At 41.1% G+C, this 143,345-nt stretch overlaps 6 protein-coding genes across 9 annotated transcripts in view; 1 reads left to right on the top strand and 5 right to left on the bottom strand.

The window, feature by feature from the left end:
- The window catches only part of LOC100708169 (integrin alpha-L), a 48,593-nt gene extending 4,502 nt beyond the window's left edge, over positions 1-44,091 (bottom strand). The window contains exons 1-25 of the mRNA XM_025908062.1: positions 43,998-44,091; positions 33,976-34,050; positions 30,473-30,602; positions 28,830-28,912; positions 28,651-28,736; positions 28,450-28,564; positions 16,715-16,845; positions 16,470-16,612; positions 16,175-16,325; positions 15,827-15,962; positions 15,657-15,730; positions 14,957-15,074; positions 14,629-14,771; positions 13,063-13,209; positions 12,780-12,977; positions 7,054-7,184; positions 6,149-6,303; positions 5,890-6,056; positions 5,467-5,583; positions 4,203-4,273; positions 3,981-4,122; positions 826-924; positions 601-680; positions 438-518; positions 253-328 (exon numbers count right to left, since the gene is read on the bottom strand). Of these exons, the coding sequence (XP_025763847.1) occupies positions 253-328; positions 438-518; positions 601-680; positions 826-924; positions 3,981-4,122; positions 4,203-4,273; positions 5,467-5,583; positions 5,890-6,056; positions 6,149-6,303; positions 7,054-7,184; positions 12,780-12,977; positions 13,063-13,209; positions 14,629-14,771; positions 14,957-15,074; positions 15,657-15,730; positions 15,827-15,962; positions 16,175-16,325; positions 16,470-16,612; positions 16,715-16,845; positions 28,450-28,564; positions 28,651-28,736; positions 28,830-28,912; positions 30,473-30,602; positions 33,976-34,018 (2,817 nt within the window). The 5' untranslated portion in view covers positions 34,019-34,050; positions 43,998-44,091. The remainder of the gene's footprint in view (positions 1-252; positions 329-437; positions 519-600; positions 681-825; positions 925-3,980; positions 4,123-4,202; positions 4,274-5,466; positions 5,584-5,889; positions 6,057-6,148; positions 6,304-7,053; positions 7,185-12,779; positions 12,978-13,062; positions 13,210-14,628; positions 14,772-14,956; positions 15,075-15,656; positions 15,731-15,826; positions 15,963-16,174; positions 16,326-16,469; positions 16,613-16,714; positions 16,846-28,449; positions 28,565-28,650; positions 28,737-28,829; positions 28,913-30,472; positions 30,603-33,975; positions 34,051-43,997) is intronic.
- A 15,679-nt stretch (positions 44,092-59,770) lies between these two features.
- On the bottom strand, positions 59,771-81,892 carry LOC100708437 (integrin alpha-L). Of its 3 annotated transcripts, XM_005470114.4 has the most exons (32): positions 81,737-81,892; positions 77,426-77,552; positions 76,337-76,419; positions 76,158-76,243; positions 75,960-76,074; positions 75,713-75,843; positions 75,462-75,604; positions 75,168-75,318; positions 74,841-74,976; positions 74,676-74,749; positions 74,271-74,388; positions 73,936-74,078; positions 71,055-71,201; positions 70,772-70,969; positions 69,738-69,868; positions 68,939-69,093; positions 68,685-68,851; positions 68,406-68,522; positions 68,187-68,257; positions 67,963-68,104; positions 65,233-65,328; positions 65,000-65,079; positions 64,840-64,920; positions 64,658-64,733; positions 63,559-63,666; positions 63,440-63,481; positions 62,770-62,895; positions 62,571-62,678; positions 62,450-62,491; positions 62,239-62,349; positions 62,035-62,115; positions 59,771-61,941 (listed from the first exon to the last, which is right to left on the bottom strand). In XM_005470114.4, exons 1-32 carry the CDS (start codon positions 81,783-81,785, stop codon positions 61,819-61,821), a joined length of 3,558 nt encoding a protein of 1,185 aa, XP_005470171.1. In that variant the 5' UTR covers positions 81,786-81,892; the 3' UTR covers positions 59,771-61,818. The 3 variants fall into 3 exon arrangements, with proteins under 3 accessions (XP_005470171.1, XP_013128513.1, XP_019215082.1); XM_013273059.3 differs by having other exon boundaries at positions 59,771-62,115; XM_019359537.2 differs by having other exon boundaries at positions 59,771-62,115; positions 76,158-76,237.
- Positions 81,893-84,046: 2,154 nt separating this feature from the next.
- Positions 84,047-90,799, bottom strand: LOC100708711 (nicotinate-nucleotide pyrophosphorylase [carboxylating]). Its single transcript, XM_005470112.4, has 5 exons — positions 90,703-90,799; positions 88,243-88,499; positions 85,908-86,218; positions 84,396-84,527; positions 84,047-84,314 (listed from the first exon to the last, which is right to left on the bottom strand). Exons 2-5 carry the CDS (start codon positions 88,496-88,498, stop codon positions 84,087-84,089), a joined length of 927 nt encoding a protein of 308 aa, XP_005470169.1. The 5' UTR covers position 88,499; positions 90,703-90,799; the 3' UTR covers positions 84,047-84,086.
- A 5,369-nt stretch (positions 90,800-96,168) lies between these two features.
- ppp1r12c (protein phosphatase 1, regulatory subunit 12C) lies at positions 96,169-114,463 on the top strand. 2 transcript variants are annotated; one of them, XM_013273058.3, is made up of 20 exons: positions 96,169-96,554; positions 98,328-98,502; positions 98,594-98,724; positions 99,062-99,180; positions 101,574-101,733; positions 101,852-101,996; positions 102,081-102,155; positions 102,241-102,314; positions 102,422-102,534; positions 102,628-102,692; positions 103,086-103,216; positions 103,297-103,384; positions 103,625-103,742; positions 106,072-106,190; positions 106,857-106,912; positions 108,574-108,613; positions 108,915-109,028; positions 109,381-109,431; positions 110,318-110,368; positions 113,182-114,463. In XM_013273058.3, the coding sequence occupies exons 1-20, from the start codon at positions 96,364-96,366 to the stop codon at positions 113,266-113,268; spliced, it is 2,103 nt and encodes a 700-aa protein (XP_013128512.1). In that variant the 5' UTR covers positions 96,169-96,363; the 3' UTR covers positions 113,269-114,463. The 2 variants fall into 2 exon arrangements, with proteins under 2 accessions (XP_013128512.1, XP_005470166.1); XM_005470109.4 differs by having other exon boundaries at positions 96,173-96,554; positions 108,915-109,019.
- A 3,894-nt stretch (positions 114,464-118,357) lies between these two features.
- LOC100702903 (rho GDP-dissociation inhibitor 1) lies at positions 118,358-137,769 on the bottom strand. Its single transcript, XM_003447978.5, has 6 exons — positions 137,615-137,769; positions 128,160-128,348; positions 127,327-127,410; positions 122,864-122,940; positions 121,817-121,880; positions 118,358-120,193 (listed from the first exon to the last, which is right to left on the bottom strand). The coding sequence occupies exons 2-6, from the start codon at positions 128,344-128,346 to the stop codon at positions 119,994-119,996; spliced, it is 612 nt and encodes a 203-aa protein (XP_003448026.1). The 5' UTR covers positions 128,347-128,348; positions 137,615-137,769; the 3' UTR covers positions 118,358-119,993.
- Positions 137,770-139,642: 1,873 nt separating this feature from the next.
- Positions 139,643-142,252, bottom strand: LOC100709252 (THO complex subunit 4). The gene is made up of 6 exons (XM_013273066.3): positions 141,940-142,252; positions 141,085-141,246; positions 140,857-141,004; positions 140,675-140,741; positions 140,205-140,385; positions 139,643-140,073 (listed from the first exon to the last, which is right to left on the bottom strand). The coding sequence occupies exons 1-6, from the start codon at positions 142,135-142,137 to the stop codon at positions 140,053-140,055; spliced, it is 777 nt and encodes a 258-aa protein (XP_013128520.2). The 5' UTR covers positions 142,138-142,252; the 3' UTR covers positions 139,643-140,052.
- Between the last annotated feature and the right edge of the window lie 1,093 nt (positions 142,253-143,345).

The raw sequence follows: 143,345 nt of genomic DNA, 5'->3' as shown, positions 1-143,345 counted from the left end.
CAGTAATAATTTCTATTTCTTTATAAACTGCTACTGTCAAAAGAACAGATGACAATTCAACAATGAAAATGTGAAATTCAGTTCAGTTGGATTTTTATCAAACTGAACATGCTCCTTTTATAAATAAAATATTTTTATTTTAAAATAGTGAATGCCCTTTTCAAACTGCAAATGAAAGAAAAAGTATTCATTTCGATCACTGATCGTCAGTTCTGTTGAATGGTTTCTTGACAGTGTAATTATGTGTCTTACCCTGTATGTAATACCCATTTCTTTAGGTGCAGTGTCCTCTGTTGTGAAGTTCAGATAGGTAGTGCTGTCTTGCTTCCTGAAAATATGTTTGCAGCATGCAGCTGAACAATTATACAACTACAGACTTGCAGAAATAAATAACATAGAAGCATTGCATAATATTTTGTGTGAATAGTGATACTTACACTGTTAATATCATTTTAATTTCAAATTGTACTGGGATATTTTTGGTCAGTACACTGGTCCTATTAGAGTCTTGATTATCACTGTAGACGAAAAAGGAATGTCTTTTAAATATCAGAAGCAAATACTTTAAAGATATGGTTTGTATGTTAAGTATTTCTGTACCTATTTGCATCAATTGTCATGGAGATTGAATCATCCCACTCAAAGTCATGCATGACATAGAAAGAAGATTCAAACGTTGCCTTTTTGTAGGAAGAAATTAAAAAGAGGTTAGGCTTGATTCATAGATGAAGAGAAAAATATTTCTCAGAAAGCTTGTGACAGTTCCCCATTTGTGAAACTTGAGTTCTGTGTGCTGGGAGGATATCTGGGTGTTTTGTGACTCACAGAGGATCTGCTGCGAAACAGAGGAAGACTCACACCACATACAGTTTTGTCAAGTACTCCTTCTAGATCTAAGCATTTGTGGGGTGTTGATCTTGATGACTGTTTTAAGAAAAGAAAAAAAAGACTTTTAGAATAGTCTCTGCTGAGAATCTTTAGAATAACAACTTTGTCAGCTACTGTGACAGTTTTTTTGATATTCTGTAAGATTGAGTTTAAAATTTTAGGATTGTAGACTGTAAAAAAGAGCTTGTTGCACCTACAAACAACCCCAAGTCTCACTAAACAGTTCCTTAAGTCTTCTGTTTCATACAAATGTCTCCCTTAAACATAAATTAGAGGTTTTTCTGTTTTCTTATTTGCTATACACCAGCCCCCCCGCCAAACACCAGACAGCCAAAATAAGCCACAAACCCGTTGGTTTGTACAAAGTGTTGTTGAGGTACAAAGTGCCCTTACCAAGTTAAGACACATGTAAATTCAACATGTAAATTAATCAGAACGGTAGCTATATTGAAATGTATTGATTTGTTTGTATAGTATTTTTTCTCTCTCTTATTTTCTTTTCTAAATGTACCTGTATATTGTTTACATGTTTGAAATAAAATTACCAAATAAGTGAGTCCCCCGAGCTGTCTGAATTCTAAAATCATCTGAAATGTGTGAATAGTGGGGACAACAATGAGCGAAGTGTTTGCAAAACTCTACCAGATTGTTAATGGAAATTTGATTAATGTACAAAATAATTCACTTTAAGGTCATTTAGTTCTAGTCTAATTTTCTTTGTTCAAATTTTCTTGTTGGGTGATGTAGCCAACTACTGCCAAGACCAAAGTCAGCCATATTGCTTTAAAGTTACTGCTGTTTGCCGAATCCTAATATTGACTTAAGCGTTTCACATATCCAGTAATCAGTACTGGTGGATTTAAACTGGTTGTCGATTAAATTTAGTACCGACTTTCCATTCATTAGCATTAGAAAGCATTAAATGGCCTTGCTCTGAAGTACATTAAGGTGGTGGGGAAGGAGCCTGAGTTAGTGCATGAGGTTAAGAGTTACCATGGCTTGGGCTCTGGAACCACTCTCCTGGTGAGGGGCTGAACTCTGCCTAAGACTGGAGCTGTCCTTGGTGAGAGGTGGCAGGTTGTGGTGGATATCTTAGTATTCCCTTGGCTTGTTGCCTGTACATTGTGGTTTTTCCCAGTGGACGAGGGGGTTTGTTCTCTGAGCCTTCGGGTAAGGGAACATGTCCTAACTGTTGTCTAACGCAGATACTGAAGGACCCGTCCCATCCTGGCAACAAACTGTTCCAACTTCTACAATCTGGTAGAAGGTTCCGCATCATCCGGGCAAGGACAGAGAGACTCAAGAAAAGCTTCTATCCTCAAGCCATCCGGACCCAGTGCTACACTGAGGTACGGCTGGAAGGTGGTTGGTCCCTGTCGTGGTGGTAACCACCTCTACCCCTGAACAAGATGGTGGACACCAGAGGTAAAGGGAACCATCAAGATGAAGGAGTCCTATTGGGATTAGTTAGCCTATGGGACTTTGGAGGCAGTTGATAGGTATTGATAGGCCAAGCGGAACGTGGCTCAGGTAGTGGCTGAAGCAAAACCTCAGGAGGAGTTTGGAGATGCCACGGAAAAAATACTTTTGGACTGCCTCTAAGAGATTTTGGCAAACCTATAGGCATATCAGGAGGGGAAAGTGGTACTCTACCTGCACTATGTATAGTGTGGGTGGAGCGCTGCTGATTTCGACTGAGGACACTGTCAGGCGGTGGAAGGAATACTTCGAAGGCCTCCTAAATTCCACTCGCACATCTTCTTGTCTATCTCTGGGGGTGAGGCCACTAGTTCCTGAAGGCTATGGATGTTGTAGGGCTGGACTGACACACTTCTACAATGTTGCATGGATATTTTGGCGGTACCTCTTGATTGGCAGACTTAGGTGGGGTTTCTCATCCTCAAGAAGAGGGTGTGCTCCAATGCAGAGAGATCACACTCCTCAGCCTCCCTGGGAACGTCTATGCCACTTCACCATATTAATATATAGGACCGGACAAATTCAGTTACTCGTAAATAAGGTTAGAGTTATTTGCATGGAAACAGAAGGGTTATGATGCTATTCCACCATTGCAGCCCTCAGGGAGCATGTAAAACGTACTGCCTGCTAGGCAGGAAAAATCTGGGAACAAGCAATCAATTGGGATCCAGACAATGGGAACCCAGATGACTGGCGCTGGGCAGACAGGAAAAAAGGCCTTGGCAGTTTCATGGACCACACTCCCTACAATTAACTGCACGCTTCCAGGAACTGACATATTAAGTATGCATACAAACATCAGTGCAGGGGCAGATGTCATCGACACTGTGCCACTGCACTTAAAATGTGCAGTGAACACTGACTTGCTTTGGCAGGTGCATTTCCACCATTGTGCTTTATATCAAAATGTGTTTGTTTCTTGCAGCAATCTGTTGATCTGCTAAATAGCAAACATCTACATGGCATAACTAACTGCATATTGTTTTCAAAATAATATTATAAATCTGGTTATACGTCTTGCTGTTAGGCTCTTGATAAAGGGAAAATGAACTTGGGAGGTTTGAAAATGTCTGTTTAGACACCAAGATTACTAAAAACTAAACAATTGATAATTTTTATGAAGCACTTTGTAACTTTTTAACAAAATTTGCTATTATTATTATTACCATCATTATTATTATTATTATAATTATTAATAATAATAATAATAATTGAGGGAACAACTAATACTCTTCAAAGGTTTGTATACTTTTGACCATTAAGTTGTTCCAAAATCGTAGTAACCTGGAAACCATGAAAAGAATTGTTCACTGAAATATTATGTGACAATATTATTTTTCAACTTGTAGTATTTACACCAAATAGATTTAGATGCTTTTCTTAATCCCAGCAGAAACATGGAAGAAGTTAAGAGAGCTCAGTTTGTGAACACACTTTTACATATGCATATAGCACACCCCTCATGCACATACAGCAGTGCTCCCCACAACCTGTAAATTTAGTGATGTGTAAAACCATGGCTTGACTCTTTAAATAGCAGTTGTTATTTAAATCTATTTTGGGATTAAATTAGATCATTTAATCAGATTAGATGAGTTTAAAGTCTGAGTTACCTCTATAACTGTCATTCTACGGAAGGAGAGGCCTGGAGGATAGTGCATCGTTAGCATGGTGTTGTACGAGTCATCACCGTGATTGGCCAGTTTTATAGACACGGTGAAGTACGCATCTTCTGCCACTAATAATTGTGTAGTCCTGAGAGAAAAAAAACCCTTTTACATTAAACATGTGACTTCAGTCTTATAGTTTCTGTGCTGTTTGTCAGATATACGTACATGAAACTGAAATCCACATCCAGTTCAGCGATACAAGTGTCATTTTTTCTACACGCTTTTTTAAAGGGAACCTGTAAAAAAATAATACATCTGTTTATCTGATGTCAGAGAATCGGTTTGTATTAAAATATAAAGTTCTAAAAAGTTGGAGTAGAACAATTTCGATGTCTTATTGGATCCAAATGATGTTGATGTGACAAACTGAGATAACTTTTGTTGGTAAGTATGTTAAAGTCCCGTCAAATGTAAAGAAGTTAATATGCTGCCAAAAGCTTTGTAGCTTACAGGCTCTGTTGCCTGTTATCCTCTTATAAGTTTGCATATGCTTATTATGGGCATGAATGTACTGGTAATTTGGGGCTTTTAAGAATTTATTTTCTTTGTTGGTATGTATTATTGTGGAATTAGCCACAGTTCGCTGAAAAAAATACAAATTGAGTGTACAAGTTTTAATTTATTTTGGATTTTCGCTAATCCAAACAGGGTAAAAACTATACATACCGACCCAAATACATATGTATACCCCACTAATATTTAGTTAGCAAGCTGCAACACAGCCAGATGCTTTTGGCAGCCATCAAGAAACTTAGGGCTGAATATTGGATCACTTTTCTTAGCAGAACTTTTAGAGTTCATTTGGTTGCTTTCCTGGCACGCACCTGGCTCCTAAGCTTAGTCCACAAGGTTTCAATAGAGCTGAGGTTTGGGGTACGGGAAGGCCATTCCAAAAGCTTTATCCATCCCATAAGTTTATTATTTAAGACCTTGTATGTGAGGAGCAGGATTTTAAATTCATTTTTATATCATTTTAGATCAACTGAAAGTGATTCAGGATGTTTTCAGGACATCCTGATAATAACAAATTACAGTAGTCCAGCCTAGAAGTAATAAATGTATGAAACTAGTTTTTTTAGCATCACTCTGGCGGAGTCTACAGCCTGGATATGGACATGATCTTTACAAAAGTGAAGGACAAAGGACAAGAATGGGATGGTAAAGTGGAAACTGCATCGAGAACAGAAACAAATGCATGATGTTGCTAACAGAACTTTGAGCCTTTGCAAACACCTGAACAAACCACATGCTAACCCTAAGCAACCCAAGACCCCAGAGTACCGTTAGCCCAGGTAATGCCGCCCCCAGCCCAGTACCCTGACCCTGAAGTGCAACTGTCAGTGTTCAGGGTAGAGTAGAAAAGCACTATATAAGTACCGATCCATTTAACATTTAATTTCATTGTGTAGTGTTTTGCCACCGTACGTACCTCAACAACGGACTGCCGTTTGCTGTCCACATTCAGGGTGGTGGCTGCAGTCTCATTGTCAGCTTGAGAAAAGTTAAATTTGATGCTGATAGGTGACAATAAATTACTCACACATTCCTGTAAAGCAAAAACAACAACAGAAGGTTTATCTGTTATATAGAGTTAGAAATTATTTGTTCATCTCTGTAAGTTTGAGTTCAACAAAAAGCCAAAGGACAGGATAACAAAGGATTAGGATCATGGTTAACTTTACTGTTATTCTTTTATCTCTTTACCCCTTTGAAAGCCTACTAGGAGTAACTCTTGAAGTAATCAAATGTCATCTTTATGGGGAAAAGTAAAGAAAAGCTAAGTCAAAGGTCAGAATGGGAAAGTTTATTATAAACAGATTAAGTATATTTGCAAATATTATTAGCTTCATACATGCATGTAGATGGAGAAGTTAAAACAAGCTGTTTCATCAAGCATCTCATAGGTGGAGGTAAGACTTCGGGCTGTCTTATCAGTTTGACTGAAGACACCTCGATGTTTTTGTCTCATCGGATCCACAGCGAGTGTGAATGTGATGTTCAGTCCAGACCTCACAGCCTCTGTAAACCCGAAAAGCAAAATTGAAATAATGCATTCACAGGATGCAATCAGCAGCTATTAATTGTTTATCTTTACTAGATGTGGTACCTACCTTGTTTGCTCTTTGTTACTTTTACCATTTCAAAACAGGCTGTTAAGGTAACCATAGGTAAATTTTCATCGGTACCCAGACAATCAAATATCTCAGTGTTTATCTCCTTAGGTTGGAAAGTTAGATGAGCCATCACGTCAAAGATGGGCTTGGCCCTGAAAGACATTTATGAACAGGCGTGTCAAAATAGAACATACATCCTCTTTCACTAGTAAGGTTTTATGTGCCAGGACATAATTTTATGGCACAAAATCACAACAACAGTCACCTCATTGTATTGTAAGGTAAAGACTGTCCAAAATCCACAGCACGCTGGGTCTAGTTCTAACTTATCTAAGGGAAGATTCAGGGTCACCAGATCCAGCCTCAACGTTATAATTTATCAAAATGAAACGTTTTAAGCCTAATCTTAAAAGTAGAGATGGTAGCTATCTCCATCTAATCTAATGTGGGAGCTGGTTACAAAAAAAGACCGGCCTGCAAGCTGAAGGCCATCCAGGTCTTTGTCTTTAAGACATTCCTGCAGTTTAACTAATTGGTGAGTGTTATGTGGCTATCCATCTGAGGTTGTATTTAAATAACTCCAACTTTATTTTAATTTTGGAAAAAAACACAAAGTATGAGGGTTGCTATTTTGACATAGTAGAGCAGAAGCAGAGCGCTTTGCAAAGGTGCAGACAGCTTTTCAGAACGGGGCTTCCAAGGAGCAAACAACATGTAGCAGAAGCACAGGAAGTGATCCAAAGGGCAAAATGAGTTAAACTGAGCGGTGGAGGGTAAATTTAAATCAGGAAAGATTTTTTGTTTTTTTATAATTGCATCTTGTATGTAGTTTGGCATCGAGCCTTTGTAAGGTAGATATGTACAATACTTAGCAACATAAATTGTGGACAGAGTTCTGATACCTAAAGACAACAGCAGCGCCCTGTGATCCAATCACAATATCTGGGAGTCCGTTCCCTCCAAGGTCAATGGCTCCATTGATGGCCTGTCCAAAGAATTTTATCCCAGGTGTGACTTCTTTTCCTGTGATTCTCTGGAACAAGAGATTTGACAGCTAAAACAATGCTCATCTTGCATGGTGGAGACAAAAGTTTATACATTTTCCTCTTCACTCTCTCATCGAAGCCTTTTCTGTTTACAGACAGATGACTGTTTTGTTTGGACAACTGTGCTCCTAGCTGTCTGCAAGGTTTTACCTCAGCTAACTAGTCACTGACCTGGACCTGGACAAATAATTTTGCTTGCTGTGAGGAGGGAAATACGATGCTGTGGCAAAGTGTAAATAGAAAATATTGTTATGTGGACAATAGCTAAGGCTAAGTGGACAAATGGATAATGAGAAACGAAAATCAAGTCAATGAGATAGAAGGATGGAAATAAACTAAACACAAGGCAAAGGAAACAAATAATTCCAGGTCAGTGCAAAGGAGAGAAAAGGTCAGACATCTTGGTTTGCTCACTTCACCTTAAGCCTGGACACTCACCTAGTTCACTCCCCCTCAGAGCGCACTACTCCCCACTAGGGATGGGTACCGGTATCCGGTGCCATTATGACACCGGTTCTGACATAAATGGTAGTAACCAGACCGAAAAGCAGCGCACATTTCGGTGCTTTATTTCGGTGCCATTTTTCCTGAGATGTAATACACTTTGGATTCTAGCCAATCATTTTACCTTTCCAAAGATAGTAGGCGGGCCCAGGTACGTACGTTCTTTTAGAGCAGAGCTACAGATTAAAAATGCCCAAGGCGAAGAGATCAAAAGTCTGGCTGTACTTCACAGCAAAAGATGCAAACTCAGCAGCCTGCAACAAGTGCTTTAAGGTGATACTGTGCAAAGGAGGTAACACCTCGAATCTGATGAAACACCTGGCGACGCATAGCGTTTTTTTAAAAGCCGAGAAATGCACCGTATTTGATAGCTTGCTGCAAGACCTTACACCGAGCACATCTACTGCGGGTGTGGTGCCTGTTATCGGACCCGGAGTTAGCAACATCCCCCAAAAACCCGAAGAGGAGAGTCCTGGCCCCTAGCCCTGTCAGCGTAGCAGAAATGATGACAGATGATGATGGCAGCAGCAGCCGTTCTTCTCTGCGTGAGTAGCTTAATGTTGTTCGTGTGTAATTAACGTTGAGTAGGCTAACCACATTATTACATTAATGCATGTAAAGTGAACTAGCAACACCGTCGTAGTTACATGCGGCTGTCTTCTTGTTTGATGGCAGATACTCCCTTCACCCTGGCCAAAAAGGCTAAAATGACCAAAGAAAAAGTGGAAAACAGCTAAACATGAGAGGTTTTTGGACAAAGTTTGTGTTTTTTCCATTGTTTAAGCACTGCTTCCAGCCAAGAGTGAGACCATATATGCCCTATAGCTACAGAAAAGGCTAACATTGTTATCTTTTTACAAAAAAACAGCTGAACATGAGAGGTTTTTGGACAAAGTTTGTGTTTTCCATTCTTTAAGCACCGGTTCGAGCACCGTTTAAGCACCGGCACTGTTTCAAAAGTACCGTTTGGCACCGGTATCGGATAAAACCTAAACGATACCCATCCATACTCCCCACTTTCCAAGTAAGCAGACTCTGAGTCTGTTTTTGGGTCCACTAAAAATAGTAGCCTTTCAGCCTTCTGACATGAATAAAGACAGCTGAGAATGAGGGAGGAAATACTAAGGGAACAAATATAATATGTTCTATGCAGAATTGTAGATAACAGTAGTATATAACTGACTTCTTTGCTCGCTGACGTAAACCCTGCAACTGTCTCCTCCTAGTGGGTGTGTTTTAATTAGATTTTAATGTTTTATCTGTTTGATAAAGAGTGTATTTCAGTTTTCAGTGTGAATTTATACAAACAGGAATTGCTTTTTTATAGATTGAGGATCCAATTTTTTTTGCGGCTCCAATGCACGTCTAGGCATCAACTGGTCTTTCCGCCGACTGGCTGGACCCTCATCATCCACACTGGCATTTGCCGCACAACCTCGCACAGACCAGGGGGCAGGGCAAAACTTGAAAGCCCTAATTTGGGTCTTCAGGGCTCCCAGAAAATTAACAATTGAAAAAAGTGATCCAGCACGAAACTCACATCACTCAGTATAGTTTGAAGTGTCCACATCCATGCTCAGTTTCACAAATAGACAAAAAACTAGCCACACTCTTCGTAGTCACAGGAGTGAAAATTGAAAACGTCCCAGAAATTGACATTGTGGTAAATTAATCACACTAAAGCCGGGTCTACGCCATTTTGGAAAGGTCCAGAGCCTTTATACATAGCATATGACAAACAGACTCAGTGGGAGATAAATAACATGTAGCCTAAAATTCAACATCTACGATTTTAAAGAGACACACAGGCCTTCCCTCCCCATCTCCAGCTGCCTCCCGCTCCACCACAATCACCCACACATGCAGGGCCTTGGGGTAAAGGTGTGTCACCAGGGTGCAGGGGAGGCATCCCCCCCTTCTGTCCCCTTCTGGGCGCTTACCTGCTGTTCTCTGGCAGGTAGCTCCATGCCCTCCTGGGTTTTAAATGCACCTTAGAACACACATACACCAACACTACATATGAGCGGGTGGAGGGAAGTTTGGAGTCCTCACACCCCCCCGTTCTCTGCTGCCTGTTGGAGCGGGGGGCTGGGAGGAGGAGTTGGCCGTCCGATTGGGGTCTGGAATGTGGGGCCTCCCTGCTGCTGCCAAGCCGGAGCAGTCTGCGTCTCTCCACCCCAGGGAAAATGGGCGTCCAGGTACACACCGGCTCACTCCTGGTGGCTGCTTGTCGGAGCCTGGGGCTCGCTCGGGCCACTTCGGGGGTGGGGTGCCCTCGGCCTGGGGCTTGGTCACTCTGGCACAGCTGGCTGGGCACGTCACTGCAACCTCCCCTGGCTTCTGCTCCGCGGCTGCTGAGTGACCCCTCATCTGGGACTCTCCTCAGCTCTTTCTGGGATGGTGGCGTGGCTGCCCCTCCGTTGGTCTCCCTTGGTCTCCTTTGCTCTTGGGGCCTCTGGATGTCTGGAGTCTTGATCTCCTCCATACCTGCTTCATGCCCTGGAGGACGGGGCTGTGGCCCCCCACACCCTCTAGCAGATCATTACATGAAGGAACCTTTTAAAAACAAGCGCACTCATGCTCACAGGTGTACACACGGGTGCTCACACACACACACACAAACTACACCCTTTTTGGCTCCTACCTCGAAGCACACTGTGCGCTGTCGATCTTACGTGCTGCACAATAATGTTTAATATTTAGTATTTACTGTTATATTCACATAGATTATCGCGATGATGTTTATTATGTTGCTCTTTTTTTTCTGCTTGTTTTCTCTTTCTCAACAGGTGATTGATATATGTATTTTTTGTCTCCTTATTCTGTTGGTTTTTGTTTTTTGCCCCTTTTTCCCCCGTCCCTTTTCCCCGCTGTTTTTCCTTTCCCCTCTTTCTCCCCTTTTTCCCCAGTCAAGTCTGTCCCATATTTAGCAAGTGAAAATAAAAATAAACAATAAAAGCAAAGGTGAATCAAATAGGCGATTACGGCAAGGCTGGGATGGTCCATTTGGTAAAGTAAATCCGTTGGGCATCTTTCTTTGCTTTTAGACAATAATTCTGATGGCAAAAAAAAAAAAAAAAAAAGCAACACACAGGCCAGTACCTCACTATAGTCTTTGAACTCTAGACAGTTCTGGAGGGTAGTTCACGCAAGTTGTCCTGCGTTTTCCCAGATACCTGTGAAAAAGCTGATGTAAGAAAAAAAAAAAAAGAGAGATTGTTTTATCAAGTTAAAAACAAATCTAATACGCAAACGCAAGGAAGGCCTTTCTGTAAGGCTTCTCCACAGTTATGATTACATTGAATTAAATAATCTATGGCCTGTAAACAACACGTCTACGCTTGAAGATGGCAACGAACTCAATACATGGTATTTGTCTTACATTTAGAAATGTAGATCCCTAAAATACTTCATTTACATGGATGAGCAAACGTGTCAGCTGGGTGGGGGTAACTGAGGATACACACCAGCACGGCCTCACATGTCCGTAGGTGTTCAACTTCTCAGGAAACAAATGCTGGCCATCAGACATCAAATATTTTTGATGAAAGGACATTCCAAAGGTTTGGACTGCGTTTTCTCAGACAGAAAGACTACACATGATTTAAACAATACATCCTCCGACAGGAAAGAGCTATAACAGGAAAGCAAAACAGGAGGTTGTGTTAAGGTTGGCTGTGTGGCAGGCAGGCAAGGAGGAGGGGTGGACCCAAAATGCAGGACTCAGACTCAAGGGATGAACTCAAAATACTCAGCTTTATTTGCTGGCACGGGAAAACGAGCATACAAAGCAAAGCAAACTAAACTAAACTAAACTGGGAAACAACATAAACTCACGGGAAACACAGGGAGATCCACACAGCATGAGGGACGACACGACACTGACTCAAAGAAACACAGGGTTTAAGTACACTGGGAAATAACGAGTGGAATGACACACAGAAGGAGGGCACACCTGGGAGAAATCAGAACTAACGAGACAAGGAAGCAAAGCAGGACACATTCACATAAGACCCGGACCTTCAAAGTAAAACAGGAAACATAACACAGAGACGCGAACTAAACAAGGGGATACAGCCGACAGGGGAGACAGAGCAACTATAGAACACAGACATAAACCATAAGACGGAACTCTAAGAAAGAAACCAAAGACTAGAAAAGATAAATAATATAATAAACTCAAAAGCCCTGGGTCAACGACCCAGGCATCCTAACAGGTTGAGCAGGATCATGTGTTGGTCTAACTGACAATTCGACTTGCAGAGGGTAATATAACGGGGGTCAAACAAATCCAATAAGTTTGCTTCTAACATCCAAAAAACCAAATAGGTCTTCCACTCCACAATTAGAAATAGTGAAACTCTTATAAGGCTTTATTTTCCAAGTTAAAAAACAAATCCAAAAAATGTAGCTTTGAGATTGCTGATTAAAAACAAACAAGTCTTGCTGTAGGGCTTCTCCGTAGTGTTAGGATAAAACAACATTAAAAAAAGTAATTCCTGTTTGTATAAATTTACACTGAAAACCAAAATACATCATCAACAGTTAAAACATTAAAACCTAATTAAAACACACCCACTAGGAGGAAACAGGTGCGGGGTTTACGTCGATGAGCAAAGCTGTCAGTTCTGAATAGAGTAGTGCACGCACATGTTCACATGCATGAACGTGAATGTGCACGTGCACGTACCTGAACGAGCAAACCTATCAGTTATATACTACTGATAAGCAACTGAGAAACCAATATAGAACAATAACATCCAATGTTTAAACCCCAGGTACGACACCAAGAATTTTTATAAATATAAGGTGTTTTCATATCTGAAGTCATTGGAATTCTTGGCCCGGTGTCCTGTGGAATGAAGTTTTTAACTTCAAGAGGCTCTGTGATTCCAAAAGATCAAGATAGTAATGTTCATAAAGCTAAACCTGAGGAATGTAGTAACCAGATGAAGATGACACAGTAGCTTTAAATATCTTTTATGTATATATAGTTTGATAAGCAGAGATTCATAAGAAGGGAAACTGAAAATTACTGATAATTTATGGTCACCTTTGTGTCCATGTCCGTCTCTCACCTGGCTGAAAGCGCTGCGTATCCCTCTATGTCTGTCTCCAAGGTAGATATACACGGCACCTCTGTTATCATCCTCAAGCGGAGCTCCGACAGCAACGTCTCGGAGTCCATCTCCATTCAGGTCTGCAAGGCTGGATATGGTGGTGCCAAATCTACCCATGGATGGTCCCGTCACATTCAGTTCACTTTTCAGTTGCAGCTGTGAGAAAAGTGGACATTAGTTCATTGATCTTGATCATAAAACATTGAGTGTCACGCTGTAATCTCACAAAGTGGCGGCTCACCTCATCAGTCAGACTGTAGATGTAGATCTGACCTTCTTTCTTCTCCTGAGGCTGGTAAAACGTTGGCGCTCCCACCAGCAGGAAATCAGTGTCACCGTCTGAGTTAATATCCACCGAACACAGCTCGGCGCCGAAGTAGGAACCGATCTGACAAGTTAGTTATATCATTAGTTCAGTTTTAATTTAGTTATAAATTTATATCATTTAATGATATCAAAAAACTCGACTCAAAAATGATCAATGCAGGGAAAATGCTTCATGTACAGAAAACACAATATTACTGCCAGAAAATATGATTTCACAAAATAAAATAATCATGCTGACAAAAACAACATTTCCAGAAACTGACATGTACGCCTGCAAAGTTAGTGTAATCCTTTATGGTGGTTTGAACAAGTTTTCTTTTCCAACCGTTTTTATTAGATCAAACAAGTTCTTTGGTTTGCTCTGTGTAGCCACAGTTTATTTGCCTTTGCACAAGTCTGGAAAGTTGCAAAAACATTGAACACTATCATCATTTTAGACTCAGACTATTGGTGCAGCTGATGATGCACTTCATATTTCTTCCACTCCCATCTTTTCAATCCCTGTACGACATCATCACTGCAACTTGGTGACTTCCGTCTTCTCTCTCCTTTAGCTTGTGTTTTGTAATCCATCCATCTTCTTCCGCTTTATCCGGGGCCGGGTCGTGGGGGCAGCAGCCTAAGCAGAGAAGCCCAGACCTCCCTCTCCCTCTGGGCCCCTCCCGGATGGCTGAACTTCTCACCCTATCTCTAAGGAGAGGCCAGCCACCCTTCGGAGGAAGCTCATTTCCGCCGCTTGTATCCGCGATCTCGTTCTTTCGGTTATTACCCACAGCTCGTGGCCATAGGTGAGGGTAGGGACGTAGATCGACCTGTAAATTGAGAGCTTCGCTTTTACACTCAGCTCCCTCTTCACCACGACGGACCGGTGCAGCGTCCGCATCACTGCAGCCGCAGCACCAATCCGTCTGTTGATCTCCGGCTCCCTTCTCCCATCACTCGCGAACAAGACCCCGAGATACTTGAACTCTTCCACTTGGGGCAGGAACTCATCCCCGATCCGGAGTGGGCACGCCACCCTTTGTGTTTTGTAATGTTTGACATTTGTGGTTTATCTCCATGCTCTTATGTTCTGTCTTTTTTTTTTTTTTCAACCAGTCTGCTACAGATTTGTTCCTGTTATTAGAGTTCAATCAAGTGTTTAATCATGCTGATCGTCTGATTGTTGTGGTTCTCTAATATTTCACTGTCTTTACTTTATAATAGAATAGAATAGAATAGAATAGAATAGAATTCAACTTTATTGTCATTGCACATGTCACAGGTACAGGGCAACGAAATGCAGTATAGAGCATATAGAGCATCTTTCTATAATTGTTAATGTGAATCACTGATCTACACTTAGAAGTGATTTAAAATAGAAATAACAGTGGATTTGATCAAGAAAATTAGCATTTGTTTCAAGGCAAAACTGCATTCAGGTATCATCAATGACAAACTGAGCCATATGAAGAATAAAATTACCATATAAGCTACCGACCTGGTCTCCAGTTATTCTTTGTGCTGTGGTCCAGTTGTTGCTGTTTTGTTTGAAAAGTACGACCTGTCCTGTGTGCTGAAACCGGGGTGCACCCGTGAAATACAAAGAAACACCACCCCTCTCTCCAACAGAGACAGAATATCCTGCAAGAGCCAAATATAACATGCAACATGTAAGAAAACCTAATGTGTTTATATGTTGTACTTGGAAGACATTAAAAATAATTTAGACTGGAAGCTTCCAGAGTTCATTTGTTCAAGTGTTGAGCGAAATAACAAAATCTTATTTTCAAGAAAGAAACATCAGATAATGTGTAAAGAAAGTTTACCCATGTAGGAGTCCATCTCCATTTCTTGATCCTCAATTTGTGTTTCCATTTTATCTCGACGTTCTTGGAGAGAACCACGCCAGCTGTTTGTTCCCACTGAACCCAGAATCAGTGTATCCTATAAACAGGAATGTGCAGGTGTAAGGAGTACAGACATCACAGGTATGGTTACAAAAGGAAGCGGAAGATCAACTGTGTCATTTGACCTGCTGCAGCTGGACTCATTTTCCTGTTATTCAGCAGCAGAAAAGTTGTAAGGATGCTGAAGTGCTAAATTTAGCATGGATAAAGCCCTTCACTCAAACTCCGTATACTGATATGAAGAAATATAATGCAATTTGGCCCTTCACTGTATATTTATGTCTGGCCAGAAAGAGAATACCAATTCGCTTATTTGGTAGGTCAATGAAAGGCTAAGTTAGTTAAGTGTGAGGAAAAATGTGCATTCATGTTTGCAGTTTTGTCTTGTTATAAAATATTTGAAATTTAAAAAACAAACAAACAAAACACTACATTTTCGGAAATATTTGTGGGTGTTTTCTTGTTTGTACTACTTGAACACTAAAGGTGGCCCTCACGTGAGATGACAGCGCCAGCAGTGACTCACAGCTCATTTAAGTTTGAGACCCCTGCTTTAGTCTGATTTCCAGATGATTCTTTAGGGTGCTCAGATAGATTTTGCTATTTTGATTTTGCTCACCTTGTTGAAAACAGCGCTGAATCCACTCTGAGACATTTCATCAGTCAGGTTTCCTGCTTGAGCCACTTTGGAACCTAAATATGGATCATCAGGGAGTACATGTTACAGCAGCACATGTGGAAGGTGAGATGACATGAATTCTTGATTTGAGGAAAGAAATTAGACGCCACCTTCCATAACAAAGATATCTTTCTGAAAATTCTCCAGTACTCCTGTGAGTCCATCATAATTCTCAATTTTGAAGGCATTTTTGTTTTTTGGTTCTGAAGCGATGGCCCTAAATTTATCCAGCTTTGCATCCTTGATCTGAAACCAGAACACAGCTTTAAAACATGAAAGTCTGACATCAGCATAAGAAAAAAACACAACATTAGAATAAAAATTGGAATTTACTTGTTCTGACCCACAACAATAAACTCATATTCATCACATATATTAAAAGGAGCCATGATTGTTATACAGAAGTGAACAGATGAAACCACATGTGACAAAAAAGGAGACATGATATATGACATTACCCCAATAACAAGACGAATTATATTTTTCTCATCATATTTTTTAATTATCTTGTTTTTGTCTGTGTCAGAGGGATCTCCGTCTGTGATTAGAATCAGAACTTTAGTTGCATCAGGAGAGGCGCCTGCAGCTTTGTTGTCAAAGATTTCATCACTGAAACAAAAGTAAAAACAGCTTTTGTAACACAATAAACCAAGCTGTGAACATGAACACATTAACACTAAATCAACAAACTTAAGATGCTCATAATGTCACAGTTGTGTTGAGCCTTTCCTCTTTTAGTATAACTGAACTTACAGAACAAATTCGATGGCTCTGTGTGTGTTGGTGAGACTTTTTAAATGATTTTCTTTCTTAAGTTTATCAAGAGCACGTCCGGCTTCATAGTCGTTGAAGTCAAAGACTTTTTGGACTGTTCTGGAGAACTGAACTGCTGCAAACTGAAAAACAAAACATAAATTATTTAGATATGACACTAAACAGTAAATATATCTTAGCAAATAAAAGCTGTGAATGCTTAAATGTTGCAGTAGTGAACTGACCTTGATCGACATGTTCTTCAGGCTGTTCATTATCTCCACAATAAAATCTTTATTTCTGTTGAATTCGTTTTGAGTCAAACTCGCTGATCCATCAAACAGAAAAACGAGGTCCACTGTCTTTTTGGTGCATTCTGGAAAAATAAAACATATTTAATCATAACTCTTCCAGACAGTTACAGGTCAAAATGACCATTTGTATTACAGATTGTTGAAAAAACAGTAGCAGAATAACTTAACTACTTTTTGAAGAAAACAACGTAATGGACATTTTCCAGTCTGGTTTGAGCAAATTGCACACCACTGAAACCACTTTACTTAAAATGACTAGTGACATTTTGATCACAGCAGACTTTGGAAAGTAAACAATTCTGGTTATACTGGATCTCACCTCTGCTTTGATACTATTGATCACGGATCATGATAAATAGGCTTAAGGGCTTGTTTGGGATTACTGGTGTTGTTTTGAAATGGTTCATGTTGCATCTATGTGAAAGATCTTTTACTGTCTGTATGTATCAAGTGAATTGCTACCTTATCGTGGTGGAGGGGTTTGTGTGTCCCAGGGATCCCAGGGGCTATGTTGTCTGGGGGCTTTTGCCCCCTGGTAGGGTCTCCCATGGCAAATTGGTCCTGGGTGAGGGACCAGACAAAGAGCGATTCAGAAGACCCTTATGAAGAAAACATCGAGGGAACAGTTTACCCTGCCCGGGATAGGGTTACCGGGGCCCCGTCCTGGAGCCAGGCCCGGGGAGGGTGCCCGAGGGCGAGCGTCTGGTGGCCGGGCCTTAGTCCATGGGGCCCGGCCGGGCACAGCCTGAAGAGGAGACATGGGCCCATCCTCCCGCAGGAGGCGCCATAGGGGTCGGGTGCATTGTGTGCTGGGCGGCGGCCAGGAGCAGAGGCCCTGGTGGACTGATCCCCGGCTGCCAAGACTGGCAATAGGGACATGGAATGTCACCTCTCTGGTGGGGAAGGAGCCTGAGTTAGTGCGTGAGGTTGAGAGGTACCGGCTAGATATAGTCGGGCTCACCTCTACGCATGGCTTGGGCTCTGGAACCAGTCTCCTAGAGAGGGGCTGGACTCTGTCTCAGTCTGGAGTTGCCCCTGGTGAGAGGCGGCAGGCTGGGGTGGGTATTCTAATATTCCCTCGGCTTGCTGCCGGTACGTTGGGGTTTTTCCCGGTGGATGAGAGGGTTTGTTCCCTGCGCCTTAGGGTCGGGGAAAGGGTCCTGACTGTCATCTGCGCTTATGCGCCGAGTGGCAGTTCAGAGTACCCAGCCTTCTTAGAGTCCCTCGGGGGGGGTGCTGGAAGGTGCCCCACCGGGAGACTCTGTTGTCCTGCTGGGAGACTTCAATGCTCACGTGGGTAACAACAGCGAGACCTGGAGGGGCGTGATTGGGAGGAACGGCCTCCCTGATCTGAATCCGAGCGGTGTTTTGTTATTGGACTTCTGTGCAAATCACAGTTTGGCCATAACGAACACCTTGTTCGAACATAAGAGTGTCCATAAGTGCACGTGGCACCAGGACGCTCTAGGCCGCAGGTCGATGATCGATTTTGTAATCGTATCACCAGACCTACGACCATATGTTCTGGACACTCGGGTAAAGAGAGGGGCTGAGCTGTAAACTGATCACCACCTGGTGGTGAGTTGGATCAGGTGGCGGGGGAGGACGCTGGACAGACCCGGTGCACCTAAACACGTAGTGAGGGTGTGCTGGGAACGTCTAGCAGAGGCCCCAGTCTGCGAGATCTTCAACTCACACCTCCGGCAGAGCTTCAACAGCATTCCGAGGGAGACTGGGGACATTGAGTCCGAATGGACCATGTTCAGCGTCTCCATCGCCGAAGCTGCTGCATTGAGCTGCGGCCGCAAGGTGGTTGGTGCCTGCCGTGGTGGTAATCCACGAACCAAATGGTGGACACCAGAGGTGAAGGGAGCCACCAAGCTGAAGAAGGAGTCCTATCGGGCTTGGTTAGCCTGTGGGACTCCGGAGGCAGCCGACAGGTATCGACAGGCCAAGCGGAATGCGGCTCGGGCAGTGGCTGAAGCAAAAACTCGGGTGTGGGAGGAGTTCGGAGAGGCCATGGAAAAAGACTTTCGGACTGCCTCGAAGAGATTCTGGCAAACCGTCAGGCGTCTCAGAAGGGGAAAGCGGTGCTCTACCTGCACTGTGTATAGTGCTGGCGGAGTGCTACTGACGTCGACTGAGAAAATTGTCAGGCGGTGGAAGGAATACTTCGAGGACCTCCTTAATCCCACTGACACGTCTTCCGAGGAGGAAGCAGAGTCTGGGGATGAGGGGAATGACCCGCCAATTTCCGGGGGCGAGGTCACTGAGGCAGTTAAACAACTCCTTGGTGGCAGAGCCCCTGGTGTTGATGAGGTCCGCCTCGAGTTCCTGAAGGCTCTGGATGTTGTAGGGCTGTCCTGGTTAACATGCCTCTACAATGTTGCGTGGAGATCAGGGGCAGTACCCCTGGACTGGCAGACCGGGGTGGTGGTCCCCATCTTTAAGAAGGGAGACCGGAGGGTGTGTTCCAACTACAGGGGGATCACACTCCTCAGCCTCCCTGGGAAAGTCTATGCCAGGGTGCTGGAAAGGAGAGTTCATCCGTTAGTCGAACCTCAGATACAGGAGGAACAATGCAGTTTTCGTCCTGGTCGCGGAACACTGGACCAGCTCTTTATCCTCTCAAGGATACTTGAGGGTGCATGGGAGTTTGCCCAACCAGTCTACATGTGTTTTGTGGACTTGGAGAAGGCATTCGACCGTGTCCCTCGGGGTGTCCTGTGGGAGGTGTTGCGGGAGTATGGGGTGTCTGGCCCATTGCTACGGGCCATTCGATCCCTATACAACCGTTGCAAGAGTTTGGTTCGCATTGCCGGCAATAAGTCGGACTCGTTCCCGGTGGGTGATGGGCTCCGCCAGGGCTGCCCTTTGTCATCGGTTCTGTTCATAATTTTTATGGACAGGATTTCTAGGCGCAGCCAAGTGGCGGAGGACTTTCACTTCGGTGGCCTCAGAATCTCATCTCTGCTTTTTGCGGATGATGTGGTTCTGTTGGCTTCATCAGGTGAAGGCCTCCAGCTCGCACTGGAGCGGTTCGCAGCCGAGTGTGAAGCAGCGAGAATGAGGATCAGCACCTCCAAATCTGAGGCCATGGTTCTCAGCCGGAAAAGGGTGGAGTGCCCACTCCGGGTCGGGGATGAGTTCCTGCCCCAAGTGGAGGAGTTCAAGTATCTCGGGGTCTTGTTCGCGAGTGATGGGAGAAGGGAGCCGGAGATTGACAGACGGATTGGTGCTGCGGCCGCAGTGATGCGGATGCTGCACCGGTCCGTCGTGGTGAAGAGGGAGCTGAGTGTAAAAGCGAAGCTCTCAATTTACCGGTCGATCTACGTCCCTACCCTCACCTATGGCCACGAGCTGTGGGTAGTGACCGAAAGAACGAGATCGCGGATACAAGCGGCAGAAATGAGCTTCCTCCGAAGGGTGGCTGGCCTCTCCCTTAGAGATAGGGTGAGAAGTTCGGCCATCCGGGAGGGGCTCAGAGTAGAGCCGCTGCTTCTCCACATTGAAAGGAGCCAGTTGAGGTGGTTCGGGCATCTGACAAGGATGCCTCCTGGGCGCCTCCTGGGTGAGGTGTTCCGGGCATGTCCACCGGGAGGAGGCCCCGGGGCAGACCCAGGACACGCTGGAGAGATTATATCTCTCGGCTGGCCTGGGAACGCCTTGGTATTCCCCCGGATAAGCTGGAGGAGGTGGCTGGAGAGAGGGAGGTCTGGGCTTCTCTGCTTAGGCTGCTGCCCCCGCGACCCGGCCTCGGATAGAGCAGATGAAGATGGATGGATGGATGTATCAAGTTTTGTCTGAAACATCAGTTCTGCCCTGTGGGGTCCCTCAATGATTTGTTTCGGGTTCGATTCTCTTTTTGCTTTATGTAATCCCTCTAGGCCAAATTATCAGACATTGCAGTAATAGTTCTTATCACCTCTGTGCGGATGACATTCAGTTATATTGTTCTTTCAAAGCTTCTAAGTTTTATAAATGGTCTTGTTTAAATAATTGTCTGTCAGAAATCAAACAATGGTTAATGGCAACTTCCTCCATTTAAATACAGACAAAATTGAAATAATAATAATATTAATACATTTTATTTAAGAAAGCGCCTTTAAAAAACACTCGAGGACACTGTACACAAGCTATAACAACAACAAATGTAACAGTTTACAAAATAATAAGGATAAAACGTTGAGCAAATAGATAAAATAAATTAAAGTAGCAGGATGGAAAGATTTATGTGGAATAGGCTAATGTGAATAGGTGAGTTTTGCATCTGAACTTAAAAAGAGGGAGGAAAGTGATGTTTCTTATCTCAGGAGGAAGGAGTTCCAAAGACGGGGGGCAGAGCAACAGAAAGCCCTGCGCCCCACAGTGGCTAGCCGTAGGGGAAGGGATGGAAAGAGAAAGAGGAGGATCTGAGACACCGAGAAGGGATGGTAAATGGTAAATGGCCTGTATTTGTATAGCGCTTTACTAGTCCCTAAGGACCCCAAAGCGCTTTACACATCCAGTCATCCAGCCATTCACACACACATTCACACACTGGTGATGGCAAGCTACGTTGTAGCCACAGCCATCCTGGGGCGCACTGACAGAGGCTAGGCTGCCGGACACTGGCGCCACCGGGCCCTCTGACCACCACCAGTAGGCAACGGGTGAAGTGTCTTGCCCAAGGACACAACGACCGAGACTGTCCAAGCCGGGGCTCGAACCGGCAATCTTCCGATTGCAAGGCGAGCTCCCAACTCTTGAGCCACGATCGCGGTGATTTGAACCAGGTCAGAGAGGTATGAAGGCCAGAGATGATGGACAGCCTTGAATGTGTACAAAAGTATATTGAAATTGATGCGGTATTTAACCAGAAGCCAGTGAAGCTACTGCAAAGCAGGGGTGATGTGGTGCATAGAAGGGGTCCTGGTGATAATACGAGCAGCAGAGTTCTGGACACGTTGAAGCTGATGGATAGATTTGTGACTAAGACCGAAAAGAAGAGAGTTGCAGTAATCGATCCGGGAAGTGACATTTGGGGAGAGAAAAGGACGGAGACGATTAATGTTACGGAGTTGGAAATATGTGACGTTATTGATGTGTGAGTTAAAAGATTGAGTACTATCAAGGATGACACCCAGACTTTTCACACATGGGGAAACGGAGACCGGCGAGTTATTGATTGTAATAGAAAAGCTATTAGTTCTGGATAGTGTTTGTTTAGTGCCTACCAGGAGACGCTCAGATTTGTTACTATTGAGTTTGAGAAAATTGGAAGAAAACCATGAATCTGACAGGATCAGATGGCGCCGAGTATGGCAGCCTCGTCGCGAGCTCCCCCAAGCTGCTGTGGAGAGAGTGAGCAGCTTCCGGTTCCTTGGTGTACATCTGGCTGAGGATCTTACGTGGTCAGGACACAAACAAAACAGTGAAGAATGCGCAACAGCGCCTCTTCTTTCTCTCTTCCTCACCTTCACTTACCAGAACTTCAACATTATGCACGCCATACTGTATATAAATGCCACATCTTTTGCACATGTCCAACTACCAACCTCTGTATATTTTATATATTTTATTTTATTGTTTACTCTATTTTATTTTTAAAATATGTATATATATATTCACACACACACACACACACACACACACACGTAGATATACATATTTAGTATACACATTCATCCATCCATCCATTCGCTTCCGCTTATCCTTTTCAGGGTCGCGGGGGGCGCTGGAGCCTATCCCAGCTGTCACAGGGCGAGAGGCGGGGTACACCCTGGACAGGTCGCCAGTCTGTCGCAGGGCCAACACACAGGGACAGACAACCATTCACACTCACATTCACTCGCACATTCACACCTAGTGTAATGTGCATATACAGGGTGGGCCATTTATATGGATAATCCCGTACTAACATGGGAATGGTTGGTGATATTAAAGTCCTGTTTGTGGCACATTAGTATATGTGAGGGGGAAAACTCCTCAAGATGGGTGGTGACCATGGTGGCCATTTAGAAGTCGGCCATCTTGGATACAACTTTTGTTTTTTTCCAATAGGAAGAGGGCCATGTGACACATCAAACTTATTGGTAATGTCACAAGAAAAACAATGGTGTGCTTGGTTTCAACGTAACTTTATTCTTTCATGAGTTATTTACAAGTTTCTGACCACTTATAAAATGTGTTCAATGTGGCTGAAGGCGAAGACACAGAGGCTGGATCAGGCGAGGCGGCTGAGGCTGAAGCAGAGGCTGCTGCAGGCGAGGCGGCTGAGGCTGAAGCAGAGGAGGCTGCTGCAGGCGAGGCAGAGGAGGCGGCTGCAGGCGAGGCAGAGGAGGCGGCTGCAGGCGAGGCAGAGGAGGCGGCTGCAGGCGAGGATGATGAGGCGGCTGCAGGCGAGGATGATGAGGTGGCTGCAGGTGACGGCGTGGAAGCCAGAGACGGTGGCGCTGCAGGCGCTGCAGGCTGGACGGATCCCTCAGACCCTCCAGCGAAGACAGGAGACGAAAGCCGGAGTGGTCCCTCGGACCCTCCAGTGGAGACACGAGACGAGGGCCGGAGCGGTCCCTCGGACCCTCCAGCGGAGACAGGTCGCCGAACGGGCCCCTTGGACCCTCCAGCGGAGGCAGGTTGCCAAACGGGCCCCTCGGACCCTCCAGCGGAGGCAGGTTGCCAAACGGGCCCCTCGGACCCTCCAGCAGAGGCCAACACAAAGCCAACAGGCATGGAGTCCTTTGGCTGACATAAAGGCAACTGGCGCTGCACTGAGCACTGGCTCTGCCCAGGCAACGCTGACATGGTGCAGTTCTCAGGGGGCTGCTTAAACTTCAGGGGTCCAGAATCAGCTGCTGACTGAGACCTAGCCTCTGGGGAAGCCTTGGAGTGGATAACTGTGCCAAAAGCAGCTAAACCATGAGAAACACCCTGTGTAGAAATTAGATTGTCTCCCTGCATAGAGGTTACTGACGGCAAAGTGGCCGACAGAAATGAAGACTGAATAGCAGACCCAGCTAGTGGGAACATCGGAGACAGCGCTAGGGGCTGTTGAACAGGTGACCGCACTGCTGGAGACTGCACTACAGGGGGCACCGGAGGCACAGGAGACTGCACTACAGGGGGCACCGGAGGCACAGGAGACTGCACTACAGGGGGCACCGGAGGCACAGGAGACTGCACTACAGGGGGCACCGGAGGCACAGGAGACTGCACTACAGGGGACACCGGAGGCACAGGAGACTGCACTACAGGAGGCACCGGAGGCACAGGAGATTGAACTACAGGAGACACTGGAGACACCGGAAGCTGAACTACAGGAGACACCGGAGACCGTGCTAGTGGAGGTGTAGTGGGGTGAAGATAGCGAGGATGCAGTCTCTTTCTTAAGGGGGGGTCGAACAATTTGGTTATAAACACTGACGGGAACAGATACTGACACTGAGAATACCAGGCGGCGAGGGCTTCCAGGAGGGCAGCTGAATCTTCCTTGCCTGGACCGCCCATGCCAAACAGTTCAAAGCAAATCTTGGCTCTCAGAGCTGTTATTATTTGTTTTAATCTTTTAATGTCCAAAAAACCAACTGTGCAAAGGGTGGAAGACAAAAAGTTGTCGAAAAAGACTACCTGGATGAGTCTCTTGGGAGTGTCCTCAGCGTGGATTACGCCCCAGCAGTAATCCCACAGCTGCACGAGATACTGAAAACGTGAGTCCGCTGGATCCATTTGATGGTCGCGTCGTTCTGTCAGGGTTGGCTGTGTGGCAGACAGGCAGGCAGGAGTGGGGGACCCAAAATGCAGGACTCAACATGGAAGTCAAACTTAAAGCACAGCTTTATTGCTGGGAAAAACCTCTTACTTAACTAAACTCACCAAAAGACAAACAAAAACCCTGGAGGACTAAAACACTGGAACAGAAATACTAAACACTGGAAACACGGAGACAAAACAGACAGCTTGTTGAGGGTACGACACGACAGAGAGCACAGGAAAACACAGGGCTTATATACAAAGGGAAGTAATCAGGGAATGAGAAACAGGAGGGAGACACAGCTGGGAGGGTTTGGGCTAACGAGACACGGGGAGCAAAGCTAGACACACTGACATGAGGCACAACGTTTCACAATTAAACAGGAAACAATTCACAAAGACGTAGACAAAGAAACACAGACTTTATGCAGGTAGAACTAAACCAGAATGAGCTAAAACCTGCTAAATCATCATCATCACCATCATCATCATCATCATACAATAGATCAAGAAAATACACAAAAATACAAAATCAAACCAAAACGTGAGAACTGAAAATACTGGGTCAAACTGAGCCAGAACCGTGACAATTACGGTGTATCCATATATACAGGGAGTGCAGAATTATTAGGCAAATGAGTATTTTGTCCACATCATCCTCTTCATGCATGTTGTCTTACTCCAAGCTGTATAGGCTCGAAAGCCTACTACCAATTAAGCATATTAGGTGATGTGCATCTCTGTAATGAGAAGGGGTGTGGTCTAATGACATCAACACCCTATATCAGGTGTGCATAATTATTAGGCAACTTCCTTTCCTTTGGCAAAATGGGTCAAAAGAAGGACTTGACAGGCTCAGAAAAGTCAAAAATAGTGAGATATCTTGCAGAGGGATGCAGCAGTCTTAAAATTGCAAAGCTTCTGAAGCGTGATCATCGAACAATCAAGCGTTTCATTCAAAATAGTCAACAGGGTCGCAAGAAGCGTGTGGAAAAACCAAGGCGCAAAATAACTGCCCATGAACTGAGAAAAGTCAAGCGTGCAGCTGCCAAGATGCCACTTGCCACCAGTTTGGCCATATTTCAGAGCTGCAACATCACTGGAGTGCCCAAAAGCACAAGGTGTGCAATACTCAGAGACATGGCCAAGGTAAGAAAGGCTGAAAGTCGACCACCACTGAACAAGACACACAAGCTGAAACGTCAAGACTGGGCCAAGAAATATCTCAAGACTGATTTTTCTAAGGTTTTATGGACTGATGAAATGAGAGTGAGTCTTGATGGGCCAGATGGATGGGCCCGTGGCTGGATTGGTAAAGGGCAGAGAGCTCCAGTCCGACTCAGACGCCAGCAAGGTGGAGGTGGAGTACTGGTTTGGGCTGGTATCATCAAAGATGAGCTTGTGGGGCCTTTTCGGGTTGAGGATGGAGTCAAGCTCAACTCCCAGTCCTACTGCCAGTTTCTGGAAGACACCTTCTTCAAGCAGTGGTACAGGAAGAAGTCTGCATCCTTCAAGAAAAACATGATTTTCATGCAGGACAATGCTCCATCACACGCGTCCAAGTACTCCACAGCGTGGCTGGCAAGAAAGGGTATAAAAGAAGAAAAACTAATGACATGGCCTCCTTGTTCACCTGATCTGAACCCCATTGAGAACCTGTGGTCCATCATCAAATGTGAGATTTACAAGGAGGGAAAACAGTACACCTCTCTGAACAGTGTCTGGGAGGCTGTGGTTGCTGCTGCACGCAATGTTGATGGTGAACAGATCAAAACACTGACAGGATCCATGGATGGCAGGCTTTTGAGTGTCCTTGCAAAGAAAGGTGGCTGTATTGGTCGCTGATTTGTTTTTGTTTTGTTTTTGAATGTCAGAAATGTATATTTGTGAATGTGGAGATGTTATATTGGTTTCACTGGTAAAAATAAATAATTGAAATGGGTATATATTTGTTTTTTGTTAAGTTGCCTAATAATTATGCACAGTAATAGTCACCTGCACACACAGATATCCCCCTAAAATAGCTAAAACTAAAAACTACTTCCAAAAACATTCAGCTTTGATATTAATGAGTTTTTTGGGTTCATTGAGAACATGGTTGTTGTTCAATAATAAAATTATTCCTCAAAAATACAACTTGCCTAATAATTCTGCACTCCCTGTATGGCCCACCCTGTACTATTATATTGTACATATATTTATTCATATAACTCTCAGATTCCCATTCTTATATTTTGCTTGTTCTTATGTTATTGTATTTTTGCACACCTCTGTTGCTTGTGAAGCTCGCACACAAGAATTTCACTCGCATGTACTGTACCAGTGTACCTGCACATGTGATGTGACAATAAAAGTGATTTGATTTGATTTTATTTGAATTTAGTTCGGCTAAACAGAGGGTGAGGGAGGTCGGGGGAGAGCAGGATCAGGTTTAGTGGACAAATCATCATAACAATGAAACTGAATATTGTATTAACGAAAAATGTGTCCAAGCGGAAGAAGGTAGATAATGAAAAGAAGGGGCCCCAGGAGAGATCCCTGGGGCACGCCAGTGACCAGAGGAAAGGACTGAGAAGTAAAGGATTTAAGTCGAATAAACAGAGTGCGATCAGACAAGTATGATTTACACCAGACTAGTGGGATATGGGAGAGACTGATGGAGGCTAGCCTACTGAGGAGAAGTGAGTGAGAAATAGTATCAAAAGCGGCAGTCAGATCGAGAAGAATAAGAATGGAGAGTAAACCAGAGTCAGCAGCCATCAGAAGATCATTGGTTATTTTTATTAGCACAGTTTCAGTGTTATGGGAGGGGCGAAAACCAGACCGGAACTGTTCATACAGATTATTATTAGTTAAGTATGAGTGGAGTTGTGTGGCGACTATCTTTTCAAGAATTTTGGATAGAAATGGTAAATTGGAGACGGAAATTATCAAAATTATTGGGATCTAAGCCTGTTTTTTTTTCAGTATTGGGGTGATTACCGCAACTTTGAAGGGAACAGGAACAGTTCCAGTAGTAAGTGAGGAGTAGATGATAGCAGATATGAGGGGAAGCAGAGAGGGTAGATAGGCTTTGACCAAAACTGTAGGAATGGGGTCTAGCTGACAGGTAGAAGATTTTAACTTACAGATGAGATCTGAAATATCAGTGACAGAAGGAAGTTGGAAAGCAGAAAAACAGTGTAATGGGAGAGGAATTACAGAGGGAAGCCTACAGGCAACTTCAGAGGCCAGGACTTGATGTATTTTGTGGATTTTCTCAGAGAAAAATAACATTAGAGAGTCGAAAAAGGAAGATGAGTAAAGGTGAGCAGGGGGAGGATCTGGTGCTCTAAAAGAAGAGTTAAAAAGTGAAAACAGTATCAGAAACTCTGATTATTGCTTGGAACTGTTTTTATAATCTAAGAAACATCTCTAATCTCAGACTACTGGTTTCAAAGGCAGAACTTTAGATGATTATTTTACTTTCATCTCTCTTCAGATTAATGTAATGCTCTGATTACTTGTTTCAGCTAATCATCTTTGGATCGTCTTCAGACTGCACAGAATGTTGCAGCAAGGTTTAACTGGCACTAACAAGAGATCACAGATTACTCCAGTTATGGCTTCTCTTCATTGGTTGCCGATAAATTTTAGGTCTAATTTTAAAATTTTGGTTTTAACTTTTACAGGACTACATGATGAAACTCCCCAGTATATCTCTGAGCTGTGAGCACCTCTTCCTTCTTCCCGAGCTCTTAAGTCTTCAGGTCAGAGGTTACTGTTGGTCCCACATACTAGGTTCAAAGCATGTGGGCTTTTCAGGCAGCGGCACGAAGGTTATATTTATATTTCTGGTTTTATTGTGAAGCACTTTGTCATTTTATCTGTAAAAAGTGCTATATAAATACATTTTACTTACTTACTTTTACTAAAATAAACATGGAGGAACACTTTACCTTGATATGCGGGTCTGAAAGAGGAGATTTCCCGGAATTGATCAGAGAGCTCATAACAAATACTGTTCAGATAGGAGTTCTCATTGCATTCATGCACCAAACTTGGACTGCAAACCTAAATCAGAGCATAAAAGTTAAATAAAGCTCTGCATATTAATTTGTTTTTCTCATAGTGAGGAGGACAGAGAGTGATTTACTCACAGTGAATCTGGAGCCGGAGGAGTCAGCAGCGATCGACAAGCCCAGATGTTTGACTACTGTTTTGTTTGACTGCAGGTCCTCTGCAACTGAAACATTTTATTATAAAACACACAAACTTTTACAGTAATCTATTTCTATATTTTAATGGAGTTGTAAATTGTGTAATATTCTGTTGATACCAGAAGGGTTGAACCACTTGTTTTGGTCAGGTTGGTAAATTCCTCCAGATCCATTTAGCCTGAGAGGTGCAGTGACGACTATCCTGTGGAAAATTATGACACTAATTAGTTAATGAAGTTTATGCATAAGTTCTATAGGGACAGTTTGTAATCATCTGCCTGCTTTCCCTGATGTTCAGCTCCTATCCTATTCTTTACATCGTTTACATTTTCCCACACAGTCAAATTCATACCGACCTCATTATTCTAGTCCAGTCATTTTCTTGCCTGCCTTCTGTGAGCCAATCACTCTCCACTCTGTGTGCTTTAAATTTTAGTACTCATTCACTCATTTGTAAAACCTGTCTCACCCCCCAAGTTTATATTATTTAATTTAATATGAAGATTTTTTTTCAAAGAGAATACACAGGTTTTCTGCAAAGGAGTTACCACACAAGAGTTAAAACAGAAAAAGTTAAAAGTCTTTAAAGATCTCAACTAGTTGTTTGAATCAGAGTAAAATGTTTCAAAAATACACAAAAAAGTAAAAAAAGTAAAGTCTCACTTTTTTAGTTTTCCAGCTCTGCTTTGATCTGTTATGCACAGATAATAAGACTTTTTTTGAAGAATAGATGGTTCATTAAATATGAAAGTTTTTAGGATATATTTGTCCTCCTTTATATTAATATCCAAACTTACAACAGGAAGACAACTGAAAAAGGAGACGAGATTAACTTGACATAAACTAAGCGGGGGAACAAAAAGACAGAGAGAAGATTAGAGGAACAGAGTCAGAACACCAAAGGTGATTACACACTTTGTAAAAGGATCAGAATGGTTTAAATTCATCAGAAATATATTTTTTCTTTAATAAGGAAAGCATCACACTACACACTCCAACATGTGATACCAGTATCAGTAAATAACCAGCTACTCACTCACTGCGTCTCGTGCCTGCTTATGCCTGCTCATTACAGTATTAAAGGACATTTGACTTTCATTTACTTGAAATTACTGTCAAATGTGGTTCCCTTCATCTGCGCAGTATTTCAAATTAGTCAAAAACAATCAGTTTCATGCACTTAAAAAGGAAGAAATGTTACAGAAACTTAAATATTTATTTTAAAAAATGGATTTTTACTAAATTATTACTAAATTTTCTACTAAATCTATGTAATTACATTGAGCATTGGGTTTGAAGTGCAGCAGAAGAGTTTTAATTAGTGCCTTCAACAGTGTTAGATCACTCACAGGATACAGTATTATGAGATGTCTTGAGTCAAAAGTACAATCCATCACAGGAGTGTGTGAAGAAGTCTGGCTTGAGTGTCATGGAAGGTGGTAGGTAAGCAGACATTTCAGGTTCCCATTTATTTACAGTAACCTTCAATATATGTGAAACTTTATTTGACTTGATTTTGACTGCAATGCAATGCTTACACAAACAAACCCTGGACAGTAAGTGAAGCGATGTTACGTTGGCAAACACAGCAAATAAAGATATGTAGAGAATAATGTGCTTAATGTGTAAAAAGTAAATACTTCTGAGACAAGTGGAAAGTATTCCAGCTGTTCATTCACTTTGTCACAGTATCTTATATATGATAGAAAAAGAGAAATATATGGATATGTATTTGAAGTGACAAACCGAGCAGCAAACTTACCCTTTGTTATTACTAGACTTGTTCAAGTACTGTAGAACTCTGTATCCAAAGAAATCACCTGGTTCACCCAGAAAGACTTCAGGATTCCTTGTGTCGATATTAAAAGCCAAACAGGCAGGGATGGTTGAAGCTGAGAAAGTGAAAAGCATGAAATTGATACTAACTAAGATCTGATCTAAGATACCCTAAATGAAACCTGCATCACCAATAAACAAAAAGCACAGCTTATACGGGATGCGGTTTTTGCACTGCTGCAGATGGGAGAGGTGTGCCTGAATTATATGGGGGCATCGAGTTGGGTAACACTGATCACTTTGCATCTGTCACTCTCTTCCTATCTCAGTATCATGCTGGGGCCTGAAGAAGAGGCAGTACAAAGAGCACATGGTGGAACGGGGTGAGAAGCTAGTGTGAAAAAAGGAATATGAAAAGAGCACGCCCAGAGCTGGACTAGATAACAGGGCAGGTCCACTGAATATGATGTACAAAGGTGTAAAAAAATGTTAGCTCCCTCCCTGATTTCGTCTTTTTTGCATGTTTGTCACACTTAAATGTTTCAGATCATCAAACAAATTGAAATATTAGACAAAGATAACACAGGTAAAAACAAAATGCATATTCTAAATGATGGTATTTATTGAGGGGGAAAAAAATCTAAACCTATATGGCCATGTGCGAAATATACATTTTTACCAGAAAACGTCTTTTTGATCCCCAAGACTTTTGGGAAAATACTCTGTGGACTGGAGAGACAAAAGTTGAACTTTTTGGAAGCTGTGTGTCCCATTACATCTGGCATGAAACTAACTCAGCAACCCTCTGATATGACTGAATTACAATACTGCAAAGATGAGTGGGCCAAAATTCTTCCACAGAGCTGTAAAGGACTCAATGTCAAACATACAAAACTAGGAGATCAGGAAGGGGGCAAACTCTTTTCCACAACACTGTATATGTGTGCTGAGATAACATGTTTGTGAGAGCTGAATGAACTGTTGGCATTCTGTGCTTAGAGTGAGCCTTGTCACACTCCACTCTTATCTATGAACACGTTTTTCTATATATGGTGTTTCTAGCACACACCGTTTACTTGGGTGGGCTTCCCTGATACATTTCCAGTGACATATATTTTGCTGTTCATCAGAGACGACAACATGGTCAATAAACTACTGGGAAAACCCTGCGCTCTGACTGGGTAACTGACAACAACTACAGGACCAGGCAGAGCGCCAGACCCAGGTCCTGGAAAATCTGTTTGCTGGGTCTGGCTTCTCTCGAGCAGTGCTGCCACTCCCCCGGCAGCTCATTGTTTTCTGAGTGATCAAATAAATATTTCCTCCACTGTATGCGAGCTCTGTGTACTTCATCAGTTGAAAAACCCTCCATAGTAAAACAATTCCCTCTGTGGTTAGGAGGAGGCCACTTTTTATTAAATATAATAACACATGTGCAGGAACAACACATTCAGGAATTCCAGCTCCTGAATGTGATTACATATAGTGAGGTAGCTTATCCTAGAGCCTCAGAGGAACATTGGATATACAGGGAGTGCAGAATTATTAGGCAAATGAGTATTTTGTCCACATCATCCTCTTCATGCATGTTGTCTTACTCCAAGCTGTATAGGCTCGAAAGCCTACTACCAATTAAGCATATTAGGTGATGTGCATCTCTGTAATGAGAAGGGGTGTGGTCTAATGACATCAACACCCTATATCAGGTGTGCATAATTATTAGGCAACTTCCTTTCCTTTGGCAAAATGGGTCAAAAGAAGGACTTGACAGGCTCAGAAAAGTCAAAAATAGTGAGATATCTTGCAGAGGGATGCAGCAGTCTTAAAATTGCAAAGCTTCTGAAGCGTGATCATCGAACAATCAAGCGTTTCATTCAAAATAGTCAACAGGGTCGCAAGAAGCGTGTGGAAAAACCAAGGCGCAAAATAACTGCCCATGAACTGAGAAAAGTCAAGCGTGCAGCTGCCAAGATGCCACTTGCCACCAGTTTGGCCATATTTCAGAGCTGCAACATCACTGTAGTGCCCAAAAGCACAAGGTGTGCAATACTCAGAGACATGGCCAAGGTAAGAAAGGCTAAAGTCGACCACCACTGAACAAGACACACAAGCTGAAACGTCAAGACTGGGCCAAGAAATATCTCAAGACTGATTTTTCTAAGGTTTTATGGACTGATGAAATGAGAGTGAGTCTTGATGGGCCAGATGGATGGGCCCGTGGCTGGATTGGTAAAGGGCAGAGAGCTCCAGTCCGACTCAGACGCCAGCAAGGTGGAGGTGGAGTACTGGTTTGGGCTGGTATCATCAAAGATGAGCTTGTGGGGCCTTTTCGGGTTGAGGATGGAGTCAAGCTCAACTCCCAGTCCTACTGCCAGTTTCTGGAAGACACCTTCTTCAAGCAGTGGTACAGGAAGAAGTCTGCATCCTTCAAGAAAAACATGATTTTCATGCAGGACAATGCTCCATCACACGCGTCCAAGTACTCCACAGCATGGCTGGCAAGAAAGGGTATAAAAGAAGAAAAACTAATGACATGGCCTCCTTGTTCACCTGATCTGAACCCCATTGAGAACCTGTGGTCCATCATCAAATGTGAGATTTACAAGGAGGGAAAACAGTACACCTCTCTGAACAGTGTCTGGGAGGCTGTGGTTGCTGCTGCACGCAATGTTGATGGTGAACAGATCAAAACACTGACAGGATCCATGGATGGCAGGCTTTTGAGTGTCCTTGCAAAGAAAGGTGGCTATATTGGTCGCTGATTTGTTTTTGTTTTGTTTTTGAATGTCAGAAATGTATATTTGTGAATGTGGAGATGTTATATTGGTTTCACTGGTAAAAATAAATAATTGAAATGGGTCTATATTTGTTTTTTGTTAAGTTGCCTAATAATTATGCACAGTAATAGTCACCTGCACACACAGATATCCCCCTAAAATAGCTAAAACTAAAAACAAACTAAAAACTACTTCCAAAAACATTCAGCTTTGATATTAATGAGTTTTTTGGGTTCATTGAGAACATGGTTGTTGTTCAATAATAAAATTATTCCTCAAAAATACAATTTGCCTAATAATTCTGCACTCCCTGTATTTATTACTCTTTACACATTTGAAATGAGAGTGTCTAAAAAATACAATAAATTAGATCTATAACACAGATACTCATACAATCTGCTCTTTTAACGTAAAACAAACAACCCCACAAAGGTTTAAGGGAAGATTTCATCAGTTTCAGAGGCGTCCTTTTTGCCACATTACTGTATGGTCTTTACCTTATAACATAATGATTGTTGTTGTAATTTAGTACTATGTAAATAGAACTGAATTGGCTTTGTTTCTAAAAGTGGGAGCATGTGGAAGAAATCACTTGCCTGTTTTTGAAGTGAATACACAAAGTTCATATTCAGAAAACTTCCCACAACTCTTCCCCAGACAAACAAAGGATCTCTGTCTATTTCAAAAAGAGGAAATCTGTTTCAAATCTTACCAACAGCCGCTGTACAAATGAGCCAGACTATGTGGTTCTTCATCGTCTTGTGTTGCTCTATTCCGATCTCGTAGTCTGAAATAGGATAAAGACACAAGCCAGCATTTTAGTGAGCACATAACAGGAACTTGGAGGAAACACCTGCCCAAACAGACTCTCACAGGCTAGGATACTCCTTAGGTTCCAGCACAGAGATGTTGAAGGGGCGAGTTCCCAAAGTTAAAAAGGGGCACATAGAACCAGGCCGAATAACAAAAACCAAAATTCATCAATAATCTAATATGGAATCTCATCATATTATATCATTGTCATCAGGTGGGGACAATGCAAAGCAAAAGTAGCATATGTTTAACCTGATGGGGTACAATGTTGCTGTTGAGGGGTTGCTGCTGATTGTGTTGATGGACAGGGCTGTGTTGATCTGAGAAACTAAATATGTTCCCATTAAAAAGTCCATAGGAGAGGTGTTAGCTGATTAAACAAGTGTTAGTCCAGTGGTTCCCAAAGTGTGGGGCCCGCCCCCTAGGGGGGGATTAGTGCGCATGCGCCAACCAGCGTGCAGCCTGTTGCAGTCGCTCCTGCTTTTTCTCTTAGTTTAGCTTTGTTTTCTTTTTTTTTTCTGACTTGTATTTTCATCCGTTTATTATCTTTCACCCAATCATGTGGATTGAGAGAGTTTTTCTTCTTCTGGTGGCCGTGGAACTATTACTTTTATCAAGGAACGGGACCGCGGCACATCTCCTACACTCACGGACTGTTTACTCCAGAGATCAGCTGATCGCCCTGATGCCGGCTGGCTCGCTGGCCAGACCCGTGGAAGTACCAGCTGAAATTTGGAGAAAAACACATCGGGGATGCAGAGGTCAAGGACAGAAGAGAAAAAAGAAGGAGACGGTGAGACAGCGGAGACTCGAAGTGAGGAGGAGGTATAAACCGTGTCTGCCGTCTATCGTGATGGGAAACGTGAGGTCCTTAGCGAATAAAATCGACGAGCTCTCAGCACTGGTACGGAGTCAGAGGGAATACCGAGAGTGTAGCCTGATGTGTTTCACCGAATCATGGATGCACCAGGACATTCCCGACGAGAATGCCTCCGTGGAAGGCTTCCACACTGTTCGGGCGGACAGGGACAGCATCGCTAGCGGTAAGCGGAAAGGAGGTGGGCTTGCTGTTTTAGTTAACAACCGGTGGTGTAACCCTGCCAACATAACAATCAAAGAAAGGATTTGTTACCCGGACATTGAACTGTGTGCTGTTGGACTCAGGCCGTATTATTTACTCAGGGAATTCTCTCACGTCATCTTGGTGGCTGTTTATGTTCCTCCCTCTGCTAACCCCACAGCTGCATGTGACACTATCCACTCTGCCATAGCCCGGTTACAGACTCAGCACCCGAGTGCCTTTATTGTGGTCTCGGGTGACTTCAACCATGTATCACTGGACAATACACTTCCAACATTCAGACAATATGTGGACTGTCCGACCAGGGGAGAGAAAATTCTAGACCTACTGTATGCTAATGTAAAGGATGCATACAGCTCCTCCTCCCTCCCCCCACTTGGTAGGTCAGATCACAACCTGATTCACCTCACCCCCCGCTATGTGCCAATTGTGAGGAGGGAACCTGTGACCACGAGGAGCATTAGGAGGTGGTCAGAGGAGGCCTTAGCGGAACTACAGGACTGTTTCGAGGTGACCAATTGGGAGACACTCTGTGAGCCTCACGCTGAGGACATCAATGGGCTAACTGAGTGTATCACAGACTACATAACTTTCTGCACCGACTCCATTGTTCCAACTCAGACTGTTCATTGTTACCCAAATAACAAGCCGTGGGTGACTAAGGACATCAAAGCCCTCCTCAACGACAAGAAGAGGGCTTTCAGAGGGGGCAATAAAGAGGAGGTGAGAAGGGTCCAGGTGTTACTAAAGGACAAGATCAGAGAGGCTAAGGACAATTACAGGAGGAAGCTGGAGTGGAAACTCCAGCAGAACAGCATAAGAGAGGTGTGGAGGGGCATGAAGACCATCACTGGATTCAGGCCAACCAACAGCAGGGGAGCTGAGGGAGGTGAGGATAGAGCTAACGAGTTGAATCTGTTTTTCAATAGATTCGACACCACAGTGTCTGCTCACACCCCCTCAACCTCACCTGTAGTCAGACTGGAACCCAGAGCCACACCACTGTGCCAGCCTCTCTCTTCCCATAGCACTGTTGCCTCCTGTGGGATTCCTGACACCCCTCCCCCACCCATCACCTTCACTCAATACCAGGTTGAGAGGCAAATGAGGAGACTTCACTCAGGCAAGTCTGCTGGACCAGACGGAGTGAGTCCCCGCGTCCTCAAGGCTTGTGCCCCCCAGTTGTGTGGAATCTTTCATAAACTGTTTATGCTGAGTTTGAGCCTGCAAAGGGTCCCAGTGATGTGGAAAACATCATGCCTCGTCCCTATTCCAAAGACGCCACGCCCCAGTGGCCCCCAGGATTACAGGCCCGTGGCACTGACCTCCCACATCATGAAGACTTTGGAAAGGCTCATCCTGGACCAGCTGCGACCCATTGTAAGACCACATCTGGATCCCCTGCAATTTGCCTATCAGCCTCGTCTCGGAACAGAGGACGCCATCATCTACCTGCTCAACCGTGTCTACACCCATCTGGACCAGCCAGCGAGCACTGTGAGGGTCATGTTTTTTGACTTTTCCAGTGCTTTCAATACCATCAGGCCGACCCTCCTGGGTGATAAGTTAACAGCAATGCAGGTGGATGCTTCTCTGTTGTCCTGGATTGTTGATTACCTGACAGGAAGACCACAATATGTACGTCTTCCACAGTGTGTGTCTGACAAGGTGATCAGCAACACAGGGGCACCACAGGGGACTGTCCTCTCCCCCTTCCTCTTCACCCTCTACACCACAGACTTCAGCCACTGCACAGAGACCTGCCATCTTCAGAAGTTTTCTGATGACTCAGCGGTGGTTGGATGCATCAGCAGGGATGATGAGACAGAGTACCGGGCTGTGGTCGACTCCTTTGTCACGTGGTGTGAGCAGAATCATCTGGAGCTCAACGTGGCAAAGACCAAGGAATTAATAGTGGACTTCAGGAAGACCAGGAAACACTTGACCCCTGTTTCAATCCAGGGGGTCAGTGTTGACATTGTGGAGGACTATAAATACCTTGGAGTACACATTGACAATAAACTGAACTGGACAAAAAACACCACAGCACTTTACAGAAAGGGCCAGAGTCGTCTCTATTTTTTGAGGCGACTGAGGTCCTTCAACATCTGCCAGAAAATGCTCAGGATTTTCTATGAGTCTGTTGTGGCCAGTGCGATCCTCTATGCTGTTGCATGCTGGGGGAGCAGGCTGAGGGTCGCTGATGCCAACAGACTCGATAAACTGATCCGTAAGGCCAGTAATGTTGTGGGGATGGAGCTGGACTCCCTCAAGGTGGTGTCGGAGAGGCGGATGTTGTCCAAAATAAAGACAATGTTGGATAACACCTCCCACCCACTCCATGACATGCTGGTCAGTCACAGGAGCATGTTCAGTGAGAGACTGAGAGTACCAAAAAGCACCACTGAACGACACAGGAAATCATTCCTGCCTGTGGCCATCTCCCTCTATAACTTATCCACTTAACACACACATGTTTCTTTTTCTTTCTTTTTCTTTTTTAGCTATTTATTAATAAACGACTTATGTATATATATGCTTGTATATATTGTACTATTCTTAGTTAGTGTATTGTCTGTCTTGTTAATGTCTGTTTATTATGGAGCACTGTAACAAAAAAAAAAAAAATTTCCCCTAGGGATAAATAAAGTATTCTGATTCTGATTCTGATTAGAACGTCCCTGGGATACAATACAAACAAAGACAAGAGGAAGTAAAAATATATTTTTATCAATGGCCACTTCTAACCAGGTGGCAAGTGAATATATTGTGTAAAGAGTCTTTTTTCTCAGTCCTGGGGTTGTAACACCACAACCTCCTCAGTCTGTAATCAGAGAGTGTCTATTTGACAATAACCAAAATGTCTTTGGATAGTCTTTGCGAATGCAACAAGAAAATAAAACAATGGTGTTAGCTGGCCAGCAAAATAAAGAGAGTGTATGGCACTGAGTGCGGGCGTGTGTGTGAGTACTTCGGTCCAAATAATCGAGGTCCGGATGGATGAATGAATGGCAGCCGCCGATCCTTAATGGCACCCGCGAGACAGCCCGACAACGAGGCAGCACAACAGTAAGGCAGTACAGCAGCGAGGCAGCGCAGCAGCAAGGCAGCACAGCAGCGAGGCGTCTGGCAGGAGAACGAACAATAGTCTTTTTTTAAGGCTACTGCAGAAGGAGATATTCCCCGCTAGCTCACCCAAGCTTGCTCTCTGGCACAGCTACAAGCCATGTGAGCTCATAGCCCCACAGTGACATACGAACTTGGCTACCAAAGTCCGCTTAGCATGGCGGCTAATTGTCGAGCTTGCTAGCTTATCCCCGATTAGCGATTAGTACCTTAATAACCATTACTACACATCACATCATAGCAAACACATGATAACACATGGAATAGTACAATATACATATGAAACAGATTTTTACCTGGCAGGAGAACGAACAATAGTCTTTTTTTAAGGCTACTGCAGAAGGAGATATTCCCCGCTAGCTCACCCAAGCTTGCTCTCTGGCACAGCTACAAGCCATGTGAGCTCATAGCCCCTCCCGCTAGGATGTACTATCACAGTCGACTGTCGTAAAGCAGCCGCAAACCAATAGCAATAAAAAACCTCAAAATCATTAAAGAACATTTTATAACTGAACACCCAATATAGATATATACATATATACTGAATATCAGATAACCAAAGTAACACTGGGTTACATCCACCCCTGCTTAAAGTGTGACGTCCCCGTCACTATCACCTGACAGAGATTGCACTAACCCAGCAATCTGTTGCTGTAATGACAGGAAAAAGTTATTGAGCAATGCAAGTGTCATCGGCGCATTGAAACTGTGATGCTTACAATCGACTTTGTAGCCGACCTGATAGTCACTGAGGTAAGCCGGTGGCACTCTCCTCCTTTGTGGCCTACCACATGTCAGTGCTGGGCTGAGCACCTCCTCAGCGTTTGCTATCTCCGATCCTGTCAGATCTAGAATGAATTCAGGTGCCCCAGGATTCAGAGGATACTGTGGCTGGGACGCCTCCTGTTCTCCCAGAACATCCCTTTGATCCGCCATCAAGTCATTGTCAGGAAATTGGCTGGATGTTAAGGTTATTTCCTCGTCTTGCTCAAACTCCTCCTCCAGCTGAGTTTCTTCTGTGTTGCTCCCTGCATCCGCTCTCATGAGAGGTTGAACCGAACTGATTAGCACATCCTGACTGTCACATTGCAGGTTAACTGGTAGGAACCCACAGGGAAGAAGCATGTCACGATGCAGAACTCGCTCTCTGCCCTCTGCATCCTCTGGCCTAATCACATAAACTGGGATAGACTCATCCGGCTGCTTAACAACGATGTGCACAATAGGCTCCCACTTATCAGAGATTTTGTGTTTCTTTCTGAGGCTCAGATTCCTTACCAGGACTCTGTCACCCACTTCCAATGGAAGGGCAGTAACCTTAGCATCCCAGCGTCTTTTGTTCAACAATTGTCTCTTCTCAGCATTTCTTGAGGCTAGGTCGTATGCATACTTCAGCCTACTCTTTAGTTCTCGTACATACTGAATATGTGTTCTGGTGCTGTGGCCACGTGGACTAAGTCCAAAACAGAGGTCAATCGGAAGGCGTGGCTCTCTACCAAACATCAGAAGGAAGGGCGCTTCTCCAGTTGCGTCATGTTTTGTACAGTTATAAGCATGTACAAGGGGGCGAACATACTTCCTCCACTCCTCTTTTTTCTTATCCTCCAGAGTCCCGAGGAGGTCCAACAGAGTCCTGTTGAATCTTTCCACCGGATTTCCACGTGGATGGTAGGGTGTCGTACGGGACTTCGTAATCTCTGCTAGTTTACAAAGCTCTGCCACTATTTCCGATTCGAAACAAGCACCTTGATCACTATGGATTCTGCGAGGAAACCCGTAGTGACTGATGAAATTCTCCCACAAAACTGTGGACACCGTTTTCGCTGTCTGATCTCTCGTGGGATATGCCTGTGCATATTTTGTAAAATGATCAGTCAGTACTAGGATGTTCCTGGTGTCTCTCGAATCGGGTTCTATTGTCAGAAAGTCTATGCAAACTAATTCAAGGGGACCAGTGACTTTGATGTTGACAAGTTTGGAAGCTTTCTGCACTCGTGCCTTTCGCCTTACACACCTCTCACATGTTTTACATTTGTTCTCAATGTAGCTAGCCATTTTTGGCCAGTAGAACCTCGCCCTGGCCAGTTCTAAGGTTCTCTCAATACCCATATGACCTGTCTCGTCATGAACTCCTTGGAAGGCTCTCTCTCTGTGGCTATCAGGAATGACAAGTTGATTAAAGGCCTCCCCCTTTTGATCGAAAACTTTGCGGTATAGTACTCCCTCAACTAGACATAACTTGGATTTCTCCCGTAAAAACAGAGCCACCTCAGGTTCCTCAGACCTTCTGTCAAAAGTCTCATCCCCAGTCTCTAGAATGCCTATGACGCGGGCTAAAGAGCTATCATTTCTCTGTAACTGATACCAGTCCGCCATAGACATTCCTGGTAGAGCTGATTGGCCAGGTATGGGGACCGGATCCTCAAGGTCATCAGGAACCGCACTGTCATTGCACAAGAGTGTTTCCACGGCAGGGATTACAGTGTCGACTGTCTGTGTGCCTTCACCTAAGATCGTGTTGACATTGACACTATGACGCTTACACACAGTACTCATTGCCTCCCCATCGAGAACTTTAAACTCCTCAGGGGACAAGCTAGCGCATTCCAGCATGCTGGAGATTTTTCTGTCTGTCTCCAGGGACTCCTCGTCCTCCTCTGAGGGTCCATGAGGCCTCCTAGAGAGCCCGTCAGCGTCAGTGTTATGTTGGCCAGATTTGTAGTGTATGTCAAAGTTGTAAAGCGACAGAGCAGCAAGCCATCTGTGACTTGTAGCATCAAGCTTCGCACTGGTCAACACATATGTCAAAGGGTTGTTATCAGTCAGCACCTTGAAATTAGCCCCATACAAATAATCATGGAACTTCTCACTTACTGCCCACTTGAGGGCGAGAAATTCTAATTTATGTACCGGGTAATTCTTTTCGCTTTTGGAGAGGCCACGACTAGCATAAGCTACCACTCGAGTCTGGCCATCTTGAACCTGATAAAGTGCTGCCCCCAGGCCTGACATACTGGCATCTGTGTGTAGTACGTATGGGAGCTGCCAGTTGGCGAAAGCCAGAACAGGTGCTGAAATCAGTTTTTCAACAATAAGGTCAAAAGCAGTCTGGCAGGCAGGGGTCCATTTTCCCCCAAGTGAGGGTGACTTTGTTCGTGGCCAATGTTTTTGGCCTTTATGCCTGGGGGCTAATTCTCCCTTTAACAAGTCATTGAGCGGCCTGACAATGCAAGAATAATCCCTCACAAACCGCCTGTAATACCCCGTGAAACCTAGAAATGACCGAAGCTCTTTGGCAGTTTGTGGGCATGGCCAGTCTTTCACAGCAGCAACTTTGTCTGGGTCAGGCTGGATCCCCTGGGCAGATATTACATGCCCCAGATATTTCACGGAGGTTTGGAAGAACTTGCATTTAGAAGGGGATAACTTCAGACCAAACTCAGCAATGCACTTAAGGACCTTCATCACCCGCTCTTCATGCTCTTCCAGGGAGTTCGAGAAGATTATGAGGTCATCTAGAAATGCAACAACCTCCTGGAGGTTAATTCCCTCCATCACTTTCTCCATGGTCCGTTGAAATGTGGCAGGGGAGTTAGTCAAGCCCTGAGGCATCCTCCGAAATTGCCATGTTCCAAACGGCGTTGTGAATGCTGTCTTGGGTCGATCACATGGCTCAACTTCAAGCTGATAGTACCCGCTCTTGAGATCTAAAACTGTGAACCATTTTAGCGTCCTTTTTGGTGAGGTTGTTTAGTCTCCGATAATCTACAACCATTCGCAGTTCCCCATTCTTTTTCCTAACAAGCACTACTGGAGAGGCATAGGGGCTATGCGACTCCTCTATAATGCCTGCTGCCAAAAGGTCTTGGAGGTGTCTTTTCAAGTCATTGAAATCAGCGGGTGAAACGCGTCTTGTCCGCTCTTTGAATGGGACATGAGGTTCCAGCTCGATGCGATGAGTGACCCCAGTCACAATACCAACGTCAAGATCATGTTTTGAAAAAGCGTTTGATGCTTCTTTGGCAATTCTAGCCATTAAAGAACATTTTATAACTGAACACCCAATATAGATATATACATATATACTGAATATCAGATAACCAAAGTAACACTGGGTTACAATAGCAATGTTGAACATTATTACACAGGAAAAAAAACAACTACATGTAAAATAATTACACCGTGATGCCTCTGCCTTTCTAAATGCAGGGACAGTAATGGCCTGTATATGTAAGCCTGTAAAACCTGCAGATAGTCAGATTAACAGTAACAGTATTTTGTCTCTATCTGCCATTCTGCAATTCATCTCATGTAAACAATAACGTGGCGCACAGTGTGACGTGAAAAAGGCACATACCTTTGACATTGCGTGACAAACTCTGTATTCCTTGTCCACACGTAAACGCAAAAAAAAAGGAGTTTTAAAAACTCTCCGTTCTCGGTGATTCGATACGCCGTTTACATGTGCCCGAAACAGCTGCGCGTTCAAAAATACCCGTGTAGGTGCGGACTGAGCGTAAAAGAGTTGGTAGTTTATTTTCTTACTACCTGTAATTTATTGCAGATTATTTGTATTTGCTTAATTGTTTAATAAATGTTTGAGGTGTGAAATAAACCGCAATGGAGCAAAATATGGGTGGTGTGGTTGAAGGATGTGTTTGTGCGTGCGCGTGTGCGTGTGCGTGCGCGCGTGTACGCGCGGGGGTGGGGGGGCGCGAACATTTTTCTTGTTAAACAAGGGGGGCCCAGCAAAAAAAGTTTGGGAACCACTGCATTAGTCTATTATTTAATTATCCAAATTTAACAACTCTTGTGCCTAATCCATAATAAAATAATGATAGAAAAATGTTATAGAACCAAACTATTGTAGTTGTGTTTATTATTGTTTTTATTTATAAGTTTTAATTTAAATAAAGTATATTACATAAAGCATGCACACACACACACAAACACACACACACACACACATACAGGGATATTTTATACTTTCTCCAGAATACTGTATATACTATGGCCACAAGTTTGCAATATGGTGCTGATCCAGAATCCTTCCCTTAATATTTATTCCTAGTTATACAATAATAAAGTAATACGAATACAAAAATAAGGTATTAAATATAAAACAATGTCTTTTTGATTATTCAGTTTGTTTGACTATCCACTCTGCGCAAGGCAGAGAGCTTGTTATTTTATCTGTATCGATACAATAATTCTTCTCCTGTAAAATCAGCATGTTGTTATATTTGAAATTTAAATCTAATATAATCTGTTTTTTTAATGTATTTTCTTTAAACTACAGTGTTTTTACTACAGTGTAATTACAATATTCCATAATTACGTGGCTATGCATATTAGATAGTTTTCAGTAAAAAATAAGCACTCCAGAAAGGCAGGGGAAAGCCCTGTACCTTACTTTAAAACTAAATATATCCCTAAAACGGTGGACAGAACTACAGACCCATGGCAGCCTTGCTCAGTTAGCTAGCGGCTAATAATGACCAGCACTACTTGTGGAGTTATAAAACCGCGACTCACAAATGACGGCTCACTTGACCGCGGTGTTATAAAAGGACAGTTAATGTGTGTCGCTCATGTGTTTCAATTCGTTTCGTTTCAATTCGTCAGGTGCCACAAAACAACTTGCCAACGTGTACATAATAAGCTAATACTCCCGTGTGCTACAGACTGAAGTATACGTTGTACACCCTGCTTACTGTTTTTTGCTGCATCACTCTGGTTTCCCAGTTAATTTGTGTTTCTCCTACAGCTCCGCACAGCCCAGGAGGAAAACAATGCGCGTGCTCTTTGCGAGCTCGTAACAGTGCGCTCTGCCGTCAATGGCGAGGATTGGTTAATGGTCATCATGTGACTGATGCACGCCAGATCCTTTTATTTACCAAAATTGTGATTAATAGTTAAATTTTATTGTTGAGGGGCACAGGCAGTACTCCACACGCACACACACATTAGAAAAAAGGCTGCACTTGAGTCCAGTAGGATAAGTGGCTCTCGACTGTTGATTCACTGGTTTCGAAAATCTACAAAAATGCTTAAACAAATATCATAATTCAATATTGGGAAGCTATATAGTGGACAAAATTTAACACTTGTGGAAAGAGAGGTTTACAGATTTATACTGTCAGTCCGTTTCAGAGGTGTTGTTTTGACTAAAGGCTTTACTTTAAAACATGAGCAGTTCAAAAGCTGAACCTGTACTTGTTGGAGTTCATCCTCACTGGTTACTGCTTCTGACAAACATGACGTTTGTACACAGAAAACGACTTCATGTGATTTTGTGTCTCTCTGCATATACACAGATCTGCCAGGAGGGAGCACTAAAAGATCTTTTTACACTGCACATGACTTCAGCCTACACAAATATTTCAACTGGGAGTCAGAACCAGTTAAAGTTGCCCCTTTTGTGCATTTAAGTCCAAAATAATATTGTTAAAGTTGCTTTTACAAGTTTGTTTATTCAAAGTGAATAAAGCACAGTCTATGTGGTCAGTTTTGTTTTTCTCAGCATTAAGATCTCTCTCTCTCTCTCTCTCTCTCTCTCTCTCTCTCTATATATATATATATATATATATATATATACATATTCACTCCTGTCAAATAAGCTGTAAAAGCCAGTAGTACAAATATTTTATTATATTTGTTCATCCAGTTGAAAATGTCACTGAGATCTAAAATTTCCTTTTAAAGACTGATGTAAACAAGAAGGCAGCCGACTTTGTAGCTGTTAAACTCACAGACTCAGATGGGGCTAATTTACATCAGAGTGAACACAACATCAAGATTATATGTGAACTTACATGTAAGCTTTACATTTCCAGTTTATCAAATCCCACTGAGCAGTCCTCACCTTTAAATCTAACCTCTCTTCTTCCTCTCATCTTCTGTCTTTCATATTTTAGCAGAACAATGAAAAATCCCATGATGCATCTATTAGACCAGTGTGGCTTCAATCCACACCATTCATCAACTGGGGGCGAACCTGACCCAGCTACCATAATGTGGGAGTTGGGGTACAGATCGCCAGTCTGTCGCAGGGGTAACACAGACAAACAACCATTTGTACTCACGTTCACAACTATGGGCATATTAGAATCACCAGTTAACCTAACCCTCCTAACTAGCTAGGTGGTACCTCAGGTGGTAGTAGCTAGTAGATAGAGCAGGTCACCTACTAACCGGAAGGTTGGTGGTTCAATCCTAGTCTGCATGCCAAATATACTTTGGCAAGATACTAACCCCATCGGAGTATGAATGTTAGGTAGTTAGATAGCACTACAAACTTAGAAGAGTGCTTGTGTGATTGGGTGAATAAACGAGTTATGTAAAGCGCTTTGAGTGCTCAGATAGAGTAGAAAAGTGCTATATAAGAACCAGTCCATTTACCATTTCCTTGTCTTTGGACTGTGAGAAGAAGCCAGACTACCTGGACAGAACCCATGCAGACACAGGGAGAACATGCAAACTGCGCATAGACAGGCCTCGGCCAGATTGTGTCAGCCCCTTTGAAGCATCATAAGACAGAAAATAGGACAAAGAAGATTCAGGACTGTAGCTGGAATACAATATATGATTCTAGGGATGACATCATCTCCTGACAGTCCAGTAATATTTAGACTGTTGTTAAAAAAACAGAATCCTTAGACTCATAACTTCACATACAATGGCTTGCAAAAGTGAACTTTTCCACATTTTGTCACATTACAGCCACAAACATGAATCAATTTTATTGGAATTCCAGGTGAAAGACCAATACAAAGTGGTGTACACGTGAGAAGTGGAACGAAAATCATACATGATTCCAAACATTTTTTACAAATAAATAACTGAAAAGTGGGGTGTGCGTAATTATTCAGCCCCCTGAGTCAATACTTTGTAGAACCACCTTTTGCTGCAATTACAGCTGCCAGTCTTTTAGGGTATGTCTCTACCAGCTTTGCACATCTACAGACTGAAATCCTTTCCCATTCTTCTTTGCAAAACAGCTCCAGCTCAGTCAGATTAGATGGACAGCGTTTGTGAACAGCAGTTTTCAGATCTTGCCACAGATTCTCGATTGGATTTAGACACCAGACAGGTCAGGGATAAAGTTATTGAGAAATTTAAAGCAGGCTTAGGCTACAAAAAGATTTCCCAAGCCTTGAACATCCCACGGAGCACTGTTCAAGCCATCATTCAGAAATGGAAGGAGTATGGCACAACTGTAAACCTACCAAGACAAGGCCGTCCACCTAAACTCACAGGCCGAACAAGGAGAGCGCTGATCAGAAATGCAGCCAAGAGGCCCATGGTGACTCTGGACGAGCTGCAGAGATCTACAGCTCAGGTGGGGGAATCTGTCCATAGGACAACTATTAGTCGTGCACTGCACAAAGTTGGCCTTTATGGAAGAGTGGCAAGAAGAAAGCCATTGTTAACAGAAAACCATAAGAAGTCCCGTTTGCAGTTTGCCACAAGCCATGTGGGAGACACAGCAAACATGTGGAAGAAGGTGCTCTGGTCAGATGAGACCAAAATGGAACTTTTTGGCCTAAATGCAAAACGCTATGTGTGGTGGAAAACTAACACTGCACATCACTCTGAACACACCATCCCCACTGTCAAATATGGTGGTGGCAGCATCATGCTCTGGGGGTGCTTCTCTTCAGCAGGGACAGGGAAGCTGGTCAGAGTTGATGGGAAGATGGATGGAGCCAAATACAGGGCAATCTTGGAAGAAAACCTCTTGGAGTCTGCTAAAGACTTGAGACTGGGGCGGAGGTTCACCTTCCAGCAGGACAACGACCCTAAACATAAAGCCAGGGCAACAATGGAATGGTTTAAAACAAAACATATCCATGTGTTAGAATGGCCCAGTCAAAGTCCAGATCTAAATCCAATCGAAAATCTGTGGCAAGATCTGAAAACTGCTGTTCACAAATGCTGTCCATCTAATCTGACTGAGCTGGAGCTGTTTTGCAAAGAAGAATGTATCTAAATGACTATAGACCAGTTGCACTTACTCCAATCATTACAAAGTGCTTTGAGAGAGTGGTGCTGGCCTACATCCAGAGCAACATCCCAGACACTCTGGATCCCCTGCAGTATAGAATAGAATAATAGAATAGAATAATCCTTTAATTGTCCCACAAGGGGAAATTTGGGTGTAACAGCAGCCAGAAAGACACATATACAAACAAACAGTACAGAAACATACACAATTTTTTTCTTACATATTTACATCAAGGACAATGGTTACTATAAACAGAGTACTGTACAGTTCCATCCATCCATCCATTCGCTTCTGCTCCCTGTACTCCAAATGACCTCAGCCGCCTCAGCAGGTAGAGTCTGCTCTGACCCTTGCTGTAAAAAGCATCAGTGTTGTGGCTCCAGTCCAGTTTATTATTCAGGTGAACACCCAGGTACCTATAAGAGTCCACTATCTCAATGTCCACTCCCTGGATGTTCACAGGTGGTTCTGCTGACACCAGTCTACAAAGTCCAGAGTCCACTGTCTGTACTCTGAGTCGTCCTCACCTGTGATGAGACCGACTATGGCAGAATCGTCAGAGAACTTCTGTAGGTGGCAGCGTGGGGAGTTGATGGAGAAGTCTGCAATGTAGAGGGTGAAGAGGAACGGTGCCAGCACAGTTCCCTGTGGGGCCCCCGTACTGCAGACCACCGTGTGAGAGACACAGCCCTGTGACCTCACATACTGTGGGCGTTCTGTGAGGTAGTCCAGTATCGACTGGGACATGTGGTGGTCCACTCCCGATAGCTCCAGCTTGTCCCTCAGAAGTCGTGGCTGGATGGTGTTGAAAGCACTGGAGAAATCAAAGAACATGATCCTCACTGTGCTTCCAGGCTTCTCCAGGTGAGTCAGAGCTCGGTGCAGGAGGTAGATGATGGCGTCCTCCACCCCAATGCCAGGCTGGTAAGCAAACTGCAGCGGATCCAATGAAGACCTCACCAGGGAGCGCAGAGGGTTTAGAACCAACCTCACGAGGGTCTTCATCAGATGGGATGTCAGGGCTACCGGCCTGTAGCTGCTGAGGTCCTTGGGATGGGAGGTCTTTGGTACCGGTACCACACAGGAGGTCTTCCACAGCTGTGGTACTTTACCCAGTGACAGGCTCAGGTTGAACAGATATCCTAGGATGCCACACAGTTCATCTGCGCAGCATCTCAGGAGCCTGGAGCTGATGCCATCTGGACCTGCAGCCTTCTGCACCTTGATCTTGCGAAGCTCGTTCCTCACTTGAAGTGCTGAGATAGAAAGACTGGATTTTGGGGGAGGGGTGTGTATGTTGGAGTCCACAGAAGCCGGGGGTGGGTGTAATGACTGGGAGCTGGGAGGTGTGAAGCTGAGAGGTGTGAAGTCCTGAGATGAAGGACAGGCAGTCCCTGAAGATGAAGGAGATTGCAGCAGGGGGGACGATGCTGGGGGAGGGGTGTGTGGTTGATCAAACCTATTAAAATATTTATTTAGGTCATTCGCCCACCCCAAGTCTCCTGCAGCCTGAGGGGTTGTTTTTTGTCCTGAGATTGTCTTCAGGCTGTTCCAAACCCCTCTGATGTTGTCCTGTTGCAGCTACTCTTCCATCTTCCTGCTGTAGTTTTCCTTTCCCCTGCCTTATCTTCCATTTCAGCTTCTTCTGGACAACTCTCAGCTCCTGTTTGTCTCCAGATCTAAAGACTCTCTTCTTCTCCTTGAGGAGAGCCTTAATTTCAGGATTTATCCATGGCTTGTTGTTAGAAAAACACCGTACCTTTTTGATGGGTACGGTGTTGTCCACACAGAAGTTCATGTAATCCGTAATGCAGTCTGTGATGCTGTTGAGGTCATCCTCCAGGGGGCTGCAGAGGTTGTCCCACACAGTAGAACGGAAACAGTTCCTCAGGGCCTCTTCAGTCTCTGCCGACCATTTCCTTACTGTGCTTTTCACAACTGGTTCTCTGTGTACCAGAGGTTTATACACAGGCTGGAGATGAACCAGGTTGTGATCTGAGCCCCCCAGGGGAGGGAGAGGTGACGAGCTGTATGCCTCCTTGGTGTTGGCATACAATAAGTCCAATGTTTTATTGTCTCTGGTGTGGCAGGTGACATACTGGGTGAAGGTGGGGAGAGTGGAGGACAGGGAGATGTGATTAAAGTCCCCAGAGATCAGGAAAAGGGCCTGAGGGTGCTGTGTTTGGAGTATGCTGGTTACAGTGTGCAGGACCTCACAGGCTGCTGCAGCGTTAGCAGAGGGCGGGACATACACAGCTATCATAATCACGTGTGTAAACTCTCGCGGTAGATAGTACGGTCTCATGCTAACCGCTAGCAGCTCAATGTCCTTACAGCATAGCGTCTCTTTGATAGATAAATGCCCAGAGTTACACCATCTATCGTTCACAAACACAGCCGACCCCCTCCTCTCTTCTTACCACTCTCCGTTGTTCTGTCGGCCCGGATCAGATGAAAACCATCCATGTTTACGTGAGTCTGGAGTTAGCGCAGTTAGCCACGACTCTGAGAAGCACATCAGGCTGCACTCCCTGTAGCTCCTCTGATGTCGGGTAAGAGCCGCCAGCTCGTCTACGTTATTGGGGAGAGATCTCACATTCCCCATAATAATAGATGGAATCGCTGGCCGGTACCTCCTAACTTTACTGCGACGATGAAGCTTAGGGTGACCATATTTTGATTTCCAAAAAAGAGGACACTTAACTCAGTCATGAAGAACTTGCTTAAAGAAACATATTTAACAAATTTAAACGATGCCTTCTCTGTGCAGTTAATGAGTTGTGAAATAACATATGTCATATAGGCTTTTACAAGTCAAGAAGTGCAAAAAAAATAAATAACTTTAAAACATCTGGAATTAAATCATGGTACAGAAATAATGCCTCATCTGCATAAGAAAAATTACCAGTACTGGGTCGGTATGAGGGCTGGACTGGGACAAAAAACTGACCAGGGCATTTTGACTAAAGACACCAGGTATTAAAGGAAAAGCCATAAAGCCTTTGAATGAAAACAAACACTGTTGTGACAGTGATGCACACTGTCTTGTTGGTATATGTATGATTTCTATACATTTTACATCAGATGAAAACTTTGGTTGTAAGTTTCAGGAAATTATTTTTTAAAAGTGAGACATTTTAAATGAGAATAAGAAAGAAAAGTATTTCTTTGTGCCCCCCTTTCCCTGTTAATGCCCTACCTGGCCCCCTGGCAAAACTTTGCTAGACCCGCCCCTGCACAGTTACCAGCTGTCAGCTACGTAAAAAAAAGGATCCTGGTGTTATTTGTCTCTCAGAAACTGTTCATAACTTCCCTTCAACTCATTCATGTCACCTAAAAGGTAAACCTGTTTCTCCATCACCTGTTCAGCTCTGATGATTCAGTAAGGACATCTCCTGGTTTCATCTTCATGTTTCCATCTCACCACATATCCAAACCGATATAATATCACTATCAGTAACATCATAGCCCCCACCCAGCTGTATAGAAACTCCGTCATGCTAGCTACGCAGTACGAGTTATCGTAACTGACTGTAAAAAGTCAGCACAATGAAAATAAACTCCACCTAAACTTGGTTTATATCTGACCCAGATAGACTGCAGGTCATAACTTCTTACCTGAAGTTCATTTCACCTGACACTCGGACCAGCGGCCGCCTCGGATCTCTCCTCCTGCCTCCCCTTCCCCTCATCCACCCGCTGGCCTCTGTGGAAGCTCCGCCATAGACACCACCAAATAACTGAGTTATTTTTACACATCGGCCAGCATCTGGCCAATCCACCACCTTTCATTGTTTATACCGTTACAAAAACAACAACAACAACAACAAAACCATCGGCCCGTAAAAACGAAAAATCACCATTGAGCCACCGGGCAAATGCCCGGTATGCCCGATGGCCAGTCCAGCTATGGTCGGTACGAGGGAAATTTCTTTCAGTTCGTCTGAAATATGCACTCACGCTTTGGGATCTTTTAAACATCATTAGGCGCGTTGCTGCGCGCTGTCAGTCCCATCTGTGAGCGCAGAACAAGCGTCTGTATTTCCTGAGGAGGCTGAGGAAATTCCGGATGTCAACCAAGATCCTCAGTAGGTTCTACAGCTGGATTGTGGAGAGCACCCTGACCAGCTGAATCAATGCATGGTACGGCAGCACTACTGCTATGGACCACAAACGCCTGCAGAGAGTGAAAACAACTGTGGAGAAGATCACTGAGACCCCACTGCCCTCTCTACCAGAGTCTAGAGGAGAGCTGCCTCCATCCTCAAAGACCCCACACACCCAACACGGACTGTTCACACTTCTGCCCTCGGGACGAAGGTTTAGAAGTGTGAAATCCAGACTCAGCAACTCCTTCTTCCCCACTGCTATCAGACTCTTGAACAGCTGACCTATTTTAACAGTAACAATAATTTTTGCACTTCAGGTCATCTCACATATCAACTAGCATATTAAGCTCATAGCTCTTTTACACATAAATCTATTTAATACTTCAATTTTTCTTTTTTGTCTCCATTTATTTATTCATACTATTTGTATTCTATCTATTGTACATATTAACCGGCATCTGTGCGTGGACAGCAGAGAAAGAATTTCTTTGTGCAGAGAAATGCTTTTTATTGGTACACATGACAATAAACGCTTTGAATCTTTGAATATCTTGAAGCGTTATTATTCTTCCTCGTTTCATTAAGAGCATGAAAAAACAATCAAATCTTCAACCCCTTCTCTTCCCAAATGGTTTTCGGGTCAACACTCTGAACTGCATAGAAAATTCAGCTGCCGACCTGTTAACTTGTTGGAGACTAAATAAGCATCAAGTCGTCTCTTCTTCCCAGAGGGGATGATACATGAGGTTATAAAGACTTCCGATATTGTAGAAGTCTATGGGAGAACACATCTGATCAGGATCAACCTCTGGTTGTGATTGTACATGTGATTCAGGAATATCAAAGTGTTGCAGGGCCAAGGTTTCCTTTTAAATAGTGGAATAGTTAAACTGATGGCACTTAAACTTATATCAGAAGTAAGACAGAGTGGCTGATGCCATTCACTCACACAATACATCTCCTGGCGTCCACCTCTAACTTGAAGAGCTTGGTGAAGTCAGGGGCTGCTAGCAGAAGCGTTGCAAAAAAGAGACTTGGCACTGTCAAAGGCATGTTGACTGTCAATAGTCGCTACAAAAGGCCCAGCTGGAATACACAAATAGGTGAGTGGCGCTACTACCACAGAGAAGTTGTGGCAAAAACACCTGTAATAGTCAGCTAGACCTAGAAACCGCCCAAAACAAGAGAGTTCGTCTCTTGTCTTGGGTGTAGGGTGGGACAGAATTGCATCCATTTATGTAGTTATGGGACGTATTTGCCCCTGTCCAACCTGCTTACCTTGATATGTCGACAGCTTTCCCAAACTCACACTTTGCCAGGTTCAGGGTTAAAGAGGCTTGAGCTAAACAAGTAAACACATATCACACTTCACTGTTAACAGCATGATTTTTCAACTACAGTCTCTTCAAAGAGCCATTATAAAAGCTATAGCTGGAACCAACTGATGAATAAATAGCACTAAATCTGACATTCACACACTTTGGTGATGAGTTTATGGGCTCTGTCACTCATTTCATATCACAATGAATAAAACATTGAAAGAAGGATTATCCAGAGTATACACACTGGCTAACAACTTGTGATTAAAAAAAAAAAAGATTTCTTCATCTTCTTGTTATTTAGAGCTAAGTAGCAGAAAGACATAAAGGCAGTCATCTCTAATCTGGCATCTTTTTCCTGGAGCTGTAGAGCTAAAAATGTGACTGGTCTGTTCCAGTTTCTGTTACCTGTCCAAAGGTAATAAAAGTCACCTCCAGACCCCTCTCACAAAATATAGTGTTAAGTTTCACTTTAGTGGATCACATAAACATCATATTAAAACCCTTCTGTCACAGTCCTGGGTCGGTGACCCAGTGTTTTGATTTTGTATTATCATTAAGTCCCCGTCTCTGTGTTATACTTCCTGTTTTACTTTGACGGTCCCTTGTCTTATGTCAGTGTTTCTACTTTTGCTTCACCCTGGTCTCGTCATGTTTGATTACTCCCAGCTCTGCTCTTCTCCTGTGTCTCATTCACTCGGTGTCCCTCACTGTATTTAAGACCTGTGTTTTCCTTGCTGTGTCACGTCGTACCCTCGTCGTGCTGTGTGTGGTTCCCTCCGTGATCCCTGTGATCCCTAGTCTCTCGTTCCAGGTTTCCTAGTGTTTAGTATCAGTTTCCATTTTGTAGTTTAGGTTAGTTTTTTGTCTGTTTGTTTTTATGGAGTTTTTTGCACTGCAATAAAGCAGCCTCTTTGAGTTTATTTCCTATGTCTGAGTGTCTTGCGTTTGGGTCCTACATCCTGCCTGCCACACAGCCGTACCATGACACCTTCCATGTGTTGTAGGATTTTTTTTCTGCTTTTTTTGCTTTATAGTACCTGCCCACCACATAATAGCAGAATGGCAAAGGTAATGACAAGTTCAATGGCTGCTCGAACATGCTTCTGAAAAGTCTTCAAACATTAATTACTAAATAATAATCAGTGAAGACCATTTTAAAAACGCAGCTTTACATAAAAAGTATTCTGATAAGTTTGCTCATCAGGTCTGGTGGACGGTCTCTTGCTGTAGAGTAATTAAGTGCTTTACCCTATATGTAAAGCTAAAACAGATGCAGTGGGTGAATACTGATACTTATAATGTTTATTTTACTTTAATTTCATATTTTTCCAGGATATTTTTGGTCAGGATGCTGGTCCTGTGGGAGTCTTGATTATCACTGAGGATGAAAAAGGTATTGCTTTAAAAATCAAAGTAAATATTTTAGAGAAAATGTTTGCCTTTGTATTATGTTGGACAGTAGTACCTGTTTGCAGCAATTGTTACAGAGACGTGGAAAGAACATTCAATCGTTGTGTTTTTGTGGGAAGAAATGACAAAGACGTTGTATCTGATTCATAGATGAGAATTTCTACACAGGAGACGCTGGTTGCTAAGACTAAAATTTCAGTTTTGTGTTTGTGAAACTTGATTTTGTCTGTTAGGAGGGCATCCGCTTGCAGTATGACTCACAGAGGATCTGCTGCCATAAACAGGAAGGCTCAAACCACATATGGTTGTGTTGAATACTCCTTCCAGATCATTGCAGATGCGAGGTGTCGCTCTCAAAGACTGTTTTAAGAAAAAAGAAAAAGCTGGTATGAACTGAGACTCTAGAATAAAGGTTTTTTCAGTCATTGTGACAGTTACTACTTTGAGACACAGAAAGTGCGGTACACATATCAGAGTTACGTAGTAGTTATGAACATCAGTGCAGGTTCATCTGTGGAGGTTTTGGCCAGTAATTTTAAAAAATCCAGACTTTGAATCAGTTTTATAAATGTTCAGCACATTTTAGTGGCTTGAAATAATAGTGGCCTTGAATTCAGTGAAACATGCAGAACTGTGAGTTTATAGGATTTAGGAATTTCTATGTATGTAATTTTTTTCTGTTATTTTCTCTAGTGGAAAGATTTTGAATGTAAAAAAGTGGACAAAAAAAGATCTACCGGTAAGTTTCTCCTGTTGTTGCAGGACAACTTGCTCAAAAGGGAAATTGCATCTGCAAGGTTTTGCTCTTTCTGTTTAAAGGCCTTTAAGGTGACAGATGTTTATTCAGATTATTAGAGTCACTCTTCAGCTCCATACACTCACATTTTGAGTTGAATTAGTTTGCCCAAAGAAAAAAGTAACAAAGCTATAGATGAGATTTACTCACAATAAATAAATCTTCTTCAAGACCTTATACTTTTTCATTAAATAATCTGATTTAGGACAAGTGTAACATCACTTAATCAGGTCAACAGCTATCCAGGCTAAAATATCTTGCTCTGCCTCGTGTAAGAATTCAGGCACATTAGAAAAAGCCAATAAAAGGCTCAGTCATCATTTTACAGTTTCAATACTACATTCTGATGAATGCAGTTCTTCTTTTTCTCTCCACACAGACTGTATGTCTGTGTGAACCTATGAATGGTTACTAAAACTCTAACAACAAGCAGACTACAAACGAAAGCCTGAAAAAATTCAGTACTGAAAACCATTTCCCTTGTCTATGAATTCTGCTTATTCGCATTAAAATGTATGTTTATTTAAAAAAATGACTTAGCTTGGATGTCATTACGCCACATTAGTGGAAAATTAAACACACAAAAGTGATCAAATTAATGACTGCACTAATATATTCTGTTTTCTATCCTCAGATCGATGCAGAATAAACAGTCAGTAGCCCGATTTGTCAGCTTCATATGTCTCATCCTCGAGTTTCCTGTTTGATGGAGATCTGACAGCAGTGCATGAAACTCCCATTTCTTGACCTTCACATAGATATGGACAGATGACATTCTCATTTTTGTTCCAAAGACCTTGCTGTGTCCATATATTTAAGGTGACAAATACAAAGATGTTAAAAAAGACATCATTAACTAATGCCTGGAAAACAGCAAGTTCATTGTGAATCCAAAAGGCAAATAAAAAACAAGTATTACAAGTAAGCAACCCACATAGCAGACAGGTCTGGCCCAGATCTGTAAAATGTAATATTGTGTTTAATTAAAAATATTAAATAGGCTGAACTCAATTTTTATCAATTTGTTATTAGAACTCAATTTAAATAAGTTACCAGTACTTTTTATGCAAAAACGCTGATAAACTCCATTTATTTGAGTTGTCTTAACATAGAAAAACTAAGTAAGCTGGAAGTTTTGCTTCTCTGTGCGGAAGGATGAAAATGCCACGTGACTACCGTCCTCCTCCCTCCCGGATCAGTCCGCATGTTCACGGTGCATTTTTTATGGAATATGTTGAGCAAACCTGGAGAAGCGTCAGCTCAAGATATTATTGTTGTCATTGCTGTGGATCGTTACCTGATACACTGACTTGGTGAGTAAATGTTTACTCTTATTCAAACTGATTTTGTGGCTTCTCTTAGTTTAGCACCAGGTTTAAAATCTTGCTAGCTAGTTAGTGTTAGCCTAGCGTTGCTGCTGCCGCTGGGCTCATGTTACTTAAAAATTAACACCACAGCCTTAAAAACCTTACATAAAACTATGTGGTGAAATTTTCTGTTGATTGTTTGAAATAAATAAGTGAGATAAGAGCCCAGACAAAATTCTTAGGGATGGGGTAGGGTGTGGGATGTGGGGGGTGGATAACAGAGCTCTCCGAAAACGTGGAAGCACTTTTGCAAATATGTGATATTTTGATAAATTAAGTAGATATTTGAGCATTACACAGCTACATTGTCGCCTGAAAATATCTTAAAAGGTTATTTTGTGACCCAGAAAGGGTAGTCTGGGGAAAAGGAGGATCGCATTTGTCGGCCGCGGTTGTCGGAGCCTGTGCGTACTTGTAAGCGCGGCAATGGCGGAGGAGCGCCGCTGAAAAACTTATTACTTTTTCTGGGTCACAAAATGAACTTTTAAGATATTTTCAGGCGACAATGTAGCTGTGTAAATTTCAAATATCTGCTCGATTTATCAAGACATCACATATTTGCAAAAATGCTCTGACCTTTTCGGAGACGTCTATTTTTTTTTTTTTTTTTTTTCATGCTTTGTGGCAGCTTTAGAACATCTGTGGCATCTATTAATGTCAAATCTAGCCTTTATTTAACAACATAAGCAAACTCTATGTTACAATGATTGCACAGCCATTAAGGATCAAATCAGTTTCTGAAAAATGTTGTTTTTTCTCCCTCTGCTTGCTTCTTACTGTCTTTGAGGCTCGGGACCAGCACTCCTGTTGTTGGACAGAAAGACATCAGTAAGTATTTTGGTTTTCCAATATATTAGCAACTGTCAGTGACATTTATATTAATCAGGCTGAACTTTAATCATACTTTAGATCAGCCTGTTTTACTTATTGTTTTGTTTGTGCTTTGGTTTGGGGAAGTTGTTTCTTTACTGATCTTTTCCTGTCTTCTGTTATTAGACTTGAGATATGACTGCACTGTGCTGTTGCTGGTGACCACAGTTAATTCTAGACATGCTGTGTAAGTAAACAAACAACAACAGTTTGGTCTGCATTTCTTGAAAGATCACATCCCCCAAACTTAGTTTAGAGGGTCGACACTGTATATAGTGAAGTCTGCAAGTTTTCTAACAGCAAAATCTGTTTTGTGCCCAAAATCATTTTGCACATCATTAAAATGAAAGTTATTGGCCATGTTTGCATAGCCCTTTTTTAAAATGATGCTTTCATGACATTATTGTGTGTTGGGTGGTGGTCAGGGCTATGCAGACTGACAATTTGGGACATTGAATGTCACCTCTCCGGTGGGGAGGGAGCCTGAGATTGTCTAAATTGGAGTCTGTTCTATACCAAATGCAGAAAAAAATGTTTTAAAAAAGCAATTAAGTTCATGTTCCAAAAAATATGATTGTTTGCTTGCAGGACAACAGGAGAGACGAGTCCTCCGTCACAGATGGTGTGGTCAGTGAAGATGGTCGCCCGCAGGTTCAAGCTCATTGCATCGCCAACCCACATCCACTGCCACTGTACTTAAGGGAAGTTAAAGACTTTCTTCTGCACCTACATTTGGATCACCTCGATCCATGATAGTCATTCAGGCAGTAATGCCTGGACTGGAAACAAGCATCCTTAAAACATTACAACATTCCAGCTCATGTGTTGGAATGGAAAACAAATGTGTTGTTTAAATCAGAGACTGCACTTGTGACAGAACAATAAATATTTTATTTTGATTATATAAGTAATGTAAGTACAAAACAAACTTGTGGTAGGCCTAAACTTATTTTCAGAATAATTACATCTGAGACTTTGTTTCATTGTAAGATTATAACAGTGATGGCAATATAATTGTTTGTTGTTCAGCAGAACATGGCCAGTATGTTGGCTGTTATACTTTGTTGTGTTTGAAAATAAAAGTTGGGCTCATTTTAACATCATTACAAAAATTGTTGTTAATTATTTTTAATCATATTCATGGTACCACAAATTGTTTTTTCATTTAGTTGAACTTAACATGTTTGTCAGTAGGTAAACAATTAGTATTGTACAGTCAGAAATATCAAGTTATTCTTAATACTGCAGACTTGCAATGTATAAGTTGTCCTAACAGTCATCTTAAGTAAGCTTTACTTAGTTTTTTTGAGGCAACGAGTTTCCATAATTTTTTTGAGTTCTGGGAACTAACAAGGCTGTACAGTGTACTCAAAATGAGTAAGTTGCCCTAACTTGGTCATCTTACGTAAACTTGATCCAATTTTTTTGAGTTCTGGGAACAAATGAGCTTGTGCAGAGTACTCAAAGTAAATAAGTTGTCCTAACTTAGTCATTTTTAGCTAAGCTTTACTTAATTTTTTTGAGGCAACGAGTTTCCATAATTTTTTTGAGTTCTGGGAACTAATTAGATTTTACAGTGTGGTGTCATGCCGGCAGTCCATTCACTGTTACTTTTTCACTATTATGTTCTGGCACATGTTGTTATTACATGGCTTGATTAAGGTACACATTAGGCTGACATCTGGGGCCAAAGCTGAAACTGTTCTGGGCCAGCACAGGGCCACCAGTATGTCTGCAACTGGCCCTGTGCTGGCCCATGTGTGGGCCACCTCTGGCCACCAACCTGATCTGGGCCACCAAAGGGCCGTCATTCTTTGCGGTATGTGGGCACATTGTGTGGGCCAGATCTGGGCCATACCAATTTTGCTATGTGGAAAGTATAAAAAACAAGAAACTGTTCATATAAGTTATTTCCAGTGAGGTGTCTTTGAACCTGCACAGGAACTATTTTTTCGACAGTTTTGGCTCGGAATGGCAAATTTGAAATTAGCCTGAAATTATTTAAATCGGTACTGTCTGAACCATTCTTTTTCAAAACTGGAGTTATTATTGCAGTTTGAAGAGAGGATAGAACAGAACCAGAGATAAGAGAGGAGTGTACGATATCAGCGATCAACAAGCCAAGAGAGGGGAATGAAACTTTAACAAGATTAGTGGGTCAAGTTTACACGATGATGACTTTAATTACTAATAATAGAAGACAGCTGAATTATTGTAGGAAGTTCAAAACTGGTAGAGAGGAAGACAGCTGAGTAGGAGAAAAAACTGCAGGTAGAACAATTGACCATATCGTGAGTTGGCCAAGTTTAGAAGAATACCAGGGGACAGAGCGAGAGAAGGAAACAGTTCGAGTTTTCTATATCTGTATCCAAAATATCCAGATATTTTAAATGGTAAATGGTAAATGGCCTGCATTTGTATAGCGCTTTTCTAGTCCATAGGACCCCAAAGCGCTTTACACTACATTCAGTCATTCACCCAGTCACACACACATTCACACACTGGCGATAGCAAGCTACATAGTAGCCACAGCTGCCCTGGGGCGCACTGACAGAGGCGAGGCTGCCGGACACAGGCGCCACCGGGCCCTCTGACCACCACCAAAATTATGTGGTTTAAGGATTTAATCAGTCTTACACCCGAGATAATACATCTAGTTCACATGTCAGTGCATATAAGACATGGAAAATTGTCTTTATTCATTTGCAGATACAAAGGTGGTTTGTGCATCTGTTTATCTTACAAACATTATTTCACTTTTACTGAGATACAGAATTTTTTTTTAAAAAAAAGAAAAAAATAGTCATAATTCATGTTCACTTGGATACAGATCTTAGGATATATTCCAGTGGAAATTAACAGTGTACAAAAAGTAAGACATTTAAAACACAGAAAAGCAAACTAAAAGTATAAATATGCAAACAACAGAAGACTAAAAATATTAGGGAAATTAAAAGTACATGTTGTTTTCCACCCTTTAATATCTACATTTCATTTACATTTTCTACATTTAAAATTGGTTTCTTACTTTGCCAACATCATTCACAATTTCTAAATATCTGATGTAATCTCAGATTTAAACTCCCAAATTTATGAAGTTTATTGTCAATCCAGCCTCCACACTTTTTATTATCAACACTTTTGTCTACCTAAACTTATGTTTCATGTCTGTAACGAACTAAAGATCTTCTCACTCACATTAACTCATTTAGTGAGATCAGAATCAATTATTCAAAATTTACAAACAGCATTTTTTTAATTACTCTACAAAAATCAACATATTAAACACACAGTCAGATATAATACAAGTTGAAGTGCTTTTTGAATAAATACCTGTGCAGAAGGCAGCAAAGCCTTTTCATATAGTCGGTATCTATTAAAAATATTACAGTGTATCAAAATGTAAATAATGTGCATTAATGGGGAATACATGGTAGGCTATTGACATTAGCAGAGAGGGGAAATTATTAAGCGTGTTAAATAAGTTGTGTTAAACAGTCACATGAACAAGAAGTATTAAACCTTGGGTTTCTGCATGAACTATGGATTGCTACAGGTATGAATCTTTAGTCACATCTCAACAGAATGTTAAACAGAAGCGCTTGCCTCTTGTGTCTGGCATGAACAGCTCCTTCATGGAGGTGTCTATAAACTCGCTGATGTTTTCCTGTGCTGTGACCATTGAACATTTGTAGAAAGCCAATCCATTTGATGCTTATTCAGCTTCATGTCCGGTGTCATTGATTTTTCACTGATGTAGCTGAACCCACAATTATTGCATGAGATGTAAAAACCTAATTCAGAAAAAGTAAGAGTACTGTGCAAAATAGAAATAGAAATAGAATGCACTGATTTGTAAATCTCATAAATCTATATGCTGCATGGCATGATTCTGGCATGGAAATCAGTGTATGAGCTCGGGAACCCTAACAGAAATCATTGTGAAATGCAGGTTAAAGCTCTCTCATCCAAAGAATAAACCACATGTGAACATAATCCAGAAATGCCACTGAGCCAAGGCAATGCACTGAGGCAAAGTGGGAAATACTTCTGTAGTCAGGCAAATCAAAATGTGAACTTTTTTTTTTTTGGAAAACATGGATGCGGCTTCCTCTGGGTTAAAGTGCAACTGGGTCGTTATCACCACTCAGTTAAAAATCCATCTCTGCATCAGGGCCTGTGGACCTGACAGCTTGCACATCTGAAACCAATGCTGAAAAGCCAATCATCCAGATTTAGATTTTCTTTGTGTCAAATTCCTGTTTCCTACTCTTTAAATGGTATACAGTTGTGGTTCTCTGTGTAAGCGGGAGCACCTAAAATATGGGGGCTCATCTGGGATACAGAGATATCATACCCCTAAATCAAGTTTGTCATGGTCCAACTCATAAGCAAAAACAAATCATGGCAAGAACCACTGTTTTTTTGTTTGTTTGTTTGTTTGTTTTTTTAAAAAGACACCAAAAAGGAGAAATTGCTTACTAATTATATTGTTCATCATATGGGCTTCTAGATATATTTTACTAGCTTTGGACAGAGACTGATTGAAAATTGTTGCAATTTTCTACTTGTGTCCAGTCTGTGAACTATGCTAAACTGTCACTAAGTGGATTAGAACAGACTAACAAATGTATATTCCAAATCCTCCTTGACTTTATGCGTTAATGGTAACAGTAGCTTCATCCTTTTTCTCCTCTGTTTCAGCAGCACCGTCATCATGAACCTTATTTTCCTCAGAAGGTTGATCAGATTTGTTATCAGTGCCTGACTGCTTGATCTGCTCATTAGTGGGGGCAGAGGAGAGGAGAGGTGATTTTTCCTGCGTTTGATTATCATTGGAAGATTTATCAGATTTATTATCAGTCCCTACAGTTGAAGCGGGGAACGGTATTACAGTGCTGTCATCCTCAAGATCATCTTCTCCAAACTTTTTCCTCTTGAAGCAACCGAGCTTGTGACAGACACAAAGAGAATCATTAGACCAAACAGCAATTTGGTGATCTCAATGCAGTTATGGAGATTCAGACAACTTGATATAAAGATAACAGTCTTCAGGCTGAGTATAAACTCTCACCTTAAACAGGATGATTGTGATTATGATCAGAAGGAAGAGTCCCAAACCGGCTCCAGTTAAAATGATCAGCATTTTATTCGGGAGGATAAAGAAGTCAACTCGAACTTCAGTCTGTTGGCAGAGAAAACACAAGATTTCATAGTAGTGCCTTACCATTTTTAACATTAATCTAGCAAATAGTTTGAATTATTCATGTGAAGACCGAAGGTACCTTTCTTGTTGGAAATTGGAATTGTGGCAAATTGTCTTTATTCTGTGGGTAATAAATATAATAAATTAGGTTTACTGAAAAAGCAATGACAGAAATATGCTGTGGTCAAAATCAAACATACCTCTTGGTCTTTCAGCACATACCGAGCCTTGTCATAGCCAACATGTACAGAACTTACAAAGTTAATCTTTCTGCTGTCTCCAGTGTATTTTTTCAGAAAAGCAACATTCTGTAAAGTAAGGACAGATTAATTAGTATCAAGTAATTTTTTTTTTTTTTATATATGTGTAACGTGTATTCTGTGTGTATTTAGTACATACGGCTGCCTGTTGTGCGGCGTCTTTAAAGTGGACTTTTCCCGACAGTGTAAACTCAGCAGATGCATAGTTCTTCAAATTGAAAGTGTTGCAGACGATGGCCACACACTTATTTCTTGGTAAGCAGTTCTGTAAAACAACCAATATTTTTTTCTTTTTTAATTGAGACATATTATACAGTATCTTTATATCTTTTCATTACTTCTTAATCTGTCATAAATATACTGCAGTAACTGTGGATACTGATATGATGATTCAAATGACATCACTACAGTTGGAAGTATACATGAGTTCAAACTTCTCTAAACACTCAGTTTGCTGTCCCTGATAGTTGGTTTAGCGAATATTGTCAATACAGAAGAACCATCCACCAGCTGTTCAAACCTTCTGTTTGTGAGGGGCAGCCAATCAGAAGAAAGCTTTATCTAATTTTCTTTCCCTTGGCTTAAGGGAAAGAAAATTAGATAAAGCTTCTTGTTTTAGATGGAGGATGAATTGAGAGGTTGTTCCAAAGTCACTTATAAGATAAGGATTACTTTGAACTGTGCATCATGTAAAGTTAGTCTAATAGAGTCCAAGCACGAATAAATAAAAACAGTAGCACAACAGTTTCTTTTTAAGGTATTAATAATTTTACAAGACTTCAATATTTTATTAAATCTCTTGTACTTACCTTAAATTTGTGGTTAGTAGTGGCTGTGCACTGTGTTTTGTTCTTAAAGAGAAAAGGTATGGTAAGCTTTAAGGTTTGATATTTTCATATGGAGCAGCAGTGTTCAGACACAAAATTACCTCCTTGACAAAGACTTGATAGCTTTTCATTTCAAAGCTATGCTCCAGTACAGTTGGGAATTCCAGGGTGATGTTTGCAGGAAACTCCTTAAAGCCAGTGTTATCTATCTGTAAATGGTCATAGACAAAATGGTCATTTTAAATAAATACATCTGGAAATATTCAGTTTTCTGATGAGAATCAGATGAAAATACTGATACCAGCCTCGTATCCGTCAGTTAGAACCAGATAGTTTAGTTTAGCAAGAACATGATCAATAATTTTGATTGATCAGCTGAAAAATGAAATCAATACGGGAAAGCCATCAACTCCTCTAATGGCCCCTTGAGGCTTGGTCTAAACCACAGACAGTATAAAAGGTGGATGTAGGTTCTGGGTCTGAAAAGTGAAGCCAACAAAGTTCCTTAAACCTGCATTATTTTTGAATGGCCTCCAGGGGGCGATACACAGGGTTATAAAAATACTTCAGGCTCTGTAAAACCAGTCTATGGAAGAACGGGCCTGAACTGTGGAAACACCTCATTGATAGGCTAATATCTGATTTTGTGTCGCACTGAATAAAACATGAAGTCCATTTTGGAAGTTTTGTTCATTCTAAGGGTCAGAAATAAGGATTATCCAGAATATTCTTATTGGCTAAGGAAATGTGATGTGAACAGGTGTGGAAGACAGTTGCTAAAAGTTTCCAAAGCACATCCCAAAGCTGTAAGCAAAGCTGCAAAGTACGCCACAAAGAGGCTTTGGATTAAGAAGGCTGATCTGTGGATTGCTGTTGATACATGAGTCTGGGCCCGATGAACCACAGGTGGGTCACCTGGGTGAGGGTAATTCATCAGATGCGAGACCCAAAACAGCAAGTGACCCCATGAAAAGTTACTCATGATTGTTAGTTGATATTTCTTGCATACCCCCACCACATAAAAGCAGGATGACAAAGTTAGTCACTACCTCACTGGTTAGTGGATAAAAACACATTAATAAATAATTATCAGTGAATATCATTTTAAAACTCTATCTTGACAGGAAAAGTATTCAATGAGATCATTGATCACCAGTTGTGTTGGATGGTTTCTTGTTACAGAGTCATTAGGTGTCTTACCCTGTATGTAATAGTCATTTCTTTAGTTTCAGTCTCATCTGAGGTGAAGTTCAGATAGGTAGTGCTGTCTTTATTCCTGAAAACATGATCGCAGCATTTATACAATTATGCAACTACTGACTTGTAGAAATAGATTAAACATAAGGATACAGTTAATATTTTATGTGAATAGTGATACTTACACTGTTAATATCATTTTAATTTCAAATTGCACCGGGATGCTTTTGGTGAGGCTGCTGGTCCTGTTTCTGTCTTGATTATCACTGAGCGTGAAAAAGACATTTCTTGTAAATATCAAAGTAAATATTTTAGAGAAAATGTTTATGCAGTAGATTGTTGTACCTTTTTGCTTCAAGTATCATGGACATCCTGTCATTCCACTCATAATTATGCATGACATGGAAGGAAGATTGAAACGTTGCCTTTTTGTGGGAAGAAATGAAAAAGATGTTAGATGAAGAGAAAACGTGTAAGGAGGAGAAGCTGGTAGCTAAGACTGAAGTTTCAGAGACTTGGTCATTTGTGAAACTTCACTTCTGTCTGTTAGGATGGTATCTGGATGTTTTATGACTCACAGAGGATCTGCTGCGATACACAGGCTGGCTCACACTACATACGGTTTTGTTGTGTTCTTCTTGATCCCGGCAGTCGTGCGTTGTTGATCTTGATGACTGTTTTAAGAAAAGAAACGGTTGGTATGAGCAGAGACTCTAAAATAAACGTTTTTACACCTACTGTGACATTTCCTTTGTTACACTGCAGGTAACACTAAGTTTAAACTTTTGAAGGTTAAGTTATACTGCATAGTGGTTAGGGTTAGGGGGTTAGGGTTTGTATAGATTTATGCATTAAGTGGCTCCAGCAAGATTATCTGCTTTTTTCATGATAAAAAAAGCAGTTTTCCACCAAAGTATCATTTTATTCTTATGGTTTTCACTCATTTGTAATTAGACCCAACAGATATGAGTAACCTTTCATTTAATTTCCCTTTTCCCAGCAAAAACATTGGTTAAGATTGTGAGTTTTAGGATTTTAAGACATAAGCAGAAAGAAGAGGAAATGCATTACTGGACGACCACAGGAAGGAAGTTAAGGCAACCTTTAAGATTTTGTGCAACACACCACAGAAATGCACATAAAGTAGTGTTCCCCGCAACCTGTAAATTTTGTTGTGTATAACCAGGTTGTCCTATAAACTTTGTGAAAAGCCTTCAGTTAATCCAAAATACTGCAGTGAGAGTACTGAAAGGACTAGAAAGACCGAGCATATTTCTCTCATACAGCTCTCTGTTAAATCTAGAATTTAAACTCCTTCTCATCACATGCAAGGTCTTTTGATGAGTGTTAATCCATTTTGAGACATAATTTTACAGTTTAATATTCATTTCCGCCGCTTGTATCCACAATCTTGTTCTTTCGGTCACTACCCACAGCTCATGACCATACATTTTTCTGAAAAAAAAAATTTCAGAAATACTGTGTTTCTGAAAAATACAGTATTTCTTATCATTGTTACGCTGACGACATTCAAATTTATTGTCAACTGACTGATGATCTGTTGTCGTCACTGCACTCCCTGTTGGATTGCCTGAGAGAGGTCAAAGATTGGCTGTCAGATAATTCCCTCATTTTAAATTAGAAGAAAACTGAAATTATGGTGCTCGATAGCCATATTCCTTGAGACCAGCTTGTTGCCCTACTGGCGGCCTTATTAACTCTCTCTCTGATTCTATAAATAACCTGGGTGCCTATTTGGATATCTCCTTTAAGCTTGAAAGTGTCATCTGTAGTTAAATCTGGCTTCTTTCAATTGCACCAGATTTCTATAGCTAAGCGTTATACACCACTCAGGGACCTCGAAAAACTTATCCACGCTTTTGTGACCTCCAGGTCAGACTTTTCCATTTCTCTTTACTGTGGTCTCCAATCCGTCTCTCTTCAAAGGCTACAGCTTGTTCAGAACGCATACACTGTGCGATTCAGCTTTTGCTCAAACTGCACGATTGACTCGCAGGGGTTAGAAGTTCGTAGGTCACGATGCAGGGTCTCACACTATACAGCCCGATGCTCTGATGCGACCTGAGTGCTCACACTGTGCGTTCATAAAATGAAGGTTATAACAGAAAATCTGTCGCTCGCTCTCCCTCTCTGTCTCTCACTCACACAGACACGCACACCACCACCATCAACTTTGCTAAATCGCTAATGAAAAACATTGATCAGGCAGCTGTGACTGAGCAGCAGTGTCCATCCAACTATTTTCACGGTTGTTGTGGTCGTGATAATTTTGTGAGGCCACATCGAGAAGGCTCCGATGAGTTTGACAAAGTTCTACAAGTTGTGCCTCCATCGCTTGTGTCCAGATCACACGCTGCACTGCCGTGCTACTCCGTCTTTTCACTTACATTTCTGTGTTTGTGCGTGCGCAGTGTGACAGGCTGCAGCGACACCCTCACGACGACCGACGGGTTTGATTTTTTTACGACCAAGCGATTGATGATCGGGAGATGGTCGTGAGGTGTTAATCGCTTCTCGTTACCCCACGTATACTACACGATGCACGACGCACGATGAAGGCGAAACTCGGGCCAATCACCAAAACGGTCGCACGACTGAAACGTCAGCTCAAATGAGCCAAAAATCGCACAGTGTAAGCCCACTGGAGCTAGAAAATTTGATTCTATCACTCCAGCTCTTGTTGATTTACATTGGTTACCTATCAAATGTCAGTTAAAAATTTTGCTACTCACTTTTAAAACTCTGAATAATATTGGACCCAGTTACCTCACTGATCTTCTCAATCTGTACACTCCTTGCCGAGTGTTAAGATCATCAGGTCAGTTACTCCTGGCCCAAACTAAGTTTAGGCTGAAGACCAGAGGCGATCGTGCCTTTGCTTCAGCTGCACCCGACCTTTGGAATAGCCTCCCCGCTTCTATTCGTGCCCCAGACTCTATCCAATCCTTCAAATCAAGATTGAAAGCTTACTTATTTAACCAGGCTTTCCTGACCAGTTAATGCCTTTTATTAAACTAATAATTAATTTCACTGCTGTTTTTTTAACTTCTTAGTTGATATTTTGTATCCATGAACTGACCTTCCATCTGAATTGTGGTTCTATACTTATTTTACTTAACTCTTCTGGTCTATTAGTGCCCCTTCTGTCTGTGCTAGTGCTAGTGCCCGATCTGTACTTTGTTAATTGATTTATGATGATTCTTTGTATTATTGTGAAGCTCTTTGGTGTGCCTTTGGGTTTTTAAATGTGCTATATAAATAAAACTGTATTGTATCTTTATAGTTACCTTTATAAGAGTCATCCTAGAGAAGGAGAGGCCTGAAGGATAGAACATTATAAGGCTGGTGTTGTATGAGTCATCACCATCATTTTTCAAATGTATAGTCACATTGAAGTAGTTATTTTCTGTCACCAATAATATCGGAGTCCTGAAAGAGACAAACAACACCTAATATTAAACATATGACATTAATCGTATCATATCTGAGGCGTGTTTGTAGATATACATACTTGAATTCGAAATTGACATCCAGTTCAGCGATACAAGTGTCATTTTTTCTACATTGTTTCTCAAAAGGAACCTGTGAAAAAGTAAAACTTGTGTTTATTTGATGCCAAAAAAAGGTTTCCTTCCTAACAAACATGCTAAAAAATGGTGGTGAATGTGGTAAACATTGTAAATGCTGCTTTGTCAATATTGTGAATATTGATGTTGTATGTAGAACGTACCTCAACAGCAGACTGCTTTTTGCTGTCCATGTTCAGGGTGATGTTAGCAGTCTCACTGTCAGCCTGAGAAAAGTTTAATTTGATGCTGATGGGTGACAATGTGTCTATCACACATTTCTGTAAAGCAAAAGCAACAAGAGGAGCAATAAACACGAGGATTAGGATCAAGGTTAGCATTACTCTTGTTTCTTTAAGAGAGAATGTCAAATGTCAGCACAGGCAACAGGTGGCTTGATCAGATTAAGAATATGTGCAAATATTATGAATTCAGCTTCATACGGGCATGTAGATGGAGAAGTTTAAGCAAGTCATTTTATCTTTCAGCTCATAGGTAGAGGTAAGACTCCTGGTTTTCGTATCAGTTTGACTGAAGAAACCTCGATGTTTTTGTCTCATTGGGTCCACGGCGAGCATGTATGTGATGTTCAGTCCAGAGCTCACACTCCCTGTAAACCCACAGAGCAGGATTACAATAATGCATTCACAGGGTGCAGTCAGCAGCTGTTAAGTGGTTTACTGGATGAGGCTCCTACCTTGTTTGCTCTTTGTTGCTTCTACCATTTCAAAACAGGCTGTTAAGGTAACCATAAGTAAATTTTCATCTGCACCCAGACAGTCAAGTTTCTCTGTGCTTATCTCCTTAGGGTGGAAAGATAAGTGAGCCATCACATTAAAGACGGGCTTGGAGCTGAAAGACATTTATGAACAGTAATAAGAAAGTGGAAATGATGCCCTCTTTCAAAACTAAGGTTTTATATATCAGGACATAGTACAGTATAGCTACATTAGTTCTTTATTTTATATACAAAACCAAATCTGAAAAATTTGTGACACTTTATAAAATGTAACAACAGAATGCATCAATTTGTAAATCCATATTTTATTCACAATAGAACATAAAAAAAAATATATCAAATGTTTAAAATGAGAAAGTTTACCATATTAGAAAAAAAATATTAGCTCTTTTTAATTTCACTGGCAGCAACACATCTAAAAAATTGGTGTGGGAGAAACAGCAGGCTGGAAAAGTAAGTGGCACTAAAGGAAACAGGTGGAGGAATATTTTGCAACTCATTAGGTTAATTTGGAACCAGTCAGTAAAAGAGAAGCATCTCAGAATGGCCGAGTTTCTCACAAGTAATGACGGGCAGAAGTTCACCAATCTGCAAAAAACTGCATCCACAAATTATGGAGCAATTTGCAACAACAACAACTTTAACTTAGTGCTTTTCCCCCAAAATTAAAACTCAAAGCACAAGAGTTGTGCAAAGGGAGCTGACTTTGAAGGCTAACAGTCAAATTTAACCCTAACACTGAGCACACTAACCCTACCTTAAGACAACAGCAGCGCCCTGCGATCCGATCACAATATCTGGGAGGCCGTCCTCTTTGATGCCGACGCCCCCATCGATGGCCTGTCCAAAGAATCTTATCCCAGGTGTTATTTTGTCTCCTGTGATTCTCTGAAATAAGAGATTTCAATACTGAAAAAGTGTTTTCACATATATTTGTATGGTAGAGAAAAACGCTGTATTTACATTAAAATTTAACAAAGGTCTTATAAGAAATGCTATTCTTCGTGATGCAGATTTCACATGACGTTTTGTCCAGTCGCCTCCATCCTCTCTCATCTAATTTAATTGTATTTATACAGTACCAAATCACAACAACAGTCGCCTCGATGCCCTTTATCTAAGCCTTTTCCATTCACAGACAGTTGGCTGTTTTTGTGTTTTGCTTTGGTTTGTTTTTAAATTCTGGAGATCAGCAGTTTCACAAATATCAGCAATCATTTCAAAGTCAAAATCTATGAGCTCAAGATTTTTGTTTCCTATTCTGATGTTTTATGTGAAGGTTAATTGAAGCCCCTGGCCTGTATTTTCAGGACTTTATCCGCTGGAATATGTTCACATGATTAGTTAGTATCATTAGTGTTAGGATTGGTCTTTAAGAAACGTCTTGTCAAAAGAAAGAGAATGAGCTGCCTAGTTAGTTAGTTAGTAAACAATGAAATGAATGCTACACATGTACTATATTCAAATAAAACACTATTCCATTAAAAGTAAACGCTGCTCAGAGATCGAGCTGACTTGCTGGAGATTTGTGCTGTTAAAGTGCTTCTTCTTACCTGAAATAATACCTAAAATCATGGGATTTCATGGCCAGCTGTACCTTAAAAGATTTTAATCTCGGTTGACTCAGATTCCTAAGTTCCTACGATGCTGTTGCTGAATGTAACTTATGTAGGTGTTAAGACAGACAGAAAAATGTTTTCAAAAGTAAATTCAAAATTACTGAAAATTATTTCACTTGTTCCAAACCCATTGCTGTTCATGGTTACCGTGGTTTCCATGTTCGTCTCTCACCTGGCTGAAAGTGCTGCGTATCCCTCTATGTCTGTCTCCAAGGTAGATATACACAGCACCTCTGTTGTCATCCTCAAGCGGAGCTCCGACAGCAACGTCTCGGAGTCCATCTCCATTCAGGTCTGCAAGGCTGGATATGGTGGTGCCAAATCTACCCATGGATGGTCCCGTCACAATCAGTTCACTTTTCAGTTGCAGCTGTAAGAAAAGAGGAGATTAGTTCATTGATCTTGATCATAAAGCATTGAGCGTCACGCTGTAATCTCACAAAGTGGCGGCTCACCTCATCAGTCAGACTGTAGATGTAGATCTGACCTTCTTTCTTCTCCTGAGGCTGGTAAAACGTTGGCGCTCCCACCAGCAGGAAATCAGTGTCACCGTCTGAGTCAATATCCACCGAACACAGCTCGGCGCCGAAGTAGGAACCGATCTGACAAGTTAGTTATATCATTAGTTCAGTTTTAATTTAGTTATAGGTTTATATCATTTAAGGATATCAAAAAAATGTGACTCAAAAATGATCAATGCAGGGAAAATGCTTCATGTACACAGAACACAACATTACTGCACAGAAAATATGATTTCACAAAATAAAATAATCATGCTGACAAAAACAAGAATCCCTAAAAACATTTCCAGAAACTGACATGTACGCCTGCAAAGTAAGTTTAATCCTTTACAGTGCTTTGAACAAGTTTTCTTTTCAAACCGTTTTTATTAGATCAAACAAGGTGCCAGTGTAAGGAAGTTCTTTGGTTTGCTCTGTGTAGCCACAGACTTTATTTGCATTTGCACAAGTCTGGAAAGTTGTAAACATTGAACGCTATCATCATTTTTAGACTCAGACTACTGGTGCAGCTGATGATGCACTTCATACTTCTTCCACTCCCATCTTTTCAATCCCTGTACGACATCACTACTGCAACTTGGTGACTTCTGACTTCTCTCTCACTGTTCCAAAAAATAGTAATGTCAAAGTATATTACTGTAATTTTTTAGTTTTGTACTGTCTTCCTAGGATATCATTCAATTTACATAAGCAGACTGTGATCTTACATGTCAAAGGTAAAACAACATAACATCACTGTAAATATAGTAAAACACAATTTACTTGTTTTTTAAATATATTTTTTTGTACATATGCATATTTAGATCGTAAAAATACATCCAGAAACAGCTAGTTCTCTCCCATCATGCCTTGGGACATGTGCTGCTATTTAGATGTTCTTGTTTTATTGTTTATGGTTAGTTACTTTTAACTGTTATCTTGAATGTTGTGTTTGCGCCGTGGTGCAGAGTCACTGACAGTTGTTGTTTTGTAGCGGGAGTGACTTCTGTTCTGCTGTTGTTGAACCTTGAGGCACAAAGAGCTCCCCCTAACGGCTTGGGGTTGAATAACAAGCTCAATCTCTCTCTTTGAGCCTCTTAGTTAAGATTTCTTTGCATGCCACAATGTAAATAACTTCACGGCCATGCTGTGCTAATTATATATTTTTTGAAATAAATATAGAGGTAGGAATTGCAATTAATATAAATCTCAAAGTATTCACAACATTCCTGAACAGAAATAGGCCTCTGCACCTGGGATGAGGGTGTGGCCATGAAAACAATGTGATATGCCATTGGATGTTGGGACACATAATAACATGACGCTAAGCATCGGCCAATGAATGTGAACTAGCAACAACAAGGTCGCGGGTATGGCTGCGACCGTAGGAAAGAATCGTGCATTTTACAGTTTTGTTCTGTTCTTCTAGAATATCATTAAAGTTACGTAAATAGACTTTGACTTCACATTTCAAATGTAAATTAACGTCAAATCACTGTAATGTAATGAAACATAATTGTCATGATCATTAAATGTATCTGTCTGTACATATGCATATTTAGATTGTTAAAATACATTCACAAATGTATCATGATTCCACAAATATCTGTCCGCTATTTGAAAGATTGAACTGTTGAATTCAAATGTAAAGCTATGGTAAAGTATATAACATGATCCCTATAAGATTCTGTTACATCACATAAGTATTATTATCATTGCTAGTTAGGGCGATCGTGGCTCAAGAGTTGGCCGTTCGCCTTGTATTCAGAAGGTTGCCGGTTTGAGCCGTGGCTCAAACACTCTCGGTCGTTGTGTCCGTGGTCAAGACACTTCACCTACCGCCTACTGGCGATGGCCAGAGGGGCCGATGGTGCGATATGGCAGCCTCGCCTCTGTCAGTCTGTCCCAGAGCATGCAATCCATTATTAGTTAAACCAACTGTTAACTGTATATTTCTGGACATTTACGTATTATGATTCATATTGCCACATTCATTGACCTTGTTTATCGGTAATTTCATTGTTTGATCACGTTACAATGTTCCTAATTTGATGTCTAAAAGCACTTGGAAAAGGCAGAATCCCATGTAACATTAGCGCAACAAACTCTATTTTCACTACTGAAAATTACCGTATTTTTATGGGACAGTTATTTTCTGTTATTTTACGGTCGTATTTTGGCGCCCCAGCCGCCGGAATATTACTGTTTTTTGGGGATGTTTTCTTTTTCTATTTATAGATGATTTCACTGTTTAATGACATTAACATGTTCCTAATTTAATGTTTAGCGGCACTTGAAAGAGGCGAGATCCCATGTCAAATTAGCGCAACTACTTGTATTTTCATTACTGGAAATAACCGTATTTTTATGCGGGAGTTATTTTCTGTAATTATACGGTCGTATTTTGGCGCCCCAGCTGCCGGAATATCACCGTTTTTTCAAGACGCTTTTTCTAACAGTGTTCCTTTAGCTTGTGTTTTGTCATGTTTGACATTTGTGGTTTATCTCTATGCTCTTATTTTCTGTCTTATTTTATCTCAACCAGTCTGCTACAGATTTGTTCCTGTTATTAGAGTTCAATCAAGTGTTTGATCATGCTGATCGTCTGATTGTTGTGGTTCTCCAATATTTCACTGTTTTTACTTTATAATATAGAGCATCTTTCTATAATTGTTAATGTGAATCACTGATCTACACTTAGAAGTGATTTAAAATAGAAATAACAGTGGATTTGATCAAGAATATTAGCATTTGTTTCAAGGCAAAACTACATTCAGGTATCAACAATGACAAACTGAGCCATATGAAGAATAAAATTACCATATAAGCTACCGACCTGGTCTCCAGTTATTCTTTGTTCTGTGGTCCAGTTGTTGCTGTTTTGTTTGAAAAGTACGACCTGTCCTGTGTGCTGAAACCGGGGTGCACCCGTGAAATACAAAGAAACACCAGCCCTCTGTCCAACAGAGACAGAATATCCTGCAAGAGCCAAATATAACATGCAACATGTTTTTATTTGAAAACCAAATGTGTTTATTTGTTGGACTTGGAAGACATAAAAAAATAATTTAGACTGGAACCTTCCAAAGTTCATTTGTTCAAGTGTTGAGCTAAATAACAAAATCTTATTTTAAAGAAAGAAACATCAGATAATGTGTAAATAAAGTTTACCCATGTAGGAGTCCATCTCCATTTCTTGATCCTGAATTTGTTTTTCCTTTTCATCTCGACGTTCTTGGAGAGAACCACGCCAGCTGTTTGTTCCCACTGAACCCAGAATCAGTGTATCCTATAAACAGGAATGTGCAGGTGTAAGGAGTACAGACATCACAGGTATGGTTAGAAAAGGAAGCGGAAGATCAACTGTGTCATCTGACCTGCTGCAGCTGGACTCATTTTTCCAGTTTTTCAGCAGCAGAAATTAAGTTGTAAGAATGAATGTGAAGCTGAAGTTAGCATGTTGATAATCAGTGACTAAGCCTTTCAACAATTCAGCTTCAGTTCATGTTGTGTGGTTTCTAAACCTTTACTCTGATCTTCAGATGAGTTTAAGGTGCTCAGATAAATTTTGCTCACCTTGTTGAAAACAGCGCTGAATCCACTCTGAGACATTTCATCAGTCAGGTTTCCTGCTCGAGCCACTTTGGAACCTAAATATGGATCATCAGGGAGTACATGTTACAGCAGCACATGTGGAAGATGACATAAACTTTTGATTTGGGGAATGAAATTAGACGCCACCTTCCACAACAAAGATCCTTTTCTGAAAATTCTCCAGTACTCCTGTGAGTCCATCATAATTCTCTATTTTGAAGGCATTTTTGTCTTTTGGTTCTGAAGCGATGGCCCTGAATTTATCCAGCTTTGCATCCTTGATCTGAAACCAGAACACAGCTTTAAAACATGAAAGTCTGACATCAGCATAAGAAAAAGATCAGTTCTACACAAAATTAGACACAAATTACTTGTTCTGACCCACAACAGGAAAAACTAAATATATTAAAAGGAGCCATTAAACAAAAGAAACCACATGTGACAAAAAAAAGGAGACATGATATATGACATTACCCCAATAACAAGACGAATTATATTTTTCTCATCATATTTTTTAATTATCCCTTTTTTGTCTGTGTCAGAGGGATCTCCGTCTGTGATTAGAATCAGAACTTTAGTTGCATCAGGAGAGGCGCCTGTAGCATTGTTGTCAAAGATTTGATCACTGAAACAAAAGTAAAAACAGCTTTTGTTACACTCAGAATAAACCAAGCTGTGAACATGAACGCATTAACACTAAATCAACAAACTTAAGATGCAAATAATGTCACAGTTGAGCTTTTTTTCTTTTATTGTAACTGAACTTACAAAATAAATTCGAGGGCTCTGTGTGTGTTGGTGAGACTTTTTAAATGCTTTTCTCTCATAAGTATATCGATAGCACGTTTGGCTTCATAGTCGTTGAAGTCAAACACTTTGTGGACTGTTGAAGAGAACTGAACTGCTGCGAACTGAAAAACCAACATAAAGTATTTAGATATGACACTAAACAGTATATCTTATATATATCTTAACTAATAAAAGCTGAGAATGCTTAAATGTTGCAGTAGTTCAGTGACCTTGATCGATGTGTTCTTCAGGCTGTTCATTATCTCCACAATAAAATCTTTATTCTTGTTGAATTCTGCTTCAGTCATACTTGCTGATCCATCGAACAGAAAGACGAGGTCCACTGTCTTTTTGGTGCATTCTGGGGAAATATTAAAATAAAAATATGTCTGTATCTCAGTAACATAAAATTAAAAAAAAAAACCAATTCAGTCATGACATGAACATGGAGGACCGCTTTTTCAAATCATACTTTACTTTGATATGCGGGTTTGAAAGAGGAGATTTTCTGGAGATGATCAGAGAGCTCATAACAAATACTGTTCAGATAGGAGTTCTCATTGCATTCATGCACCAAACCTGGACTGCAAACCTAAATCAGAGCATAAAAGTTAAACAAAGCTCTGCATATTAATTTGTTTTGCTCACAGTGAGGAGAGAGAGTGATTTACTCACAGTGAATCTGGAGCCGGAGGAATCAGCAGCGATCGACAAGCCAAGATGTTTGACTGCTGTTGTGTTTGACTGCAGGTCCTCTGCAACTGAAGCATTTAATTATAAAACTCACAAACTTTTACAGTAATCTATTTCTATATTTTAATGGAGTTATAAATTATGTAATATTCAGTTGATACCAGTAGGGTTGAACCACTTGTTTTGGTCAGGTTGGTAAATTCCTCCAGATCCATTTAGCCTGAGAGGTGCAGTGACGACTATCCTGTGGAAAATGATAACACTAATTAATTAATATATTCAGACACTCAAGCTAAGACAAGGTCACTGTAAGATCCCCCAACAGCTGCTAAAAAGCAACCAACTGAAACACAGGGGTGTGAAACATGGAGCCCAAGGGTCACAACGGCCCTCTGGATGACTTCACGAAGCATAAAATTTCAACTTTTTAAAAGAAAAAATCATTACAGGAAACGTTCAAAGTCCTGGCAGATCTATACAAATTGTTTGAATAATAGAAAAGAAATTTTGTAGTTTTGTTGTGCATTTACTTTTCCAGATCACTTGGATCAAACTGGGTTCTATGTGTCCCATGAATTAAATGAGTGTGACACCATAGCTTTGATTTTCAGTTAACGCCGTAAACTTTAATATTTTGATGGCATGCTATTGTATTATTGTGCTCCTTAAGCCAACTTAAACATTTTCAGTTAATATGACTGTTTTCAGTAAAATGAAAGCAGCTACAAGTGTTCCTTTTTTTTTTTTTAAATTTAACCCTCCAGCTGCTGATTTTTAAATGCAATAATTAGTCAATAATCTTGTCTTGAATGAAGCTGCTGGTGAGTGAACACACACTTTGAAAGAGCATCAGCATGACTGAAATTCACCTGAAAGACTTTTGTTAACAAGTAGAGCATCACTCTGAGCACTTCTAGCAGTGATACCACAGCCATGGTAAATAACCAGCTGCTCTTTGTGTCACGGCTCTGCTTTTCTAAAATGACGGTAAATAAAACACAGAAATGTCCCAGAAACTGAAGTATTTATAAGAAACTTTTCATTTCTCTAATTACTCTGAACATTTGGGTTTGAAATGCAGCAACAGAGTTTTAAATAAAAAAAGATGCATTTTCTGTTTTAGGCAGCGTGTTAGATTAGTCACAGCAGTATTCAAAGCTCGAGTTGAAACCACAACCCATCACAGGAGCGGCTTACGAATGCTAAACTGGAATCATCTCACATATTCATTTTAATTTCAGCAAACGTACCTTTTGTTACCATCACCAGACTTGTACTGTAGCACCTTGTATCCATAGAAATCACCTGGTTCGCCCTCGTGTTTCTTAGGCTCTGTCATTTTGATGTTAAAAGCCAAACAGGCTGGGATGGTTGAAGCTGAGAAAAGGAGAAAAATATGATCATAAGTTCTACCAACTTTAATTACATCTGGAAACAGGTCACTGGTACTACCAAAATATCTGAATTTAAGAGAAATACAAATAACTGAAGCTTTAATATTATATATTAAACATCAGAGACAAATCCTGAAGTTGCACTAAGTTTGGGTGAAGTATAGTTCGTCCCAAAAAAACTACCCAACAGCATGTGCTCGTTTGTAGGTTAGAGATCAGAGAGTCAGCTTTATGTCCTTTTTATCCATTTAAGTTTTTTTCACTTTAGTGACAATTGAGGGAGAGAGAGCAGGATATAATCATGTAGTATGAATCTAGCTGGAAAAGAAGTGAATGCATGGGTATTATTGCGTACTTCACTATCTGAATGTGTTTCTGGGCCCTAATTGGGAACATAAGTTTCACAAAATGATTGAAGAATAACGACTCATCAGGAAAGTATTAAGGCTGGGATCAAGGAAGATGAGGGAGGTTAGAAGCAGACTCATGTGTGCAGTTTAGAGGAGTCACTTCCTGCTGGCCATTTAAACAGTTTCTGTCAGAGGGAGAAGTATAAAAATATAAAAGGACAGAAATTCTAGGTCGGAAAAATGAAGCCAAGGTGACACTTTTTAATAATGGCCACTGGTGAGAAGACAGTAAACACTATCTTAATAGGTTTACAAGCTCATTAGTTCCTTTTGGGTTATATAGAATAAAATATGTGGTCAATTCCAAAAGTCCAAAAGAAGAAGAACAAGGGTGAGTTCACTGCTGCACTTTCACAGTCACACCCACCCGGTCTCTCCCTTTCTGGTAACATCCAGTTTTAAAACACGAACAATTTGAAAAACGCCCTGCTGGAGGCTTCATCATCAACATCACAGCTGACACGCAGAGAAAATGTCTGCCAAGCACTGGTGAATTAAGTGCAGTCGCCCTTCTTATCCTGCTTCTTATCTTATCCACAAAATAGTCACTTCTATTTTTGGCACTGGTACCAGGGTTGTTTTTTTTTTTTTAATTAAAAATGTTGGGAACCAGTTTCAAAATGAGCACAGGCACTGCATGGAGAAGAGTTAGTACTTATAAGACAGTTCAGAAGGAGGATGAGAGATACCATCTTTGTCATTTCACACAAGCTCCTCCCTTGTCAAAACCTGGCATTTACCCACAATGCAACTCAAACCACAAGAACTTTGACAGGAAACTGATGTGAAACAGGTGAAATTAAGATGTTTGATGAGCTCACTTCTTTTAAACTCCACTTAATTACATTAGAAGTCTGCAGACGTAAGAGATGATAGTGACACACTTCAGGCAATTTATATTTTGCACAGCTCACCATGGCAACATTAAAGACTTTATACACTTCATGGGCTTCCCCGTTTGAGATCACAGCAGAAAAAAACCTCATTCAGCTTTCTGCCACCGTTGTTAACCTTATTTCAAATCTTGGAGTGAAACCGTCATTCAGGTGCTCGACTGTGCAGATGTGTGTCAGTGCAAGAGGAGACAGGATGTGCTGCTTAGCAAATACAGGCAGAGGCAAATGTAAAAGAAATAATAAGAACTTTGACAAGCTGCAAAAATACGCCCAGTCAACTGGGAAACCCATTCACAACTTTGACCACATTCAGCAACACAAGATAAAAATAGTTGTATAACTGAGGCAAAATTAGAAGCGTAGCACATCAGTGTCACGAGTAGGGGTAGGCTTTTGCAGAAAACTGGTTCCCAGTAGTCCCATTCCTTGGACTTGTTAGTCTGCCTGCCTGTGGTCCCGCTTATCGGCAGCTGATTTCACTTCAACTGTCAGAGGAAAAAAATAGTGATGCTGTCTAGAATGTGGATATGAGCATCTATATTATTTTTATTGCACAATTGGATGAGATAAATGGTAATGTGGAAAACTGTGTCCAGGACAGATCCAACCGCATTATGCTGCTAACACAAGAAAAGACAGCATGCTAATGCTGAGCTAGCCAAGACCCCAGAGTGACAGCTGGGGTCTTTCACTCTGGGGTCAGACAGCCAGACCCTGAACTTCAACAGGTAACAAGCAGCTGAGCAGTCAGGCTGCAGCCTCCTCCCTTTCTACCTGTTCATGTTTCTAATGCAGAATCACCATGGTGATTCTTTTGTGCTAGTTTTCATGTTTTCTTTCTGTGGTTAGCTTTGTTCTACTAACAGAAAGATATTAGAAATGTGTGTCGTCATTAGCGATTTGTGTTGGTGTGTGTGGCTGTAGCTTCAAGTTTATATTGTTAAATAGTGATAATGAGACAGTGTTTCAGATATTTTACAGAGTAACATGAAAGTAAAGTAACGAGTAGCACAGCGAATTACTTTTTCCTGGGAGTAATCAAGTAATATGTTGCATTACTTTGATAAAAAGTATTCTGTGTAATAATTCATTTTATGAGTAATGACTCCAACACTGATCACAACAAAGATGGGAACTACCTCAACAAACATGCACGAACATTTGAACCACAGCATGAATGCATGACAGTAACTTCTTTATTGCTGCTTAGCAACTCTCAAAACTGAGCCAATGAGAACCCAGGGACAATCAATGAGTCATATTGATAATGGAATCCAGATCACTAATTTCTTATCAATTTCCTTCCCTAGTCACAAGTTTTATTTTCTTGTCTATTTGTTCATTTCTGTAGATGAGTAGCAAATTAATTAACCATGAAACATGAAAATTATTTACATGAACTCAAAGATGCAGAAAGTAAGGTTAGTGTAGTAAATAAAACCAAATGTTGAGCTGAAATAGATATTACAAGTATAGAAAGTAGAAAAACAAGCTAACTGAAGCAACATTGTGTAACTACTTAAAATAAGATTAAAAAAAGTGCACAGGAAATGTGTCTAGTTTTGTTTTCGTCAGTTTTCAAATGTGTCAAAAGACGAGATAATAGTGTCAGAAAACTGATGGGGGGTTAAACTGAGTGTGAATCTTCACAACGTGCTCTTTGCAAGGTAGGGCCTACCCAGAGCTGCATTTTTTTTTCTTTTTGCTCCACCGCTTTAATTTTGTGATTTCATGTCACTGTATTATTACGGGACTGAGTCGTAGTCGTCTATAAAGAAAAGCATAATAATTCACTAAATTTCTGGCTAATTTTCACTTGGTTTTCTTTCATATTTATGTCCTATTGGCAGCTCTCCTTGCCACAATTCTTATGACACTTCCACAATGGTTTCACTTGAACTGAAAGTTTCATTTATAGTCTAAAGTTTTCAGTTGCAGCTTAACTTAACTGCACCCAAGTGTTCTGAAAATCAATTAAGTCGGATGAAAAACAGGAAATATTACAGGAAATACTTGTTTCTTTATTAGTGCGCCCAAACATGTCAAAACAAAAAGCATGAGAAAGAATTTCAGGTTTACAGGGTGCCGTGCTGAAGTCTGTCTCAGCTGCGGGATACACCCAGATCTGTCGCAGGGCTCAAACTAAACATTTTTAAACCACACTAACTAGAATGAAATGAGGAAACACATCTGGAAACTAACAAAACTGAAGTGAAATTAATAATAATATAAAAAATGAAAGAGGAATTAAATAAAGTCCCAAACTGTGAGGACTCATTTAAAAAATATATATTTTTGCACCTTTCAGCTCCTTGTTTTGGCTTTGAAGACACAGAACCTTGAACAGCTGTACACAGCTGGATCTGCTCAGCACCAAGCAGCAGTAAAACGGTGAACATAATGTAGCATATGCAGCTGAAGGGTCTTTGAACAGTTCGTCAATGTAACATTAAAACACGTGCAGCCCCTCAGCGCTCATGCACTGAATCTGCTGTATTCAGCCCTCTGGCTGGGCGGATGGTTTGGATGAGCTTTTCAACAGCTCACCACAACTGAAGCAAACATAACTCAACCAATGAAACCGGAAACTCAATTAAAGCTTTATTGTTAAGTTGTAAATCCACATGAAGCTGCATAAAGAATTCAAAGTGTGTCTAGCATGCTCCTGTTCTAAACACTCTTCCTGTGAGGATTTCCTGATTTTTTTTCAGTTTTTTCAACACCAGAACATTTTTCTTTCATCAAAATGAAAATTTAGACTTCTAAAAATACTTTAATAAAAATATACAAAGTAGCCATGCCTGTCCGCAGATGAACTCTATTGCAGAAATGACAATAAATTCAATCATTTTGAAACTTACCAACAATCACCACGAAGGTGAGGAAATAGACGTGCTGTCGCCAGTGCATCTTTCAAGTCTAACACTGCTGCTAAAGTTTCTTGAAGCATGTGCCTGTGCAATACTTCCTGTGAAGGGCGTTTCCGTAACAGGTGGTAGAGACAAATTTCTCACGACAGTGCGCTCAACAAAATGTTTATCTTCGCTTCTTGCTTCCTCTTTTTCCTTAAATCCTTCACTTTTCACTTCTTTAAAAAGAAATGTGAGAATTTTATTGAAGGGAAAAAAGATGGAAAAAAGTAGAAATAGCTCTTGATTGATGAGCCAGGACCCCAGACCCCTCATAAATTAGATTTAAATGTTTTCACAAGAGCTCCAGCCGAGTCTTTTGAACAGAACAGCTACATACGGTTTGCGGTTATTCAGTCTACTGAGTCAACAAAAGAAACTAAACAGAATAGGAGTCAGCACAGTGATTTCCTTCAAGGACTTCTTAACATTTTTATTTTATTGGATTTCTGCTTTTTGTTTTTCAGGTTTAATTTTGTTTTTGTTTTTTTTAAATATAGTAAATGAAGTGTGTGAAAGCTTTCCACGTCCACACAGTCATTGTTGTTTGCAGCTAAAGCACCATAAATGCATAAGAAGAAGGTTTTAAAATCGTGGTGGGTGGTGTTTAGATAAAAATGAGGAACTTGTGAAAAACTTGTAAGAACAGCCTGCTGTTCTCTTTGAAACTTGAAAGTAAAAGCTGCATAAACTGCTCCATAGTATAAAATATTCGTTTACAAGTAAGCTTTCAGGTTGTTTTTAATATATATAAAAGTACTAGCAGGGAAACATAAATTGTTCTCATCATATGGAGTTTGAGTCATGAGGGGCGATCTGGCTGAGAAACAGGGACACGCTCGTGTGGTGCAGGCTTGTCAGTCACAAAGCTGACCCGCCCTTAGAGCTTACTTTGAATTACCGCTGTTCTGACACAGCAGAGACTTTGAATAAAAAAATTAACTCCATCCTGTATAGAATAAAATTTTAAACACTTTAAACTGATGACTTTACAGGGGTCACAGATTATAAATAAAGAGGGTTTATTTTCCAACATGCATCTCTAATAATAAAGATTCTTTTTTTTAAAATAGAGGAGTGGCCGCCAGCTACAAGCTTGAAATTTAACTGGTCCTTCTGAGCGCATCTTTGTAAATATAATCATATGATATTAAGTATTATAATAACATCCAAACGCTCTTGTGCTAATGAGATGCAAAACAAACTTGTCTCTCGGTGGTCTGGTCTACTGCCTGGCATTTAGGAGACTTTTGTCTTTACTTCTACCACTCAGCACTATTAAGCAAGGAGATGCCATCTTGCTGCTTCTTTACTTCAGATTCATGTGTTTTGCAGCAGTCGCTGTGTCGGCGTTGCCAAATCTTCTGTCTGTCCACAAATAAAATCACTAAAACTATAAAGAGAATCGAACCGATAAGTGATTTCATTCATGGAACCTGAATCGCTAAATTCTTATCAACTCCCATCCCTTTTTTTTTTTTTTTTTTTTTTTTTTTTAAATTTTCCACCATTCTCAAACCGTTTCATCCATCTTTATCCTGCAGTCACGACGCAGTTTCTTCTGTTTCTACTGTTAGGGATATAATATTCTGGACTTTAACAAAGTTCTGTTGCTCTTTGGTTCTCTGAGAAATTTGGGGTAATGAATATTACCTCCCTACCCAACGCCACCTCCAACGCTTACCTCCCCTCTGATGTGGACATCGGGTCAGTTGGAGGCGCAGTCGAAGATTGCAGCGGTCACAGATCAGATGTACACACTGGAACACTTTCCCATGTTGCTTGTCTGTGTTTATTGTGTTATGGTGTGTTGACATCTGTGCATTCCTGTATTATCCTTTTGTGTTACATATTTCGATGTTTTTTTCCTCGCTACCTGGCCTGACCTGTCTCCCCAATGTGATGTTTGTATTGTATGTACGGTCGGCAAGGTCTGTCATCTCGGTTGTGGGCTAAAGACTTGCAACTGACAAATAAAGGCCATCTCATCTCATCATCTCTCATCATAACAGTTAGGCTGTAATGTTTCCTGTATTGCATTAGCATTAAAAAAAAATCAGACGTATCGTATTTGAGATCTGAAAGACTTTTCCTTTGACCTACAACTCTGTGCAGAGTGCAACATTATTTTTTACTCATCGCTGATCCTTATCACAGAGAAATAAAGAGTAAGCAAACATGCCTCAGCAGCCGACGACTTTAAATGCAGTCTTTCTTGGAAAGTATTAATGTGTTAACACAATAATCACATTTGCCACAGTCTGGCATTTTATTAGAAATCTTTTATTGGTGATTTTTTTAATCAATCAATTTGCGGTTGATTAAACATCCTGTTTAATCGACCATCAGGCTTTTGAACCTTGAGTGAAAAGTCCACCACTGGGCAGCCCTGCGTTATGCAGCCCAGAGAAACGACGTCCACATGTGAGGAGAGATACAGAGCTACGTTTTCTGGGGTGACTCCTCCACTGGCTTCTATCAGAAGAGCAGGGAACTCCTCCTTCAGTGCCTGAGCTGTGACTCGGAGCTCCTGCAGGTGAAAGAGGAGAGGTGTAACCATGGAACAAAAACAACAATCAGCCTGGGTTCGTGTTTCTATAATATTCGCCACCTGAGGTTGAAAGTTGTCCAGCATGACGACGTCTGCTCCCGCTCTGGCTGCCTCCCTGCCCTCCTCTGCTGAACGACACTCCACCTCAATCTTACTGCTGAAGCCGCACACCGAGCGGGCAGCTTTCACCGCCTGGGGAGCAAACACGGTTGTGCGTTTGTGTTTGTCTGCTTTTTAGTGAGCACAGCTGACCTGATGACAGCTGTGAGGCCTGAGCTACAGAATCTAGATACAGGAAAGTAAAACAGACAATCTTCCTCTTTGCTTTCCTGTGCAAACAGGATGACTGCTTTCGGTAATCTCATGACCTCTTATCAATCCCAGTGTTTTAAAATAAAATAATTTCAGAACTTTTGTTAAACTATGTTAAAAAATTATGTTAAATCCCATAAAAAGTACACAGAATTTTACATAGATTAATCTAAAAATTCCGTTCAGTAATATTTTTCTGCCTGGACGTAGCATCCTCTCAGATATAACCTTAGAAACAAAATGCAAACACAGGTATACAGACTGATACTAGTCGCTGCTTCCGTCATCTTTCCTCAGTCTTGTGTTCCTGTTATTACTCACACTTCTTGTGATGGATTCTTGTTTTGCTTCCTCTTTCAGGGTTTATTTATTGTTGAATTTCGGTAACAGCAAAAAAATAAATAAAAAAAATCAAACCTTCCTTTTCACGTATTTTTTGCCTGCTTCAGTCCCCTCTCTGCCAACACATGACAGACGTCATCAAAAACAAAGGAAAACATATCTACATGTAATCCTGTTTCTGTTTGCATGTTGCACTGAGTTTTTATGGCCCCTTGACTGTCAAAACCGTTACCTCAAGCTTTTGGTTTTGAATGTCTGAGGTTTGTTGTTGATATAAGGTTCCCTGAGGTGACTGTAAATTTACAAAACAAATCGATGGGGTGTTTTTGCCTTTACTGTATACTTACAGTGAATCCAAATATTTCATTTGAAACAGTGCAGTAGTACTGAAAATGGCATTGGAAGTAGTATTGAAAATATTGATTTTCAAAACCTTTTTAAAAACACAGGAGTAGGTTTTGGATGGATCCATTCTTTCTAAAGCTGGCAGGAGCAGGAACTCTGGTCGCAAAAATAAATCAGACTGTATAGAAGTCTATTAAGAAATAATCATTTTATCACCTCAGTTAATACTTTCCTGGTTTTATGGTCTGAAACTGAAAACATGATTTTTTTATTTTCTTATTTTTGTCAATTTTATAAGTAAATAGAGTAAAATAAAGATAATCCCTAACAAACTCGAATCTTTAGGTCCCACAAACCACTGGGTGATATCATGGTGGCTCCATCTATCTTTTATATACAGTCTATAGACATTTCATGAAGCCCTGCTGTCTCTTGTTGAAGGTTTTTCAGGCTTTAGAATCAGGTCTTAAAAATTCAGGATCCAACATTATCAAAGACATTACTTTCAGTTTGCTGAACTTTATGCTGGAGTTTAGATTACTTAACTTTTATGTACTGATCTTTGGTGCCCACCTCTGAGATACTTCCTGATGCCCACACATGATTGTCCTTTAACATCACCATCCCACTCAAATCCTGTCTGTGCATGGACACGCCGCCAACCAACATGGCATACTTCTCCACCAGACGAAAGCCCGGAGTAGTCTTGCGCGTGCCAGCCACCTCCCCGTGCCAGCCGTGTGCCTTTGCAATAGCCTGGAGCTGAGAGCAGCGGGTGGCAATGCCCGATGCCCGAGCCAGGCAGTTAAGTGCCGGTCGTTCCCCGAGGAGGAGGGAGTTTGCCGGGCCCCTCACCACAGCCGTCAGGGTGACAGCATCTTCACCTGTGGATAAAAGCAGGTAATATAAAAACGGATCTGAATAAAAGTCTATAATTTACTTTGAGAGTAATTTACAAGAAGAAAACTGAATTTTCATTTTATGGAAAAAAACTTTTTTTTTATCCGTTCCCTGTTGAGTGGTTGATGTCATTTCCTGTTTTTATACTTTCAGCAGATATGTTGTTATGCTCTTAACCTTCTTTTACTGTTGTGTTTTGCCTTTTGGCTCCATTGTTGTTTTCCTACCAAAGATAGTTCTATAGTTACAGAAATATTTTGGAATTTTGCTTCCTGAAAAACAAAAAAAGAAGTAAATCTCTTCAGGTATACTGTATGCCCACTTTTTAGTGTGTCTGTGATACAGCTCTACTCCGACATTTTTTACAGTGTTGTATGTTGGAGTAGCAGTTTATCGGCAGCTGAGAGGAAGAGGATGGGTAAACTCATCAGGAAGGCCAGCTCTGTTCTGGGATGCACCCTGGATCCAGTGCAGGTGGTGGGAGACAGAAGGACTCTGGCCAAAATAACATCTCTGATGGACAGAGTCTCCCACCCCATGGATCTAAATGTTGCTGAACTGCAGAGCTCCTTCAGTGACAAACTGCTGCATCCTCGATGCATGAAGGAGCGCTTCCGCAGGTCCTTCCTCCCTGCAGCTGTCAGACTGTACAATCAAAACTGCTCCCAACAAACATAGATGTTTACATCAGTGCTGTAACTTGCACTATTTTATCAACCGAACAACTAGTACTGTTATAACTTGCACATTACTTTTCTCAGTTTATATATACACTAACTTACTGGAAGTTACATGTCTACTTTTCAATGCACAGCTACAATACACAATCTGTACTTTTCTAATTATTCTAAATATTCTTAACTATTTAAACATCTTTCAGTATCCTGCTCTGAACTCTACAACCTGGGTTTGCCACTTATCTGTACTTTAATTTTAATAACTGTACAGTACTCTGCTTTGGTAACTATTTTCCATGATGGAAATATGTAAAAAATGTGTGTGTTTCTGTTCTGTGTCCTGTTCTGTGTGTATGTATGGTTTTTTTGCTGCTGTTACAACCAAATTTCCTCTTGTGAGACAATTAAAGTTCTATTCTATTCTATTCTATTCTATTAGGTTAAATTATTTTCTGTTATATATTTACTGTTGTTGTTCATATTAAACATGGCCAAACTTTCAGATGATGAGTATGTCAGAGTATGCACAATTAATCTCTGTGAGCTGAAGGCTGGTGACTGTTCACTCAGCCTTAGTTATCTTTTTTAACTCTTGGTTCTTTTTGATGTCAAAGAGAGTAATGATCTAATATCACTGTTTCAATCAAACGGCTGGAGATGAGCACAGAAACATTACCCGCCTGCTGTTCAAACTTTCTGTTTAAACATCAGCCAATCAGAGGAAACTTGTCTATGGGTTAAATAGCTTGTTTCAGACAGAGGATCAGCTGAGAGGTCACACCAAGACCCAGTGTAAGATAAATAAGGATTATTTTGAACTGTGAATCATGCAAACATATTCTGGTGTCCAGTAAAAAAAATTATATGGAGATATATGGAGCTGGGAATGAGCAGAAAAAGAACCCTCCAAAAAACTCAAACATGCTCGATAGTGCTGAATTTTTCACACCCACCCATGGCGGTAAATATTCATGTCTTCCACACCTACGTCAACTTTAAGTTTCCTGGGACTTTCTCATTATCAGGGTTTGGGGTTTTTTCTCCCTCAGATCTTTAGCCATTGAATCATCAGAGCTTCAGGGGCCAGAAAGTCTCTAAAAGTAACAAGTGGGGCAATAGAGACGGCAGCAAGTTAGCTTTATGTGGTTTCACACCTTTTCTGTTAGATGTTAAACTGGCTTCTGAAGGCCCATAGAATACATGATAGATTTCCATTTATTATCTGCTATGTGACTCATGCGTTGTTCTTTGCTACTGCAAAGGTCACAAACACAAATTCACAGAAGTTTTCTAGTATTTTACTGCTATGGAAGGAACTATGCAATGCCTACCGATCTCAGCTCCTTCCTGGTAAATCCAGTCCACTGTGCAGCCCACTTCAGTGAACACTGCTGTGAAGAAGGGACACCCAGCTAGGATGCTGTGTGGAGTTTTACACAGCAACCTTGCTTCCACTTCCCGTGAGCCCACACACACTCCTGCAGGATCAAAGTTTGGTGTGTCCTCTGCCAGCCATGCCCGTGCCAGCCGGGTCAGGGTGTGGTGTGGGACCGAGCGCACAGCCAGGTGTTCGCATGGTGGAGACATACTATAAATGAGGAAAAAAGAAAGTGATGAGAAACTTTAGTTACTGGGAATGTTGACATGAAAATGAGAAATGAAAGCTGATCATAAGTCAAAAAGTCAAATATGCTTTATTGTCCTTTAACGACAATATAAATTAATGATATGAGTCAATTCTGAGCATGTAGACAATCTAAATCTTGTTCATTTTTCTTTCTAGTAAAGAATGGTAGTGAAGGAATTATAGAAAATCACAAATAGTGGATATTAAGCTTTATATTGCCATCAAAAACACTCAGAAAGAGAATAGTGCCTGAGAAAACCTTAAGGAACAAAGAAATCTAGTGGCACATATTTTCATCCACATGCAAAACTGAAGATTAATGACTGACACTGTGTGTATGTACACAGGGATACATTTTCATAAACGTCATTTCCATCTTATTTGTAAAGCTGTGTGAACAGCTTTACAAATAAGACAAACTCAGCCACAATGGCTGAGTTTTTATCTCAGCCATTGTGGACTTCTGCCTTCTTTCATTTGCACAGAAAAAAATCAGGAATCAGGTGATGCTTAAACAAACAAGCAAATATTATTTGTTATTTCTGCCCTGAAACTCCAAAGTGAGAGTTTCACTGTGGAGAGATTGTATTTGTCTTATATTAGCTTAGCTTATTATTAGCTTATTATTGTGCAAGATTATTTTAGCTTATTATTAAATGTCTATTAAATTCAGAACTTAATTAAAATGCTTCATCTTTCACACAAAGTTCTACAATCAGGCCTCATCATAGCTTAAATACTTCATATTATATGACAGTAGAGCGCTTCACTCTCACACTGTGGTTCTTCCTCAGGCCCCTCTCCTGTGGAACCAGCTCTCACTTTGCATTCAGGACACAGACGCTCTCTATGATTCAAATCGATATAGGCTCAGACTACTGTAGGACTTCCCATGGTGCAGTGCACATTTTTCCTCTATTCCCCTCTTTATACTCCTCATGGATTTTTACACTTTTACTAAATTTCATTAACGTTTGCTTTCACTCTCCTGAAGTTTGTGTCCTTCTCTCTTTGTATGCTGTCGCTCACCTGTAACTGGGCCCAGCAGATGGCTGCCCCTTCCTGGTGTTGGCCTCTTCCTGTTATATGGGAGTTCTTTCTCTCAACCATTGTCACATTTTTGCTTTCATCGGTATATAATTAAAGTAAGAACTTCATTTAAATGCTATTCATGATGTGAAATTGAGACACTAATTCTAGAAGTGGAGAAGAGGAAATGTGTTTTTCTCGGGGAGGCGGGACAATTTCAGTCTTCAGCTCAGTGAGGTCATTTGTTCTGAAAAAGTTCCGAACAAAGGGTATGGGAGGGGGAAGAGAGATATGGTGAAATCTACAGCTAAAGATCCCGTGTTCACAGCCTTTCAACATAAAGCATCTGGAATCTGGAGATTGGCACTATATAAAAACAAGTAAATTGATTCTAGACATGCGCACTTGCCTGATTCCTGTGCACGTGAATAATTTAGTCATTCAAAAGACACTCATACACTTATACATGATTTTAACGTAAAACTAACGTAAAACACTGCAGGCATGGCAGTGAAAAACAAGAAGTGCTGTTTCATCACTGAAAGGAAATGTGTTGTGTTTTGTAATCTTGTAATCTTTTGTAATCTTGGTTCAGAATTCAGAACTAAAACTAAAAGAAAGACAAAGAAAAAGTCAGGTCAAAGTTCAAAACCAATGAGTCTCTCAGACGTTTGAAACAAGATGAAAGCTGCACCCACGATTACAAGAAATTTTTTATCAAGTTGATTTTAAGTCAGCAGACACATTAATCAAACAAATATTAGTTTAAGGAAGGTATGAATTCAAGTTTAGACAGAATTCTGGCAGATCAGATGATCCTAATGCCACCTCATAAACTTACATCAGATGATAGCATAAAAGATTTAACCTCTGGATGAGGTCCCTGAACAGAGCTGAACTGCTAAATATGAATTACTGCAGGCGAAAATATCCTCTTATTGTGACTGTAGTGGCTCTCACTAACAGATGGGTTTACAAGTAAACAGAAAATATATATGGAACATGTTTTTGTTAATTTTGTCATGGTCCTGCATTTTGAGTTTATTGTTATTATTTTCTAGTTTCTTCTGATTTTGTATTAGTTGTATTAGTTCTTAGGGTTTGGTTCTTGTGTTTAGTGTTTTATTATTCCTACCTGTGTTCTTCTCCCTGTGCTCTGTTCGTGTCCCTGAGTTTGTGTTGTAGAACAGTTTGTGAATTTCCTGTTTTACTTTGAAGGTCTGTGTCTCGTCGTGTCTAATTAGGTTCAGTTGTGTTCCCCTCTGGTGTCTCATTCCCTCGTTACCTGTGTGTATTTATAGTGTGTCCCTGTCTGTGTTCGTTGTCAGCTCGTCAGTGTCATTTGGTAAACCTCCGCGTCTCTCTGCTCCCTATTCTCCGTGTCATCTCGCGTATCATAACGTGTCCGTATGTTTTCATGGTTTGTTCATTAGTTTTTATCCCACTCTGGGTTTTACTTGCTCCCTGTTCCTTATTTCCTGTTTTTGTACTTTGCCATCACTATAAATAAACGCTCACTTGCACCTGAGCCAGTACCTGCATTTTTAGGTCCTTTTCTTACAACACCACATGACTGCTGCCCCAGCCGTGAGAAATTTTGTCATATAAAGAATGATATAAAGAGTTTTTGATGTAAAACAAATTTAAATAGGAACATCTTCAGAAGTAACCAAAACAGGGATACAATAAGACAACATTAAAATAAGAAATGATAAATAATAAAACATAGTACAAGTACTAAAAGGAATTTTAAAGTGTAACTCAATGTAATAAAACACTAAAATGTTAATTTAAAATATTAATTAAAATAGTAATGATCAAAAGTAAAAACTCCTTATTAACCATATTGTTATTAAAACACTAAATATACAGTTGTAATTCACTGTTAAATGCTTCAAAACATGTATGTTTTTTAACATTATCATTCCTTCAATCAAACCTTCACAAAAACATGTTGAGCAGAAAGATGATTACAATCACTGCGTATTCAAAATCTGTTTTATGATTGGAGCAGTGCGATGAAAGTAAATAAAATATAATATATACTTACGTCTTCTTCTCTGTTAGTCACAAAGTAGAAGTGCTGAGCACAGAGAGCCACTGGAAAAATGTTAACGTGGAATTTGACCCCAAGTCCATGTTGGAATGTTTACAAGAGTTAACATCGCAGGCTTTCACAATGATCCTTTTGACCACTGCTGATTTAAAGGTCGCTGAGGTCAGGCTGCATATTTGTAGAAATGACCTGTGATAAATTCAAAGTTTTCAGCCAATACATCCAAAAAACACGCCGAGACTTTTTAGTGTGTTAATAAAATATTACAGGTTAAAGATTCAGTGAATAAGCCACCTGGTCCTATTGTGATTAAAATAGATTAAGCATTGTTCAACTTCTAGTTCTAGTAATTCTAGCATTTCAATAACATTGAACAGAACATGTTTTTTGTTTGTTTGTTTGTTTGTTTTAAGAGCCAAAGAGAAGTGAGTCTGAGCCCCTTTCCTGTGATACGGTTCAACAGTTTCTTTAACTCAAGGAAAACTAGCACAGGAGGGGATGTCAGCGAGTACAGCTGGGAGATTGGACAGGATGGAGGGAGATCTCACCGGGAGAGAGGAGAGTTTCGTTAGACCAGGTGAGACTATTAAAGAGTCCACAAGGCGAGTCATGCAAGGTGAGTGAGGTTCCTCACCTGGATATGTGTGGGAAGGATGATTATAGAGAGCCACTGGTTTGCTTTGGGGTGGTAGATGAGGTCATAGGAGGATGGGCAGGCACACGAGTAGTCACCCACTGGAGGGTTCAACAGGAAATGACTAGCTCAACAGGGACAGATAAAAGATTCTGAGGCCTGAACTGCTTTTCAGAAACTCGTGAAACACCAGAAACCAGAGAGACGAGAACACTGAACTAGAGCGCTTAGAACAGCACAGGAAACCCATTAGGGACTGATTACCACTCTGAAGAGGCAGACACTGGGCCAAGGAGTGGGAACCCTGGGGCTCCTACCTAGACTCAGAGACCGTAAGAAAATGAGGCCAACCAGTGCGGGAACATGGCACACGCTGTATTAATCAGAATTTGTCATTCACACATTAAAAAACTGGTTTCCAAGGTAAAACTTGGAATATGTTTTATATATATCTCTGTGTGGACTGGTTCCTTCTAATCTGCATGCTTCAATTTCTAAAAAACAAAATAATCAAAGAGCTCTTGACTCTCATAGCATTTTACAAATGCTTCCCCCCAAAATTGGCTAAAAAAAAAAAGAAAAAAGTTGAACTATACCACACCTTGTTTTCCTGGAAAAAGAAGGAACTGAAATTGTCAGAGCTGGATACTAATGCAGAGTTTCAACAGAATTAACATTTTTAAAATGCTGTGAGAGCAAAAACATGATGCTCTTTGGACATGCAGGTGTGCAGACTAGAAGGAACCGGCCCAAACAGAGATATATAAAAATAAAAGCAATCGGTGGAAAGAGCCACTTAGCAACTTATAAAGGGTAAAGTTTTATTCATGGCGTCATTACTAGTTAAGGTTAATTGAGTGCTTGCCTCAACAAGGCTCTGACTCTATGCCAGCCTGGCTAAACCATTGCATTTTTTTCTGTTTAGATTTATTGCATCCACATTATACAACTTTTTTGGAATTGGGTTTGTTGTCCTCTTGGTCTTGTGACTGCTCTTAAAGTTGTGTTCACATGTTTGTTGTCTATGAAGCTACAATTGTGATGGTTTATGATTAGAATTGGTCTGTTTTAAAAAGACATTTTAAATATCAAGAAGACTTTAACAAGATGAAGAATTTATATAATAATTAAAAACAAATCAGATATAATTTGACCCCTTAGGTGCATATGAGCCTCCTAAAAGCTTGATGACCTTGGCCAGAGATGTTTTATGTATTTCTGAGAGAGCTGTAAACTAAAAGGGAAAGGTTTAGGTTTTTTTTACTAATCTGCTTCATTTTTTTTTTTACGCAAATGTAAAAAGATTGTTTCCAAGCCTGCATGTTAAACTGTGTTGTTTGTTCTTATTCCTAATTTTGTGATCTTTCTATTCTGTGCCTTGGAAAGATCACTTTGTAAATTAACAGATTTTTATTATTATCAACACCAGAGAGTGGTACAAGGCTGTTGTTCACTCTTTCATTTGCAGTTTTGATTAGATGGAGGTAAAAATACAATTTTCTGCTGAAGTGTTTGTAAAGACAGGGACAAGGAGACCTGCTGTTTTCCCAGAAATCTCCCAAGTGTCTTCTAATCATAGAGCCATTTTTAACCTCACAATTGTGTAGCTGTTACTCCCTAGAAGTGCAGTTGTGAGACAAAGCATTGAACTATTTCTGAATTTCCTCTTACAGGGTTTGCACAATTCTGTGGTCCCTGACTGGATTGAGAATCTACAACGTCTTTTATTATTGTAAAGACTCGTGTATGTTATTTACAAAAAAAAAGAAGAAGAAAGAAAATTTGACCCCACATCTTTGACTTTTGTCATTTTTACACCATAGCTGTGAACTTTTGACATAAACTCATGAATAGTGGTTAACAGCACTGGTGTGTGTATATGTGACCATGGTACATACATTCAGTTTAAATGTCTTTTCTGACTCTTAGAGTGACCACGATTTACAAAATGGACTTTATCTTTATTCAATATGGCCTAAAAATAGTGACTGAGTCCATGAAAGGCTCTTAGAAACACTTAGAAATGTGTTTATTGAAGCCACAGATCAAAGGAGCTGAGGGTTGTTCTCTCATAGGCTTCAATGCACTAAAGAGGCTGATCTGTAATTGGAAACAGGTATGAAGGACAACAGGTGGGATTAATCAGTGTAAGTGATTAATCCGAAAGGAGGTAAACCGAAACCGTGAAGGTTACCACAGTCTAATTTCACAAAGAATTACAACAATAAAACAGGAAGTTGCAAAAATGAAACCCAGCATCATGTGTTTTCTTGTTAAAGACTATTACTCACATTGTTACTCATGAAAATACATTGTATGTATCTTTCGGATTGAACAAACCTAATCTTTCATAAACCTTAGTGTTTACTAGGTTACAGCGTCTTCTTCACATAAAGGCTCTTCATACATAAATGCGGATAGAGAAATATATATTTTTTAAAAAGAAATGACGGGGGGTGAATACGGCTAATCTCCTGTAACCAGATATTGTAACTACTATGTTTAAATGTAACAGAAACTGAGCATTTTTAGAAGTATAATTTGAAAATAAACCTCATACAGTGATGTTTTCATTGCTTATTTGCCAGGTAGGGTCATCCCATTTTTTATTTTTTCTTATTACATAAGATAATGTGATGAGTTAGGAAAGAATCCGCTGTGGTGAAACGCAGCGCTCTGTGACACACAGACAATGAAACAATAGACAACAGATATTTAGAACAAACTTATGTCTGATGAAACATGTCAAAAGCAGATTGTAGATTAAAAATGGCCAGATCGTCCGACTTCCATTTTGGTAGGGATGTGACAGGAGATGGAGACAGTTGCTCCCCTCGACTTTTCCAACTTTTCCATTCCTGTCTCTTTTTTTCAATACATTAGTGTCACACTTCTATACTTTTTGTTCAGTGGAAGTTTTGAGTATTTGCTCAAGTCAACGTGCTGCATTTCTGTAACCCGTACTGTTAGGACACCTGGGTCGTCGACCCAGAGATTCGGGTTTTCATTATTATTGAACTTTGATTTTGATATTATTTATAATTTGTAGTCTTTTGGTTTCTTTGTTAGAGTTCTCTGTCTTATGTTTTATGTCTCTGTGTTCTATAGTTGCTCTGTCTCCCCTGTCTGCTTAGAACCTAAGACTATGTTGTAATATGCTTATTCTATTCCTTTTGGATTTTTTTCATCTTTTTCCTTTCACAACCGTTGCACTGCTGTCTCTTTTATTGTGCTTGTTATAAATGTGTGTATGATCTATTTGGTTAAAAAAAGGCCAGATCAAGGGAAGAGCTAGTGATATATGAAACAGTATCATCAGAGTTAGCAGTGATAATATTGTTTATATGGTAAATAAAAGTGAGAAGGAATCCTTGTGGAACACCTGTACTGACAGCAAATGATGCCTTGCTTGAACACTTTGGACTCTACTGCCTGATGCATTGACTATTTCTTCTCTACTCACCTCTTTTTACTTGCTGTGTGTTTGTATGTAATTTCTGTCTTTTGTTCTTGTGTTTTTGTTTCTATTAATTTCTTTTTGAGCCTGGTTATACAAAAGGTCTCTTCCTGTTAAAAGAGACTTTTTTCTTCCGATCATCACAGAGTGCTTGCTCATAGGGGATGGCCTGATTGGGTCCTATTTTGAGGTGACTTTTTACAAACTGTTGCTTTTTAAATAGAGCTGAGATGGTGTGAATTGTGATCTGATGCGGCTGGTATAAATGTGCATGGTGTTTCTAGCGCTTCTAGTATTTGTCCTGTCACTGGTAAGTAAGCATTAGGTTAAAACGGACTGTGAGAAAGCACAATGACAGGAAGTGCAGCAGCAGCTATGCACAGTACCCAAGCATTGAACTATTTCTGTATTTCCTTTTCAGGGCCTGCTACAAACGACACCAGCGGTGCTGACGTCACGCGGGCAGGCCTGCACAGCTCTGCGCGTTCTTTGTGCCCGCGGGCACGAGCCGAGGCTCACTCTACTACACAGAACGGAGCCCGGAGCTAGAGAACCAGGAAGTGAAAGCATACACATGGAGGGAGTGTCCGCCGCTGCTGTTTCTGTGTATGTTTTATTTTTAAAAACACGGTCCTCCGCGGACGCATAAATGGGAGACGCGAGGACCAAGCGGCGGGAGCAGCTGAAGCGGTGGGCCGGCTCCTCCACCGACAGAGCCTCGGATGTGCCCAGGCTGAGGCGGCGGGGCGATGCCGGGAACGGAGGAGGGGAGCCCGAGGCCGAGCTCGACGACCCGCCGAAGGACCAGCCGCTACCCGGGGGAGGAGACGAGAGACGACGGTCAGGAAACATCTCCTGTCAAACCGGCTAACAGCCTGCTAGCTTAGCACCAACATCTGACGATAGGCTGAGGGAGGAATGCTGTGCGGGGGTTTGGGCTGTGGATGGGCTAAATAATAGAATCACATCACAGCAGAAAACACGCCCGCTCTACAATCCTTTATTTAATATTTTAATGTTTATTTGTTGCCATGCATACTTTCAGAGGCCGGAATTTGCTGTGAGCGGTAGCTAGCTAGCCAAGTGTCTTAGGTGAAGGTTTTTATTTCCATCAGTCCCACCACTGCTGGTCTTAGATGGTCTAAAATCTCCTATTTTAAAGCGTATATATCATAATTCCTTTCGTTGTTGTCCAGCCTGCTATAACTTATACGATTTGCAGTAGCTGTTTTTATCCAGACGACCTTTAACGAGCCAGTTTCAAGTTAAAGAGCCTAATGCTAATCATAGTATTTGAGTAGTTACTGCCTAGTTGTCTGTCTGAGATGATGCAACATTATGAATATTGACGATGGAAACAAAGGTCAATATTTATGATGACAGACACAAAAAGGCCTTTTGCAGTTTATTGAAGGCAGATTTGTTTAACAAATCGAGGCTGATATAATACAAATGTGTTGCCATTGTCAAAAGGTCCTGGAGAAAAAGGATAAAAAATTTGACGCAAAAATTTGGGGAGGATGTTTAGTTACAATGTTTCTGATAAAACTTTATTAGGTCTGTGATATACCGCAATACATACCAGAGACCGTAGATGACATAAAGTAGTAAGACAAAACACATCCCAAGTTGCAGCTTTTCCCATCAGTTAATGATTTAGTGGTGATGCAAGATCAGAAAGGATTATTTCTCTCCATCAGGTGTCACAGTTTTGACCTACAGCTGTGTGTTGTAGAACTGAAGACGCTCGTCAGATGAGAGATGAAATGTTCTCAAGAAACTTTAAGAAGACCAGTCGCTTTTCTTTCCAAGCTCCTTAGATTACCCTGAGCTGGATGACTAAAAGCCTACACAGACAATAACTTTATTCATCCGCACCTGAAAATAGTCCCCAAGAAATCTTGTGGAAGTGTTTCAGTGGGTGTTTCTCTGTTAGTCTTACAAGGATGTGAGGGATAAGTTGTAGGGTCTGTCAGGGTTTGGGCAGGTCCTGAAAGTATAAAACTGACTTGTATTCAGTTGGGTTTGGCCGTAAAGTTTTATAGATGCGTCACTGTGAGAATTTCACTATATTCACCCCTTCCGCACATTTATTATGGCATGCTTTGTCATTCAACCAACTCTTTTAGTTCTTGTAGATATTTAAATCTTAAAAATCAAAAAATCCTGGCTGCATCGGCCCAACAGGCTGTCAGTTTTAAGTTGCTGCGTATGGCTTGTATAGCCAGTCACAAATCCATAACAGTAGCGGCACAGTTTATTTTTTCCACACAAGCAGAATACTGGCTCTTGAATTGGCCTGATGAGAAAGCGTGGTACAATCAACACCCACTACATTTTGTTTCACAGAGGTGTTGTCCTTCTGTTGATCAGTCCACTGTGTTTACACCACCTAGCTCAGTCGTCGAGGTCTCTTTTGTTGCAGTGTTCAGTTACATTCATGCAGTTCTACATTAAAACTTTCATTTTTCAGTTTGCACTTACACGTTTCGGTTTACTTGAAACGATCATAGTTTCCCTTACAGCGTGTATTTCATTGCGAGTTTGGTCTGTATGGTGTGTATAAGAGCTGAACAGTGAATTCATGCAGCTGCCTGTGTCCTCTGTTTTCAGGAAAAAGGTGAAATTTGACATTGCTGCTGAGTTTCTCGCAGCCTGTGCCAGCGGAGACACAGAGGAGGCCAAGGTGATTCTGGAGGAGGCCAAACAGACTAAAAGAAGGAATGGCGAGGGTACAGCAGAAATTATTAACTGCTCCAATGCAGACGGGATCACTGCTCTACACCAGGTGAGGCAGTTTCTCCCCCTGAGGTTTTATTGGCTCGTGAATAAAAAATTTGTGCAGTTTTGTAATTTTTTTTTTTTCTCCTTTGACACAGGCCTGCATAGACGGCAGCATAGAAATGGTGACCTTCCTTTTGGAGCAGGGTGCCAGTGTGAACCAGGTTGACAATGAGGGATGGACGGCGCTACATGTTGCTGCCTCCTGCGGCCACGCTGACATCACAGAGTGTGTACAATAGCAGAACACAGCAGCTTTGCTTCTGTGTGTGTGTAGCTTCAGTGCCAGTTTTTCTGCAGTCAACAATACAAACATTGTTATCATGTTTGGCAGCTGAAGCATGAGTGGGCTGTGCCAGCACACACGCACACATGCACACAGCTCACAGCTCACATTTAGAGAATGAAAACTTTTTTCATTTTACAGTCAGTGACTAATGGTTTTGTTCCAATGTGCATGCGCCACAACCACAGATAACATGACCAGAAGTCTTCTGTTTAAAGGTCATTGGGTTGACCTTCTTAGGTTAAATGAATCGTCTCTACCTCCATGTTTGTTTTGTCAGGTTCCTCCTGCAGGAAGGTGCTTCTCTCACTGCTGTGAACTGTGATGGTGATGTTCCTGCGGACATTGCTCTGGATGAAACCACTGAGTCCCTACTTCAGAGTTACACTCGGAGACAGGGTAAGTCTTTTTCTGTGTGTAGTTGGAAGGCGGTTTTTTTTGTGCGATCTGACTGTTCCTTTTGCATCCAAACGGTGTGAGACACGGTCATGTGCATGCAGCAGGTGCCATTAGTGAGCTTTGTGATCAGGATTTTGCGTAGCATGCATACATTTTGTGACAGTTTATATACCGAGTAGCACCAAGTTGACACCTGAGGTCATCTCCATCAACGGGCTGGAGATGACCTCATCTTCATGTTAAGGAATGTTGCTGGTCACAGATGTTGTTTCTACAGCTACAATCCAGTGACCAAACAGGGGCCTTCAGAAAAAATAACTAACCCCTAAGGCAGTGCATCAGGTCAGGAGCGCAACCAGAAGCATTTTCATCAATTAAGCTCTCCTGACATTATTAATTCATCCACTACTATCACACTTAGCATTAGTTCTTCTGAAACTCTCAGAGGGAGAACATTTCCCACAATAGATCTGAAGTGCAGTGCTGAGCATGATTTTTGTCACACTCCATCTTCCCCAGTCACCAAATTTGACTCCGCAAAGTGAAGCTAAAGTTAAAATGTTATTGTTCAGCGGAGGAGATCCAGTGATGTGGGTTTCCTGGGAGAGCTCCACATGTAGCAGGAGTGCTGGAAGCTGAGTTTCACAGTACAAAGTGGCACCTTTTAAAGACTAAATTAAAATGGTTGTGATTTGTGCTTTTTATTGGCGTGTGACTCGTATGTTTGTGTGTGTGAAGCTTTAAATCAACTTATTTCTCATCAATGCAAACTCAACAGCTGCAACTAGTGCTGGGCGATATGACGATATATATCGTGTGGACGATAGAAAAGTGTCTATCGTGCCATTTGTCTTCTATCGTTTATATCGTTTCTAACCCGAATTTTACAAATTATTACATAAAATATATCATTAACCCTTTACAACCGGTCGGAGCAGGCAAACTCCGTTTTCCCTAACTATTTTTAAATCCCTGTAGAACTGTAACCACGTAAGGTAGCGCAATAATGTTTTTTTTGCATATGAAACGTAGGAGTTGTACTTACATCTTATTCCATTAGCTTGCCCTAGGTCACGGTTTCCTTCCACATATAGCTTTGCAAAAAATTGCATAAAAAGCACTTCCAGCGACAAAAACACAATATTCCAGAAACAGGCTTTGCCGATCTGATCAGCTGTTCATAACACTTCCTACGTTGGAATATAAGTCAGCGCGAACTATCTTATGTCCGCCATTACCTGTCCGAAACCGGAAGTGATGTCATTTTCGCGGAAAATGTAGTTTTTTAAGCTTCAAAGCCTATGTTGGTATTTTTTAAAAGTCATGTTTGACTTTATGCTCTTCCGTATTGTTTCTGGGAGGCTTAGAAGTCAAAATTGCACTGTTGTAAATAGTTTATTTTGATGTACATGCTGTGTTTTTGCGAATTTGCACTTATTTATTTTCATTTTTCCTGTAGTATATAAAAATTTGTGTATCTCAAAAATAAAACTATGAAGACACTCAAAATAAATAAATGTAAAGATAAGCTCTGGCGGACTTGGTTCTATGGTAGGTCTTAAAGGGTTAAATAGCCTGTGCAAATATATTAGTGTTGTCTTCTCACTATACATACTCTTAACTTTATGCAAGAGAAAATAAAGTATAAAAAATGATATTTTTTGCAAAGAAACTCTGTCTTGTGGTTTCGCAACATGGTGCTGCTTTACGTGCACCCGGATTTGCGACATGCTTTACAGTAACTCAAAACAAAGACTGCACCCTCTCCACTCGCTGTTTAAAGACTGCATACTTTCCAGATGACCACAGGTCAGGTGGTATATCGTGATATATATCTTTATCGTGATATAAAATAATTCATATCGTGATAAATATTTTTTCCATATCGCCCAGCACTAGCTGCAACTGTATTCGAACTTGACTTAATGGCCCACACATGTTTCTGTTAGTGGTGCTGGCTAAAATGTGAAAAACTGGACACTTAGTTTCTCTGTGGTTGGCTTTTTTGTTCATGTGTGATGCATGTATGTGGATAACGTCCATCCTAGATGGTAATGTGACTAAATTTCAAAGTTATAGGCTGGAAACTTGAGGATTTGGCTAACACGCTAGGATGACGTGTGTGTGTTCGTGTGTGTTCGTGTGTGTTCGTGTTCGTTCCCATAGTCCTCTGCATTTAACCCATTCACCCAGTGAAGCAGTAGGAAGCCACCAGCGCAGCACCCGGGGAGCAGTGTGTAGGGACGGTACCATGCTAAGGGGTACCTCTGGGTAGCTGTTCGATGGATTTGAACCCCCGACCACTTTACCTACTGAGCTATCCCTGCCCCTCCAAGAAATTCATAAAAAAAAAAACAGGAAACGCCTTAATTTGACATTATGTGTCTGTTCAGGTGTGGACGTGGAGTCAGCTAAACGTTGGGAGGAGGAACAAATCATGGCAGACGCCCGCACGTGGCTGACTGAGGGCCTGCCTGCTGACGTACGACACCCAAAGACTGGAGCCACCCCGCTGCACGTGGCTGCAGCCAAAGGCTACCTCGAGGCCCTGAAGTAAACATTTCTGTCAACAAGCTTAAAAATCCCATTTTAAGTGAGGGCAAATGTTTGTCTGGACTGGGCTCTTCTTCTATTTAGTAGTTTGAGTTCATATCTTCCTTTGCTGTTCCAGGATACTCTGTCAGTGTGGGCTGGATGTGTCAGCTGTGGACTTTGATGGCTGGACACCCCTCCATGCTGCAGCTCACTGGGGTCAGGGGGAGGCTTGTCGCATTCTGGCTGAACAGCTGTGCAATATGGAAGCTCGCAGCAACGGGGTGAGGCCCGGATAAAGAAAACTTATCTTCCTGCATCGCATTCATCTAGTCGGCCTCTTTAACAGTTTGCTTGAATACTTTTAGGGTCAGACCCCATTTGATGTTGCTGATGAAAGCGTTTCAGAGCTCCTGGAGGAATTATCTCAAAAACAAGCCAATGTAAGTTTGTCTTTACCTCATATTGTGCATTTATGTAATCTAGAAGTTTGACTTTCTTGATTGTGCCTCTGTTTTTCTTTCATAGTGGCTTAATGAGAGGTCAGTATTGGACAGGCAACCGGGGTCCAACGCTACGAACGCACAAAACAAGCGGCGGAGGTTAATAATCATCTGTTTCTTATCCAGAATTAAATAAATATTCTTTCGTTTCAAAGCAAAAGGTACAAGTTGCCATGTGACTTCTGTCTCCCTTATTTTGCCTGCAGGAGCTCGGTGTGCAGGATGAGCAGCAGAGAAAAGATGACTTTACAAGACCAGTCTAAGGAGCGGGGCATTTCAGGAGGCTTGGACCTGAGCGAGGAGAAAGAGAACAGCCCCGGTAAACCTCTCTGGTCACGAGTACTGCATGCTCTGTAAATCTCCATCGGTGTGCTGATTGTAGTGAATGATGCTGATTTGTGTTTCTGTGCAGAAAGCTCAACTGTCTCCAGTCCCGATACAGAGAGTGCAACATCTGCTGTCACTCCGGCCGACAAGGTAAAAAATCTGAGTTTATCATACAGGATGTTTCATTTTCAGCAGGTGTTAGGTAATGGTGTGTAGTGCATGTGATCAGATATGATAAAACATGTTGCGGTAAAGAGTTACGCTACTGCTTTTAAATGAGCTGAAAACTAATTTATTGAAACTAGTTATTCAAAGCTGAAGCTTGTGCTGAGCAAGCAGCAACATGCAAGGCTGAAGTGCAAAAAAAATGCAGTTTCTCTGATTTATACTTGAGACTGGGTTGCCCCCCCCCCATGCCAAGTAAAAAACAAAGAATACATTTCAACACATGCTGATATTAGCATGCTTTATTTTTTCACTCGGGTCATAAATCTGATTCTGCCACATAATCCGTTGTCCTTTTTTCTTTCCTATGTGATCCAGACACCAACAGATAAACAAGAGGAGGAGAAGGAGCAGGACAAGGCGAGCCGCACTGCCAGAGTACAACCCACCCCTCAGACGAAGGACGCTGCCGCAGATAGTCCCAACGCTCCCAACGCTGACAGGCGCAAGTAAGAGAAAAAAAATACGTTACTAACAGTGAAAATGCTTTAAAAAAATGTCTGATGAGGGAAGTCGTTTGTGTGTTTAGATTCCAGGCTCCAGCGAGAGACGAAGAGTCAGAGTCTCAGAGGAAAGCTCGCTCTAAGCTGTTGCGGCAGACTCGCCGCCCCACACAGGTAATACTGCTTATCCAGATTCAGTACATGCTATTCAGTTTTTAGGGTTTTTTTGTTAGCAGTCCCTATGGAAAGCGTGCAGATGCTCGTGATAATTAAACATTTGAACACATTTTGGGGTGAACATCATTATTCCAGGACTGTAGGATGATTTTAAGAGCAGCATTGCTGAGTTAGCAGCAGTGTACTGCATTGTTTTTAATTCCTCTGGGCGGTTTTGTGTTTGCTCTCTGCATGCAGGGTGTGACTCTGACGGACCTCAAAGAAGCTGAGAAGTGTGTGGCTAAATCTGGCGATTCTTCACCTCGAACCATCCAGCCGGTCAGCCCCCTCGTCACCATCACGCCTGCAGAAAGAGGTGAGTGATACTGCAGAGTGACACAGTGAGCTGAGAACCCAAAAACTGTATAAATTCAGAATGATTTCATCATTCTCACTATAAAAGTTATTGTTGTGTGTCTATGTAGCACCAAAGTTTAAAAAGGAATTAAACCAAAGAAGTGCCGCACATCTGCGGTCAGCAATGTCAGAATTATCTTCAAGTTTTTGTGTAAAACTGAGGGAGCTGGGGTGTATACGGCCTGAATGGGGCAGCCAATATGGACACGAGTTAATCCTGTGTTTTTACGAATCGCCAACAGGGGGCGCCTCATTTGGTTGTAAAAAGAAGCCACATTGTATGAAAGCATATGGGGAAAATGAACCCATGTATCACTTGACCTCAGTAAACTTTTAACATAGATGGGTCAGTCACAAGTTTCTTAGTGAGTATGACTAATGTCTGCTCGCCCTGTCTGGATATTTCTGTCAGTGCTTTTGCTTCCTCTTTTTCAGCAGATACCAGTCATTGCATCTAATCTGTCAGATCAGTTAACCTTTAAAACTTAAACGTAGAATCATCATATGAATATTTCTTAATACCTAAAGTGCAAGAACAGCTGTTAACTTGTCATTTCTAATGTAAGAATCTTGCTGACTTTTCAGCATTAGTCTTTTTCTAACTGCTGTTTTCCTGCCGGCGTCCCTTCTCAGGATTGTTTAAACATTCAGGTATGTGTGCTATGCAGGTGAAGCAACTGATAGCTCGGATTCTGGAGTAGGATGTCTGTTCTCTGCGCCTGCATGTGCAGCACGGTCAGATATATCTCTCCACGATCACACCCAGATTCAAAATACCAGGCTCGCGACTTCACAAACATGACATCACAGCGGCTCTGTCCGTCTTTAATATGCAGCCTGTAGTCAAAGATGAATATCAGAGTCTGAAAAAAGCTGAAAATCGAGTCAGAAGTTCAGCTACGACTGTTCAGTTAGGGGTGTAAAACTAATTTTAGACTGCAGGCCACATATGACCCTAGTTTGAGCCAAAGTAGGTCATAACATTAAAACTACTGCATAAAAACATCTGCAAATTGCGTCCTCTTCTTTTTGTGTTAAGAGGTTTAGTTACACATTTAAATGCTTAAGAAAAATAAATGCAATTTGCAAAACTGCATTTCAGTTTATGCACATTATAAAGAAATGGTGTTGCAGGAAATAAAAGGACCCCGTCAGCCTGGGCACTGTGTGCTAAAAGTTGCAGGAAAAAGTCTCAATACTCCGACTTTATCCTGTTTAAAAATAAAACCAACAAAAAATTTTTTGATTTAACTGACAAAAAATGTTTGTTTGTTTGTTTGTTTGTACCCACGGACACTTTCACTGGAAAGACAACCAACAACAAAACAACAGGAGCTTCTCTGTTTAATTTAATAGTAATGATATTTAATAAAACTAATGGCAAAAATACAGTTAGTCTAAAATTTGTGCCCTCCTTATTTTCAATTTTCACATTTTTCAAAGGCCATGCAGTGGGTCAGTTTGGAGCCTGTGGGAGGGTCTAACTTGTACCATATGTTACAGGGTTTCCAGGAAGCGGTTCATTTAGGACAATAAGCAGCACAGAGGTGCACCGAACACGACGAGTTGCAGGAAAATCAGCCAAACTTTAGAAGCAGTCCCACCACTGGGGAGTCCTGATTTATTGGTTAAAATATCTTTAACATATTTAAAGACTCCTTAAAAAACTCTAAGTGAAATACTCGGAAACTACCTGAGCATGGCCACACCCACCACACGCTTTTTGCTGTTTATTTGGCTGGAAGTCTTACGTCGCCTCTGTTTACCGTAAGACTCCCACAATATAAGTGACATATGAGGCAGCTTTTGGGTGGAGTGCTCTTAAGGGCAGCGTCTTAAAGGAAATGATGGTTTCTCACATACTGTGAAGGCTAGTGCTGCTTGTGCTGTGTTTTCTATGGGTAGATAGGGCGGCTGCTGCATACTCAAACTCAGTGAGCTGCGGTAGAAACCATCAGACCCCTTTATCGTACTTTTATTGCTCCACCCCAGTTTTGTGTTTTTTGGTGCAGTTCACCATCTGATATCATGAAGCAAAATCAGTTTTTAAAGTTAAGTTGCAAGAACATTCAGTTCAAAGCCAAAACCAGCAGTTTGTGTTGTCTGAACTCATTCCTCACAAGCCTCGACGTGCAGTGATCTGAGATGAAGGCAGGAGGCAAAGATAAGGCAGCTATGGCGCCAAGTTTCATTTGGAAATGAATCTACGTTTATGCATCGCTACTATGCCTCTGCCTAAAACTCCACACGCCTCACAAGCGTTTTCTGTTGACCTCCTTGTGTTTCAGACACAGACCCACAGGTGAAGCAGGAGGAGCCGGAGGGAGATAAGCGTCTGCAAGCAAAGGACAGGCGGAAAGCGAGGAGGGAAAGACGCTCCACCGGCGTCGTTCAGCTGGGAGAAGAGGTGAGAGCGGTGCAGATAAACTAATTTCCCAATCATCCTTCCTGTTTTCCACAGAACTGAAGTTGGTGAGAGGGCAACCTTATGAGTCACTGTGTAACTCAAGACATGAACAAAATAAGAGGAAACCCATTTTAGAAAGTGTTTTAGATCCTGTACTGTAGACATAATATGAGTTTGACGTCACATCGTGAGGTGTGCGTCACGGTCTTTGTGGCGCTTCGGCCGGCCACCTCTTGACTTTTATAACCTGGCACTTTGCGCCCCATCCTGAGTATCTTGAAGACAAGATATTCCAGCACAAAAGCTCAGACATGCTTAAATAGAGGTGACTGTGTGATGTTGATAGATCGTGTATTAGAGCGTCGACAACCTGCAGCTCAGTAGCTCAAGATTAATGTGACGACTAGGTGAGCTGATGTGGGAGTAGAGCAGGTAGTTCAATGAGCGAATGAGGCAGCTGCCTCGAGTCATGAGAGCACATCTGGACTACTTCCTGTTGTGTCAGAAACGGCAGCTTCGGGGAAGCCGACTGTTTTTAATAAGAGAAATGGACATCCTGCTGCTGTAATGTGTGAATGTTTGCATTCGAATCTGATTTGTATGAAACAAGATGGATATTTGAGTCGGTTGTTGAAGTCTTAACTGTGTGAACGTCTTGTTTTTCAGAACGAGGAAGACCTTCGTCCAGATGATAAAAACAATAACAGCACATCCTCATCCCTGTGAGTCTCATTCATTCTTGTGTATATACACACGCTGTCATACATTTCTTTTATTTCACACACGTGCAAATGGAATAATTTGTTTTTTGGACATTTATTTCATGCATCTCTCTATTTTTTTTTTTCCCTTTTGATCCAGTTGTCTGAAATAAATGTCTGCATTTCAGATGTAATGAGTCAGCTGCCCTAAAACACGCAGTTGTATTCTCTGACCGTGAACTGGCATTTCTGCTGGTTTGAATTGTTGATGATTTGGTGAGATCCTGAAATGTTTTGGTTCTCCAAACAACGTGTTCACACCCGTCCAGGAGCAGATTTGAGTGTAAACAACATTAAATGATGGACGTCAGCATCATCGGTGCATTTATAATAAGAGGATTAAGCGGAGAGAATACGATCTTTTCTAGACTCATTAGTTTTACGGCGGCGCTGTTTCAGACGAGAGGGAATAATTCGCCCGGTGTGACACATTCCTCGATGCTGCGCCTAAATAATTATAATGAGATAAAAGAAATTACGCCACTGTGATGTGACGCAACCAGCTGGAATGTCAAGTGAGCCTTGCCTGAAATAAAGTCCTCACCGTTGCCTCTTTAACAAACGCTAAAATAAGCGGATTAATATTTGAAGTGCATGTATGGTAATCGATTATTATTTCTTCTAATTCCGCCCTCATCCTTTTTTGCCTTTTTTCTTTTTTTTGTTGTTCTTACTTTCTTGTTGATCTGCATCTTGCTCTGAATATGAATAAATGATTAAAGCGTATAAATATTAATATCATAGCTTAGAAATTTTATACAAAGCTGTCATTTTCCTGCTTTTGTCATTTTATTCTCTTGACTTTTGTGCTAGTTCTGCTTCTTTTCCCTCTTTGATGATTGGTCACCCGTCACCGTGTGCGCTCCTTTTTTCCTCCCGTTGTTTGGTAGGAGGAGCAAAAATGGCTCTTTTGATGGGGAATAGAATAGAATAATCCTTTAATTGTCCCACAAGGGGAAATACAGCCAGAAAGACAGACATACAAACAAACAGGACACAGAACAGAAACATACACAATTTTTCTTACATATTTACATTAAGGTAAGGAAGGTTGCCGACGCCCGCCTTAGTAGAAAAGCAGATGGAAAATAATTTATTTTATTGATTATTTGTTTTGTTTTTTTCATATTTTAGTGATTTCAGACATGCCATATAACCTGTTGTTAGGGCAACGGTTTTTAAACCTTGTCTGGCTTGTTCTGAAAAACGATCACGTCACTTACCCAGCACTGTTTATTAATGACTAACCATTTAAAAACAGACAAATTCACTGAAAGGCACAAATCATGAGTGCAGCAGTGTCACAAAACTCTGGTTTCTCCTTCTTTCGGCGGCTCCCTTTTGGAGTGATCATCTGGTCCGTTCACTTGGCTTCTCCTCTGTCCTCCATCGCTTCCATGAATCTTCTCTGTGGTTTGCTTCTCTTACTTCGCAGCACCATCTTTGCCACTACATCCACTCTCCTTCCTGTGCACATGTCCAGACCATCTAAGACTTGCCTCTCTTTCTTTGGTTTCTCCTCTGATTTACTCGATTGTATTCCTGCGTTCAGAGAACAAGGTCCATACGATTTGTGATGTGTTTTGATATCATGGAGGAATCTCTCTTATGTGTCTCTGCAGTGGGAGTCAGCTGTCAGATGCATCTACTGATTATAGACCGGTATGTACCCGACCTTCACCACACACACCAGAAAAGCCGCCTCAAGGCTGAAACTGAAATGTAGCTTACTAAATTCAGGACAGGAACCACAGACTGAAACCTCAACCAACACTTTCCACCTGGTCACCTAAAACAAACACACAATTTTATTTTCTTGCAAGTCCTTCACAAATAATGATAATGATAATAATGGATTGGATTTATATAGCGCTTTTCAAGGCACCCAAAGCGCTTTACAATGCCATTATTCATTCACGCTCACATTCATACACACATACAAATGTATTGTCTTTCCCTCCAGCTGTACTTCAAGATGCTGCAGGAGAATCTGTCTCTGAAGGAGAAGCTGCAGGAGATGGAGCTGCAGCTCAGCCAAAACAAAGTGGAGCTGGAGAGACTCCGACAGGTTGGGCAGGTTTGCTGATACCTCTGACATTTAAGCAGCGTGTGAGGCGTTATTTAAAAACAGGGACGTGCTCTCTGGGCTTTGACATTGTGTCAGCTACAGTAAGCAGAGGAAACCAAAACTAGGCCTCAAGGTCACAGCGAGACACCGATGCTCTAAATGACAGGAGCATCCAGAATACAAGATGAAGATTATTTTGAACTGTGAATCATGCAAAGCTATTCTACAGCCCAGGGGTAAAATGTGGAGCTAAAAGAGCAATATTTTATTTTGTTAGTTTGTCATCATCATAATTTATTCTCAGCTCTCACATTACATCTGTACACCTGTATGAAATGATCGTCATTTCTGTGTGTGGCAGAGTCAGGAGAGCAGCACAGACCGGCCGGCCCTGCTGGAGCTGGAGAGATATGTAAGTTGTTTTTTTGTTTGTTTGCGGTTGCCTGGTGTTGGTTTTGGGTTTTTTTTGTTTGTTTTTTTAGCTGGAAAAATCCCCTGAGATTAAAATCTTTTTCAGTGCAGACTTGGCCAAGAATTCACACCATCAGAAGCTTAAAAAAATAAATTCATTAAATCGAGCGTAACAAAAACGGACATGGTGCAGTAATAAAGGATAATAAAACACAAAAGGTACAAAATAGGAAGAGCACCTGCAGTCTGCGCTTACAGAATGTTTTAGAAGAGCTTTGAGCTTTCAACAGGGAACAAAATCATCAAGCTGCATGTCTTGGCACATCGCATCCGCCTCCTAGATGTTGTCAGTCTAGATATGCAGGCTCGCCGCATACAGTGCAAAGTACAGTGCTGTGCAAAAGTCTCGAGCCACCCAAGACACCCGTAGATACACCCAAAAAATATCTTTAAGCAGTCTTCAGGAAAGGTTCTCCACTCACTCACTTCTCTGGATGCTGGCGGCCTTTTCTGTTTATTTCTCTGTCAAGATGAACATTTCCTGAGTGCTCAGATACCGAAGTATCTGAAGCGTGAGACCTTTCAGTTTCTGTCCCCTCCTAAAGTGTGAATAGTGTGTTATTTAAGATATGTGACCGACGGGGACGCTAATGAAACTAAGCCTTTATTTCCTGTTGAAACTGTGGGTGTTGAGTATTTTATGCATTCATAGCAATCTTGAAAGTTGTGATCAAATATGAGGTCAGAGTGTGGGGGCACATTAACAGCTCTGCAGGCTCTGCAGTGTGTGAAACCCCGGTTGAAACCTTAGTTTCACACACTGCAGAGCAAACGTTTTTGCTCCGGCTGCTTCAGCCAGTTTGATGTGGCGCTGTTCTTGTTCACAGGAGAAGCTGAAACTCCAGAGGAAAGCAGGGGAACTGGAAGACGAGCTGAAGGTACAGATGTTCACCTCAGAGCTGAAAGCCGACTGATCCAAATCCAAATCCAATTTATTTATATAGCACATTTAAAAACAAAAGGTTTGCTCAAAGTGCTGTACAGAAACAAAGGGTAAAACACAAGGTAAAACCACTGACACTCACATAAAAACATATCAACTCACGCCAGTCTGAACGCTATCGAAAAAAGGTGCGTTTTAAAAACAGGAAACGAAGATGCCCGTCTAATATTTAAAGGCAGCGTATTCCACAGTTTTGGGGCCATAATTGAAAAGGCTCGTTCTCCTCTACGTTTGAGCCTTGATTTTGGGACAACCAACAGCAGCTGGTCGGCTGATCTGAGGGTCCGTGAAGGAATATAAGGCTGAACTCGGAAAGGTATGAGGGAGCAAGACCATTAAGGCATTTATAAACCAGTTTTAGGACTTTGCAATTAATTCTGTGATGAACAGGAAGCCAATGAAGAGAGGACAGGATAGGTGTTACATGTTCATGCCTGTGGGTACCAGTTAAGAGGCGGGCAGCAGCATTTTGAACGAGCTGAAGACGAGCAAGAGATCCTTGGCTGACTCCAACAAACAGTGCATTACAGTAGTCAAGCCGTGTTGAAATAAAGGCACGTATTACCTTCTCCATGTCACGTATTGACAAAACTGGCTTCAGCTTAGCTATTTGCCTCAGCTGGAAAAAGCTTTTTTGCAGCACCGAACTAATGTGTTTGTTCAATTGAAAATCTGAGTCCATAATGACTCCCAAGTTTGTCACATGCTGCTTGATATAAGACCCTAGCCAACCACAATTTACGAGCGGGCTGCATGAAATATTATTAGGTCTAAATACAATCACCTCCATTTTACTCTCATTGAAACTCAAAAAGTTCAGAGCCATCCAAGCTTTGACATCTTCAAGGCAGTTCAAAAGGATTTGGATGGAGCCTGGGCCATTTGGTGCTAAAGGCAAATAAATGTGGCAGTCGTCAACAAACTGATAACAAACGAGAGCGGAATAGGAATAAAATACCAAACAGACCCACTTTATGACTGCGACACACAAATCGAAATGAAAGCAGTGAGCTGTGTGAGCAGTGACACGCTCAGTTATTCTGTCATACGCCGTGACCTCAGAAGCTTCTGTCATTTCAGACAGAATGTTATTACAATTAACTACAAGCTTAAACTATGTGTATTCACACAGCTAAATCAAAATACACATAAACGTCTCTATTTTTTAATCCTTCGATGCGTCAGTTTATTGAAACTTTTGGCGTGAGCCTCTGAGAAATGGCGTTCACTGGATAATAAATGAAAAGCTGAACTTAATCAAAACAAAAAGAAACATTTTTTTAACCCCACAAAAATGAAAGCAGTAAACTAACGCTGGTATTTTTAGTCAGTTAAGTTTGTCCCAAAATGTGTCATGTCTGCCTACATTACTGAGTGACCTGGCACGCGTGCTTGTGTAGTCAGTAATGTAGGCAGGTGAAAGCTGAATTCTTGTGCTCTATAAGATCTGGTGAGACCAGTTTGTAATGCAGATGTGATGTCAGATAATGCACACGTTTCTGCAGGATGAAGGAGTCGCCACTAAAACATTTCTTACAATGACCTACATCAAAAGATGGAAGTAGCCGCCCTGGTTTGGGTGACAGGGTGGAGCTGGCGAGCTGCATTCACAAACCGTGTGTGTGAAACAGACAGACATGGATACCTGCTAATTAGTGCTGAGTAGCATACTGATAAAAGAGTAGAATATCAGTCATCAAACATGAGTGGTTTGGAGCATTTTTAATGGGATTATCTAACACGGGTGGGCAACTCCAGGCCTCGAGTGCCGGCGTCCTGCAAGGTTTTAGATATCACCCTGGGTCAACACACCAGAATCAAATTAGTTCATTACCAGGCCTCTGGAGAACTTCATGAAATGCTGAGGAGGTCATTTAGCCATTTAAATCAGCTGTGATGGATCAAGGACACATCTAAAACCTGCAGGACACCGGCCCTCGAGGCCTGGAGTTCCCTACCCCTGATCACAAATAACAAACGGGTCCAAGAAGTTCAGTTCGGTGACCCTAGCTGGCGAGGGTGAAGCCTAGCAGACAGCTACAGCTGCCTGTTCCAGCACACCTTTCAGACAGACCGGCCACAGCTCAAACTTTAATACCTCCCAGAATCCAGATGGATAAAATATTCTTTTTAAATCTCTGCTTCAGTCGCGGGAAGGGGGAACCTATCTGTAAAGACCGAAGCTTTTTTTATTGCAGGCTTTAAACGTGATTATTCCTGATGTAGTGTTGGCTGTTGTGACCGTGTTGTGACCACGACACATTAGTTTTCAGCCTAGAGGTCGACGCTTGCGTTTGTGCAGTCTCAGCAAATTCTGCAGAGCTCCACAGTTTCCCGTAATGACTTAACTCATGTGACCCGCGAGGACCCTCGTGTCCTGAGCTGTGACACGGCTGTGGTGGTTCAGATTACTTTTTCTAAAGTCACGTAAACAATCCAGGAGCCCAGATGTCCAGCCGGATAAATCAATAGGGAAAGAAGGAGCTTAAAAGGATAGAAAAAGGTAACGTAACAATTTAATGCCGCTTAATGAAACTAATGAATCGCTGAGTTTTTATTAAAGAATGAAAGGAGGTTGCAAAAAAAATTTGCAACCTTTAAGACAGGCTACAAAAATCTGTTTACAGTAGCTGTGAATCTCTACAGTAGACGTGTGAAATGCCCTGTAGATTGGAAATGCATCAGGTCAGCTGTGTGTCATCTTTAAGAGCTTTGAGGCTAAAGCGATGTCTCCTGACGTGTCTGCAGGTTCTCGGGGACCTCCGAGCTGACAACCAGAGGCTCAAGGATGAGAACGCCGCTCTGATTCGAGTCATTAGCAAACTCTCGAGATGAACCTGTGACAGAAAATATTCACCTCCATGGACGTAACGAGTATTACAGGATGTTTGTTTTTGTCCAGCTTGGACGAGACAAACGAGGAAGAGAGACACTGCACAACTTTCAACAGTAACTGGAGTAACGTCATTTTCAGGGTTATCGTCTGTGTTTGGGCCTTTTATGTTTTGGCAGATCTACTGTAAACCAAGCTGAACTTCACCTCCTGTGGACGGACAGGATGTCCCTGCTTCCCACTCCCACTTTTTTTTTTTTTTAATACGTTTTTATTGTTGTATTTTTTTTTTTTTTTTTTTAAATTGAAATATTTTAATGTGCTTCGCTCTGGTGAAACTTTGTATTAAGAGACTTAAAGCCATGCACAGTGAGAGCTCAGTGTGTTTTTAGACGGGGTGAAAGATTTACATAAGAGCCAGTCAGGTGTCTGTGGTGGTTACTAGAAAAAGACACACAAATAACGTCAGCGTGCCAAAAACCAGCCCCAGTTTTTTTTGTCCCTTTGGGGGGAACCTCCAAACGGTCAGTGTTGTTTCTCAGGACGAGTCTTGGGCCGATGCTTTCTGTTTTTAGCTGGCTGCTGTAGAAGATGGACCAAATTCGCACATCTCCCGGCTCCTCTGAATGTATGTTAGACATGTATATTTATGTTCAGGGGCCGGCTGTCCTGAGGACATGATGTAAAGGTGTAGTCGCAGCTTCCGGAGAGTTTTAGGTGCTAATCATGGACGTCAGGCACAGCTCGTGTTCAGAGGGACGTTTACAGAAAATATTTGTTACACAGGTATTTCAGGAGGCGAAGGACGCATGCTCTAACTTTACTGTTCTTTACTCGTAGTTCTATTTTGCCATTTTTGACTGGATGCTTGTGAAAGCCCCCCCAACCCCCAAGCTAAGTATTCACCATGTGACAGACGGCCGTTGTCCAACAGGAAGGCCGGATGGGTCAGTTTTTGAATGTTTACTAAAATTTTAAAGATAAAACCAACCACAACAAATGCATGTTATATTGTATTTTGATGCCGTGCCTTTCGATATGCATTTGTAAGTAATATTTCTATTTTGCTTTGGCAGCGTACACTGTTGAGTATAAAATACAGTATGGGCATAAATGATGAAGTATCTGTTTGTTTTGTTGTTGATAAAGAGCGATCCCACGTCACATGTGAATAAAAACATTGAGGCCCACATTTTATTTTAGGTTTCACTCTCAACTTCTTAATAATATTTCAAAACTCTGAAACAGCTCTCGTGTCCAGTGAAGCTGATTTTGCCCATAAATCATTAGAAATCTGCTAAAGCATCCTGATTGCTCAGTTAAGGATTTACTACAGGAGACACCCCCTCCATGGCGCCTGTTTTCAAACGATAATTAGACCTTGTGAGTGTAATTATACCACAACAGAAGTTCAGGAGGCTGCTCGCTTCATGCCTGAACTTAAAAGACGTAGTGACATTCCTGAGACTCACAGGAACATGTTTTTCTACACGTTAACCTAAAAAGTTAGAAAGGGAGACACTTCCATTTTTATCTGTAAGTGCTTGAAGATTCTTCATCACTCATCTGAAAGGCTTCTTCAGTGTTTAAATGCTGATTAAGGGGTCCTGGGTGGGGGCTCGACCTTGGAGGTGGTTTCAACACGGCAGAGCAGAGGTGGAGGTCTTCACCACCAACTGTCAGCTGCCTATAAAAGCAGAGCGATCCATTCCAAGGCGTTTTAACCACCACCCACCTGCGTGACCAGAATTCAGCTGATTGCAGGGCGGGGCAACGACTCATGAACATGTCCTGACGTGTTCAGGCGTGTCAGGATCAGCTCAAAGGTTATAACCTCACCAGAGGTTAAATGGATAGGACCGTCCATCGGATGAGAGGTCAAATGTCTTCAAAAACCTAAAAGAAGTCCAGTTGCCTTTGACTTGAGCACTTTAGACTAAAATTAGATGGAGAAAAAAAATAAGAAGAAAATAATAAAAATAAAATATCGACATTTTTGTTCCACAGCTGCAGAATCCCCTTTTGATCGCGACTGTTCATACTGTGAAAGTCCAGAGAATACGGGGATCTGTCATTTGATATGGAAATGGTGTCCTTACACTGTTTGTCCACCAGAGAGCGACAGAGAGGCCGTTCTTGCTTTGATCCAATTGTACAGCATTTGGTTGCAGTTCATGTAGAGGTCCAGCAGAGGGTGCTCAAGATGAGCAGGAGTAAATGAAACTGAGCAGCTGAAACTGCAGGAATTTCTTACAGATATAAAGACCCTGATGAACTAAAATTTTATGCTTCTAAATTTAGATAAAACTGAGGTTATCATACTCAGCCCTAGAAATAACCAGATTCTTACTAACCCTATTCTTACTGATGGCATTACCTTGGACTGCAGTAACACTGTAAGCAACCTTGGAGTCTTTTTTGACCGGCATATGTTCTTCAGTGCACATATTAAAAAATATGTAGGACTGTTTTCTTCCATTTGTGCAATATCTCTAAAACTCGAAATATCATGTGTCAGAGTGATGCTGAAAAACTAGTTCGTGCATTTATTACTTCTAGGCTGGACTACTTTAATTCATTATTATCAGGATGTCCTAAAAACTCCCCGAAAAGCTTTCAGTTAATCCAAAATGCTTTAGTAAGAGTACCGACAGGGACTAGAAAGAGAGAGCAGATTTCTCCTATACTCATTTCTCTTCATTGGCTTCATTGCATGAATGAAAGAAGTCTCCACGTCATCTCACCAGGAAATGTTGCCTTTGTAGTCCTCAGTATTTACAGCTCATAAACCACTTGGACAGGACTGTTTTTATTCCCTCAGATTCACTCTCGGAGGCTCACTCGACACATCGACAAACCGGACTTGTCTTGCACAATTGCAGAGCAGTTTTCCAGTTTGCCTCAGTTGTCCATTGCCCTCAGCGCACAGAGATTTCTCCAGGTCCTTTGGACCTTCTGATGACGTTTAAATGCTTTGCAGTTTTACTTTAAAAACATTTTTCTGAAATAGCTGCACAATTAGTAGATGTGGATTTTTTTTCAGACTGGTGAAACTCATTTTAATTTGTATAAGTGAAACGCTGGTTGACAAAGCTGGTTAAAGTGTTTCAGCTGTTTCAACACTGGAAGGAGATTATAAAGGAAAATCTCCTTCCAGTGTTGAAACAGCACTGGAAGGAAATGAATAGAATCCTCTGACGGCGGACACATCCTGCTTAACACGAGCCTTTGCCCTGGAGGAATTTCACAATAAGATGTAATTAATAATTTTGTAAGGTAAGACTTCAGGATCAATACATATGAAAAAACGTTTAGCTTTAGTTTTCCATAATTTCCATGAATATACTGTTTGACTTGTTTTATGCAAACACAAGCTTCACTTTTAGCTCCTGCTGATGCGATGAAACGTTTAGGATAGTTTTGATTGTATCCTGCCAATATTTGTTCGGACCCCTCCTCCCCCTGCTGACATCATCATTAAAGGTAAGTGAGCTTCCAGAAGCTGTTGTCCTAAAACAGGGGTCTCGAACTCCAGGCCTCGGGGGCCGGTGTCCTGCAGGTTTTAGATCTCACCCTGGGTCAACACACCTGAATCAAATGATTAGTTCATTACCAGGCCTCTGGAGAACTGCAAGACATGTTGAGGAGGTCATTTAGCCATTTAAATCAGCTGTGATGGATCAAGGACACATCTAAAACCTGCAGGACACCGACCCTCGAGGCCTGGAGTTCGACACCTGTGTCCTAAAGTGTTTGTTCTTACAGGTTTATTTAGTTCCTTTCAACGTAATGATTGCCACCTTCGCTCGTACTGGTTTCTCTTTGTGCCTCATATTTCAAATTACATTGAAAAGCAATAGAATGCAAATTAGTACAAAAACTTGTATGCAATTGTTGTAAAATCTAATGATTTAAACGTGAAAGTCTGCATTTTAATCACTGATTAGAAATCCACTGTGGTGAAGCACAGAGGCAATTTTTTTTTCTTATTTGTCTCTCGGTCACTTTTCCTCCTGGTTCCAGTTTTGAACTCAGCAGATGGAAAGAGAGACTGAAATGTGTGTTAGATATTCTATATCATAAAAAACAACATTCATCTTGTTAAGGCACTTTTTCAGAGCACTCTGTGAAACCACTATGACGCATCTGTGAAAACTGAAGCTAGTGGAGAATTGTGTTGAACCTCCACTCTTAACAATGTCCAGCAGGTGGCGACTCCTCAGGCTGCAAAAAGAGATCAGATTGTACAGATTAATGTGAGATTATTTCATAATCTAGCAGTGCTGATTTTACTAGAGTTGTAGACACAGTTGATCTGACACTTTTATAGTCCCATAAGTGTTTTTGTAGCCACGTATACACCCTCCCCCACCCTGGTGGACATTAAGAAGAATGGCAGTTTAAGGCAATTCTGTGTTGGCTTGACTTTTTAGACCCAATTTGTCCAATTTTTACACAGTTTGGGAATCGCTGCTCTTATCCTGACCCTTTTAATAGGAACAAATCTCCGACAGAACCGGGCTCTGCTGCAATTTTATTTATCCCATATTCATTACAGCTGTTTAAATAACAATAAAAGTAGTAATAGAAATAAATGTAATAATTAGTCTGCTCTATCAGTGGGACCCATATATCGGCTGATATTACCTATTTACTAATATATCTGTGTCAGCATTTATAATGACCAATAAATCAAGACTGAAGAGACAGGAGAAATACCATTCAAACAGTCTGTCCACCAGAGGGCGCTCTGCAACTTTGAAACCCTACAAACCCAGCTGATCCGAGCAGACAGTGCATACACAAGTAATCAACATTAACATAAGAACTTACATTAACTTACATTTTATGTAAGAACTCATAAAATGTTAGGAAAATTTATTTGTTTTGCAACAACATATCAGATTTTAAAATGACCAAATGTTATCAGTATGAAAAACAAAACTGTCAGGCAGGCTCTACCAGCAGTGTGTTAAAGCCACTATGCCTTACCTGCAGTATTAAAGTCATCACTTTCACAGCCTGAGTGGAATTTATTCACAGTGTAATACAGCAAAAAGCTTTATTTGCAAAACACCAGAACGTCAGAGGCCAGGTTGAGCAAAATCTTTATTGACCGAGAAGAGCAACCACAAATGATGATAGAATATACAACCCCACCAGCATGCCAGCGTTTTCATAGAAACTGTACAATGTGAAGGAATGTATGGAGCAGGAATTAATAATTATCATCAGAAGAAGAAGAGGATGAGGAAGGAACAAACAGAAGCTTTACATCCATGTGTTTCGGTACAGTACGAGTTTGCTTCATATTTAATGTCACCGGTCAGTCGTGTTTTTAAAACCTTCATTCATCATTTAAATAGCGAGCATGTGTTTTCTCTTGTAGTGTCACCTGACTGTTCATGTCAGTTTTCCTCTGTCTGCGGGTGAGACCAGACGCCGCCGAGGTCTCCGGCAGCAGCAGACGGCGCCTGGCTCAGCCTCCTCCACACCTGACTGCAACCAATGAAGCGATCTGAACGAACGAGGGCGGGGGGGGGAAGAAAATAAAAATCTAAAATGTTTTTACCGTTTTTTCTCCATGTGATCGTAGTTGGTGCAAAGGCCTCTTGGCTAAAAGAAGCCAGAGTGCCAGATTAAAATTTCTCCAATTGTTAACATTCAGTTCCCTCCGATTACAGGAAGCGTTTTACGTGGAGGGGGCAGTGGGCGTGTGCAGAGCTGCCATTCAGTAACCTGTATAAACAGTCTCCACTACAACAGGGCTACAGGTGGTTATTCGTTGGTAGCGAGAGCGAGCCCTTCGTATACAGACTACTTGATCGCGAGCGCTGCTCGTGCACACAAGGCATGCTAAAAAACATTAATCGATACGTAAGGCAGCTACTTTTTATACTTTCCACTCCCTTGTTCACTTTGGCCACGCCTCCCATCTGACAGGGAGCGTGCGAGTACATTTAGGGAAGAAAAAGAGGCGGCTTAGAGCAGCTCTGAATGAATGTGTTTCGTTTCGTTTTTCTTTCAAGGCAGGTACTGGTAATCATATCAAAAGACAGCGAGCGAGTAGGTGAGCAAAAGAGCGGTTGGCGAGCGGGCAGACGGGGAGGTGGATGCTGGGGGGTGGTGCTAAGAACAGCTGATTAACTGTGGTGTGAATACAATCACATTACACAACCATTGATACCATTATATAAAAAAAGGCAAACAAAAGTTGATTGTACAGTTGCTTTTCCACATGTACTTATACTGAGAGAGGAAGACACCATTCGGGGGAGGGGGGGGAGGGGGCAGGACTTAATCTCTTGAAGCAGTGAAAAACCGGGGACAAAAACAGGAAGCAGAGGGCGGCGGGCGCGGGAGTAAGGTGCTACTTGGCACAGCTCGGTGGGGTGCGTGAGTGCATGGACAGAGGTGGGCTCGTGCGCAACCAATGAAACGTTGAGCAGGAAGGGAGGTGATGGACGGACAGACGGGGGGTTAGGTTGCTGCTACTGCTGCTGCTACTGGTGCTGACAGAGCGGGGCGGGTGGGGCGTTAAGACAGTGAGGCGTGAGATAAGGCATGAGAGCATGAAATGCACGACAAAAACAAAAAAGGCAGAAATGGCGGTGGACGTGGCAGGGATGGGAGGAGGATGAGAAGGAAGATGGAGGAGGAGGGGAGGGGCTGAGGGAATCCCTTGCGGCCCCCCCTACACCCCCAGCTCCAAACACAAAGGCCTCTTTTAGTCTTTCCAGTCTTTCTTGATGTTCAGGTTCCACTCCCAGGACAGGTGGTCGTGCTTGTCGTCGTCAGTGAACTTGGATTTGATGACGTAGTTGCCGCGGGCCAGCATGCCCTTGGGCGCCTCCTCCACCGTGGTCAGGAAGTCGTATTCAGTACCACGCGGCCCATAGCTGCCCACCATGTAGTCTGACTTGTCAACTGTCGACAAATGAGAGGAAACGTTAGATCTTTACATCACATTTACACGCCAACGCATCAGATTGAACAACGCAGGTGTTCACAGGCTGGTAATTACCAACATGTGGGCCATGAAGGCACTGCAGGGCCCGGAGGAGCCAGTTACAGCAAAAAAATAAAATAACAGCTTTATAGGACGTTAAATTTTTAAATATACGTGGATATATAATTATAAAAGATCACTATGATGGGCTGTCACGAGGTTTGACTGCACAGCAGGAGATGGAGATATTAAGAGAGGACAGCTGGACGTCAACCCAGCAGCAGGAATGCTCGTCTGTATGAGGGGGAGTAAGAGCAGCACTGCTAGAGCTCTGCAAAACAACAACCAGTGAGATACTCGTGTGTCAGAAACAGGAACACTCCCGTTCCTCCTCACAGAAACGAGCAGATACCCGTTATCTCCGCCACACTCTTGATCTGGGAAACCTTTGTGTGGATGTGCTATCCTGGAGGAGCTAGACTGAAACTGAACGGGCTGCAGGAAGCAGCTCATCCTTATTTTGGGGAGTGCTCTTGTTTCCTCTCCTGTGCACCTGTTGTCACTTCAATTTGCACCAAAAAAGGTGAGATAGATTCACAACAGTCTATTATTCCTAACTGTAATGACTTTGAGTCATTCTGTGATTCCCTTAAATTTTTATTAGAATAAAAATCCAATTAAATATTTAAAAAAGAAGCTAAACATGCAAAACACAAACATAGGCTTTAAAAAGAGCGCGAGTCTGCTGCTTTAGCTCCGTATGTAAGAAGGCGAGTGCAGCAGTCCCAGCAGCTGCGTCTCTCCTGACTTTCCTGTCTGTCTTCACTGCTCCACCATCCAAAAAAGGCAAAAATGTTCAAATAATACTTAAAATTTGTATTTTGTGAGAGGCCGTTTTCGATAACTTATAAAGCTTCAGGCCCTGAAGAAGTTCTGGATCACAGAAGGTCTCAGGATTGTTGCTTCATTGTTTTTTCAGCTTGTAACAGTGTTGTTGTGACATGAGACGTCTTATCCACTTTCACTCGCCTTACTTCAGAGCTGCTGTTACATCTGTGGTTACTCAGTATTACCCATTACTCTGTGACTCAGTATCCCCTCTGTGTGCTTAAACACTGTTTTCTGTTTCATCGTAAGGAAAAAACTTTCAAATTTACTGACAAAGAGAAACGTTTAAGTTGTGTGAGGGGTGACTGTGAGACTGAGGCCTGTACGTGTTTGAATGTAAACAGATGTGCTGTAACTGTAGCTAACGCGCAAAGGATAGACAAGATTGTTTTAAACAAGGAGCCCAAGTTAAACAGGCTCATTTTCATCTCGCTCCAAAAGAGCCTTTTTGATCCAGGAAAAAGACTTATTCCACATCAGCGGCTGGCTAGATAATCAGCCCCAAACTGACATTAACAGCTCATTTAGCAAAGTAGCAGCTGTGCATGCTTGTATATAAAAAGACTGATTAGCAGCACAGCTAATGAGCCTCTGGTTGTTGTAGGCTGCTGTTTGGCTGTTAGCACACGGTCAGCTTTACATGCAGGAGCCGCATCCAACCAGTAATGCTGATCTTCAGAGGAACTATGTCTGTAGAGACGTTTTTCACTCACTCTTCATTCCTTTCCTGAACGTCTGCTGCACGTACTTCAGCCCCGACACGATCTCCCTGTTCACCTGAGGACACAAAGACATCACATCAGACATGTGACCGTAAGACAGATCAGTTTTGGAAAGTCTATGGCACTGTGCAAAAGTCTTGAGCTGCCCCTCATTTCTTTAAACTGCTTCCAAGGAGCCAGACTTTCTTCTGACTTGATCAAAAGTTCTTGAGGCTTTCTGAAGAAAGTGGTTTTTGGACATTGGCTGCTTTTTCACTCATTTTTAGTCCCTGGACATGACCTTTTTCAGAGAAATGTTTTTTTTTTTTTTCCTGTTAAACTAATTAACCCTGAACTGTGAATAATTCAAGCCTAAAAATGCACCTAACCTGAGGGTGAACCAACATTGGGTATAAATATAACATCAACTCGTTACTGGCTGCCTCTCACAGAAACAGAATTTGGTCCCATTTCTTCTATGAAACTATGAACATGACAGGATAACACAGTCTGACAGGCATACAATACAATTTCTGCACCAAAAAGGTGATTCCCAACGTGCTTTTAGCTGAAAACTGTTTAAGCTGATAAAAAGCCTCTTTTCACCCTGTGAGCATCTACTACAACTCTCCTGCTACCAACTAATGTTTTAATGAGAGCACAGATGACCTGACACCAATTACTTTGAGATTTTGTATTTTTTGTTATTGAGTGGCTACAGATGGCTCTTTGTGGCTCTGCTTTGTAATTGTGATGTGGTTCCAGATAAATAACAATGAGTGTCTCTTGTCTTTTTGTTGCTATTTACGTCGTCTGAGCCCACATTACACCCAGTGGATTCACAGGAAGTGAGCAATATTTCCTATAGTTAATGGCAGCAATCTGCCAACAATATTTCTGTAAAATGTGCCTTAGAGGATGGCTGTCGAGTCCTGTCCAGTGACCCAAACTTCACAGATTTGAAAACATCGCTATCAGTGGAATAGTTGTACATGTGACATGTTCTGCAAATAACAAGGACAGATGCACTCATTTCTTAAACAGACCAGCAGCTCTCACCTTAAAGCTGATCTTTATTCTGTATTCTACTCCCTCCTTCAGGACAAAGGCCTGCTTCTTAAAGGCTTCCAGGTCTCCTGTGAGCAACAACAAACACAGACAAATCAATATAAGGTCCAAACTTCAGTGACAGTTCACTTCAGCATTTTTTAATTTCTATCTGTTATATGGACTAGTGCCATCGATTCATTCATGCAATCCTCTCACTCTCACGCTGATCAGTCTTCGCTAACCTGCTTAGCCGCGACCCTTCCTGTGTCGTGTCTTGCCCGCTGGCTCTTTGGCCAGGTTATTATTATTATTATTGTCTTGGATTTCATTAAGCTGCTTCCCCAACAGGGACCCGCAGGTCATGCAGATGGGGGAACTTGAACATCTTGGACTGTAGCTGTCGACAGCAGCTCTCCCTCTGCTGTGGAGATCCGTCGTGAGCTTGACAGCCACTCAAACACAAACCTGCAGCAGGTGGCGCTAAGCTGAGCTCACAAAGGCAGCAGAGGAGAACAATACCACCGTCATCAGCTGCAGTCCAAGATGAGACTTACTGGAGAGGCAGCTGAATATATGATTTCTCACAAATAAATTAGTAAGTAAAACATTTGCATATGAAAACTGGTAAAAAGCGTGAGCTAGACAGTCTGCAGGGCACAGAGCTGTTAGGACATCACATTTTACTTCACAGTGACTTTATTCGTTACCGTCTCTTTTGGCAAAAATGAATTTAAAAATAAATGTAAAACACAAATGCATGAAGGTCTAAAAATAAATAAATCATATAAAATTAAAAAGGTAAAATTACACAATTATCTAAAATACTGAGTTTTGTTTTTTTAAACCGATACAATGTTGATATTTCACAGCACAGCTGTACTGAGTGCACAGTTACTACCAAAGTACTTGTTACGCTGTGAGAATCCAGCGTAACAAGTACCAAAGCACAAGTCTTTACCCTCATGTTTCAATCTTAAAGATTCACTGAACAGATGTTATCGTAGCTCCTGTAACCATCCACCAACATCGCTTCACTCTGTAGACCTCTACAGAAACATCACTGTGAGATAAGTAGGTGTTAATTATAATGCAGATCGTCTCTTTTAGATCACAATCGTGAGGTGAAGCTCGCGAGTACAAAATGAGCTGCTTCTATTCTGAGGACTCACATACTGCTGCATACAGTGAGCTCCCACTTCAGCCTCTAAGCTTTTGTTTTACATCTAGTTTACTTAAAACAGTGTATGACCTTAGATTTTAGTACTGAGCTGTTGACTGTGACTGTATCAGTTTATATTAAAAAGAAATAAAAACGAGTGGCTCAAACTTGGAGGTTAATCGACCATAAACAATTTAAAACTGCTTTTAGAGACGTCAGGCTGTTTCACTTCACCTAAACAGGATGAAAATGTCACCGAAGCATCTTGTCTTCTGTTTTAAACGATGTGCACCTTTTACCTTTACAGCCGCACCTTCCTCTGTTATCTACCCCTTCCTGAAAGCACAGACCCAGCAGCTGACTAGTCAGATGTTGTTAGCAATATTCCCCACAGAGTGACATGACCTGAAAGCATTTACATGGAAACCATGATGGGAGCTCTTCAAATGATCTAAATACTGAGGAAAGCTGCTTCGGTGCTTCGTTATTGCCTCCCTTAGCAGAGGATACACTGACGAACGGTTCACCATCTACTACTAACAGAGAGTCTTGTTAAAAGCACAAGTTAAACTGGATCACTTCTCTAAAAGTGTCCTAATGTCTTAACAAACATGCTTTTTTTTCTGTATACACCCTGTGTGTCTGTGCTGTCCTCCTCTATCCTGTTCTATTGTTACTCTGGCACAGAAAACAAAGCTGAGATTAAAAATGTGCAGAATATAAGTGATTAAGAGAAGAGGAGACACAGGAGACATTTTTGGACAAGGAAAGCTTTTGGTCTAGAGAAAGTAAAGTTATTAGTTGTCATACTTCTACGCTACAAGCCTGTCACGCAAAAACTCACAATCCAACACCTGAATCAAACGCATATACGAGGCTCAGTATTGTGCTCAAGGACACTATGTCAGCTGGCAACTTAATAACTGACCTTCTGATTGGTACTGCATCAAATCACCCACTAATCTGTAAACCACTAATTTCATTATATCTGAATTTAAAGGTAAAATGTTTTTTTCGGAAAGTTGAGTAATTTCTTGTTTGTTTGTTTTTTAAATTACAGTCTTAAATAATCCAGATTATAACAGTTTCAGTTTTTTGCCTTAATCACGCTGCCCTGCGCAACATTTACATCCCTCCCTTTGTTTCCTACAATCAGTGAGTCCTCGGGACACTGAAATCATCTGGCAGTCCCCGTGGGAGCTGACTGCCATGCTGACCGTTGCTGCCCCGTTGTTCCCAGGCCTCTAAAAAAGGCTTTTAAACTGAGCTGTTTCTAGCATGTTCTTGCTGAGTAGAGTGTGTCCTCCTCTTCCTTTGAGTCCTCTTAAATCCAAGCTTCACAAGAAACCAACAACAAAGAAGGAAGTGAGCCCAAACTCAGAAATATTTTGAAGTTCAGACAGTTTGTGTTCCAGTTTTATTCCCTGCTCCTGAAGTACAAAAACAGACAACTTAAACTAGTCTTTGCTCCTTCTCCTTTACCTTCTTCATCCTGCAAGCTTCTTTTTATCACAGTCTCTGTGATCACAGAAGTAAGAGTCTTATGTTTTGGGCCAGTTTGTAAGTCATTTGAACCTGAAACTGTGAGGTCGCATTTTATCATCAACCTTATTAAACGTTTTGGTTCCTTCCATAAGAGAAGAAATGACTGTGCCATGAAACATCTTAAAAATATTACTTTCAGGGACCTTTTATTGAAAAGCAAAACATGTTTTATCTCCAAATACAAAGACAATGGGGACAATTCATTTTAACGTCTCCTGGGGCTTCGTTAGCCTGACAATATTCAGCTTTAAAGACAGACACATGAGCATAGCTGAGGGCTATCTGTGACTTTAAACTACAATTAATGGCAGGATTTTTGAAAAAGTCACAGTCACACTGGACTATTGTGCCTTTATTTACCGAGTGGACAGTCACAACTTTATCTGAGAAAGCAGTAAAAGCTGCAACGAGGAACAGGACAAAATGTCCTGGACTGATCCGAATCTAGGCCAGCTGGGCCCGAAGCTGAGGAGTGAGAAGATGCAGTTCAGACCTACAAGATTATAAAACTCTGGAATATTTTGCATTAACTTTTAAATTAGTGCCACGAATTTAAAAACTAAATCTAGTCTCTGTAGTTTGTCCATTTCTCTCTGCTTCTGGATGTGTCGGTAAATCTTATTAGCGTTAACAGCAGCAGATTCAGACCTTCACAGAGTAAGTGCTGCTGGATGGAAATATAATAGGCAGAGTCTGTACTGGGGGTGCAGGACAAACACTTCTGAGAGCTCTGAAACAGGATGAAAATGATTTGAAAGAAAATAATGGTGTGTGAAAATGTGATGGAACAACACGTTGTTGACTTTGGCAGCGTGGCCTCGAGTCTCGAGTCCCCCACCAACACCACTGGACCTCTGACAAGGAGATTTACTGGCCCATGAGAGAAAAAATGCATTTCAATTATTTCATAGATGGGAGCCTGGAAATTAATTTTCCCAAGGGGCAACATGAGAAACTGGAACCTGACTGTACCAATAACACGAACCTGCTCGATATTAATTTTATCTCTCTTATTAACTGTTATGGTTAATAAGATTATTTTATTTAATAAAACATAGACATTTGGTGTCCCTGTATCGATACAATACCACAACATGATACAAAATATAGTGATACTATCCAGTATAGATTTTTCACCCCACCCCTATTTGTTTGTGAGTTTGTCTCAGCAGTTTGCTTCACAGGTGACCTCATAACTCTGAATAAACTCAAGGATGCTCAATTATATCCTCTCATATTTACAATGATTTTGTTGTGGTATCAGCAGATTCCTCTAGCTTTAAACAAAATAAAAATTGAAAAAATAACTGAGGTGAGGATGTTGGTGGGACACTGAGTTATCCAGGTACTCCTGGAGTCACACACAAATGTTTTTTTCACAGTGCCAGCCACGATCCCTGCCAGCCTGCCTCTGCAGCAGGTGCACATGGGTATGAAGAAGGTCCCCAGGCAGCTGGGAAATAGCAAACAACTGAAAACCTAAAGCAGTGGACCAGAAGAGACAAACCCGGGCCACTTATTAATAATCCTTCCCCAGGTTCCCCTACAAAAACCTGCCCCCCCACCCCGCCACACACACACCTGGTGGAATTTTACTTTTAAAGGAATAGCACAAGTCTAATTAGTAACCCAGCAGTTGACAGAGGCTACAAATGGATCCGCAGCTGACCAATCAACAGTTCCAATGTGGCGCCATTAGTTATCGAACACTGAATGTTTGGATTCAATCAGAAACTTCTACTTGATTTCTGCCTGAACACAGACTCACCACAGAGGTCCAGGACCAGCGGCTCAGGAGCACTATCACAGACCAAACTCATCCGGATCACCTGGACATTGGGAACATTGGGATCTGAGACAGGATCAAAGAAACAGGTGATTCAGTACAGACATAGCAAACATGCTAAACATGTGTCTCACACTACCCAGATTACTGCTGGCTGCTCCACAGTTTATATTCATAACTTTTATTTATCCTTAAAGACATTTTAAAGTCATTTTCACATGCGGTCTGCTTAGCCCAGACATTTATAGGAGGTCTGCATGTGATGTAAGAATCAGCTACGTGTTTGAAGTGTTTGAACTCAGGGGAGCTGAAATCAGGACAGGCTGCTGTAGTTGGGACAGATTCTGCATTAATTACTCTTCAGTTTGTTCTCAGTCAACAATTCAAACTTTTCTCCTCATGGCAGGAAGCGTGCTGATCATCAGTGTTTGACGGACAACACTAGGCCACAGGTTACTATAAAGACATACAACTCCAGCTTAGTCCTGTTTTTGTTTTTTTTTAATAAAATACATAATGCATCAAACAGGGGTGTAACAGTTCAGTGACAAACCAGAAAAAAACATCTGCTTTATTGTAACACAGCACCATCTTCCTGCACTGTGACACCTACAGGCACCTCTTATGTATTGTTGAAGCAGTTAACAAGAAACACATCAGAGTAATGGACTTTCTTTGTTTATCATTAAATCAAATAAACATATTTTTTTCTGTTTTTAATTAATCACTTCTAAAGAAAAAACGAGATACAATTTGAACTGTGGTTTTGGAGAACACACACACGCACACACACTCAGACACACACAGTGTATTACCAGCCTCAGAGATCCCAGGGCCAAGCAGGGCTTCCTTATATTTGCGTAGGCTTTCGTCATCCTTATCCAGCTCATGGATCTCCTTCACTGACTTCTGGGCTGGAGGTCTGTAGTTCACTGGCTCTGGCTCTTCATTTTCAGCGGCGATAGCTGCTAGCTGCTCTGTAGTCACGTCATCGTCAGCCATGTCTGGAGAGGGAAAAATGTGAAGAGTGACGGTATAGTGAGCATGGGAAAGAAAGCAGGTGGGCAGACGTCCTATATTCTTACTAACACTTGTCTCTTGGGGAGGCAAGTGTTTTGTTGTAAACAAAAAGACAAACTCTGCTGTGTTTAGCATTTTATGTCATCTAATCTCATTTCTTTGAAGTAGTAATAATGAGAGGGGAGTCATGAACGAGGCGTCAAGCATCCCATGATGCAGTTATTTAGGTCATATGAAAACAACTGTGTTCCCTTGGCAAGGCAGACATGAGTCTGGTCTTTTTCACCTCTATTACATTCATCCAAGCAACAGCTTCACAACAGTGTACACAGCAGATGTCATGTATATTTGTTTTTCTCAGCGATGTTATCAGGGAAGATTTTCAAGGATAACAAGAACAAAGAATAACATTTGTTTCGTCCTCATAAACCTCCAAATAAGGAAGCCATCTCATTTATGTCAGGAAAGCAAGATGATCGAGTTAATCTGATGCAGAGACAATGGGTTTGTGTTTCATTTGCACAGAAACTAACTGTGTGTTCCCGTTTTAGGGAGGCTAATGCCAAAAAAATTTCCACCGCTCAAACACACAGTGTAACAAAAGCAGGAAGAGCTGTGCTTGGACCGAGAGTCTTAAAGCTCACATTAAAGTCCCCCCCTCCCACCCACAGCAAAACAGAAAAAAAACGCAGGCCCTGAATGCACCACTAGCACTCCAGCATACATCGCTTACAATTACACTTTAGTGCTGGTTGTTTATCTTTAATCACTTAAGAGCAGCCACTTTAATGTTGTAAATAATTACAGGAGCATTTTTAAAAAACCTAAAAGGCAGCTCTGCACACAACGAACTCTCAGTAATGTGGAAAAACCAGCAGAGAGAATTCAGGACGTAAACTTTGCTCAGATGCAGTGACTACTGCTTCACAGGGCTGCTCCATTATGGCAAAAAACATCCATGCCTAGACTAGACATTTAAAAGAATGTCAAGCGCATGAATGGAGCCATTTGAGGTGGTCCAGGCATCTGAACAGGACGCCTCCTGGACAACTCCAACTTCGAGAGGTGTTTCGGAGACATAGGAGGAGAATTTAAGAAACAAGATGTATTTACTGAACTTATAATATTTTACAGGGGATTTTCTTAGGATTTATGTACAATTTCAATAAAATGTTTTATTTAATAAATAGATAAATGTAACAAATAAAGGGGTACACAGCTGTGGTGGAGGACGTACAAGGTTATGTCATAGCGAGTACTCTTAAGGGAAGCTGCTGGTCCCTGCCAGCCTGCAGCCTGTACTGCAGGATGTTTGTGGTAGATATTGGACCTGCCCACCTCAGAAGACCTGCGTTAGCAGCCACAAAGACAGTGATAGCAAACCGTTCAGAGTTTGGGTGAGGGATGCTGGCAGGTGTACTCATTTGTCTTTCTTCTAGAACATGTTCGCCTATGGAAACTTGTTAGTTTTTCTCCTTCCAGGCAGACCAGGTTTTTCCATCATCTTGGTCAAAGCTGAACACGAGCGAGTCCGAGCTTTCAGGGAGGGGCGAAAGCTCACTGCTGTACAGGAAAAGGATCCAAACTGAGCAGATGTGTTTCCTCTGACTATAAAAGTTAGTGAAATAATGTCAACATGCACGATAGAAAGATCTGTTGCACCATGATCGTTTTAGTCACTATACTCTTGATTTTTTTATAATCCGTTCTTATTTATTAGGTGATATTTAACTAGGCTGGGCTTTACACGTTTTTCATAACTGATAAAAAAATTAACTGCTAAGTCAACATCACTATAATCTGCTTCAGTTAGTTCAAAAATACAGCAAACGTAGCTGTGAACTAATTGTACCTCCATCTCCACCCAGCAGTGCTCAGCCAGCAGTGTTTTAATACCTCTATGACATTCGTTTACATTTCAGCAGCAACAGATGGATTAAATGCTTCGAGTCTCCAGCCTCAGATGCAACACTGTGTAAACTGTGGCTGTAACTAAGACTGGAAGTTTTAAAAGTACTGTGGCTAATGCAAATGTCCCAAATAATTTTAGTGATTACTGATTATTGTGATACAAATCGTAAGTTTGCGTTTGTCTCCATACTTCTCTCTTCTCTTATGAACTGCCTAAACTAGCAGGCATCATAGAAATATCTATAAGCAGCACAGAGGTAAACTATGCGAGGAGCCGCAGCCATAAACATGCCTGAGCAGGAGCCAAAATCCTGCTCAAATTTTCCTCTTTTCTATTCCTTACAAATCCACCATTATATATACACAATTTCTTGCACCTGAAGGAACCAAGAACGTGTGACTAAAGTAAGACTTCAAGAACATCTGCAAAATGTGATTATTATCTGCTGGTTGCACAAATTCTCCTTAATCAAGCAGAACCTTTAAACACCTAACTTTTATTTTACTGAGGTCAAGTTCATGTTGTGACTTCAGATATACCTCCACTCAATAAAAATAAAATGCATTATTAGAGCCATGTACAATGATAAAAAACCTGTTGGTTTTTTTAAAATAAAATCTTCATTTGAGTTCATGTTTTGCATAACTAAACTGCAGATTAAACTGAGGTAAAATTTAGATCACGGTTACTCGATGAGGAGTGAAACTCCTGGCATTAACTCTTAGCTTTTTATTTATATTTTTGGTTTGCATGGTCTCCCTGTTATGAAATTCTTCTAAAAGCTAAATATTTTTTCCCACTGAGCACCTGGGCAAGTACATCAGTCTTTTACTGGTAGCTTGTATATTTTATTGTCTCACACAAGGCTAATTTAATCCCTTTATATACTGCTATCTTATTCTGTGAAACCATATAATAATTTATTAGTAAATTTAAATATTTAAAAAAAAAATTTAAAAACGTGTGTAGTGGAGTAAATCCAGTACCCCTCTTTAGACTTACCCTGCTGCTATAAAGAGAGACTGGCTGCTGTCAGCCTGCAGCAAAGTTTACAAGAAATCTGCCAGATTTAAAGCTCTAGTTGTTTATCTTCAGCTTTCATTTCATCTTCTTCTTAATATACTTGTGCTGCCGCTGTTTAGTCCTCTCAGGTCAAAGTCATCAGTGACAAACCCCACCCTCACCTTCACTTTAACTGTAGGAAAATCTCCATTTACTTTATTCTCCAAAGTTTGGTCAATCTGGCAACACAGAAAGTGATCATTCTGACACAGTTTTACGCAGAGTGTGAGCCTAAAGAGCCGTGATGTGACTGATGTGTTATTTTTCTTCTGCTCACTTTTATAACTGATGGTTGGTTGGTTCAATAAATGTGTACTTAAACTTCGTTACACTGAGGCTCTGTTTAATCAGAAGGTCAGTGGATTGATTTCCTCCAGTCCATCTGCTGAAGATACCGAACCTCGAGTTGACCCTGATGCATTCATCAGAAGGTCAGAAGGTGTGTGTGTGTGTGTGTGCGTGTGCGCATGTCAGATAAAAGGTGCTTTTGTGCAGAGCGCTGCATGAATGTCTGTGTGTGATTAGGTGCTTAATTTGAGTGCACAAATTAAGCAGAAAGGTGCTATATGAGTACCAGTCCATTCACCATTTAAGAGAAAGCAAAACAATCTACAACTGTCCACTTTAGCTCATACTGGGCTGTATGTAACCTAACTAAAATAAATTGGCCACCCCTGATTTTGACCTTGAGTTGCATTTTGAGTGAGCTGTCAACCACACAACTCAAGTGAATAAATTTTAGGATATTCACTTTGTATTTTTATTAATAAAAGCACAAATGTACCACTGCCTGCTCAGCCACTTTTTCTCCACACAGTGAGGATAAAATATTTCTATTTAACCTAATATGATTAAATTTGGACAACCGAATATGTTTTCATGAGGAGTAAGGACACCTGTAACGTCAATACCTCACGGGATTAGCAGAGGTCTGAAATATGGAACAGTCACATTTTCAGATAGTAGAAGTTACCTTTCAAATGAACTATCGTGCATGCGTTTAAGCACTACGGTTCTCCTGTCACAAGCTTTTCCATTTGAGCAAACATTCAATAAAAAGGTTAAAAGTTTAATTTCTGGCAAGCTGATAAATGTATTTTAGAATTAAATAAATTAGTATAATAATATTTGTGCTTTTATTTGAGGAAAGCTAAAAAAATTCCATGTTTTATGAATGTCTAAAAGATAGTATCCTCGTGTGTTTTCACTTTCAACAGTTCACGTGCTCTCACAGGACATGATGTAAGAAGTTAATAAAAGTGATATTAAGAAGACTCCCCTTGTGCTGTCATGCCAAATATTAACATTAGGACATTTCATGAGTGGACTAGAACCCAGTTTGACAGACCCGCCCCACACAGCCTTCAGCAGGCTCACAAACAGGACGGGAAGCTTAAAGAAACTTCAATTTCACAAACAGAGGAAGCAAGCGGGAGCCTGTAGCCTCATCAGCGCAGTGTGTCACTATCGTTTACATCCTCTGTTTGGTGTTGAGTTCTCTTGAGTTCATCTATTTTTGTATCAAACACTAAGAACAACAACCTGCAGGGCAACAGCCAATCCAGACTGTTACCCCTGCAAACCTCATGCAAACATTAAATATAAATTAAAAACAGAATTTAACAGAGACATGGAGGTTTCCGCCTGCTGTAATTTTGAGCAGCAATATTATGAAAATTACCGGCGACTGGTGCTACCCCTTTGTTGCCTTGTTCTTAGGTTATCGCATTCACAAGATTTTCAGAAAACTTAACCTCTGACATTCAGGTTGAGTTCACTGAGATATGCATATAGATAATACCTATAGTAATAATTTGAAGCTCCGAGGTCGCCTCATTCTCGAGTTATCGCATTCACAAACTTAGGTGTCCGTACTGCCCGCCCGCACAGCAGGGAGACAACAATACCCTGCAAACAACAATGTTTTGCTCATGGACGATGATGTCAGGGATCAACGATGGTCAAGGTTAATGTTTGTTATGCATTTCTGTGCATGTTAGTCAGCGACCGTGTGCCTGTGTATGTGTCTGTCTGTTTAATGCCATCTGTAATTGCTTTTTAAAGAATCATCCAGATGTTACAACATGTTCAGAACCTGCCGACGGCCTACATGTTAATAATTACTGTTAATAATAATTTACTATCCAAAATAACAGCCCCACGTCAGTGCTTAAAGTTTTGCGGACCCCATGTATAGTTTTACAGACCTGCAAGATAAAAAAATAAAAAACCTTTATTTGTTTTTGTTTTTTAACTATAAATACAAATTAATTTAATGTGTATAACATTATTTATGTTTTATACTCATCTAAATCTGAAAAACAATGTTACAAAAGCCTTGAAATAAATCTAGTCTAGTACACCCTGGGCTGCTGCCAGTTTAATTAAGTTAACAGTTAATCTGCATAAATAGGCTTTTATTCTAACTTCTATAGCTTTAACATGGATTTTTCTCTGTGTAAGGCAAACGGTGGCGTATGCGAGGAGCTGAAAGTTTGCTTTATGTCATGTTTGCGCTGGTTGTTGATGTGGATAGACGAAGTACTCACACCAGCTGTTTATCAGAAAGGTTTTAATAGTTTTGGACCAGAGAAACGTGTTTTTTCTTTCACTGCAGCTGAATTCACTGTCTCGGTAACAGCGCCGCCTCCCCGCTTTTCACCACGTGTCTGTAGACAGACTGTGGCTCCACGTTAAACTGTGACAGCATCATCTCCACAGCTGCTGTTGTGTTTTCAGTCTTTTTGTTGAGAAATGTAGGAACTACCTGGCCTGAATCTTCTAATACTCCACGTCACTATTTCATGTCTATTTTAGTCACAAACGTGGATGACATGCTTACAAAGCACTGAAGCAAAGAAGTTACAATGAGGACTTTTTATAATCAAATGGTTTGCATTAATCAATAAATCTGGATAATTTTCTTCAAAGACTAACATATAAGAAAAATCTGAGCCTGACCTACACAAAAACTGGGAATATAAAATGTCTTGTAGGAGCAGTCGAAAATAAGTGAGCCAAACTCTTCTCAGCTTTGAGGTGAACATCTTAAGCGACTACCAATGTGAGCGAATTATACCACTGATTGATTTATCACTGGGTGGTAAATACATTAGTGGGTTACCTAAGCAACCAGAGTCTGCAATGTCCACCAATGCAACCAACAACCTGGACACAATGAGCAAATATATGTGAACTGGGCTTCATAGGTGCTACTATATAACCATTTAAATGAGAAATAACATGTTTATAAAATAAATATCTTTTTATAAATATCTTTTTTTCTTTACAGCTTTTGTGGAGTTGGAAATACAGACTGACCTCCTTGTATTATTAATGTGTAATTTATTTGCCAAAGAGAAATTATGAAATATATTAAATAATATTTTGTCATTTGTCTTTTGCATTTATTGAATTTCTTTCTTTTTTCATCCACTGGGGTTTTTAAGTAGTTTAAATGTGTTCTGTTAGTGGACCAACAGTAGCACTGAGGAGAGAACAATTATGGGGACCTGCATTAACTGTGCACCCACCTTACCAAATCTGTCAACACTCCTGTTTTTCCCAGTTTCTCCCATATTTTAGGACCATCCACAACAGCCTCACATTTTAAAGCTTTTCGTGTTTTCTGTGTTTAAATAATATTGCACAAGCTGCCAGACTATCTATGAAACAGTCTACACATAGAATGCATAAAAACTGCAAACTATTTCAGCACATCTATCAAAGCAATCTGATTCTCATTGGTCCAACCTCAGCGTAGACAAACCAGGTAAGGGTTAAACAAACTAACTGCTACCTTAGCTGTCTGACTACTTTAAGTCTCTTTAGTGCAAAGATTCAGTAAAGAGCGATATATCTGGCTCTTCAGACGTGCTTAGCAGGTAATTATAGGGCTGCACGATTAATCGTTAAAAAAATCGCGATCTCGATTCATACTTATGTGCGCTCTCATTTCCAAATGACAACGATTTTTAAAAAAAAAGAAAAAAAAAGAAAAAAAAAAGACGACGACGATTGTACCGCATTTTGATCCGGGACGTAATCTGCATGAAAACAAGCGCTCCCTCTTCCTGCTCAACAAATGACAAGGGCGGAGCCTTATACCACGTGATACAGAAGCTGTGCCGTGATGCTCAAATTGGCAGGGAAAAAACAACGGAGAACACGTCAGGGATGACGAGAAAGAGACAGGAGAAAATTTGTCCCGGTCAACCACCCAAACATCAATAACGGGAACCTTATACAGCGCTTCCCTATACACGTCGAACTCCCGCAGGCACAAAGAAATTACGGAGGCTATTACTTATCACCTGACCAAAGATATATCAACACTGTGCAAAACGAGGGATTTAGGAAAATGATCAACACCCTAGACAAACGCTACACAGTGCCGTCCCGCAACTATTTTTCTATTGTTGCACTACCTGTTCTATACACGCAGTGTCCAGCAACGGTGGAGACAGAATTTCAAGCAGTACAACATTTTGCGGCAACCACAAAATGTGAGGCATTTATTGTTTTTATGTTTATTTATTGTTTTTATGTTCAGTTTCAACTGTTACGAAGTTGATGTGCAGTTAATAAGTGCAATAAATATTTATATTGGAAAAGAAAATCGTGAGAGAATCGTGATCTCAATTCTAAGCAAAAAAATCGTGATTCTCATTTTATGCAAAATCGTGCAGCCCTAGGTAATTATTAAATTTGGTACAGTTTGAAAGAAATTAAATCGAACTGAGCTTTATAACACATTAAGTTAGTCTTCAACAATGTATAAATGAAACATAAAACAAAAATGGTGCCCTCTATCAACCAAAGTAGTGTCACCAAAATTATTTCACACATCACAGTCAGGTGAATATGCTACAACAGGTAAACTGAAAGTCTTTAGATCTCCAGAAAGTCTTATAATTTCCAACTGTTGCAGCATTTCCCTTTGTATGATCTGAGAAGATCTGAGTTCCTGTATCGATTTGACATCACTGAAATGGCGGTACACTCGTGTTCAATCCAGCCATGCTGCACGCCATACACAAGCCAACAGTTTGTTAACAGCTGAAAGGGACTCCAGCTACATTCAAGAACAGCAAAGACGGGGAATGAGATGCTCCAAGGGAGTAGCTGTGTCTGCTGCTTTAAAGAAAGACTTTCGCTGTGTGGGCGTGAGTTTGTTTCTCTGCTGTGAAAACGTTAACGCCAACAAGTAAAAAGTCAACAAACCGGCGCCAAAGTGCCATTACATCTATCTGACCTTCATAATGGGCAGCCTGTTAATGAGTAACTCCATCTGCAAAGAATTTAAGTTTTGTTAAAGTGTATAGAGCCTAACAGATGATTATTTATTATTTAGGTTCATCATCAAATCATTTCACACTCTATACACATCTGACAGAAGAATGAACCTATATAAACCTATATAAAGGCTCACTTAGAGAGAAGTGATAAGAATACTATAATATATCATGCAATCTCTAAATCGTATACTTTTTAGTTCATAAACCAGTTCCTGAAAGGTCTGACTGTGATTTTGTCGTTTGTAATCTAGATAAGTTTAATCCCAGATGAACAGAGTAAGAACAACATACACTAAAAACAAAGTGTGACTGTTCTTTTTGTGGGGCTTTTTTTAACGTATTGATCTCTAACTGACACACAGAATTAATAGTTCGTTGGTCAAAGTGTGTTATTGTTTGCCTTAGGCAGGCATATAAACACAAAGACTTTCAGAGTTTCCTATATTTATTTTTCCTGCATTAAATTAAATTAAAAACAAAAGAGCTCTTTAAATGAAATTTAATGAACGTATGTTTATTTTAAAGATAATATCACGGATCTTTGCAAATTTTCCTCAATTATGTAATATCCGCGAGAGAACCCAGATGAACCGCAGCTGCCATGGTGATAAAATAGTAAATATATCTGTCATTATTAGCCGGCTAAGAAACCTCTTTTTGACAGCACGGCAGTTTACGCACGCCACTGGTTCATTAGCCTGAACGATTAAACTCATTAATACTGAACAATGTGGCTCAACTTTTCCTGCCGCCCCCCCTCTCACAGGGTGGGACTGAGGAGAGAGACAAGTGGCTAGCTCGTTAACCGCTGGGAACAATTCAGCCGAGCTAACCGGAGCCTGCAGCTAACATTAGCATGACAAGTTATCATCAGCTGACGGGAGCGGGCGCGACAACGGAGCGGCTTCACGGACGCGCGCCGGTTATGGTTGCTCTAGAGAGGGCGTTAGAAGCTGTCTTCGAAGCTGGAGACGCTTACCTTTAAATTAAATGCAGTAGTGTTTTCAGGAGCCTTTGCAGTAAGTGCGTTCGTTGCTCTCTGGGCTCTCCTGCAAGTATGGCGAACAAGGGGGCGCCGCCCCGTGCGACGCCCGCGCGTCACGTTTCCGGGAGCGTGTCTGCGGCGCGCACGCCCTACGTAGTTGACGCGCTTTCAATGTTAAAAGCTTGTGTTTAGTTTTGGGTTCAGTGGGATAGTTTCGCTCTGCTGTCACACCTTGTACTGTGATAAAAGGTACAGAGGATAACGGTACAGAGGACAGAGGACATTTGTCGTGATAAATGTCCTGTATTTAAAACTCAACTGTGTATTAAAAAAACACTGTGATTGCTTGTAAAACCCCTTGAAGTACATGTTTGTTTGTCTGATTTAAAATCTTTTGTGTCTGCAGCGGCAAATTCTTACAAAACCTACACCTTCTGATAATTTTTTAATCATATATAATATGTAATACGGGTGTAATAAACCATAACTTCACTATAAATCTTGTTTATTACCAATTTATGTGTTCTTTCCATCTAATTCAATTAGTTGTTTTCTGCTTCTTCTTCTTCTTTTCATTTTTTTTTTTTTTGGCCTTTTCCTGGTCTCTTTGGTAATGGCCAAAAATAAAAGTCATTATTATTTATTAATAACCAAGGACCAGTGCCTCGGGGCACTGACTGCAAACACTGTTCCCTTAGTCTTCAGTGAGGCAGGGACAGGCCTCCCCCTGAGGATCTTGAGATATGCATTATTGCATATCTGCAGCTGAAAGATGTAGAAGTTGTAAAGCCACTAATGGCCTTAAAACTAATTATCAGTTACATCAATTCTATAACATTCTGGAAGCCAGTGTACAGATGCAAAAATGAGTGCAGGAAGTAAAAAGGCTTTTGCAGTAGTGTAGACATGAAGAAATACAAGTCTTGTCTTGAATTTTTTTTACATTTTTATAAAATTATAAGATAAAACATGACTACATTAGTTTCACGGTGTGATGCTGAAAGATATCAGTTATGGAAACGAATTATCGAGTAATTTGAATAATTCAATTATAAAAAATTCTTAATACAAATTCTTTGCTTCGATGCTCTGTTTAAGGCACGGCTCACGCCACTGTCGCCATGGAAATGTGAAACATTTGCGACTTAAAAACAGACCTGAAATGGTACTCAGGAGCAGCGTGTGAAGAAAATGTTTGACAATGTTAAGCCCACACACACTGATAACACAACAGCAGCAGTGAGGATGACGCTGATGCAGTTTACACACACGCTGCGAAGAGCAAAGAGGCGGAGCCGGTACAGAGAAGGTGAGCTCAGGTGGAGCGAGAGAAAACATGCTTCTAGTGTCCAAAACAGCAGCTCTGTTCCTGTAATCAGCAATAAAAGATTTACTGGGAAGTAAAGGTAAACTCTTGTCTTAGAGTTCATATACACCATATTTTATTAGACCTTTTGAATGTACCTTAAGTTATTTATGCATTCTTCCACTTAATTGTGTTTTTGTTTAAATTTAATTTAATTTGCACATTAATACAAAGGGTTTAGTTGTCCTTCTTGACGAATGTTTGCATTAAAACATTGCAATTTCTAAAATGGAACCCAAGGAGTTCATTTTGAAAAACCTGCACCCCCCCCCTTTGTATATTTAGTTTTGCTCATTAATAAGAGAAAAGTATTTCCTATCCAATTACTTGATTAAATAATCGAGATTACTCTATTTCTAAAATAATTGGTTGCTGCAGCCCTAATGTCAGTTCAGCTGTACTGAAGATATGAGAGACCACCAAAAAGGAGCAAAGACAATATGAAGAGGTACAAGCAGCAAGATCAAGATGTTGATCCTGTATGAGGAAGAGTACCAATGGTAGGCACTTTGGCAGGTAATTCATTGTGTGGTGCTTTGAGAATGCACCATTACAAAGACAAAGGCTTTAGTTTAGTATATGGATTGAGTAGTTGGCCTGAGCATGGCCAGTCAACATTTGGCACCACTGTGAGGAGTCTAAGAAGACGAGAGACGTTTTTCTAAAGATGACTCAATATCATGAATTTATGTACAAAATCCTTTAAACGTGTCCATGTGTCAAATATACAGTACTGAGTGACAGAACCAGTGTACATTAAAATGCAACTTTTTTTGTTTTTAAATTTACATTCAGCAGTCTGTCATTCAACCATGTTTATACAAAAAAAACAGAGAACAAAGATTCTCATTACAGGTTTAAGGCAACAACAGTTCCTGAATCCTGATAACATGGTTTTATGTTTATAAAAAGAGAAATTTTGAAAATAACACCAAAAAACAAGAAATGGTCCATACAAAATGTCTTTAAAACACAAGGGTCTGATCCATCACATCTGATTAGCCACAAAAAAGAAAAAAAAAGAAAATGATAAAAGGAAGGGGAGCGTCATCCCATCAGAGTCCTTTTAACTGGTGTCCATCTTGCACTAAGAAAGAAAAAAAAAAAAAGAAACCGATTAGAAAATTGTGTTAGCACAATTTAACACAGCATTAACACAGTAACACAGCATTACCCAAATAATTAATGAAACTGATTTTATGCAGCCTGATTACATACTTCAGCATTATAGGCATCCAACTGGGCATCAAGCTCCTCTGCAGAAAGCTGGGGTCTGTTTCCTCCTCCCCTCCCGCGGCCTCTGAAACCTCCACCGCCTCCACCACCACCACCACCACCACCTCGCCGCCTTTCAACCCTGGGCTGACCGAGCCTAGTCCGATCAAAACCTTTGTTTAAGCTGCAAACCGATAAAAAGAAAGAGGGTTACTCCAGAGAACCTGTAACAGCCTAACAAGCTCCCCCCACCCAGATAAATGGAAGAAAACTGATGGAATTTGTTGTGGATTTTGTAATAAATCACTTATCAAATCTCAAAATCCTTGTAATACATAAATTGATTTTTTTGCTGCTTAACATCGTAACCCATTTGCCATGCCTATATGATAATTAACCCATCAACCTTGATTTACAACCCTGGATCCTTTTAAGTATGAAAACAAACAAACAAACAAACAAAAAAACCATACCCCTGTGTATTCTGTCTGTTCTGTGTGTCGAATTCTGAAGTGGCTTGTTGGATTTTCATAGGCCGACCTGGAAAAAAAAAAAAGTATACAAGTATAAATTTAGTTAGATACCATTAACAGTTTACGCAACACCCATGTGCACACGCATAAACAAGAGAACAAGCATGGGAACAAATCCTCACCATCAAGCGGGACGCCGTTATAGTGCTTCATGGCTTTCAGTGCATCTGCCTTATTTACAAAGTGGACGTCTGCGGTTCCTTTACTGCGACCAGACCGATCATAGTGTATAGATGCCTTCTTCAACGCTCCAAACTCAGCAAACAGCTCCTAAAAAGTAAAATCTGGAAAATCAGTGACATTCCTCGGTGTCTGAGGTGAGCAAAATAGAACTGTGCTTAGATAATTACCCTGATATCAGAATCAGAGACACCGAAGTCCAGATTGGAAATCAGCAGCTTGCCGCCGTTTCCTCCACCATTTCCTCCGCCGTTTCCACCACTGTTTCCAGCACGTCCACCAACATGCTCCTCAAACATATCATGCTGCCATTTATCAGGCAACTCTCTGGGCTGTGGAGACAAAAAAAATAAAATACAGGCTTGGTTTGTGTTTTCTTCAAGGAAACTCAGAGTGCTATTATAATGGCTTAAAGCACTTGAATGTTGAATGTCTGAAGGCTATAGAAAAAGATAATCTAATAACTAATTTATGGTCATTACTCCCTATAAACATCACGGGAATCAGGCTAGAGGCATCATCCAGGTCTTCACAGGAGGAGTCCATTCAAAAGGGATCTTTCTTCAGTGCCTGAAAACACTCTTCTTTCCACAGAGGAGGTGAGAGTAAGGCAGCGAGTTTCCACAGGTTGGAAAAAGCCCCATGTTAATTATGCGGCCAAAAAAAAATAAGCAAGGGCCCCACTTTGAAGCAGTTTTGACAGAAGGCAAAAAAAAAAAAATAGTTTGGTAGACAGGATTTCGGCTCCTTTTGCTAGAGCAGGCCATAAAATGCTGACAAAGCCAAAAAACAGCAACAACAACAACAACAAAAAAACACTCCAGCGAGGGTAAAACATCCGCATCAAGTCCCTCAGAGTCCATGCTGGTTCAGCTTCAGCTCCTAGCTTCTCCTGTTACTGTTAACTGAACCATGCTAGTTTCCGGAAGTCCGTTATCACGTAATTACACCTTTAATGACGCATTTTAAAATACATTTCCAACATTTTAACCATTTTCACAATTTCAACCGCGTTTCTTCCATACCCTCGTGTACGGCGTGGATCTGTTGTTTCGGTTGAAGTTGCTCTGTCGGCCCCGCGCCGGCCTCGACGGCCCGCCGCCTCGACCTGAGCCTCCAGCCCGGGCGAATGTTCCTCTCCCGCGGCTTCCACCTCCGCCGCTGCCTCCTTTCTTGCTCATCTTAATAATGTCGTCCAGAGACATGTCCATCTTATCACCCATGGCGCTGTTCAAATTTCACCGACAAAGAAGACAGACAAAGGCTACCGACTAAGCGTGCAGAGGAGGCTGTTTATAAGCTACCGGCGGCGCAATGTTGAAATCGACGGAAATGACGTCAGAAGTAAGCTTCGCTGACACAGAAGCTCCGCCTTTTGAAAAAAAAAAACTTTATTGAACAGAAATAATAAAAGATGTAAATGAATATGTGGTATTTTCTATATTTAAAAGATGAGTATGAAATATAATATTTTAAAATTTCTAAAACACAATGAAGTATCAAAAACCGTTTTGCTTGACATAAGCAGGACAGATTTAAACAGAGAATTCAGTTCAGTTTTATTTGCATAGCACAAAATCACAGCAACAGTTGCCTCAAGCACTGAGAATAAAATCTACAAAAGACATATCAAAGGTTCAATTTCTGACCATGAAGACTACAAAAATTGAAAACTAATATTTGGCAGGGAATATCGTAAATAAAGGTGCTCAAAGCTTATGGCCATCAAAAGACTTTTAAAAATATGATTTAGGAGGAGAGTTCAAGGAGTTTTCACTGAATCCACAAGCCCTAACTTTTTATGGTTTGGTTGATGGCAAAAGTATTTGATACCATGATGATGGACGTCAAGGGCCTTGTGTTGGCATCTGAGACAGTTCTGCTTTGTAGCTCCAGACACAAACGTTCTTTAAAAGCAATCAGTAAAATGTTTAAAGTGATTCTAAAAATATAGGGAGCCAGTGAAGAGAAGCCAGAATCAGAAATATTTGGATAAACTGTTTTGACTCATTCTTATACAGTATTCTTCATTTAACTGTTATATGTAAGTGTTAGATATTTTTTAAAATAAAACAAAAAATAAAACTGAAATATCGCTTTGTGAATGTTTATGAAAAGTTAAATTCAAGTCAACATTTTAAAAGAAACAACATGAGTAATAAGAAGAGGTAGAGTTAATATGACAGAAGAACACAAATGAATAAGAAGTTCTTTTTCTTACCGGGATTAAACACAGCAGAAAAAAAGGAATCAAACTTTTGAAAATTAGAATTATGTTATATTAGAAAATCCACTCTGATGTAAATTATGATTTTTTTTTCTCATGCAATTTAATAGTCTAACATTTTCCAAACACAAAAAGCACCAATTTTATACATGCAAATAAAATCTGAGATCGTGTACTAGCTGCATTTTCACTGTTACTGCTGAA

Source organism: Oreochromis niloticus, linkage group LG6 (genome assembly GCF_001858045.2).
Source record: "Oreochromis niloticus isolate F11D_XX linkage group LG6, O_niloticus_UMD_NMBU, whole genome shotgun sequence".
Taxonomy (NCBI): Eukaryota; Metazoa; Chordata; class Actinopteri; order Cichliformes; family Cichlidae; genus Oreochromis; species Oreochromis niloticus.
This window is presented reverse-complemented; position numbering and strand designations above follow the sequence as displayed.

Coding starts and splice junctions, on each gene's coding strand:
- LOC100708437 (XM_013273059.3), bottom strand. CDS start 81,785: ATGCACTGGCGACAGCACGTCTATTTCCTCACCTTCGTGGTGATTGTT. Junction 76,075..76,157: donor CCTCCGGCTCCAGATTCACT/GTGAGTAAATCA, acceptor GCTCTGATTTAG/GTTTGCAGTCCAGGTTTGGT. Junction 65,329..67,962: donor CTAGGATGACTCTTATAAAG/GTAACTATAAAG, acceptor TTCTTAAAACAG/TCATCAAGATCAACAACGCA.
- ppp1r12c (XM_013273058.3), top strand. CDS start 96,364: ATGGGAGACGCGAGGACCAAGCGGCGGGAGCAGCTGAAGCGGTGGGCC. Junction 101,997..102,080: donor TGGAAGCTCGCAGCAACGGG/GTGAGGCCCGGA, acceptor GAATACTTTTAG/GGTCAGACCCCATTTGATGT. Junction 106,191..106,856: donor TCGTTCAGCTGGGAGAAGAG/GTGAGAGCGGTG, acceptor CTTGTTTTTCAG/AACGAGGAAGACCTTCGTCC.
- LOC100709252 (XM_013273066.3), bottom strand. CDS start 142,137: ATGGGTGATAAGATGGACATGTCTCTGGACGACATTATTAAGATGAGC. Junction 141,005..141,084: donor TCTCTGATTCTGATATCAGG/GTAATTATCTAA, acceptor TTTACTTTTTAG/GAGCTGTTTGCTGAGTTTGG. Junction 140,074..140,204: donor TGGATGCCTATAATGCTGAA/GTATGTAATCAG, acceptor TTTCTTTCTTAG/TGCAAGATGGACACCAGTTA.
- LOC100702903 (XM_003447978.5), bottom strand. CDS start 128,346: ATGGCTGACGATGACGTGACTACAGAGCAGCTAGCAGCTATCGCCGCT. Junction 127,411..128,159: donor CCCTGGGATCTCTGAGGCTG/GTAATACACTGT, acceptor ATCCTGTCTCAG/ATCCCAATGTTCCCAATGTC. Junction 122,941..127,326: donor GCTGGTCCTGGACCTCTGTG/GTGAGTCTGTGT, acceptor TGTTGCTCACAG/GAGACCTGGAAGCCTTTAAG.
- LOC100708711 (XM_005470112.4), bottom strand. CDS start 88,498: ATGTCTCCACCATGCGAACACCTGGCTGTGCGCTCGGTCCCACACCAC. Junction 86,219..88,242: donor CCAGGAAGGAGCTGAGATCG/GTAGGCATTGCA, acceptor TTTTATCCACAG/GTGAAGATGCTGTCACCCTG. Junction 84,315..84,395: donor TGGACAACTTTCAACCTCAG/GTGGCGAATATT, acceptor TTTCACCTGCAG/GAGCTCCGAGTCACAGCTCA.